The 116,233-nt window shown below is 44.2% G+C and overlaps 3 protein-coding genes and 2 long non-coding RNA genes across 13 annotated transcripts; 3 read left to right on the forward strand and 2 right to left on the reverse strand.

Moving 5' to 3' along the window:
* Nucleotides 1-8,495: 8,495 nt before the first annotated feature.
* Nucleotides 8,496-43,415, forward strand: PARP1 (poly(ADP-ribose) polymerase 1). The gene is made up of 23 exons (XM_087776892.1): nt 8,496-8,653; nt 12,552-12,714; nt 13,592-13,710; nt 14,782-14,996; nt 20,451-20,547; nt 22,209-22,325; nt 23,320-23,496; nt 23,933-24,074; nt 25,705-25,845; nt 26,581-26,823; nt 27,813-27,881; nt 28,645-28,777; nt 30,249-30,444; nt 31,742-31,870; nt 35,846-35,929; nt 36,750-36,872; nt 37,303-37,431; nt 38,180-38,278; nt 38,826-38,978; nt 39,274-39,401; nt 39,788-39,849; nt 40,945-41,059; nt 42,575-43,415. The coding sequence occupies exons 1-23, from the start codon at nt 8,534-8,536 to the stop codon at nt 42,654-42,656; spliced, it is 3,036 nt and encodes a 1,011-aa protein (XP_087633018.1). The 5' UTR covers nt 8,496-8,533; the 3' UTR covers nt 42,657-43,415.
* A 689-nt stretch (nt 43,416-44,104) lies between these two features.
* LOC148053180 (uncharacterized) lies at nt 44,105-48,886 on the reverse strand. The gene is made up of 3 exons (XR_015708742.1): nt 48,752-48,886; nt 46,690-47,156; nt 44,105-44,227 (listed from the first exon to the last, which is right to left on the reverse strand). It is a non-coding gene; the product is annotated as an uncharacterized LOC148053180 (long non-coding RNA).
* Nucleotides 48,887-48,976: 90 nt separating this feature from the next.
* On the forward strand, nt 48,977-88,537 carry LIN9 (lin-9 DREAM MuvB core complex component). Of its 7 annotated transcripts, none has more exons than XM_087776565.1 (16): nt 49,000-49,055; nt 55,014-55,089; nt 58,599-58,631; nt 59,671-59,765; nt 63,580-63,684; nt 65,598-65,731; nt 68,738-68,863; nt 73,688-73,845; nt 74,961-75,094; nt 76,130-76,249; nt 76,420-76,521; nt 81,452-81,532; nt 84,960-85,085; nt 85,448-85,630; nt 85,740-85,837; nt 87,118-88,537. In XM_087776565.1, the coding sequence occupies exons 4-16, from the start codon at nt 59,757-59,759 to the stop codon at nt 87,221-87,223; spliced, it is 1,482 nt and encodes a 493-aa protein (XP_087632691.1). In that variant the 5' UTR covers nt 49,000-49,055; nt 55,014-55,089; nt 58,599-58,631; nt 59,671-59,756; the 3' UTR covers nt 87,224-88,537. The 7 variants fall into 7 exon arrangements, with proteins under 7 accessions (XP_087632689.1, XP_087632690.1, XP_087632691.1 ...); XM_087776566.1 differs by lacking the exon at nt 49,000-49,055 and adding an exon at nt 49,578-49,595; XM_087776567.1 differs by lacking the exon at nt 49,000-49,055 and adding an exon at nt 50,650-50,668.
* A 7-nt stretch (nt 88,538-88,544) lies between these two features.
* LOC148053181 (uncharacterized) lies at nt 88,545-90,894 on the forward strand. 3 transcript variants are annotated; one of them, XR_015708744.1, is made up of 4 exons: nt 88,545-89,797; nt 89,925-90,038; nt 90,594-90,708; nt 90,794-90,839. It is a non-coding gene; the product is annotated as an uncharacterized LOC148053181 (long non-coding RNA). The 3 variants fall into 3 exon arrangements; XR_015708743.1 differs by having other exon boundaries at nt 90,594-90,894; XR_015708745.1 differs by having other exon boundaries at nt 89,930-90,038; nt 90,594-90,894.
* A 143-nt stretch (nt 90,895-91,037) lies between these two features.
* MIXL1 (Mix paired-like homeobox) lies at nt 91,038-91,991 on the reverse strand. Its single transcript, XM_087776571.1, has 2 exons — nt 91,701-91,991; nt 91,038-91,622 (listed from the first exon to the last, which is right to left on the reverse strand). Exons 1-2 carry the CDS (start codon nt 91,989-91,991, stop codon nt 91,176-91,178), a joined length of 738 nt encoding a protein of 245 aa, XP_087632697.1. The 3' UTR covers nt 91,038-91,175.
* Nucleotides 91,992-116,233: the final 24,242 nt, after the last annotated feature.

Here is a 116,233-nt window from a genome sequence, read left to right on the forward strand (position 1 = left end):
GCTGAATCAGGACTAGGGAGGGCAGAAAGCTTTGCTAGCTCCTCTTTTTTTAAAATCAGTGGCATTTCAGAACTAGAGGATACATCAGTCTAAAGGTGTCCATTTTCCTTATAGCAGCTAAAAAAGTACATGCCACTAACCACACAGGCACTGGAGAAAAATTCAGTGCCTGTTTCAGCAGTGGGGCTACAGTTCATCATCCGGTTTCAGTAATGATACCACAGCAGCATCAGTGTGGCCAGGAGGACTGCTGATATATAGAAATGGCGTTGCCTGCTTCACCATGGCATCGCCACCACCCACCCTCGCCTGACTTCTCTGCCCCTGTGTGCCAGGCGCTGCCGACTGGCTGTGACCAGCGCAGCTGACGCCAGACTTCTTCAGAGTGGCTCCGGGCTCGGTTTGCTTAGCCGGGTTGCACAGGTAGGAGCGGCTGTGCGGGGCTGCTTCGCACCAGGCTTCTCCCTGGCCAGTGTGCTCTGGCCTCCGAGGTGTCAGGCGGCCAAAACAGAGATGCAGTATGAAAGCTACGCCATATGAAAGCTGGTGTAAACCAAAGTGCTGCTATGCTTTTTTTTTTTTTTTTACTTTGTCCTGAGAAGCATACGCTGTCATATACTGGCCTATTTTGATTCCTGGGGATGTGAATAGAAATATGACGCATGATAACTAATTAAGACTAGTTGCAGAATGATTAAACTAAACAGTATTTTCCTTTGGGAGAACCATGAGCGTTTCATGCCCTAGATAATTGAATTCCATATGCTTTCCCTTGGCTAGGAAATGCAAGTTCCTTGCTACATGTTCCCTGCTGGTTTTGGTCACTGAATTCTTGATGTTAGAGAAGGAGATAATGAAAGTTATTATTATCCCATTCACTCCTACAGACTCTCGGTTCAGTGGGGGGTCTGAGCATTTTCTTCCCATCAGCAGTAATAATAATGGGTCTCACTTAATGAGCAGCCACTGAGATAAACATGCACATGACAACAAATTAGCAACTACACATGCAACCCTGGAAAGAGGAAGACCATAGGACTCCAGGATCTCTCCTAGAGGTCATTGATTTGTCGGTCCTTTAATGAAACAGAGGACTACTGGCACTGGTCCCTGCAACTAGCTGCTTCTTTTAAAGAGACGCTGTAAAGGAGGACACTTTCCAAAAGCAGTCTGTAAAATGTAACTGTAGACCATGGGATCAGGCTGACACAGCAGAGGGGACATGACCTGAGGAGGCTGAGAATAGCAACGAGGCCTCTGCCAAAGCTGACTCTGGGGCAGGCGGGAATAACTCCCTTATTCAGACAGAGCAAAACCAGGTATAAGGCAAAGTACCTGTAAACAAGACCCATTGGAGCCTTCCACTTTGAGAAATGCCAAAGCCGGTTTCTCTGCAGCAGCAGCAGCAGCCACTGCCAGTGCGTGGAGGCAGGCAAGAGCTGCTTGCCCTCTGCATCACCCTTCACAGCACTGGACCGTAGCCAGCGGTGTTGCGGGAAGTCGGGGCCATGTAAGCTCCCCGCAGGTAATTGAAAGTTGGTTGTATCCAAAATCAGTCACCAGCAGCTGAACACGTGCTAAGCCTCATGAAGTGGGCACCTGGTCTCAGCTTACTTGCAGAAGGGACGTGTCCGCTTCTCAGCACCGATGGCACAGCTGGCTCTGGCTGCCCACGACCTCAGCAAAGAGGTGGATTTGTTCCCCTCCTACCCTTATCAAGATGTCAGTGTGCCCAGAAATAACATGTATTGGTGGCAAAGCTGGCCTTGTACTGCCCTCGTGCAGTTTTTCTCTGGGTGAAGAGAGGACTTCAGTTTCCAGGGCTGCTAATCCTCTGTAAAGTTCACTTAGTAGCCAGAGAGATTGCTGCAGCTTTACTGAAAACTAACATCTTCCTCTGGAATGTGTTGCCTTTGGCTGGACTGATGTATTTATCAAGCAGTCACTTTCATCATTGCTTTCTTTAATTTATGCCATATATTATCACTGTCCTGTATGCTTTAGTGCTCTGGTGTGCTTTATGTATAGCTTGTCTACAAACACAGTGCAAACAAAGTTAATCTGACTGTACCTGGTTTGCCCTAATTAGAGCAACACTGAAGCATGGGTGCTCAGTGTTGACATTCTTCTCCGAGATCAGGAGAGCAGGCATCAGGACTCCTAGGTTCTGCTTCCAGCCTTCCCTCTCTGTGCGATCACTACAGAGTAAATTGTGTAAATGGGATCTCTAGAATTAGAACCCTGAATAAATGCCAGGCACCTAAATTAGTGGCTGAATACTTTTCAGATCTGTGAATACATCAGATGCCCTTAAACAAGTTCATTTTTATTAGGACAAAGAAACCAATTATCCTTTAAGCAACCAGCTGATTACAGAGGAGCTAGACTGTTTTTTTACCAAGTTATGACCCAGGCAGAAATATTTCGCTCTTCTAAACGAGTGTAAGCAATGCTGAGCTCTTAGCTAAACCTGGAGTCCTACAGACTGGAAGCATCTTGCAGATTTTTGGCAACTGAGGAAAAAGAGCATGCAGAGTTTCTGGGACCGGACATGTTTGTGTCTGAAGGCAACTGAGAATGAGAGCAAGCCTGTAAGGAGAGTGATGAGGACAGGTCTGCCCAGGGTAACAGGACACCTCCTTATCAAGAGGCAAGGGAGATGAATTATGGGGTAGTGTAGCCCCCACTGTCACCACTCATTTGTTGCACTTAATGAATTACTGGAATTAATCACATAATGGGTGCTCGAAGACCTGAAAAAACATCCTGCTGCTCACCTGGGCAGAACTGCAGAGCATCTGAACAAATGCATGTCTGGCCTTTGCCTGACAAAAAGAGCCAGTGTGGGTACAAGCAAAGCAAAGTCTGTCTTCAGCCGGCCTGGGAAAGCAAGGTCTCAACTGTTTGTGTCCATCAAAATCAGATGGGATTTAGATTTTGGATAAATTATGGGGACTAGCTGGGTCAGTAACTTGACATGTTTCAATTCCGTGTGCAGTTTCACTGTTTTTTAACAGAATGCAGGATGCTGTAAGAAATCACCATTTCAAAGATGGATTTGTTTCAGAGGCAGGTGGCATCTGTGGAAGGGACCTATAGATCTGTGCAGCCTGAATCTACCACAAAGCATGCACAAGACAGTGGAAATGTCATTTTTTTCTGTGGCCCATTAGTGCAATGCTACCGAGAGTGTCATTGGCTACTCTGTCTCTTTTAGCCCTCTGGCTCTTCTTTTTCCTTTTCTTTATTCATTTTCAAGAACCCAAACTGGGAGCTGTATCCAGACTCGCTAGTTGGTATCTCATGCTGCCCAATATCTATTTTGGCAGCTGTGCTGGGTCAGAGGATACCCAGACTGCTGGCACAGGTAGGGCAGGTATCTGCCACCCCAGGGTTGTGGTCATCTGCCATGGGGCCAGAGTAGCATGGTGCTCCAGTCAGGAGGCACAGCTTGGTTTCAAGCCTACATGGAGACAAGATGTATTTGAGATTAGAGCTTCAGATGGGGAAACTGCCAGCCTTAACTAAACTCCTTCTCCATAATGCTGTAGCTTGGGACTGGCACATACAGATCTCGGAGCATGAACTTTCCAACTCTCTCTCCTGGTTCCTGCTCTTGAGTGTTTCCAGTGTTGCAGCTGGTGCTTCATTCCTTTGGCAGCAAAGGTGGCGAGTGGCATCCATGCAGGCAGGATGCTTAACAGCCACACTGCACCACATGGGGGAAAGATGGTGCTTGGGAACTCAGGTGGGGGAACAAGCTTCTGGGCAGCATCCACACAAAAAAGTAGCATGGTAGCCCAAGAAGGAGTTTGTCATAATTTTTCATGAACTGTGCCCAAGGCTGTGGGATTAGCCCAGGATTTGGGAGACCTGCGATCTGCTTTGTCCTTGGATGTGATTTCTTGTTCTTGTTGGCAGGTAACAGAAATCAGGAATGGACCACAGCTGCCCACTCAGCGAGTGCTCATCCATCTCCAACTCACTGGACTGAGCGTTTCAAAGGAAGGCCCCACGGTGAGACTGAGGATCATCTCTTCCCCATGTTCTGTCTCCTCATGACCATCATTAATTAGGTATGGGCTTAATCTCCAAAGCTGAACGTTTTATGTCCCTTTTAACATTTGCAGTTAGGAGAACTCTAAATAATTTCTTTCAGCATTACTTTGCCACAGCATCTGCCTTTGGCTGTAGACTCTGTGGTTTAATTAACCTGCCATAAGAACAAATTTCCTTTTACCCTTTTTTAATTTCTCCCTCTCTAATTTCATCAAATAGTCATTTGTGTCTCAGTCACCACATGGGAACTGTAAAACAGGGATAATGGCACAGTCCTTCCTATATGGGGATAATGTCAGAGTGAATAACCTCAGAGCCTAGCAGGCACCCAGGTACTAACTATGACAAGTACTGTGGCTGCACTCAGCTCTCTGCCACTGACTTCAGACTACGATCTTCCCCAGACTCAGGATGCGTAAGTCACACCACTGTTATGTTACCACTGAATTTGATGAGAGAAGGCTGCTCAGTTAAGCTCCCAGTCAGTCTGAAACGCTCCTTCTCCTCTATCACCCCCTCCTTCCTTGCCTCTTCCCACATCTATTTTCCCAGGCATCTGGAAAGCTGAAAAAACAGGTTTATTTAAGGAAGCTTTCTAAAGAATGGAGGAACCATCAGAGCTGCTTCCCAGAGAGCTCTGTGCTGGTCTGTAATGCAAAATTGCTCAGGAGGGCTGGGAAGGAAGTCAGCTCTGGGCACCAAAGCTTCACCTCTGCCCTGCGGGAACACTCTCAATGCAGCTTAAGAGATTGCATATGTAAATTATCATCCAGGAGAGAGGAGCCATGGGAGGTTATTAAGCTATTCAAAACATTTTTTAGAACCCACAGACAGGAAGATAAGCCCTCTGATTTATTCAGTGGAAAGAAAAGACAATGTGACGCTCAGTTAGATGTGGGCTGCATGATCTTGCATCCCTTTCCCATTGGCGTAGTCTCACTGATGTCAATGGGATGATCACTTGCATGAGCAAGGAAGGCACTTGTTGTTGCCTGTAGCTTATTGCCTAAATGCAAATAGGGTCATGCCAGCCATACTGATTATGTGCAGCGGCATGAAAGAAGTGGATCATCAATACAGACAGGATAACCTACCACTGAACGGGTTTTTGTTACAAAATTCTCAAGCTGTCCAATATCAAAGGCCAGATAATAGAAAGTCTCCCCCAGCAACAAATCCAGACTTGAATAAGAACAGTTCTGACTCCCCTACAGGCTATAAGCAATAATGTTCCCTATATATGTCCAACATTTTCTCACCCTTTATGAGATGCTTAGCTGGGTGGAAATCTTGTAGGAAGGCATCTCCAGCATGTGTCAGAAATGAAGCCCAAAGCACCACAGTTTGGAAGATTTAGTCCTCAGGGTACTGCCAGCACAGTGTGAGGGGAAGCATTTGGTCCTGTGACATTGGAGAGATATCTTCTGGCTTCCTGGTACCGGGCGTTTGACCCACTTCCCTCTGGCTTTTGGAAGAATCTAATGCAAAATGGCCCAGAAAGGAAAAGACAATTCTCTGCGGTGCCCTGAAGTCACAAGCCAGGCACCTGAATGCTTGGCATTGAGTTTCACATCATGAGATACTCAAAACTGTCAGAGCTGGGGTTTCTTGGGTTGTTCTTTTCTTCTTTGCTGTTTTTTTGGAGTTTTGCCTCTGGAGGTCAGAAGTTGCTGGGGGCATCCTAAAGGTGAGATTGCTATATAATCACATGACTCCAGAAACACAGGCTTTAAGAAAAATACCAAATAACCTGACATTTATGATGAAGCCTGCAAATCTCAGACCCTTTGATTAGATCCCCTTCCTCACTTACGCTCCTGTCCACACCACAGTGAGCTACGGGAGCCCATGGTCGCATGTGTGGTAGGGGTTTCTCCTGGCAAGCACTTCATTGTAAGCACCAGCAGCCAGTTTGGCATCTCAGCGTCAGTATTTAAAGATAAACAAAACTTATCTCTAAGGATTTTGGTGTTGTAACCCACGATTTCTGCTCTGGTAACAGAGAGGAAAAACAAACCATCGGCCTCACATGTCCATGCAGCACTTGTCATCCAATGGGATCCCAAAAGTCAGCAGTCCACTGAGATGGGAATATTGTTAGAAAGGGATGCAGACAGCCTGCATGGGGTCATAAAAATCTTTCCCTCTTTAACTGCCTCTGCCTCTGCTGCAGCCTCTGGTAAAACCCAGCAGCCAAATACCAGGACTCTTGAAATACTGGATTTACTTAAAAGAGCGGTCCCCCAGGGAACTGGCCTTGCAGACGTCACTTCTCACGGCTGCCACCAGAGCATTCTCTGCTTTGTACCAAAACTTCGCATCCTCGGCGCTGATTGTGTTACTGAGGGCCCTGCGTGAGCACTAACTCACTGGTCCCCTGCTGCCCCCGGAGAGGGGGAAGGATGTGTTGTGGTCCCCATGTCACACTTGGGAAACAAAGACGCAGAGCGAGGCAGGTCCGTTGAGATCAATAGATTTATGAAAGGGATTAACATGATTTGGCAACTCTTAACACCACAAGTCAGGATGACAGTTTGCCTACAGAGGAAATTACACTGCAATAACAAGAATCATAACAATGTAATGCTTTTTGTGTAGACATTCCTGTTTCAAAGCAAGACTTGCACTGGCTATCACCATACAAACTCCTGTACGTGTTCTCAAAATAAGGTTGAAAAGGTAGAGCACCCAGAGCTTTGAGTTCGATCCTTTCAAGCAGTGTGTTTGAGCTCTTTCATACGCAAGAACCACCTACCCCTTTAAAGAAGAAAATCCACTAAACCCCATTTTGTACAGTATTAATTTAATCGTTTGCATTCACAACCAAAAAAAAAAAAAAAATCAGGCTAAACTTCAAACAGCCATTTGTTACTGTCACTTTCTTTGCTTGTTTTCATGCTTGCATGCCTGTGAATATCCGTGCATGGTTTTGTAGACTACTTCGTGATATCTTACAGATCCCCTGCTGGTCTCTAGGCTGCAGGTTGTAGAGCAGCACTTTGGTATGTAGACAGGGCTGCCTTTCTTTAGAAGTTAAAATGGCCCCAGCTGGAGAAAACACTAACAAGAAGCCATTTTTCTTTTGCTCAAACCCTATAAATAAATACCATATAAACAAAAGAGTATTTTCAGAGGAACTGGATAAATTCTTGGAAGAAAAATTCCCCCCAGGATGATGGCATGCAGGAAATCCCTGAGCCACAAATCTCAGGAGGCTGGGAAGTATTTGGGAGAGTAAGTACTGCTTGTTTGGCCTTTCTTATGTCAGCTCCTGGCAGACGGTCACCGGCAGAGGCAGGACACAGGTTAAACCCTCCATCGACTTGACTCAGGACAACCCTCCCGAGTCAGCCCTTATTTGCGTGTAATTTGCTTTTCTCTTGGAAAACCCGGTGGAGCAGGGTGGCAGCGGGTTTGTTGAAATGGGTGCGGGCAGCTCCCCGCTTCGCTGCCGGCCACTTTCCGCCCGGGCCAAGCCCCCGGCAGACACCCCGGGGAGCAGCCGCCGCCGGCCCCTGGCCAGGGCATCCCGGTGCGCTCTCCCGGGCCTTCGTGCGCTGCTCTGCCTCTGGACCACTGCTCTCTGGGTCAGGAACTTCTGTAAGGAGCAGTAAGGAATAGCGAAGACCGCTGTGTCGAGCAGCTGTGTCCGACCGTGTGCGTGCAGCACCACCTAGTGCTGTACAGGGATGTTCTCCCTCCTTCCCCAGGCCTGGAGCGATGGGTGCATCCTGCCACCCCGCTGCCCCGACCTCCCGGGCCGCAGGGGTTTGCTGGGGTGCCGGTGTGCGACCCCGAGCGGTACCTGCGGGCTGGCACCGGCCCGCCCGGGGCTGCGCGCCCGCCTTTGCTCGAACCCTAATTCCACAATCGCGAGAAAAGTAATGAAAAACACTTAGCGAGGGTCCGGAATAACGTCAGTGCTCTGCCCTGCTCCATCAGCTACAGCACCAATGCCCTCTGTGACACCAGAGGATGTCACCTCCCACTGGAGAGGAAAAGCCAAGGTTTAACTAATGGAAGAGCTCTTTTTTTGCTTCCTCCGGACCCGTCCTCTTATCGCCCGGGACCGGAGGACACTCCTGCCCGGGAGCGGACTCACCGGCCGCAGTCGGCCGAGGGACGGCTGCTGGGCACCGGTTTTCCCGCTTGAGGCAGCGGCCCCCGCCTGCCTCCGCCGCCCGGGGCGGGCATCTCCGCCAGGGCGGCGGGGGGGGCACAGGGACCCCGCGGCGCCGGGCCGCCACGTGACCCGCCACCGCCCCCCCACCCCCCATTGATACACCGTAGCGAACCGGAACGTTCCAGGCGCCGCCAGGCGCGCCGAATCGATGCCCGAGCGGCAGATCCGGCCGGCCGCTGAGGCGGGGGTGGGCGCTCGGCGCTCGGCTAGGTGCTCCCGCTGGGCGGGAGAAGCGCGGGGGGAGCGCGGCGCGGCGGGTGCGCGGCGCGGGGCGGCTCCGCGGCGGCGGCGATGGCGGAGCCGGCGGAGAAGCTGTACCGGGCGGAGTACGCCAAGAGCGGCCGCGCCTCCTGCAAGAAATGCGGCGAGAGCATCGCCAAGGACTCGCTGCGCCTGGCCCTCATGGTGCAGGTACCGCGTGGCGGGGCGCGGGAGGGGGGGGCGGGCTGCGACCGCTCGGCTCCGCACCGCCGGCGGCGGGGGCAGGCCGGGGCTCCCCTTCCCTGCGCCCGCCGGGAGCCGCTCGGCCGGGAGCCGCTCGGCCGGGCCTCTCTCCGCCGCGGGGGCGAGCGCAGCCTGTTTTTAGCAGCGGCGCCGCCGCTTGCCGCTCCCCGCGGCCTCCGCAGCAGCGCCGGTCCCCGGAGCGGCCCTGCCCGCAGCCCGCCCGGGGCAGCGCGGGGGGGCGGGTGGGAGCTGCCGGTAGCCGGGGCTGCGAAGCCGTCCGGAGGTGAAGCGGTGCAAAGTTCCCCGCTGAGCGCCGCGGCGTGGGATTGCAGAGGCGGAGGGGTGGGCTCGGGGCCGCCCGGCCCCGCTTGTTTGCGGTCCGCCGGCGGGCGGGGAGGGGGTGGGAGGGAAGCGAGCGCGGGGGCTCGGCTTTTCCGTGCCCTGGGAAGCGTCTGTCACCCGGGTGTTTTGCGTGGGCTGAGGGAAGTCTCCGCTTGCTGCGTGCTTTGCATATGAAACGGGCAGACCGGGCCCCGAAACGTGTTGGGGGTCGGGAAGGGTCCGGTGTTTTCCCCTCCGTTTCCCCGTAGAGCCCGGTGAGCTGCAGGGCTGGCGGTCAGGCCGGTGCTGCCGGCAGCAGAGAGGTGTTTTTACAGCGCTGGCTGGCACATTGCAGACACGAAACAGAGAGCTGCACCGCAATTAGCAAACTGAATAGGAAGGCGCGTTTCGCTGTCAGCTGCCCTCAAATTATTTGCTTTTTGGTAGAGACTTGCTCGGCTTCTTTGCAAAATGAAGGGCAGGGCCCTGGCTGCTGTTGGAGGGCTGGGAATTGTGCAGAGAGCGGCGCTGCCGTTTTGCCCGGCCTGAAATCGCAGCCTGGTGCGGGAGGATGGGGAGGGAATCGGCCTTTCTGCAGGAGAGGCAAAGGCCGCTCTCCCGGGAGGCGAGGGTTTGCTGGGGAAGGGCGAAGAGCTGCCTTCCCGGCCTGCAGGCCTTGGCCCGTCTCTAGCAAGGAAGATGAAAAGGCACCGGTGGCGTTCAGGTGGCGCAGACGGACAGCGGGCCGAATCTGGTGCTCGTCCTGCGAAAGATAAGCAAATGCAGATGTGTGTATTTATAGAAGGCTAGCGAGGACGTGGGGCGCGAGCCCTGCAGATGGGCGCCGTGGCCCCCAGCCGCTTGAGGAGCAGTTTCTGGAGATCGTACCGCGGTCTGTGCGGCCCAGAGTCGCTTGTGCCCCTGGGAGAGGCTGCGCCTGGAGACGGGCGAGGAAGGGCCCCGTTGCCCCTTGCCCGGGCTGCCAGGGCAGGGACGCCCTGCTTGCAGGCAGGAGCTGGTTCCCCAGAGGGGAAATACCCACCTCTGCTTTTGTTCCCCAGAAGCCTCCTTCCCCTTGGGAAAGATGCTGAACCGTGCGGTGCCAAGCTGCAGCGTTTGCTCGCACGTGTTCCTGCTGCCTTTTTCTTTTGTTTCTCCTGCTGCCCTCGCTTGCTCGCTGGAGGTGCCTGCTCCCTGCCGCTCCTCCTCCTTGGCTCCGGCTGCTTCTGCTCCAGTTCCCTCACGTTCCTTACCCCTTCCTGTCATGCGTTTCCCCAGTGGTTTAAGCCGATGCGAGGCGGGTTGGCCTTCCCCAGCTCGGGGGCCTGTGGTTTCGCAGCATGCCTTAGCTCAGGGAGCCGAGCGGAATGGATGTGTTTGGTTTTGCAGGGTTAGGTTTACTGAGCCATCTCCTAGGGGCAGATGGAGGGGGACGGCTGGGACCGTGGCATCCCTCGCAGAGCCACTGCCTTTTAGCCAACCATCTCCCCAAAACTGCTGGTCTTGCACCAACCACTTGTAATTTTTTCTTTTTTTTCCCCCCACAACCTCTTGAATTTGCTTGATCGCCTCTGCAAAGGGCTCCCTCTCCCCACTGCCAGTTTTTGTGCCAGCAGAGCACTTTTCACACCCTGCTGCTCAGCATCCCCCCCCCTTGTTTCCCCTTGGGGAAATCCCCTGCAGAGCAGCCTCTGAGCCGCCTCCAGTGCACCGAGGTCTTTGCAAATTGTGCAGAAGAAATTAAAGGGAGGCCCAGACCAAGTTGTTAGCTGGGTGCCATTTCTACTCTAACTGCCCTTTTGGTTTGGTTTTTCAAGTGAAGACTCTGAGTGACAGTGGGATTGGTGTTTGGCACAGGGTGGGCACCCAGACCCTGCAGGATCAGCACGGCTTCCACTTTTGCTTCCAGCTCGAACTGAGCAGTTTCTGTTACCTGCATGTGTGATATGAAAGCAAATCGGTCTCTCCTTTTTCCATAGTTTGTTTAGGAAACTATGGTCTAGAGATAGGTGAGCTGAGAGGAGTTGTGTAAACAAGGTCTAGCTCACCTGGAGGTTTCATTTCTCACACGGAGAGAAGTTGTGCTCCAGGTGCACGGCTCCATGTAGTGGAGAAGATCTACTCACCGCTTGCACGGTTGTCTTAAGGTTGAACCAGCTCTGCTCCCTTCCACGCACCCCAGTGCCTTGTGCTCCCAAAGCCTTTGTCTTAGGGACAGAGCCATGAGGAATCCTCCAGGAAAACTCAAAAAATGAGCCCAGAGCTTGGGAGCGACCAACTTTCAGTGCCAGAATTGCATGTGACTTCCAGACAGGTCGAGAGCAAGCCCAAGGTGGTTGCTGTGTGGCTGCCGTGCTGCAAGGGGGACTGGGTAATCCGAATCCTGGCTTGTGGGAAGAGTCCAGTTGGAAATATAAATGTCCTCTTACAGTTTTGGTTGATGGTTAGCTGTAATTGGGGCTCCCAGCTCTCCTAGTCCCAGGCTGTGGTCTTCGAAGCCCTTTCCTCCTCGTTCCTGCTCATGCACGAAACTCTCTGCTGTTGTTTTCAGCTTGGCGATCTCCCCCCTGTTGGTGAGTGATATATGGAATGCTTTCCTAGGTCGGTAATTCTGTATCATCAGTAATAATAATTATACAATGCTGAGTATTATTAGTACAGCAGTTGTTTCTGTGCATTACTTGGAGCCAAACCACTATCCAGTTATTTTGTCTGATGGGTAACCGGAACGATGCCAGGTTGGTACTTAATGTGTCTGAGTCATGAGCAAGTGGAGCACTTGCACAGCGAGGCTGGTGCCAGGCAGGGCACGCTGGAGCTGCAATCCGGGGAGGACTCGGGTGATGCTTCTGTCCTGATGCAGGACTTTGGGCTCTGCTGTTTCCCTTGAATTTTGCCTCTGCCTCCTGTAGCCCCCCTCAGGAATTTCTTCAGGCCGCAGTCCTTGGAGCTGCTCCTCCTGTCTTGTGCCTGGCGATGGGCTCTCCAGGGCGTGGACAGTTTGCTTGAGAAGTGGCTCTCAAAGGGACTGTGGGTTGTGCTCAGAGGTCCTGCAGAGTGAGGCCAGCGGCCTCTTGTGCTGCAGCAGTCTCGAAGGAGGTTGTAGCAGATAAGCCATGTGCTGTTACTCGTGTTAGTTTTTCCACAACCTCTGTTTTGCTTTGCTCGTGCCTGTGGATGGTCTGATTCTCATAGGGAAGAAACCTCTCCTTGTCTGCTCAGGGTTGGTATAGCCACACTGAGGCTATGACCTTTTTGTTTTGAGTAAAACAGATGGGCTAAGCAGCAGGGCGATGAACTGGTTAAGCCAGGTAAATGCTCCTTCCACTTCTATCCTCTTTGGGACCTCTCTCCAGCAGCTTGCTGTCATATTAGATTTTCTTCTTAGACTTTGTCCTAAATAGTATTCATCGCTTAATTTAAAAACCGAAAAAAATAAAGATTCACTTATGTTTACCCAGATACTCCTTTTTATCTTTTTTTTTTTTCCCCCCTTGATTCTGTTTGAGTAGCTTCATCTTGGCCTAATGTGCTTTCTTCCTAGTCGCCCATGTTTGATGGCAAAGTCCCTCACTGGCACCACTACAGCTGCTTCTGGAAGCGGGCTCGAATCGTGTCTCATGCGGACATTGATGGCTTCACTGAGCTCCGGTGGGAAGATCAGGAGAAAATCAAGAAAGCCATTGAAACTGGAGGCCCTGGAGGAGGTAAGCAGAGGTCTCCTGGTGTTTGGAGGTTCAGCTGGAACCATGCTCCCTCTTCTCGAGCTGTTCTTGTGGTTTTTTGATTGCCGTGTCCCTTCAGCAAGTGATGTTGGAAGAATTGTTGCAGTGTCTCCACACTCCAGGGCTAGGACGCTGGCAGTATGATCCAGCATGTTAAATCAACGAGGGAAAAAGCCAAGTCAGTTGGCAGATGTATTGCCAAATATTTCTTGTTATCCTAGTTGGTGTATTTTGTTTTAATATTAATAAATGCTGTTGTAGTATGTTGTTTTAATGGTACCTTCGCTGCAGCGTATGGTTATGGTGGCTCTTTGAAATTGTTACACCATGAAAAAGTGAGTCAGGGGAGCAAGTGAGAAGGGTCTAAGTGCAGACCAGACTGAACTCCCCGCATCTCTGTGTAAACCAAGGATGCTGGGCGGTTTTAGATTGATGTCTGCTTGTTGAAATGTAGTAATACAAAAAATAAAAGGAAACTGGCAGTCGGTAAGAGGAGTTCTGCTTTGAAACAGAGCTATTTGTGACTCCTGTTACAGTCAATTCTTCAGTAAGATCTCCTTTTACACAACTTTCAGGAAAGAAGTAAAAAGGGTCAGCTCTGTGCACCTTTGAAAGTCTTTTAAAATTGTTAAATAAGCAATCCTGTACAATTGCTACTTGGCTGTTTAAAGAACTCTTTCTGTTTTAAAAGTGCTTTTGAGCATGGGCTGCTTATCTTGCTCTGTAGTCAAATTCTTGACAGATGAGTTGCTGGAACACAGAGGTTTATTAATCCAGACGGCTAATAATCTGGGACAGAGAATAAGAAAATAAGGGAATGCCTTTTAAAGCCAAATTCTGTATTTGTTTTGTTCTCCAGGAAAAGGAGGGGAACAGGAAGGAGGTGGCAAGGCTGAGAAGAGCCTAAATGACTTTGCTGCAGAATATGCCAAGTCTAACAGAAGTACTTGCAAAGGCTGTGAGCAGAAAATTGAAAAGGTAAAAAATCTTTCCTTAGTTCTCCATCTCTCGTCTTTTCTCCCACCAGTTCCAGTTCAAACACTGGCTTTTGTAATTGCTTCCTGTCTGCCCTGCATATGGAAAGCACTTGCAGAGCTGCATTTCTGTGTCTGAGGAGCAGCTGCATCCTGGACAGCTGACAGCAAAGGCATCCCTCAGGCATTGTAGCCTGGGCTTCAAACCTGCTGATGCTTCCTTTCACTTGGGTCTTGGAGCAGGCTGGAACGCCACTCACCAGCATTTCTGTGTCAAGAGAGCCACCGTTAATTGCGGCTTTTCCTGCTTGTTGCAGCACTGCAAAGGTGTTGGCCTCTTCCTCCTCAGCAAGACCAGCTCTGTTTGTGCGCAGTGTATCTATATTAACTCCGTGAAAGCAGACAAAAACAGCGACGCAGCTAATTAATGATGCAGCCCTGTAGCTGAACATGTCTTGGTGCTCTGCTTTTAAAGAGAGTTGGCAAAATGAAGCTATGGGCCTCTGATAGATGTGAATAGACCTGCCAGTTGAGTAAACTTGGCAAGGGCCAAACACGAGTGCTGGTATGCTTGTATTGGTGACTGTTGTGTAGACGTTTCCTTGTTGGAGCATGAAGTATTCCAGTCTAGAAGCACCTAAAACAACTACTTGTTGGGCATCTGAAAAGCAATTTGCGGTAAGACAGGGTGAGATCATATTAGCACTGATGCTTGAGTGGTAGGGACATAAAGTTAATTTTTAGATTTGTCTGCCTGGGGTTTGGTCATGTGAGTTTTGCTTGTTCAGGCTTACCGGGAGTGGGGGAGTTGGAGTAAAGACTACAGGATTACCCATTTTGAGTGTTTTTTGAACGGAAAACCACCTAAAAGGCTGGGGGTTTTCAGCCTAGGAAGAGTGCTGAAGAAGGCAGAGGAATTGTAGTGAAAGGGCTTGAAGAAAAGTTGCAGGCTTTGATGGAGGAACTGTTGCTATTTTACAGGTGTTTAGGAAGCATCATGTTGGTAACTCGTTAACATCTTGCTCTTTCCAGGACGGCCTAACGATTGCTCTTGTGTTGCTTTAATCTGCCTCAGGGCCAAATCCGGATTTCCAAGAAGATGGTGCATCCTGAAAAGCCGCAGCTGGGAATGATAGATAACTGGTACCACCCGGACTGCTTTGTGAGCCGCCGAGCGGAGCTGGGCTTCCTCCCGGCGTACGGGGCTGCCCAGCTCCTGGGCTTCAGCATCCTGAAAGCTGAGGATAAAGAAACTCTGAAGAAGCAGCTCCCGGCTACCAAGAGTGAAGGGTATGTTGGGAATGCAACAAATCGTGTTGTCTAGAGGAGCCGTTGCTTGCCTTCAAATATATCCTTGATAAATGTTTTGTGACATTGTTGTATCTCTTAAAAGAAGATTGGTCGTAGCAGGATTTGGTCCTTCCTGTGACCTTAGGCAGATGACAACAGACAAATTCCCCATCCCTGGGAGTGTGCAGTCTGCTTGCCCCCTGTGACTGCCTTGAGAAAATGCAGAGACCAGCAGCTGTGACTGGGAGGACTGATGTAGGGCTTTCAACCATAAAATAATGCATGCTTAATACAAATGGATACTGGGCTCTGCGCCTCCTTGTGTGATGCTGTTATCAGTGATGGTTTCTCTGCTCTAACCGCTTGTTAGAGAATTGATTTGACATGTCTTATCTATGAGCTGCTGATCTGTGACAGGCACTGAATCTGATAATGGTGTTTATTGGCTGCATAGTGCCTACACTTGGATGCTTTTGTTTGCTAAATCTCTTATGGTACGACTGAAATTTCATTGCCTTGCATTGAAATTTTTAGTGGAGGCTCTTGACAGAATTTGTACTGACAGAGAAGCGCTTCTAGGTGACTTGTTAGCGTTGTTCAATCTTTCTCTGTTAATGAAGGCTTTTGTTATTTGTTTTTGAAGTGACTTCGCCTAGAGTCACGCTTCATAACACAAGCCAGTCTTGCATCGTTCCCATGGAGGAAGGAACATAATGTGTTTCTGGGTCCTACGAATAGGAAAGATCTTGTGGTTGTAAAACATTGGGCTTTTCCATGTACCTTGTAGGCTAAATTCAGCTTTACTTTTGCAAGAATTCACCATGAAACTGTCCAGTGAGACTGGTATCGGGTTCTGAGAAGCCAAAGCCATGTCAAATCTGTGCAGTCTTTGTTCAGTATTGGTCCTCCAGATCTGTGGCTGATGGGTGTTGTGTACTGTTCAGAGCCCTGCGTGTATGTGAGTGTCATCCTCAGCCATAGGTAACAGAGCAGAGCGTGCATAAACTGATCTATATGTTGTTAAGAGGCTGCAACTTCCATGCTTTATTGTTGGTTGGCGAGCAGCGGTGCCGGTGCCATGGGGAGGGTCCTGCAGTGCTGCCAGAGCAGGTGCTCTTGCCAGAGCCCAGTCGGTTTCTGCCCTGTTCACCTCACTCAGCTGAACCACTGGAGGCTGAGACGAGCTGTCTGCATCTGCCTGGCAGCCTGCCGTCTTTTCACGCAGGCATTTTACCCCTGTGTGTGTTGCAGGATATAAGCAGAAGTACAGCGTTTTAATGCACTGGCAAGCTTTTCAAGTAGTCCTTTGCTTTTTGTGTCGAGGTGTGTGTTCCGCTTTGTCCTAGAGCGGTGCGTGAGTTTAATAGGGTTATTTCTCCCATGTCTTCAGCAAAGCTCTAGAGATTTGACTGTGTAAGTGTTTCTCTTGTCTGCCCTGACTCTGCTTTTCTGGGCCACTTCTGGGATGCTACGCAAAATATGAAGGCTTTGTAAAGATAGGCCAGAGTGGTTTGCCAAGTCACTGTGTAAATAAAAGCCTGGAATTGCAGTGGAAAAAAGCTTAGACTGGTGCTGTAGGGTAATGTGAGCCAGGACCTCATGCCAGAAAAGCAGCAGGACATCTCATCTTTCCTGCTTTCGAAGCACTGCATGAACAAGCCCCCGAACCGTGAAGGTGCTGGCTGGCTCTTACGCTCCACTACCTTTCTTCTGCTGTTTGGGCTGTGTACTTGAGCCAAGGGTATTAAGGGTCAATTGGAAAAATAGTGGTCTGTCAAACAAACTGAACGAGTGAGAGTGTAAATAAACAGAATGAGTGGAGAGGTGTGGTGTGCTTCCTACCTGGTGATTTTCTGCCAAGAAAGCACAGAAGTTCTGGAGGAGCCAAAAGAAAAACATCCCAGACACTTGAATGAGATGCGGTTACCTCCGATAATTCATCTTGTGCATTCAATCAGATAACAGAAATTAATGACAGAAATAACATCATTTCTGTAAGATGCTGTAACAGCATCTGCTGTAGGTGAGGCTCTCAAAATGATCTTTAAAGATATTTCTAATTGTGCTTCGTCCAAATTATATCTTGACTCAGATGTGTCCGCAATTCAGATGTGACGCATCCAAATGCATGTGCTGCTTCTGCATGTCTAGCCCATACTCCGAGGAGAAGCTCGGGCCTTGGGACTGCCCTGTCAGCCTTTTCCATAAGGATGGCAGCGTGACCTGCCTATTGCAGGTGAGAGAAGTGAGGCACCGAGCAGGACTACCGAGGGTAGGTTGGAAAATCCCTTCCCTCTGAAGGGCAGAAATGGGAAGGTTTCCTGCAAGGGTCCTGGCTCCTTTCCTGGGTGAGACATGCTGAGTGCCCCCTGGGCTACGGGCTGTCATGCCCGAGTGCCAGCACTTTGCAGGCCTGGGGAAGGAGGATCTTGTGTCCTTGCCAGCAGCTTCTCCGTGGAAAGAGTGCTCACGTACTGATGTAGGAAATGCAGTAGCAGCTTGTGAGCTCCCTTTGACTGTGCTTCTTTGGTAGCATGGGTTTCGCCCTCCTGCTCTGAGCTGTAATACTTTCCTGTATTTTCTGCCTCACTTGTTTGGGTAGAATTGCTGCCTAGGACGGGAGCAAAGTGTCATTCTGGAGATGTGAGGCAACACCGGATTAACTGCAGAGGTTGCCTGAGGCAGAGGGTAAGTACTCGGGTCAGCAACAATCTGGCAGTGCTTTACAGGGAGGAGGAGAAAAGAGATGTTCCTCCCTGGCTGCTTGCTTTATCCAGAGTAGCCGTGACTGTCCTTTCTACCCTTCACTTTCATTGGAGGGAGGACATGAAAAAGAGTAGATGGTAAGGAAGGGCCAGGCTAGAGTGGGACAGTTCACCTCCCTCTTCATCTTCTTGAAAGTTGTAATAAATCTTGCACTTGCGTATCCTCCACGGAGGTGAGAAGTGGTTTGTCTTGGCTGGTAAGTACCAATCCTTTGAAGCGAGCTGTTGGGCCATACCAGACTGCCCCTTCCCCAGCAGGAGAAAGGGTGTACACAGCAGCACCCAGCTGCTGTTCGCAGCACACAGTGTTTGGTCCCAAGGATGGCAGATAGAGTTAATGTGTATATGCAAATGTGTATTTTGTCGATTGTTCTAAAACTTGCTGTTTTGGGAAGATGCGAGATGTATTCAGCTTTGCCATTCCCTTCTCCAGGCTGTATAAAATGATGACTAGTGTTTGTTTTAAGCCTTGGGCATAGCCAGGGACGAAAGAGAAGGTGGTGACTGACAGCTTTATGCCTCTCTGCAATTGGGATGATCCCTCCTGCTCTGCAGTTTGTTCAAATGGCTGGAACAGGTACAGTAATCGCTCTGTCCGGGAGAGCAACCTGTTGTCCCCTTGACTCTGAGGAGAGGCTGCCAAAAGTGTGAGTCCGTGCTGGAATTTGGATGCTTTCCCTGGGTCCCAGGGCCTCTTGGCAGGGTGATCGCCTTCCAGCGGTTGGTGTGCTGGCTTTCCTCCTTTTGGAGACGGGGAGACAAGTTACAGCGTAGGAGCGAGTGCTGGCTGGCTGGAGGCAGGCTGGCTGTCAGCCTGCCGAGGGAGAGGCACTGCAGATACACAGGGTTCGGGCACCCATCCTGAATACTTATATTATTAAGCCCTCCGGCTTGGGAAGGTGCAGCAGAGTGCTTTGCGCTCAAGCGGATATGTTTTTCCCAGGTTATGTTGTGTACCCATGACTGCTAAAACTTACAGAAGTCATGATCCTCATGGCGGGGCTCAGTGGGTGCTCTGGTCTGGCCCCTTGCAGGGGCTGCAGCCAGGGAGGAGAGGGGACTTGCTTGGCCTGTGGGCTTTTGGAGGCACAGCTGTGTGTGTGCTGTATCCAGTCCTGCCGCGCTGGTTCCTGCTTGCCTGATTTACAAAACGAGATGGAGCTTTCCTGAAGAAATGCAAGCAAACGCTGGTAGTGCCCCGCGGCAGCTGTTCCCCCTTAGGCATTGCGCCTTGAAGCGTAGCCCCGGCTCGGGCTGATGGGACCTTGCAGGGGGACAGCTGAAAGATGAGCTCTCCTGCAAAACCAGCCCCTTAAAGGCTTGCAAAGTCCTCTGAGTCATGGTTTGGTCAGCGGTGCTAGTGACGGGCTAGCGGTGGCCACTGCAAATAAAATGAGAACTTGGCCCAATTTTAGGGCCAGGACAGTTACTAGAACTTACAGGTCTCTCGCATGTGAGTCTTTGGGAAAAGAGTACCTTTAAACATCCTCCTGCAGCTTTATAGCTAATAAGCTGTCATACAGGGTTAGTCTTAACAGTAGCAAAGTACTAGAAAGTGAAGTGTTTAAAATTGTAAGTAGGAGAGCAATCGAGAATGTCAGCTTTATGGCTTAACCATCAGCCACAGCTTACAAAGTTAAGACAGATGCTTTCTTAAAAAGAAAGCTGGCTGGTGTTTCAAAATGATAGCAGCTCTGTCAAAATGAAGTGCGAGATCCAAGCTGTGTTCATGCTCTGCCTCAAGTTCCAGACCCCTCCTGCCTCAAGTGGGGCAAAATTTCCCTTTATTTCCCCACGAGGAGAGCACACACTGATTTGATTTATTGATATTGGTGTATTTTAAAGCCAGGCAGACCAAGGGGATGACATGACTGTGGAAACATAAATGATCTTTCTCTGAGGTCTTTTGTCATTCTGAAGTCTGCCAAAATCCCCCAGTTTTCGTTTGGCGGCTGCTTCTTTCCAGTCTTTCTTGAGCAGCATTTTCTGTAACTTCTCCCTGCACAGCTCTAAGGCCCCAGCTAATAACAGTAAATTTCTTCGCACACAACTGCGCAGTAGCACACCGTGAAACCGCTATCAGCCTGGGAGCACTTTGCAAGTAGAAACTTCCTCCTGTCTTATTTCAGAGACCTGACTTAATTCCAGTCTGAAGAGAAACTAGCTGGGAAATACCTAGTTTCCCAGTGTGTTAGCTTATTAAAGTTATCACGTTTGCTGTCCTTGATTTCAATATGGGCTGTCTAAACTGAAAAATCAAGCTGTTGATTCAGCTCAAAGACACTATTGTCTTTTAACCTGCATTGCTACACCTCCCTGGATTTGGAGAGGTGTGCTTGTATTCAGTGATTCTTAGGCATGCTTTTGGTGTAACTAACACAGGTATAGATGAATGTGCCTGAAAATGTTGCGGTATTTCATGTGCTCTTCTGCCGGATCATACAGTTACCCTGTGGAAAAGCCCTAAGTGTACCTGACCTGATTGAGGCGACTCGCGTTGCAGAGCCAAGTACATGTCTGCAATCTAGCACTGAGGAATTTGAAAAATGGGTTTGCCTGCCAAAAGTGAGGATATTCAAGTCTCTGCAGATATCAGCAGTCAGTAAACTGAGCTCTGGTAACTGCTGGACAGGCATTTAAATAACTTCCTTTCGTGTATGTGTGTGTGTATTTTGTTTTTCTCTATTAGAAAGAGAAAAGGAGAAGAGGTAGATGGAAATGTGACTGCGAAAAAGAAACAGAAAAAAGAAAAAGAGAAAGAATCAAAGCAGGAAAAACAGCTGAAGGTGAGTTTTAGCTGATCACATCCTAAGAATTGCTTTGTTAGAAGAGTGCAGCATCAGGCGCTAACTGAGGAGCTGTGGCACCTAGAGAGGGGTTGTACCTGCTGCCCAGGCAAAGCAGAGTTGCAGCACAGCCGGTCCTCCTGTCCTGGCACAGGAGGTGCCCTGTCACTAAGGCTTTGCTGGCGGCAATTCACCCTGCTGCTTTCTCCTGAAAGACAGGAAGGAAAACTTCTCTAGGACTTGTGCTTATTGGATTTAAATAGATTAGGTTAAATGCCTTCTCTGTCAGGGAGGCTGGTTCTGCAGTCCTGTGCTGGCCAAAGCTCTGAGCCCCAGCGCTGTTGCAGAAGAGCTTGGAAACCAATAAATAGCTCATTGCAAAAACTAAACAGAGGTAAAGTGTGGAACTAGATTAATGAGAAGTCATATTTTTTTCACCCTCTGGGGAGCTGTGGTCAGTTCTTGGGTGGGATAGATCACAGCTTTCTACCTGTCAGTTTCTAGGACACATGGGAAGAATCCCCAGTAGGGCATCAGGAATTGTGTTTTCATTGAAAGTTTGGCATAGGTACTTTCAAAGAAAAAAAATTAACAAGCTGCTTTTGCTGCAATTGAAGTCTTAATGGAGCTGTAGAAAAATGGTATGTCCACCTGTGAACAGAAGTTTTCTTCTTTGTTGTTAATACCTTAATTTTCAACAAAACTTAGCTGAGACATTATCAAGGTTTTGCTGCTGCAGTGCAGATGTTTAGGACAGGTCAAGGCAATTTGTGGATCAGCGTTAACTTTGGGTTCACTAATTTTTTTTTAACAGCATTTCATCAAGCATGACCATTGACACTGAAAATTAAACCATTTAACACAGTCAACCAGTTCTCCCAGGGTAGATTGTATTTTTGAGTGTAGCCAGTGAATAACATTCAGAAAGTATCTGAGATATTTTAGGATGCTTCTGTGCTGTCCAACCCTTTCACCTTTTGTAGAAAGGCTCAAAAGAATTTGCAGGCTCCTCTGCACTGCTGCAGGTGACTGATCTGGTAGAAATTCCTCATATGCTTAGGTGGCTTAAAAGAAGAACAGTGCTGATCCGCATTTCTGATTTTTGTTTTAATACAAGGCTCAAATGCAGCCACATCCCCGCTGTTGGCAGCGTGAACTAGTTAGGTGATTTTTGCAAAGGCTGTTGAGAACTCGCTAAAGGTAGAAATGTGATAAAACCGTGGGTTCCGCTCTACCTAAAAGGTAGCTGTCTTGTTAGTGTCGCTTGTACCTTTTTGTATGGGATAGTGCTGTAAAAGTTACTCCAGGTAACCTTTCTTCACATGTTCATGATGGAGAAACCTTGGTTTGTATAGAATCCCATAGGGATGTCCTTCCGCATGTAATCTTGAGAAGAGAGAGTATTTGCTGCAACTGCGGTGTGCTCATGTATTCATACTGAAATCTGAAGCATGTGGCTTCACGGACCTGTTCTAGGTGTTTGGGTAAAATGTGTGACTCTCCATTTCAGTAAAGGTACTGGTTCTTGATGCTCTTCATCTCACAATCTGTATTTAAGATACCATGGGCTTGCTAAAACCTTGTCCACAGACTGCGGTTTCAGGAGTGTTCTTAGAAAGCAATTGACTGCGAGTAGCTAAGCTGCTGGGTTTTGTCAACAGGAGCAGACAGAGCTGATCTGGGGCATCAAGGACGAGCTGAGGAAGGTCTGCTCCACTAACGATCTGAAAGAGCTGCTGATCGCCAACAAGCAGGAAGTGCCGTCCGGGGAGAATGCCGTGAGTTGGGCTGTAGTTGTTTTGCATGTGCGCTGGGTCTGTGAATCGGAGAAGCCGACCCAAACCGATATTCCTACAAGGTCCGCAAGTCTGAAGCACGTTCCTAACGTAACACTTCAGAAAGAAATTCAGTGCAAAAGCCAGTCCTTTTGTGCCAGGACTCTGATGATGTTGCTGTTACACTTGCTTGCGAAGGGCTGTGTGGCGATGCTGAGTTCGGTGCCTTAGTCTCGGTGATGTGCCTTTATTCTGCTATGCCCAAACTGGTCCATGGTTTGGTTTTTTTTTGTTTGTTTGTTTTTTTGATGCTGGCTCTTCAAGAGCCAGGCTAGTTATGGCACTTCACGTTGCCTCCCTCAACTGTTAAATTATGCAAAAAGAAGCCAAAACTGCACAAATTCTTTCCTGGTATCTTTTCTGAAAGCAGTCACTTTTCAGTCTGTGTAACTTGTCAAAGTCTTCTTTCTTTCGGAGCCGCACATCATTTCAAGTATTCGTATTTATTAAGACTCTTTGTAAGGAGCGTGGGCTGGGATGTGGGAAGTGTCTAGACTCAAAATGGTCAAGAAATACTCTCTAGGCAGGAAAACCGGGACTTCTCTGAGCCTACATTCCCACCTACCTACTCATGTGCTCAGATGCAGTAGCTCATCTCCTCCTTGGCTGTTCCGGCACGGCTGCCTGGTCAGGTGCTGTGTGGTAGGTATGCTCTCCTGAATGCCGCATTCGAATAGGAGACGCTGCAAGCCATGGGTGTGAGCAGATATGATGTGACCGGGAAAACTTCGTGTCATGTCTTTAAGGCGTCGTAAATCAATCAGTGCTGGTAAGAGTCTTGGTTTATGTGCAGTGTATGCATGACAAGCGCTGGAAACATCTACGTTTGTGTGCCAGCAGCCTGACAGTTATTTCCTTGTGCAGCCCGGTGTAATGTAGTGCGTGGGCTTACAGCCTCCTTCTGCCATGACCTGTTTTCTATTCTTTGTTGCTTTAGATTTTGGACCGAGTAGCAGATGGGATGGCATTTGGAGCTCTGCTTCCCTGCGAGGAGTGTAAGGGGCAGTTTGTGTTCAAGAGTGACGCATATTACTGTTCAGGGGATATTACTGCCTGGACTAAGTGTGTTGCTAAAACGCAGACTCCCAACAGGAAGGACTGGGTGATCCCAAAGGTGGGTGTTTACTGCAAGTTTGATGATCTGAAGCACATTTCTTAACTGATATTACCTCTTGTAAGGAGATTGAATAAGCAGCAATCAATGTTGGATGCTGGAGAGCAGAATGTGCTGCAGTGCTGAGCAGCTGTGACAGTGGGAAGTCCTGTCACAGCTACATCCCTTCAGGGGTAGGCAGCTAGTGCGTAACTAAATCATATTTTTTTCCAGTAACACTAAATTGAAAGAGATGTTGCTGGTTTGATTTGAAACCCATCATTTACCCTCTTCTAGCTTTGTTTTCCCAGTCAGTAAAGTGGGTATTACCTAGTATGAATCTCTCGGAAACCCTTTCCAAGACCTGCAGTAAATGCCAACATCTGGCCAGTGCTCAATTTAGCCTTTAAATCTTATAATACTGTTTTTAAAGTCTACTTATGCTTCCATCTGACAGGAGTTTCGGGAAATTCCTTACCTGAAGAAATTTAAGTGTAAAAAGCAGGACAGGGTATTCCCTCCAGATGCTGCGACTGCAAACTCTGTGCCTCCTCCCTCCGCATCTGCTCCTTTGACAGAGACCGTGTCTGCACCCAGAGGTAAGTGGCTGGCTGGGCACGGGTCAGTGGAGCTCAGGATGGTGTGTAATGCTATTTCCAGCCAGATAAACATGCTGGCCTGAACAGGCGTGCTGTTCTCCTGCCCCCAAGCAGGCAGAGCTCTCCTGTTAAAAAACAGCATAGCAGAGTCTCATGTGCTTCATCGTCCTAGCACAGGTTGACCCTGATGTGGTGTGTTGCCTGGGCACATGGGCTCGGGATCCCAGTTATTTTCTAACAAATCGTTTTGGGTATTTGTTGATGGTGAGGAAATTATGTGTTTGCAATGAATCAGAAACTTGAAGGCCAATGTTGCAAAACGTGTCCCAAGGGAGACCTGCTACGAAATGCCTTCTTGCATGGTTTCTTGGGAAACATCCAGGGACCTCCATAATGCCAGATATTCCACATCCAGCGTTAGGTTTTAAGGGCAAGAGTTGTTTGTTTGTTTGTTTGTTTGTTTGTTTGTTTTTTTTAAATCCTCCACTGAGATTTGGCTTTACCAGTCACTAACTCCCCTTATGCAAAATAGATATGCTGTCTCCAGCCCACAAACTGAGAAAATGTTGGACTCCAGAAATTTGCAATAGGCTGTTGGAATCAGTTGCATGCTTTGGTGATATAGCCTGTCCACTAAGAACTGTGCTGACTTCTTTCTTATTCAGCCTTTTAAACGCTGGCCATAGTTTTGGGTGCAGGGGATTATTGTTACTTGGTGAAAAGGGTGGGAGTAATTCTGCACAGCTAATTTTAGCCAGATCATGTTATTTTAGCAATGAAGACAAAGTAACCTAGGTCTTGGTTCTGATCGGCAAGCTGATTCCAGTGCCTTGAAAGTAAACTCAAGGTGTTGACCAGAATTAAAGCCAGGTTACTTTGTTTGCTAGCAACTTAACTACCCTTAGTAGGGGGAGAGGAGGAAAAACAAACCCTTCAGTTGGTCAACCAGAGTTAATAGTGTTTAGCAGTGCAGATGCTTAGACACTTGCCACATCCTGGACCCACCTGCATTGCAAGGTGTTAACGCGACGATGTGGTGGAGCCTCAGATGGTTACCAGTTTGCTCCTGACTTGTTATGGGATTTGCGTGATACAACTTTGTACTGTCTGTAAGATCGAGACCCAAATGTACTGTAATGTGTGGGAACACTGTTGTTTGAGAGACGATCCTTGTTCTCCAGCCCCTCCAAAACAGATTTCCTTTTGAAGAGGCAGAAGCTTTCATGTTACAGTGAGTTTCTCCCATGCTGTCCAGGCATCAGAGGGAAGCAGAGCAGGGTCTCTAGTAGCACAGTGCTGAAGCAGACTGATTTTTTTTTTTTTTTTTCATTTAAAAAAAAAAACCACAACGACAAACCAAAGGCAGGCAAATAATGTGCGTACATATCCATCTTCCCCATCTTCCATCCCTTCTGTTTGTTGGTGGGTGCTGAGCTTTGCTGCCTTTCCTAGGTGAAGGGGAGCTTCCTCCCACTTGCTTAGCATGGTCAGACCTGCTTTTGGACCCTTGTCTCCCTGCGAGCTGGGCTGATTGTCCTGAGCATGGGGGATGCTGTTCCTTTGTGCTTGTTATTTGCCTGGGGGACTCTGTGCCAGCTGCTAACGTGCGGTGTTATTTCCAAACCCCTAGACAAACCACTGACCAACATGAAGATCCTGGTTCTTGGAAAGCTATCAAAGAACAAGGAGGAGATGAAGAGCATTGTGGAGGAGCTGGGAGGAAAGATGACAACAACAGCTAACAAGGCCACCCTGTGCATCAGCACACAGAGTGAGCAGCCGTGCCTTGGTTACTGGTAGCACTGGTAACAGCTGAGCAGATTACAGAGGGCATGCATCCTTGGAGCTCTCTGGGGATCAGTGTTTGCATTAGGGGGAGTGTTTTGTGTGCGCACGTGGCCTCAGTGTGCTTGGAAAAGTAAAGACAGTATGCTGTATGAGTTTTACTTACCTAGCATGTTAATCCTGCGGGTTGTGCCGTAAGGCTCTGTCGGGTCTGCAGCAGCTGGAGCTCAGGTCTGTATGCAGACCATGGTGGTGTGGAAGCCACCCTTGTTGGGATGAAAGGTGCTGGGGGCTGTGTCCATGCTTGCCTTGGAGAAGCTGCAGAGCTGACTGTGGGTGCCCGAAGGCAGTTGTTTTCCCTGCTGGCAACTTAGGGACTGCTTTTTCTCCCTGTTGGAGTCAAGGTGCAAACTGGCTGCTGAGGTAGGAGAACTGCTCCCACCTGCCAGGAGGTCCAAGAGGGACTGTACAGCCCCAGCCCAGCTCTGGGAAGGGGAGAGCTGGACCAGCCAGATGAAACATGAGTGTTCCTGCTCTAGCTCAAGCTGCAGCTTTGAGCTGATGGGGGTTTTGCTCTCCACAGAACATGGTGAATCCGAAATGCGGTGGAACTGTGTTTCCACAAAGTGTTACCGAGCCCTGAATCATGGCCAGAGGGAGGGGCTAAAGTCTGAAACCTCACTGATGCTTTTTCTGTCTGTTTCCCACCCTGACTCTGCAGAGGATGTGGAGAAAATGAGCAAGAAGATGGAGGAAGTGAAGGAGGCCAAAGTCCGTGTGGTCTCTGAGCAGTTTCTTCAGGACGTGAAATCCTCCAGCAAGGACTTTCAGGAGCTTGTGTCTCTCCATGCCCTTTCGCCTTGGGGCGCAGAGGTGAAAATGGAGCACGAGGAAATGGCTGTGGATGGGAAGTGCAGCAAGCCCCCAAGTACGAAGAGTGCTGGGAAGGTCAAAGAAGAACAAGGTGAAGAACAAAGCGGTTGTTTCTCCGCAGGCCTGTTCAATGCTGTGCATGCACAAAGCAAACCTGGGTGTAGTCTATCCTTGCCCCTTCCTTGAGTTCTCTGCCCTTCTTCTCGTAATAAGTTTAAATAATGACACCTCAGGGCAAGACTAGCTTTAAATAAACATGAAGCTGAGCCCTGAGCTGGCTCTTGTTTCCCCTAGTTCAGTCTTGCTGCAGAGGTCTTCTGTGCTGCACATGCCCAGGCTTCCTGACATCAGTCCAGACTCTTCCTCATAACACCTCAGCTTCTCTCCCAGTTTGGGTCCATGTTGCAGCTCCAAGGAGGTGCTAGGGCACCAAGATGTGACAGATGCTGTCGTGACCCCCAAGGGGTGTTAGCAAGTGAGAAAATACTGGGGTCCAGAGCAATGGGTCTTTATTCTACTTAGTTTAGAACATAACGTTTTTTTAATGGTGGAGGAAAAACATCCACTGCCACAGAGAACTTGCATTATTAATGGTGGACATTGAACAAAACCATCGCGTCTGCTCGCCTATCTTCAGAACTTGTTCTTCCGCATGTCCTCCAAGTGTAGGTTTCTGTCGTACAAATTGGGTATGTTATTGCCAGACTATCTCACAGCAGCAGGATCTCCAGGGGACCTGACCACCCTCCACGCCCTCTGAAGTTTTTAAATCCCACTTAAACACAACCACAAATGTGACTTTTATCTGCTGTGCAGGTGAAAAAATGATATGGCCCACCCCTTGGGGCCCGAAGGAAGGAGACAGAATCTGGGGAGATCTTATTTTTCATTTGAGTGCGGGCTGTGAATTGGCTGCTAAAGCCAGGTAAAAAAAAAGCCATTGAAGTCATGTTCATTTACCGGGCATCTGATTTGAAGTCTCCTTAGGGTGATAATTACACAAGTTGAGAATTTAAATGTTGATTCAAGTCAGACTGTGTTGCCTGCCTAGAAAAAAATATTAACTCTCTTTTGCTGCAGGACCTAGCAAGTCTGAAAAGAAAATGAAGCTAACGGTTAAAGGTGGAGCAGCGGTAGATCCTGATTCTGGTGAGTGATAACAATGGCTGTGCCTGCACCACACACAGTCTTCAGGATGTGTGATGGTTTGCAAAATGTTTTTCTGTGAAAGGATAAGGGTTCCATAAAAGGAATGTGAATTTTTAAACCATGTTTTTCTTGCTGTCAGAGGAAGGATATTGATTGACATCCAAAGCTGGATATTCTAGGATTTTTCTAGTGTAACTTTCAGAAGGACCACTTCAGCTAAGGAGTGCGCCTTGTTCAGCTTCAGGAGCATCTGTCAGTGGGGTGAATAAAGGCCCAGCCAGCAGAGGCCACAGGTCTGGCACGAGCATCTGCCCCCAGGCTCTTAGGGGAGCAGCTAATGCTACTCTGCAAACCTACGGTGCACAGACATTGTTCTGAGAATTCATGCTGCATCCAAGGCCAGCATTTGATTTTTCAGTCCATTCGCTAATGTGACACCTGCAGAACTGTGTCTCTTGAGAATTCCTCTACCCAGTCATGCAGTGTTAAATACTAGATTTTAGATGGTCCTTTTTCAAAAGTTACAATTTTTTTTCTCTAGCTAGGATTGAGGTTCACTCCAGCGTATCTACGGGTGCGTGCTCTCACAATTTATTAAAAAGAAAACGTGCTTCAAGTGGCTTTGAATGAGCACGTGGTCACTGTTTTTGTGGTATTTTTGTTAAGATTCGTGCTGCTTCGTGAAACATTTGAGTGAGCGCAAATGTAGGAAGGACACCTAAAATGGTAACCTCCTCTGTGTTCTAATGTTTCTTCTCTGTAGGTTTGGAGGATTCTGCTCACGTCTTTGAAAAAGGTGGAAAGATTTTCAGCGCAACCCTGGGCCTAGTAGATATTGTGAAAGGAACAAATTCCTATTATAAACTGCAGCTGCTAGAGGATGACAGAGAGAACAGGTGAGTTTAGTTTTCCCTAGAAATACTTTTGTTCGCTTTTTTCCAATAAATACTGGATTTTTGGCATCTACAAAAGCAAAGTATGAGTAAAATGTCTTTGTGAGGAGATATAGATAGATATGTTTGTTTAAAAAAAAAACAACCAAAACCGAACAAACAAACAAACAAAAACTGCAAAACACCACCAAAACCACAAAAAAACCCAAAACCTACAAAACAACCAAACAAAAAGCCACCCTGGGGAGATCTATGCTCAGTGTGGGATCATTTCTTTGTGGTGTTGACAAAACCTAAGTTGGGAGGTGAGTAATTTTGCAGAATTGCATGTGGTAGTGTTGATTCCTGCATCCTAGGATGAGTGAGGCATGTACAACTGGTGTCTTTAGGACTGGGTTAATTGGCTAACAGGAGGGCCACAGTGCTCTATGACTGATGGTTGCCCTTGAAAGTACCGAAGCAGAATTTGGTGGAGGTTCCTCTGTTCTAACATCAAGACCCTACATGTAAAGTCAGCGATGTTGGGAATCTTTCCAATATTCTCCCACTCACTCTTGTCTTCTAATTGCGGAGCTGTAACCTTGGGAAACAAAAACAGATTCTGGCTATTCTACCACAATGTAGTCCTGAATAAAATGCACTGAAATGGTCAGGGGATGATTATGTGTGTTTAGCTTTCCAGTCTCATCAGACGCATGGCAGAGCTGTCCAGTGGTTGCATTACTGAACACAGATAAAGAAATGGAGAGGGTTCTTTAAAATGAAACTGCTCCCCCAAGCACATGTGGGATGCACAGAAATCTAGAAGAGCTAATGGCTGTCAGCAACAACCCTGGTTCAGCTCTGGGTTTATTGCATTTCACCATGTTCATAATAAGCTTTTGTTACTGGCTCTTGTATGTGGGGTTTTGTTACTGGATCTGTGATTCAGTACATGGAGGGATCTCCGTGCCTGTGTTTCATGCCTGACAAATTGGAAAGGTTGATTGATCGTATCCCTATAAATAATGTGGGTGCTCACCCAAGGTGATGTCAGTAATAAAAACAAATACTTGAGTTACTTTTGGTTTCTCTAAAAATCTGAACTCTAGGACTTGAGGCTTAAAGATGCATGGTGTTTGTTTTTCAAATATGCAATCCCAATAGCCTGAAGAGTCGTATTCGTGAAAGGTTAACACTGAAGAGACAGTAGCCTCTCTGTTCCTGCTGTGCACACATTTATCCTCAGGGCTGTAGGTCTGGTGTGTTAACACTGGGCAGTTTTTTACACCACTTCTTGGACATATGCTCTGTGGTGGCTTTTCTGTTCCTCTCCTGCAGTTGCTGACAGAGAATGTCTTCCATAAAATCAATGGCATGCAAATGGCTGATTCGCATGCCATTGCACGGTTGTTGCAGGATCGGTTTCATTTGGACTGAGATCTAGAGCCAGAGTATCTTATGTCTGTTCTTTTCTCATGTTTTACTTCTCTAGATACTGGGTGTTCAGATCTTGGGGTCGTGTGGGCACTGTAATCGGGAGTAACAAGCTGGAGCAGATGCCCTCAAAAGAAGATGCCGTTGAACACTTCCTGAATTTGTATGAAGAGAAAACTGGCAATTCTTGGCATTCAAAGAACTTCACTAAATACCCCAAAAAATTCTACCCGCTGGAAATAGATTATGGGCAGGTAACTCTGCAACGTCCCTGTACCAGGTGGAGGAGCATTGCTCAGCTGCTTTCCTCTAGCTGTTCTGTTCTGTGCTCACTGTTGGACTGCTTACACTTAGCAAACCTGAGGAATGAAGTGCAGGTGCAACTATTGCATCTTCTGTGTGCTACAGAAAGAGAGCTGTAGATCAATGAGTGTCATGCATTAAAATAGATGCTTCGGGAAACTAAGTAGTTTTCCATTGTCAAGTCTTTAAGTCCCTTTAGTGCTCGTTCCTGTCTACTCTGTAATTCCAAGGGTGTTAATTTGAACTTAATTCAGCAGTCATTTCACATACTTCCTGTCTGAAAACACTATTTTCTTTTATTTAAAATAGATACTTCTCATCTGTCTTCGGCATCCAAAATCCTCCCAAATGGCAAAGCAGCTCCTATGCAGTATTCTGCTTAGTGCACGTATTGAGCAGGCTGAGAAAGAGAAATTATTCATTGCCAGTAAGATTTGGCTATTTAGACAGCTACGCTAAAGAATTCTCTTCCTTCTGCCCAGTGGGGGTTTGTGTGTTTATTTAAAGGCATACCCATAACTTAAACTATTTTCAGATTAAATAGTTGAATGCTGTTAATAGCTATAAAGATACCAGAGAATGTATTTTCAAGCCGTTGCATTTTTCTGTGGTAAAATTACTGGATGTCATCTTTCAGTGCGAAGTACTCGATGCTTAGCTTTATTTCTGGAAATTTGAATATTGCAGCAGCAACGTGTCTGTTACACTGCAATGTACAGTGATATTCTGAGGCATCTGGCAGATGCTTTATTGCTGCAATGCTCTATCCATGAGAGCATCTACATGGTATTATGGCTAATGGATGATTCCTCTGCTCATCTATGACAGTTTTTATTACAAAAGCTTAGTGAAACTAGTTATTGCATCTCTATTTTGTCATAAAGGCAACAAAGTAAACAGTCATTTTTTCATATCAAGATCTCTATGCAGCAGAAAGCTTGCAGAAAAAGTAATTAATACTGTTGCTTGAGGTGAAGCAGAGATGCACACAGAGTTAATATTCCCTTAATTCTACTTATATTTTATAGTGCTGCCTCTTAAAATAATGTCTGCCAAATTACTGAATAGGTGGTTTTTTAAACCTTCTTTGTTCCAAAATGTCAGAGCAATGTCCCACGCTCCCTGTGAACTTCAGGCTAGTCATAGTATGCATACACTAAATTAGTTTTGAGTTGTTACCATGGCAGCCAGCCTGTTACTTTTATCCTTTGTGATTTTGCTAATTCTGATACTATTTTTACCTCCCAGGATGAAGAAGCTGTCAGGAAACTGACAGTGGGTGCCGGGACTAAGTCAAAACTTGCTAAGCCAATCCAAGACCTTATTAAGATGATCTTTGATGTGGAGAGCATGAAGAAAGCAATGGTGGAATTTGAGGTGACCATACAAGTTCATGTTTCTTGCTTTTAACCCTCCTTTCTCTCTTTACATCATACTTATACAGCCAGAAGCAAGTTCTTTGCAATCCAGGGTGCATCAAACTTCCCAGAAGTCAGCATGAGTTTTAGCTCAGTGTTAAAATAAGGGCAAGAGTCTGACCCGAATTTGCCAAGCACTGGAGGTAGTAACTTAAGTTATGATGCGTGCAGTTTTTAAAACACGGGTGCATTCTTTGTTCTTCAATGGGGAATGTCTGTATCGGCGTCTACAACTTAACAAGCCTATGAGAAACTCATCTGCAGGTCCTGGAATCAGTAATCGTTCTCTATTTTTTTCCGGTGACATGTGCATCATGACCACTGTTCGCTGAATGCTCTTAAAATATTAACACAAATAGGCAATTTGCTGGTGATGTGAGGCAGGAAGGACTTCTGTTTTGTGAGTGGTGAAGCACATTGCGGGGGGGGGGGGGGAGCACTACCGCTAATTTAGGTGGCAAATGAACATGCAGCTCAGACTCAAGAAATGCTGCCAGTTCATACATGCACTAATGAAGTGCCTTGACAGAGTCCAGATCCTCTTCAGAACAGGGCCAAACTCTAGATTTTTTTGTTGTTGTTGTTTTATTTCTCATTTGTTCTAATGATAACCCTATTTTCATCCATTCTTCTTTCTTCCGTACTTCTTGATCCATGCTTCTAACAAGCTTTTGGAGAGTGGTCTGGTAGCATCATCTGTCTCTCCTTGCATGGAAATGGTTTTACTGGTGTTCAGAGATCCTGCAGTTTGTTTTAAGGCAGCCATTCAAACTGGGTTAAGTCTAAATAGCACATTTCAGTTTTTTTCAGCCAGCTTAGTTATCCTGCTCTACGACTTCATATTTAAGCAGCTGTTGTTTGCTCTCTGTATCAGTATTCCATGTATCTGCTTTTCAGAACAGGCTTTGCACCATTTCGTACAGCTTATCTGAAAGCTTTCAGATGCCTTACCCAATATTTTGCAGTACCTTGGGTTTATTGTGTTCTCCTGTATCTTGAGTGGTTCTTTGCATCAAAGGCTTCTAAAATATTAATAATTCTTTGTAACTGGAACTGGCTGAAGACTGAACTGATCATCATCTGATGTTTTCTGGTTTTGTAGAACTCTGTTGAAACCACGTTAATTCACACCAGCTGCAGATCTATAGGAGACCTGGGAGTCCAGATGGGCCTGTCTTCCTATTAGATTTATCTTCCTTTACTGTTGCTGCCGAACAGCTGTTTTCCATTGGAGGAAATAATGTTTTTCCTAGTTAGAGGTTTCTGTGCATCCTCTGAAAACAGCTGCTTGGTTCCTTTAATCAGCCTGATCTCAAGTATTTAATTCTATCCAGGCACTCTTGCTCTGCCAAAACTGTAGCAAATTCTTATTCTTTCCATTACATGACAATAGATTTAGCTGATGTATTTCTCTTCCTGCTTCTAATTTAGCTTTCAAGAGTTTTACCTCACCAAGCATACAGGGGTTTATTACAGTTCTCTGTCATTGCCTTACATGAAAAGGCTAGTTAGAGGGCTGAGTCTACTCTGCTGCTGTCCTCTCTTGCCTGGGTGGAAGGCAAACATCTCCCTTGCCTCTCATGACAATCTTGGTGCACACATCTGTGATGTGGAGCTAATTCTTCATGTTGCCCTCAGTGCATCTGGCAGTAATTGCAGTGCTGTTGTTTTAGACCCAGCCCCTTGGCTGCTGTGCTCTTTTGATGCATCTAATGATAAAGCTTTGGATACAGTTTCGCTTTATATTAGCTCTGCAGGGCTCTCTTCACCTCCCATGACTCATAGGAGACACAAACTCCAGCCCTTTGGCTGTAGGTGGGCTCTGTAAGAGATACATTACTCAATCACATCGTTGGGGGATGTGTTAGTTTATAGGTGTTAGTGTTCATGTGTTAGTGCTTATGTGTGTTAGTTTATAGGTTTATATAACTTCGGGTTAGTATAGGTATCTGCAGCTATTCTGCACATCCAAGTTAAATGGCCCGTTTTACATGTCCTTCGTGATTTTTTGCTAATAATTAGATAATACAGATGGATGGTACTCAACAAGAAAGTATTGGCCCCGAAAGTTTGGGAGCCACAAATCTCTTGCAAGTTCTTTTTCATTAGGTTATTAATCTTGGCTTTGTGACTCTCGTGTCCCCAGGACATGATCAGTTTTGAAGCCTGTCTTTTCTCTTGCAGTCTATCTTTGCTTTTCTTAGTATCTGGCTTTATGTATGCTTAGCTGTAGCTAAAGCTGAAAATTCTCCTAAGGCCCAGTACAGGGTGCAAATCTCCATACAAAATCACTTTAGGGCTTTCACACTCGTCTGTAGCTTGGAAGAGCCTTCTGAGTTCAGCTTGCAGAGAAGGTTTGCATAAAGCTGGGTTTCCTAGCTCCATAACAAATAAATAATGTAGAACTTATCCAGATGGTACATGATATACCTGGTTTCATAGGATCTTCTGTCCTTGAGCTGAATCATAAACCCATCAAGTTAAGTAAAAGCTACTTTCACCTGCAGGGTGTGCAGTGAGTACTGTCAACGGTCCAGAGGGTGTATGTATGATCTTAGTGGCTGGAATGCTGCTTGGCAGAAAAGGACCTGGGGGTGCTGGTTGACAGCCAGCTGAACATGAGCCAGCAGTGTGCCCAGGTGGCCAAGAGGGCCAATGGCATCCTGGCTTGTATCAGGAATAGTGTGGCCAGCAGGACCAGGGAGGTGATAGTGCCCCTGTACTCGGCACTGGTGAGGCTGCACCTCGAGTGCTGTGTTCAGTTTTGGGCCCCTCACTGCAGACAGGACGTTGAGGTGCTGGAGCGTGTCCAGAGAAGGGCAACGAAGCTGGTGAAGGGCCTAGAGCACAAGTTTTAGGAGGAGCGGCTGAGGGAGCTGGGGTTGTTTAGCCTGAAGAAGAGGAGGCTGAGGGGAGACGTTATTGCTCTCTACAGCTACCTGAAAGGAGGCTGTAGCAAGGTGGGGGTTGGTCTCTTCGCAGGCAGCAAGCAACAGGACGAGAAGAAATGGCCTCAAGTTGTGCCAGGGAAGGTTTAGATTAGATATTAGGAAAAACTTCTTCACAGAGAGAGTGGTTAGGCATTGGAACAGCCTGTCCAGGGAAGTGGTGCAATTGCAGTCCCTGGAAGTATTCAAAAGACATGTGGATGTGGTGCTTAGGGACATAGTTTAGAAGTGGACCTGGCAGTTAGGTTAACGGTTGGACTCGATGATCTCAGAGGTCTTTTCCAAACAATGATTCTATGATCTTTGTAAAAGACTCCATTAGACTTGATTTTTGTCAAACGTTTTTGCATTCAGATGGTCCTTAACAATGCAAGGATTTAATGCAAATCCAAAACTCTCCCAAGATCCATCAATGCACAACAAAAGCAACATATAAATTAAATCAGTGGATAAATGCAGGCAACCAAGACATCACTTTTAACTCAGTTGCTTTTTTGGGGAGGTTTGTTTTTCATTAATGAATACAAAGCATCTTATAACCTCTTTGCATTTGATCCTTGATAATTGTAGAGTAAAGTTGTACCTAGAGACACAAATGACTTTATGAACAAGCATTATTTCATTCAGTTTGCTTCTTTGCCAGCCTGAAATGTATGGTTACTGAAGTGGTTGAGGAATCCATCTGACACCAGGTCAATATTAAACTTCCAGCCAGACACTTAGTACCCTATTTTCATGTTGCCCTAGCATGCATGCTTGGTTTCCTATTGCAGTATTCCATTGTTTATAGGATGTCTTAGTAGCTTGCGCTGTCCTGACATCGTTCCTCGAGCCATAGAGATTAAAACCAAGTCTGAAATGTTTCCATTCTTCGTGTGGTCGGTCCTACCAGGATGGAGAGATTTGTTCCGTAGAAACCAGAGAGGGAATGGTGCAATGGTTTCAGCATAGTGAAATCCTGTTTTAATCGTTTAAATCTTCATCAGATTGACCTGCAGAAGATGCCGTTGGGAAAACTGAGCAAGCGACAGATCCAGAGTGCATACTCCATCCTTAATGAGGTTCAGCAGGTGAGCATGAAAGAGATGTTGGAGCAAGAGGGGAATTCAGAAGTTGTTCTGGGCTCGGAGTGGCGTGGATGCTGAGCTGTGTGTATAAAGATCTGTGCTTTCTCACTGGAGAAGAGGGATATGCCTTCCACGGGTAACTAGTTCTCCTTGCTGTTGTACCAGTTTGGGCAGTACTTGTATCTTTCATGGTTTTGTAGCACAAACTTCAGGCTGAGCCAGATGTAAATGGCAGTTGAGCAAATGAAGCGGGTGTCTTGATCTAGTAGCGAGCTGGTGTTTCCATCCCAGAGAAGTCTGTTTGAGCATGAGAATAAAGGTTAAGTTGACACAGGAAAGGGTCTGGCTTGATGACATTACTGCATTTACACATCATGATCTGGACCATTCCAAGAATCACTACATAGTGTTGCCTGAACAGCTTGCAAAAGTGTACCAGTATACCCCATTTTTTTTGTCACAGGCTCCCTGACAAAGCATAGATATGGGAAGTTTTACTTCGGTTGTTACAGAGGACCAGAACACTTGCCAAGGACATGTACCCCTTCCATATCCAGAGGCCTTTATTTTGCCTTCCAGAAACATAATCCCCATTAGATTTTTCTCATACCAGAAATTCTGTATTTCTGTGCAAGTACTGTGACTTGCTACATGCAAAACAATTAAACAGAATTGCCCTTTTTAGTCCTGTGAGAGTTTCAGCATTAAAACTATTTGTATTGCTGCTTCTTTGTATTAGTCCTCAAGTATCTTGTGTGTGTCTATTGCTATGGAGACTTAATCTTACTCAGTAATTTTCTTTGATGCTTGTTGTCTTGTCTAGGCAGTTTCTGACAGTGGTTCAGAATCCCAGATCTTGGACCTTTCCAACCGCTTCTATACTCTGATTCCTCATGACTTTGGGATGAAGAAACCACCTCTCCTAAATAACTTGGAATACATTCAGGTATTGCCTGGAAACAGTATGTTGTTTGCAGACAACACACTTGATATCAGACATCTTAACACAGACAATTTATGAGGTTTTAAGCCTTACTTTAAGCTCATGCTTTCATGAGGTTAAGCTTGTTTTTCTTCAGAATATCTTTTTGTTTGTTTGTTGCATATATGTGTGTATACATACACAAATAATTATATACATATATATAAGGTATTAGAAGATATATATGTTATATATTACGGTCTGTATATATATGTGTGTGTATATTTTAGTATGTTTAAGTATATATATTAAAAAAAAAAAAAGGCAATGTTGTTGTGTTGTTAGATAGCGGTGTGTGGCCAGTGATTCACGTACACTTTTATGATTTGGGATATTCCAGAGTTACTCTGAACATGTCAAAGGCACAAGTAAATAACCTCTTTAAATCCTTCAGGCTAAAGTGCAGATGTTGGACAACTTGCTTGATATTGAGGTTGCTTACAGCCTTCTCAGAGGTGGAAATGAAGATGGAGATAAAGACCCAATTGACATTAACTATGAAAAACTTCGAACTGATATTAAGGTAAAGGAAATGAGTGAATGTGAATACAAGCTGATGTCCTGTTAGTTTGGAGTATAACAAATTGCCTAAACTGTAAGTGGACAGCTGTGACTGTTAAAAAGATTACTTCAATCAAGGGTCACTTGAGATGGTTAAGGGACTGGAACATTTGTGGTATGAGGAGATGCTGAGAGAGCTGGGGCTTTTTAATGGGCAGATAGGAAGGCTCAGGGGATATCTTATCAATGTCTATAAATACCTGAGGGGGAAGGGAGTAAAGAAGACACAGGCAGACTGTTTTCAGTGGTACCCAGTGACAAGAGGAAAGGGGTACAAATTGAAATACAGGACATTATATTTAAACAAAAGAAAAAGCTTTTGTTACGGATGATGTTTGGTTTGGGGTTTTTTGTTTGTCTCTCTACTGTGAGGGCGGTCAAACACTGGAAAAGGTTGCTCAGAGAGGCTGTGGAGGCTCCATTCTTGGAGGTGTTGAAAGCCTGACTGGACTCAGCCCTTGGTAAACTCCTCCAGCTGACCCTTATTCGAGCAAGGGAGGTGGAAGTCGTCTCAATTTCCATCTCAGATGTTCTGTGACTGAGTGCAGTCTGTATACCTGTACATCTTCTCTAGCTGGGAATAAATTTCCACCTAAATGATAAAGGAGGCTTAAACTGGGGAGTTGTAAGCCTAGGGTGGATGTCATCATGTTATAAGAAGCCTGCTAATTTGTATGCTAAAGAACCTTCTCTTGTTTGCCTCTTTGCAGGTGGTTGACAAAGATTCAGAAGAAGCCAAGATTATTAAACAATATGTGAAAAATACTCACGCTGCTACTCACAACGCATATGATCTCAAAGTCGTGGATGTAAGCTGGGCAATACTGGGGTTTAAGTTTGTGAAGATGGACTCCAAGTTAACTTGTTTGCAGTTTCCTTTTATTTTTGCATAGCTTATCTACTTTCCTTTGTTGAAAGGATGGTTTGATAGACCAACTGCTATTTAATAGAATAGCAAAAGTGTAGGCAGAGATGAGTCTAAGCTTACTGAGGTATCTTTGGGGGGGTGTTTTTATTTTAATTTAATTGGCCTCAAAAAGGAGGTGAAGGAGTAGTCATCTTCTAAAATTGAGCCTTAGTTCATTGAATGATTTTTCAGAAAACTATGGTCTCATGAAAACGCAGAAGGGAAGGTGGAGAAGTAATCAATAACAAGTACTGTGTGATCAATGCTGCCTCCTTTTTGCTCGCATGACATAGCAAACTGCAAATACTAAAAACCATCCAGATCAATTTTCCTAAGCAGATTAGTGTATATTCCAGACTGGATGACTTTTTTTCATCTGATTAGTTGCATGAAGGTAATGGTTTATTTGCTTGGTTGTTCTTTTTCTCCTATCCTTTATTGCATTGAAGATCTTCAGGATTGAGCGTGAAGGAGAGAGTCAGCGTTACAAGCCATTTAAGCAGCTTCATAATCGCCAGCTGCTGTGGCACGGTTCCCGCACCACCAACTTCGCTGGTATCCTCTCGCAGGGTCTCCGGATAGCTCCCCCTGAAGCTCCTGTGGTACGTTGAACAGATAGCTTCTCTGGCTGCCTCCATCCCTGTGTCCAGAGATGGCCGCAGTCAGAGACAACCTAAATAGGAGAATGTCTGTGTGGGGAGGGCTCGCTGTTGTCTCTCAGCATGCAGACAACGTTGTGTGTCCAGAGTTGGTTGCTGACTGGTGTCCACAAGAGCTTGAGTGGCAGCTTTGCTCTCCTGGGAGCCCAGCCAGGTGGATTCAATGCTGCCTTTGTATTATTGTCCCAGTCTTTTTTCTTTTTTTTTTTTTTTTTTTTTTTTCTTTTGCTGCTTGCAGACCGGCTACATGTTTGGGAAGGGCATCTATTTTGCAGACATGGTATCCAAGAGTGCCAACTACTGTCACACATCTCAAGCTGATCCCATAGGCTTAATACTACTGGGAGAAGTTGCCCTTGGAAATATGTAAGTAACTTAGGAAGAGTATTTGCCGAACGTGTTTAATATATCATGGTCGAAGGTGATGCTAAAATTGCAAGCCTTCTCTTCAGTGTGAAGAAAGAGCAGTTTGTATTTCTTTAGAAAAAATTTTTTTTTTTTTCTTAAAATGAGAGCTATTTGGTGGGGCAAAAAAATCAGTGTTGCAGTTCTAGAATCTTGTACTAAATGCCAATATCACTGAAACTAGTAACTGAGACAAAGAAGGAAGGCTGTTGAGCTCCAGAAGAGTAGATTCCAAATGAACTTTATATTAACTCACCATAGAGCGAAGCCTGAAGAAAAAGTGATTTTTCACCAAGATAGTTTAAGATGAATGTAAAATGCTATTGTGTGTTCTTTGTGCTGTCCAGGTATGAGCTAAAGAATGCTTCCCACATAACAAAATTGCCCAAGGGAAAACACAGTGTGAAAGGTAAGCATTAGTAGTTGTCATTGGTGATCTGTTATTGATGGCAAACTCATGTTGTGGCGCTCCGCTTAGCGTAGAGATCTATAGTTATTTCATAGCTGTACTTCCTTTAAGAGTTTGCATGATGTTGCCTTATAGTTGCATATGTACATGTGTATGTGGTGTTTTGAAATGGGAGTTAGTGCGCTTGGAAGCTTAAGACTGCAGTTAATGTGTTGCCTGAAGTTCAGGAGGAAACTTTCATTTGATATTACACAAGAGAAAATGTAAGGTGCGTTTTCCAACTTCTTACTCGCTTTCATCATAACAATGCTATGTATTTTAGAAGATGAGATGTTTGATAGATCAGAAGAATAATTGTTTAGTCTTCAAAGTGCTTTAGAAGCTTGGAGAGAAGGGAAAAGCTAAGAATAAAAGTTCAGATGGAACAGCTGTTCTCATCACATTTCTACCTGCAAAAAGTATCAGTATATTGCACTGAAAAAGGAGATGAGAGAAAAGACCTAGCCATGATTACCATTTCTTTTGCTTGAATTAGAGAGCTGTCTTCTGTACTGAGATGGGAGAGCAGAGAACAGTAGCATTCACTAATGAGTGGCTTTTCTTAAACGATTCGAGAGGCTTAAGAAATCGGTCACCTAAAATAAAATAAAATGTGATTTTAGCATCTTTTTCAATACATACTACTCACTTATGGATGTCAAATCAGATTTGTATTGAAGAGTTTAAAGAGAATAAGAATTGGTTTGTTAACACTTTTCTGAAAATGCTGCAACATGCATGTTTTCGTTAATGGACCTAGGATATGAGAGCTATAAGTCTGGTCTGTTTTAGCTTTGATCATACACATTAGACAATTAACAGCCAAAAGTCTAAAGTTCTCACTTTTAATGTAGCAGAGTATGACTACCATTAGTATGGTGATGCTGAATTGAATAAACAGTCTGTACCCTTTGTGTTCTTCTTAAGATACTTTTGCACTTGGTCAGCATTTGAAAATATATGTGAAGTAATATTTGGCTGGCTCAGTCATTTTCTTTATGTGCAAAGTCTGTATTTGCCTTCTAGATTTGTAACTAATGTGTTTTCCCTTTCTAGGCTTGGGCAAAACTGCACCTGATCCCACAGCCACTACCACCCTTGGTGGTGTAGAGGTTCCCTTAGGGAATGGGATCTCAACAGGAATTAATGATACCTGTCTTCTGTATAATGAGTATCCTTTGCTATTATGACAGCTGCACGCTGTGTTTGAGTGTTACCGAGTTTAGCGGGACCTCGCTAATGTCAGTCAGGAGTTTTGGCGCACTGTGTTTTGTTTCTTTTGGATCTGCTTTGGAGTACTCGCAGACAACTTAGAGTCTCTTCTCCAAGGGAGATGATTTTACAGTTGTCTCACTTAAATTGTCATTCTGCAAAAAAGGAAACGATACATGTAGCAAATAGCTGTTGCCCTGGCAGGACTCAATACCTGAAGGCATTGGAGTGGCCAGGCAACACTGCCCAGTAATGCCTTGCCCAGAGACGTGCCAGGACAAGGGAAGGGGAATGCAGCCTGTGGTTGTTTTGCATCACTCCAGTCTGGTTTCTTCCTTGTGGTGCTGTGGCTGGCCAGCTTGGCCAGGAGGAGGTGGGGGAGCCAGCTCTGTGGCTCGATGGAGTCTCTCCTCACACAGCTTCTCTTGTGTTCCCCAGACCCTTTGCAAGTATTGAGGTTAAACCTCAGATGTAGTCATTAAGCCTCTTTCTAGGCAGAAGTGCCCCTAAATGAATGTGTGCTCAGCGTTCATAGGAGATCATAAGAATAAGTGATGTCTAAGGTCCCAGATCAATCTCTTCGCTGCCGGTGAAGCAAGTAACCCATTAATACAACCTGTGGCTCGTGTAGAAATGGTCTTTTCTCTTGGTAAGCTGTTTTCCTCTTACAAGCAGTCTTGGCAACAGAACTCATGGCAACACTGTTTTTATCTTGAGTTTTCTTAAATATAGCATCTGTCTTGGTCAGATGATAAAATATAATACAGTTAATAGCTAATTGAGGTAACCTGATGTACATTCATTTTGTTTTACACTGTGTTTAATGGGGATGCTTTCATCTAAAATTGGGATTAGAGGTAAGTTTGAGGCCTAAAGCATTGAGAAGCAAATAGGTGAGCTGCGACTGTCTTCTGAAAAAATAAAATGGTGTGGTCATAGAATGTGCAAGCACTGCTAACCATTGTAGAGCTCTTTTCTGTGATTCAGTTTGGGTTTTTTAGTGGGAAATTAAGACGACACTAATGACTTTCTGCTGGAAGGTAGAAATAGAGCTATAATTATAATTGTAGATGCCAGGTCTGTAACTGCAGATCTCATCTAGGCTACGTTGCTGCACTGTTTAGATAGTGAGAGAGATGTTGTGTGTTATGGCTCTGGCTGACAAAAAATAATCTTCAAGACCTACAGCCCCCCATCCAAGTCAGTTCACCCGCCTGTTGCTCAGGATTTCTGCTGCACCACCGTTAATTCTCCATATGACTGTTAGTTGCTTGTTTTTAACTATTGTGTAAAACATTTTCAGATTCAAAGAAAAGTCAAATTTAAAGATTTGCTGTTCGAGCTGTTAGAACTGCTTAACCACACAGGCATCTGTATGGTGACTTAAGTTCAAAGGTGAAGTTTGACTGTGTTTTGAGGTTTTTCTGTGTTATTAATATCAACAACTGTAATTATTCCTTAACGTTCTTCCCAGATATATTGTGTATGATGTTGCTCAGGTAAATCTGAAGTACCTGCTGAAACTGAAATTCAACTATAAGACATCACTCTGGTGAATAGTATTTAGAAGCCCTGTTAGAGTTATACTGTAGTTACACTATAGCGTTGACTTCTGACATGCTTATGCATTGACTTCTCTTACCAAGATATCAAGAGCTAAACTGCAGAACAGGTTACTAAATCCTATTTAGTACAACACGTAGTGGAAGTTTTATATAAATGTGTGGCAACACATGGACCTGAATTCTGATGAGAACGAGTACCTGGTTTTGTTTTATACCACTTCTAATTTTGGGGCTTTTCAAGTGTTTCTTTTAATTGACCAAACTGACAAAAAAAAAAAAAAAAATAAAAATCAAGCTTGTGTTTTTAGCCAAACAGAGCTGGGCAATAGCAGGAGAAAGAACTTGAGGATGTTTGTGATATTTGCTCTGTTAAGGTTCCCTTTTGTTTAAGACACCCCTTTTTCAGTTTTCATTTGAATAAATGATAAATATGCATTTATTTTGAGGTAAAAAATAAAAGCTAATTTCATACTAACAGCTTTATGTTTCAAAACTTCCAAATTGTTTTGGTTTTGAGTCATGATTTAAATGTATTTGGTAGAATGTTCTTAAACATGATATCTTTTCTCTGAAGATCAAATGCCAAATATTGCAATCTGTAGTCATGTTTCAGAAAGTCATGGCGAAATGAAAATTTGGACTTTCCACTGAGACTTCATCTGTCAACAGTTGGTGTGGTAAACACAGAAAATGAACTTGTGGCTGTTTGAATTCAGTATTAGCCCCAATAAACCTCCTTTAAATATCTAACTTCAATGTGATGTAAGTTGGTTGTTGTAGACTCAAGTCCGAACAAAGCCGTAAGTTGAGTTTGGGCTCAAGCTTCACTCATTATGACCTGGAGTGAGATATATTGCCGCTCTGTGGGTAGTCTTGAATTCCCTGTCTTGAAACCTCAATATAAACTAACAATTTCCATATTCAGTGATGTTTGTTATTTCTCTTAAACCAATTCACGTTCAGTAAGTCATTGAGCAATATGGGAGTACTTTACGATAGTGCAACATCAGTTCTCTCTCTTCAAAAATTACTGATTTCCCTTGGCTATTAGGGCAAGTTGGCTAATCCCCAGGGACAGCTCTGCATGGGCAGTGCATTCGGTATCTCTTCCACTATGACAGTTCCCTTCCCAAGAAGGGACAGTTTGAGCTCATTCTGACGGTTGCAGCTTCACTCTTTGGTAACTTGCATGGAAAAAACAGATCCATTTCCTAAATCGTTGTGATGCCCCGGTGCCTTTTGAAAGAGGAGCTCCAAGTCAGAGTGGTTGCTTATGGTGCAGCTGTTTCCAGGACCCATGGAGGAGGATGAAGAGTGGTAGATGGAAAACAGAGCAGCTGCTGCTGGGCAGAGAAGGAAATGTGGAAGGACTGGGTAAGTCGTATGACAGTTGAACACAAGAGAATCAGTTGAGGTTGGTGCTCATGGATTTGAGAGGAAGTGAAGAGAGTGGCCTTGGTCTTCTGGTTCTTCAGTAGCTTAATTTGTGGCTAATCATTGTTTCACTTCCAACAGAAACTTTGGGTCAGTCATTTAAGACATAAGTATGATCTTGTCAGTCTCTGAAAGAGAACGTGAGAAATGGTTTGGTTTACTTGTGAGGTAGAATTCCACCCCCCACCCAAAAAAAAGAGCTTACAGTTCAGTTTGGGACCAGGAATTAGAGGTCAATGCTTTCGACGTTCCCTCTGTCACCTGTGCCAGAGGTGGCTCGGAGTTCCCTTTTGCTCTAAGACCTCTTGTCCTGCCTGAAGGTATGGCTGTAAGCGCAATGTAGTGCAAGGAGTGTTTTACAATGTGTCCGTAGTGCTGAGTTATAATTGCAGCGCAAGCAAGTATATCCCAAGCTGTCTCTGACCTCACAAATACAGCAGTAAAAGATACAGTGGGAGAGGACTTTCTGCAGTGGAATCCAACGTGAATTCAGGGTGCTGCTTCTGCTGCCAGCTTGTCCGACCGCGAAGCGGACCCGCTTCTCCTGAACGCGGGCGCTGGTGCCGCTGTGACCCAGCGCACAGCCAGCCTCTCCCTGGGGCCAGGCTGAGAAGAGCGGCACAGCGACAACCACTGAAGGCGTTACTTGTGGAGTATGGATGAATAGGTAGTCCCATTTCTGTCAAAACTACTTGAAAGGAACGAGTTGTCAAGACATTAGGTCCCATGACATCCTCTGCTGAGGGGGGATGTTGAGGAATGACTCCTGATCTAAATGTTAAACTACAAAAAGCAGCAGTGTATAAATATTTAACCATTTTATCTTTATTCAGCGTGGCTGGAGGCTCTGTTGTACAATGGCTCGCAAATGTTAAGATAGTCCATGCAGTTTATATGAATTGGGTAAACTGAAGGAAGCCAGCCTCGGCTTACTGATTGGCGATCGGTGTAAATTGTTTGTGACTTGCCCAAGTTCATGCAGGAAAGAAGCGGCTGAGAAAAAAGTACAGCACAGATCACCCAACCCCATACTTCAGCCATAAAACAATCTAAATCAGTTGGTGCAGCCTTTAAGGAAATCCCCCACCCCTTCTGTTTCTAATCAGAGGAAAGGGGGGGGAGAGGGGGGGAAACAACAAACAATTTATATGTGAAAAAGACCTCTGGGCACATCAAACTTTCTCAATACCATAAAGAGTTGTACTCATGTTTTTAAATGAGTCCTGCAGTGTTTATAACTACTGAGGTCTTTGCTTAAGCTTGCTTTCTGGAAGACTGTTCCAGACCTCCCTCTATGAGTTGTGGGGACATAATTTTCTGCTAAAGTGTTTTTGTGGCCAGTTTATATACCACTTAGTATTTTGCTTAAATTGCTTTTATATATGTGGTGAGGCCCCTAACTTAGTCCATTTTACTCTCACTCCTGTTATGCCCATAAAAAAAAGTTTCCACTGTTATGGAGTACAGGCTTGTGTGTCCTTTTACTTTCAAATACATGCCAGGCTGCTTCTCCAGAAGTGATCATTTTGGAGATGCGGTGGCACCTATGAGAAAAAATGCAAACGTAGATCCCAGTCAAGATGACTTGCTGGTTTTCATTTGTTCCAGTGTGAAGGTAGCAACGTGAGCCAGTGGGCATTATGGGTCACTTTCACAGATGGTGAGATACGCAAGTGCAGTCTGAAGGAGAGAAGAAGGAATGGCTTCCCAACAGCTGAAGGGGGAACTACAGCTTCCCCCACCCCCTCATTACAAATTCTAATTTCATAATGTGATTAATGCAGCAGGACTCAGACTTCACAAGAACACGCTTCAGTGACTGGAGAGCACGCTCCTCTGCCAGCCGTCTGTGCTTTTCTTCCTACTACCAGTGCCTGCCTGGGGGAGGCGAGACAACGACACCCTCGCCGCCTCCCGTCCCTGGGACGTAGCGCTACCTGCACTGTGCTGACAAGACTCTGTATGCGTTGAGTAGTAGGTAGTGTAACCCATGTCTTAATATCATCTGCAGTAATTAAGGAGAAACGGGAGCGCGGAAGCGCTTTCTGCAGCGTTTCGGCTCGCACCATTAAGAGCAGTTGCCTAACGTGACCCTCTGGGAAAGCAAATGGCATGAGCGCAGCCAGTTTAAAGATCTCCCCCCACCTGTGCAAGGCAGGTGAGTCAGCAGTACCTAATGGCAAGCTGTTAGCAAGGAGCGCAGGTGTTCCCGGTCACTGTGCCTGTCTGTCAGAATACTTGTGTCATTTCCATGTCACCCAAGTGCAAACCGCAAATTTGCCAGAATGGTTAAAAGGACGCACCGAAAACATTGTGTATTTGTCTGCATGCTGTCAAATGGCGCTGGCTATGGCCTTGTCAGACAGGGTTGCGTTTGTGTGACTTGGAAACAGCACGCACAGGAGAAATGAAAACCCAGAATATAGAGATACTGCAGCATTCATAAAAGGCCAAGATGTAAAAGGCCTTTTATAGCAGGACTCCTCATAATACAGTGTTGATTGTTACCCTTTCAGCACAGTGCATGGTAATAGCTTCTGCTAAATATTTTCCAAATGCAGCTGCGGGAATTAAATGAGGGAGTACGCACCATCATGCTGTTGGAACCTGAATTCTGCCTTCTGACCTGGTCATTTTTAAGATGATCAGCAGGAGGTGTTGGGGGTGGGGAGAAATCTCTCTTAGCTTTTTCATCTGTTTTCTAGTTTTATCACAATGTACAAAGAAGCCCTGAAAGGCATTGGGGTTTTTCGTTTCTTTTTTCCTCTTTCATTTCCCTTCTAGAAATTCAGGCTCTGGGGACTGTTGCAAAATGTGATTGTGTTGTAGAAAACTTTTTTCTTCCCTCCCCTGAAAATCCCTTGCCTCGGTGGAAGCTCGAGCATCAGGGTGGTGCTGGGCAACCGCCGCTCTCAGCACAGCGAGACCCGATGACAAGGTTCACAAAAGGCAGCAGTAAAAGATCGCGCTGGTGATCACCGTCTCCTGTCAGCTGTGGAAGTCTGTGTCGCCACTCTTAGTTGAGCATTAACATTCAACCCTCGGAACAGGGGGAGCCTAGGTGAAAGACAGAAGAAGTATTAGTGTCGTTAGCATGTTATTGCTTACCTGAGCCTGGGAGGTCTGGTCCACGTTAGGCCTTTTGGGTGCTGGAGGTGTTTTATTTACAGGGAAAATTGTGCAGGGTTTAACGTTGTGTGGTTTTTGCCTTTTGAAATTGCACAGATGACTATTTTGTTGCTTTTTGTTGTTAGTTTACTTAGTTATGCCTACGCTGGTTTGCATCTGCCTGCTGTAGTTGCTTTGTTTTGTGCTGTGCAGTAGGGAAAGCTCTCGCTGAAGCGCCTTGGGCCCTTTGGGGGCTAAGGGGAAGGCAGGCTGTTCTAGCAGCCTTTCAAAATGACCTGGAAAAGGGGGTGGAAATGCATGCTAGGCTTTGGCTTTTCGTCTGATTTTTTTTTTTTTTTTTAAGACTCTGCTACAATGTACATCGAAAAGCCCTGAGGGAATTTCTGAAGGATTTTACTCAGTTTGTTTCTTCTTTTAGAAACTCACTTTTTTTTCCTCCTAAGCACAAGGGCAGTATTGATTCTTATTATTTTTTTTAATTATTTAAGAACATGACCTATATCCCGCCCCTCTCAACCTGCTAGAGTGCCTAGTCATCAGAGTTCATTAGCAAATTAAGAACACAAATTAAAAACTCCCATTCCATGTCCCACGATACACATTTTCTGTGTTTTGCAGAATCCTTTGTTTCACCTAGATGCTTTTAAAGAAGTGCAAACAAACAGGCATGGCGTCCATTTTGCATTACACCATGGTGCTGTTGGCAAGACATTTAAGATGTGACACTGACTTAGTCTTGACTAAGATATATTGTTAATTTATTTGGAACATCAATTTGCATTTTCATATATTAAAAATAAGGAATTTTGGTTGGTATAAGTAGCAGTAGGTACTGTTGTCAAAGCCCAGCACAGGTAAAGAGTCTGGTCCATAAGCATTTAAGCTGCTTGTGGTTTATGATAATCCCTCCATGCTTAGATTTTTTTTTTGATGCAGAAGCTTTAAAATTCACTGTGGTGCAGGGACCTAAGGGGGGACTACACAAAGAAACAGTCTGTGCTGCTTGCAGAAAGCTTTCAGCTGGGATGGCTAGGGACTGCATTAGAGGGCAGACCAAGACAAGGAGGGAGTTAGGCAACAGCCCGGCGCTGCCAGTGGCCTGGTGCCTCTCTCCCTCCCCCGGGGCGAGGACAAGCGAGACCTTGACCTTCAGGCCTTGGACTGGGTGAGCCTTTCAGCCGGCTCTTCAAGAGGAGTGCCCCGTAGGCCATGACTACAGGGCCAGGGCTGATTATACTGGGTGTTATATTCTTATCGCTTACTCCTCCTGAAGCCTCAACCTTTGCAATCATGGGACGGCTAACAGGGAAAAGCGGAGACAAGGAAAAGAAGTACAGTTTAGCAAAAAAATTATTTAATGAAGGAAGATGGATGTAATATAGGGATTGTTTAAAGACAGTAAGGTAGCACGGCTATGTTGGGGTGACCCTCTGGACCAAGCGACAGTCTACCACCCCCGAACCGCCACTCCCCCAGTCCCCCTCATCCAGCCAGGGTCCCGGAGGCCCGCGGGGGTAGCGTACGGTCTCCGTCACAGGCGCCGTCCCCCTCCTCCCTCGCACCGAAGCGGATCGGGGCAAAGCCCCTCTGTTCCCCACAGACGCCCCGGCAGCCCGAGGTGAGCCGCCCGCCCGCCGCCGCCGGCTCCTCAGGGCGGCGAACGCCCGTTACCCGCCCCCCTCCGCGCACGCGCCCCCGTCCTCGCGCGGCAGCGCCGCCTCGCGCAAGGCCCCGTCTCCTCCCCCAGAATGCACCGCGCCAGGCAGCCTTTGAAAAAGCGGCGCGGCTCGTTCAAGATGGCGGAGCTCGATCAGCTGCCTGACGAGAGTGAGTAGCGACCCGTGCCCCCGCCGCCGCCGCCCTCCCGGCACCGCCGCCCCCTCGCCCCCGCCTCCCTTCCCCCAGCGGGACACCCGCGCCGCGCCCCGCCGCCGGCCCGCCTCCCTCCCTCTCGTCGCGGGCGCTGTGCGGGGCCGGAGCCCGAGCCTCCTCCCTGGCAACCGGGCCGGCCCGGCCCCCCCCCACCCCCCCCGCCCCGCCGTCGCCCCGCCGCCGCCGCCCCCCTCGGCCGAGGCCCCGGCCTAGCCGGTGGCGCGGGGAGGGCAGCGGGCGAGGAGCGCCCTCCCGAAGGTGCGACCCCCGTTGCCCTCGGGGGTGCCGGGGCTGGGCCCCCCGCCCCGCCCGGGTGAGGCGTCGGGGCCGGCCGGGCGTCACCTGCCGGGCGGGCGGGGTGCGGGGCGGGGGCGCGGGAACCGGGAGCCGGGCGGGGAGGGGAGGGCGTGAGTGTGCGGGGCACGCCTGACAGCCTGCCCTGCCTGTGGGGGTGAGGGCAGTGCGGGGGAAGGAGCCTCCTGGCCCGGGGAAGGGGTGAGTAGCCCAGTGCTCCCGTCCCTTCTGTCGTCCTAGGGGGGAAGGAGGGCTTGTGTGTTGGCAGCATGTGCTGCGTACAGTGCGAGCACCTCTGAAGGACTGGGGGGGTTAGGGCATGCACATTGCATCTAGGGGGCACTGATAAATGCAGAGGGAAGAGCTCAAAGACCCTGTATTGTGTGTCAGTAGATGAAAGCTAGTTGTATAGGAAGACAGTATGAAAATATATGCTTGTATACATACAGACCTATACATCTATATAGGGTTTGTGTAGATGTCATTTTCAGTGCACACAAGGATTAAATAAAACCTTAGGTATAGATGAAAAAGATACAGGTGTTGCTGTGTATATGGATTCACACACAACGTACCTGACTGTTACAGAAGAGGAAATTATTCAACGTAAAATGTGTCTACACGCTATCTTGAGATGTCTTCTTACAAACTGTAAATACATCCCAAGCTAAAACTAGGGCATTTAGTAGTTTTGATAAATGCGCACACAACAGGGTAGACTTACATTTTTGGTGATGCTGTTTTGCGCATCACCATGCAAGTTTATGAACATGCCAACTATTTCTGTATCAGAAGATTCTCAGAGAGAGGTGAGGCAGAGTCAAAATCTTGCTTCTGACTACTCTGTGTGGGTCTTTGTTACAACTCCAACAACTGTCAGGAGAAACATAGGTTAATATGCCTACGTGGCCAGTGCCGTTGTGTTAACCAAACAGATTTATGAAGGATAATCGTAAATTAAGGATAGAACTGACACTCTCAATTTGGTACAGCTCAGTCACGTACGCTGTACCGCATTACAGTCTGATTAATACAAGTCATGGACCAACTGAGACAACCATAATTAATAATTAGCAGCATTTTATTGCTTATTGAATCAACTTTCCCTATTCACTAGAATGCACAGTGTTTAAATTGCTGTTCCTCCTTTTGCCTTACCCATCTTCCAGGGAAGGTACCGTGTGTTTCAAGAAGTTAACATAAAGTATGAAAAATACATTTTTCGTCTCTGCCACCTTTATATTGCCTGCAGCGGCATCGGGAAGATTTGACAGGTCTGTTGCTTCACCTGTAACAGATACTAGAATAGAGCGTGTGACTCAGTTTCGCTTAGGATTGTGTTATACCGCAGACCCTTGCCAGCAGTGTCATTGTTATGGTATCTGCTTGGCAGGTGAAGCAGACACACAGCACGTGTATTTCTGAAGGTAACAGGCTTCTGCTGTGCTGACCTTGTCCCTAAGGATTGTATTTACCTAAGTTTGGTGCAAGTAGGGGATGTTTTGTACTTTCATCAAATAAGGAGTTTCGTGTTTTCTGTAGTGTTGGTGAGCTGCTAGGAATGTGAAAGTTTCAAAGAGTGTGTGTCTTGCGCTTCCGTTCCTATTCTTTCTAATTTTGGTGAACGGGATGTTTTCAAATTACACTGTAACTATCGCCACATGTAGTTCTTTCATTTCCAGTCCTATACTTAAAATGAAGGTGTAAACTTAGTCCTGACCGATTTAACACTGACTTCATGCAGCTTTCAGCCCGCAACTTAATTTGTAAGGCATAATAACAGTAAGCATCGCAAAACTGTTTTTGGAATCTTCCATAGTGGTGTAAAAATAAGTTCCTAAAAAAGTTAGAGTAGTTCATGACTAATAGGCTTTGAGATATATGTATCATCCCCGTGAATTTTCTCCAGCATAGTTTATAGTAAAGTAGTAGACCATAACTGAGTTTTCACAGAAGTAAAATTATAAGTAAACACAGCATACTCAGCGACAAGAAAACTGAAATTTTGCAGTGTAGTAAGAACTATGCAGTTTCACTTTCAGAATGGAAACCTGATTAAGCAGAATTTGTCCCAGAGTATTCTGATAGCGCCTACTTGCCCTCTGGCAAGTTCTGTAATGCAGCTGGGCAGTGAATATTCCTTAACCCAGGAGGGAGATAAAAGTAGTGCACGTAGTTGTCTCTCCTGTGCTTAGTTTATCTGCTAAAGTTACTAGCGTTCCATTCTTCTCTAAAGCTGACATTCTGTCCTTTTGAAATGGGTAAGAGAGTTCACACTGACAACCTAAAAACCGAAGAAGACAGCAATGTGTAAGTTTACGTGCATTTCTTGTAGTTGAGGCCTTTTCTTACTACTGCTGCCAGGGGAGAGGGACACAGTAACCTGGGATGGAGCAAAGTGCTGTGAAGAAAGAACAATTCTGTGGCAAATCCTCTAGATGAAAAATTGCAGAATAGTAAAGGTCCCAACTGTAGAAGCACTTCCAATACTAATAATTGGATTTATATTTTGGAGACAAAATTTGTTTCTCCAGATTGTTGGGTTGGTGCCTGATGAGTGACTAATTTTAGTCAATGCATTTTTCCCCCCTCTTATCTCCTGGCAATTTTGCAGTGGAGGTAAATGGTGGGCAGTTTAATTGCTGCAAGTCAGATGGCTATTTCTCTCTGTCTCAGAAGAGGAAAACAGTTGATTGTATTGGAGTGTACGTAATGCTGCCCTGTCTCTAGCTACTAGTAATAGCAATCTTATTTGTGGATTACTTGGTTATAAAGTACACGCAGTAAAGCTGAGGTGAGACTTTGATAAAACAGACAACACGTGCAAATGTGACTAGAGGACTGTCCTGGTCCCGGTAGAGGCAGAGCTCTGCGTCTCGGTGCGTTCTTTTGCACAAGCGAGTCTGAATGAGGAGGACAATCGGCTCTGTAAAAGTGAGAGTGAGATGCCATTTTTGGTAGAAGCAAAAGCATGCTTAGCTAACTAAATGGTCATCGTCACGGGGCCGCTGCCAGGAGTAAACCACTGAGCTACTGCGGAGTGCGGTGTTTCTGTGTTATATGTAGGCAAACACCAACAAGTGGCAGGTGAATCAGAGAAAGAAGCCAGACTGTAGTAGTGATGGCTGTCAAGTGTTAACCTTTTGCAGCATAAATACTGAAAACGGCAGTATAGTGCCAAATACCATATATTGGTAGACATCTCTGGTACCGTTTCTAAGGGCTTGTGTTTTAGGACAGGCAGAAGAAGGGAAGTGGGACAAGGATCTTTCTGCACGGCCTTTTATCCCATCAATGGAGGCTGCACGTAAGGGTGGCACTTCATGCAGAAATCATTGTCTTTACCCCCAGCCCAGCCTTATGCTGTGGTTCACAGGCACCCTGTCCCTGCATAGCCGGTTGCTCTGCTCTGGCGCTTTCCTGTGTAGCTGGAGGAGGGATGTGGCACACCTCTTGCCACTTTTGTTTTCCACTGCCAAGGGGCCGTAAGCCTAGCACCACTGTGCTCTGGACATTTGAGGCAAAAAATCAGCAGAACTATATGAGATTACAACATTTGGGAGAAGTCTCAAGATCAGTTTCATGGCTGCTAAATAGCACTCACAGCTAATAATTTCGGGATTGTTTGTGCTGCATACCTTTAAAATTGTATGTTACCATGGTATCAGAGTATTGTCCATCACGAGAATGCGGTGTTTCAAAAAGAGGGCTTTGGTATTGCACAAGTCCTGTAAAAGGGTTCACATGGCTGAAAAACTGACTTCCATCCAGTAGTTAAATTGGGATTTGGAAATACACAAATGTCAGTTTATTAGTGGGTTCATAGCATGAGGGAAGTACTGATTCATGCTTGAAGTGAAAAGTTATTGTTTGTTTATTTATTTATTTACCTTTTCAACAAGCCCAAAGTTTTGCGGGAGCTTAAAAGCTACCCAAAGCCACTTTTTCCTCTGATGTGTGCTTTTTACCTTTTAAGCTTTCCTGAATAAGCTACCCTTTTAGTGGCTGATTGTTTGAGATGCTTCCTCTGCTGAAACAACTTGTGCCGTGCTTGTGTAGATGAATGATCTCTCAGAGGGTTAATGACTCAATCTATAATAAAGGCTGGTGTTTTTCCCTTCTTCTCCATGAGTTTCCTCTGTCACACCATTTCTAGTGCTGGTGATGTAGTTTAATTACATAGGTTTTTGAGGTAGTCGTGCAACCAGTGTTAAAATAACTGCTCATCTGTGCAAAATTTAGACAAAATAGTGTAATGATCTGGAGAGGAAAGGTTTTACATTATGTAATTGCTTATCTGGATCCTAGAATTTTCTATATTGATTTAGATATGCCCATTTGTGCCCACACATTAGCAAAATCAGTAGCTATGGAACATCCCTGTGGTTACTTGTAACCTTTATTTTCAAAATTGTAATCAGCTGATACAAATTCATTATAAAAGAATCTGAAAACACTTTCACAAATGTAATGTGCTTGTCTGTGTTCCTGTTTAGATTTTAAGATCAGCTGTTGAGAAGCTGTATTTAAACTGCTTTGTTTCATGTTAGTACTGAAAATACACATCAGGGCATCCACAACTGCCTGTATTGAATTGCAGTCATACTCCACCTCTTTTGTTCAGTTACGTATTTTCAAATGAGGGGAGGCAATAGATGCTTGTTTTTAAACTTAAACCCAACTTTAATTTTTGAAAAGGAGAAAAGCTTTTGCGCTTTCTTCCCATGCCTCAAAGCCTATCTCCACATCAGAAATACTTTTTGGAGGGCAGACTATCAGAGTTCCTTTTTAAGTCTGTTCACACTGCTTGCAGAGCAGTTAGAGGAGGCTTTTTAGGTTCTCTTCATGGTAAACCTCTGTATGTGCTCCCTTGTGCTGGGAGAAGGATGTTGGGACTAGAGGAAGGATTCCAGGCGGCCGCACCAGCACAGGGAGAGCGGCGGTTCAGGACTCGGGGAGCTGTCCATCCGCCAGACCCCGCACCGGCAGCCGCAGAAGCCGATCGGGTTTCTAGCTAGCCTAGCATGAAAACATCAGGGTCCTTATCATGCTAGACTTGGCAGACATGAGGTTACTTTAATGTTGATTTTTTTTTTTTTTTTTAATTCGGTTTCACGTGGACTTCCTGAAAATCACTTCTTGCAAGTGTTATAAAACACATTAATACACTTATTCCTGACTCTTAGTTACTAATGAGCTTCCTGTTATCATACTATTAAATGCCTCATAATCTAGCACACAGTTATTTTTACTGCACATCTGTGGTGCACATATTTTACAGGTATTTTTTTTTAGGGCCAGAAAAGGCCATTATAATCGTCTTAGATTCTTCATGCTAGGATACTTGTGTTTGGAATTTCTGTACATTGATTCCACGCTTCCTTTTTAGCTATAGTTTTCTCTTTAAAACTAGATGTAGACTTGGTTTAAAGGTTTTGAACAATAGGGAGCTCGACATGCCCTTTCTTAGTATAGTTACATAAAATCTGTTAAGCTTTGCATTCATTGCTAACCTGAACTTATCCAATGTAATTTTCCAACAAATAGATCTAACTATGCCTTTCCTTGTAAAAAAAAGGCTGCAGAGCTATTTACTGTCTGAATTATCTTCCTTTGTAGATACTTGTGATCAGTGCAGATCTTGACCTTCTTTGGGAAGAACAAGATTGGAGTGTCTTGACTTTCTCGCAATAAGGCATGTTTTTAGATCTTCAAATCTTTCTCCTGGCTCTGTTCTGAATCCTTTCCTAATTTTTCAAATTTAATCAAGTGTGAACACTGCATTCAAGTAATTAATTTACTAACAACATACACAAAGCAGTACTTAATAGGATACTAAGACAAGACTAAGCCAATCGTACAGTTTGCACTGGAATAGTATGCCAGTGTAGGCTACTGAAAGCAGGCCTTCTAATTCCTGAGCCACTGCTGTGGTGAGCTGGCTGTACTTCCCCGCCCTAGGTTGAGGTTTTTTTACTCTCAGTATTAAGAAAGTCACCTCCGTGATCCTCTGAACCTGGAGGAGCTGGAAGTAGATTTAGGTTGTAATACCCTATATGATGCATAGGTCTTATTTCTTCCTTTCCACCCACTTGTTTAAGTGTTTGATGTTTGTAGAAATTAAATCTGTGTCATTGTCATAATAGGTATTTACATTCAAGCATGTGTGTATAGTCTACTTTAATCTCTATGTTTATAATTAAAATGCTGGTTAAAAAGACTGCCTATGATTATAGATTTGCTATTCAGAACAGGAGTGTACAAAATTACTGGCATTTAATGTGAGGCTGGGGTATTATACATCTAATAATTATTTTAACTAACATTTTGGATAGTTTTAATAAACTTAATCTATCCCGAATCACTTTGCAATTTTTATAGTTTCTGAAATGCTTTTATCTGTATTATTGCTTAAGACATTATTGCTTAGAAGATCATCCTGGTTTCTGCTTTTGTGGCCCTGGTAGTATGTACAGTACTGCCAAACTAAATGGAAAAAGTAGGGAGATGTACCATATTCCTTGAAGTTTGGTGGTGTTGCAGGTAGCCCTTAAATTCAATATAGAAGAACTTGACAAGAAAAACTATCATGTTGTTGCCTTTAAGGTAAAATTAAGCTTATGGACTTCTCCATTGTCATTTTGATATCCTACATGTATTCTTATGCTTTAAGCTACAGAAATGTTGGTGTTAATAATTTTCTGCAACTTGTTACATTAGAATAGTTTAGTTTAACTTTGAACTTACCTAGACCAGGAATTTCTTATTTGGAGACTTGTATTCCTAAATAAAGATGCCCTTTTATGGTTGTATTACTTTAGTTGCAGGTTAAGTGAAAACAAATGAGCAGCCTTATTCTAGCACACATCTGTTGAAGATTAACTATCCCACATGGAAAAGTCCTTGGCAACTAATGCTGTTTTGGAGTGGTAATCTTACAAAGCTAGAAGGTAGCGCAGTATCATTCTGCTGTCCATCACTTCTCTACCTGTGGTTCTGATGCCAGTCATCTAATGCCCTGCTCCGCTGACCCATTGTGAGTCTCACAGGTGAAGCATCTGAGTTTGACGGCTAGCAAAGGATCTCAGGCACTTCAGCTATCAGATTGACACCACCCCCCATATAAAGCTTTGCTGCCTCTTGCTGAGTTGTTTCGTGTCTATTGTTGACATACTTACCCTTGACTGAATTGATTGAACTTGATTCATATGATCAAGATGGTCAGAAAAAGAGGAAAATTATTGTATGTTCAGTCCTAGGCCTCTTGCCTGAGATCTTTCAGAATAGTGATCCAGTCTGAAAAGCCCACATCTTCTACATTTGATGATTCTGATGACCTTGCTTCTGCCTCTCCATCCCCCATGACATGTACTTTCCCATGTTCTTAAACTGCGTGTACTTATTAATCCCTGCACGCTTTTCCCACCATATTTTATGTTAATCTGGGGGGGACACTAGTTCTTTACTGTTCTTACTGTTACTGTTCAGGACTGCATTCTTGGTTGGTAGTAGGGTACCCATGTATTTATGCACGCGTGGTGTACAGTATCTGATTATTAGTATGAAATTTAAAAAAAAAGGCTTTAATCCTGTGATACCTTTAACATGCAGCTTAGTTACAAGAGCTGAATTCACTGTGAATCAGATCATCATAGAAGCATGTTCCTGTACCAGTCACTGTTAGGTCTACAACCTGACAAAGGTGATACGTCAGAAAAGACGTGCAAGAAGGGCAACAGTATAGCCCAGGTTTGTCACCTTGTTTTTGACATGTAATCCCATGTGTTAGCTGTTGTAGGTTTGAACAGCTTGGGAGATACTGGGGTGGAGGCCCTCTAAACCACCAGTGAGTCAAAACTAGTTCCATTTCATATCTTAAACATTTTTTTTTATTTTTTGAAAAGAATAGAAACTTTCTTTCATTTTTCTTTCTTTATTGAACTTTTTTTAACACATGGCATAATAAGATCGCAACAAACAAAATAATATGGTGAAAAAATAAGGAATGTAGGGGTTTTTTTTGCCATTGCTGCACCTGTATTCCACCCAGTCCACCCCAAACCAAAATGTTCTGTTCCCCTGGAAAGGGACAATAATTCTGTTTTTGGCTCTGTGACATTCCCCAGAATGTATCCTCTTAGAGGCAAGGATCTTTGGCACTGTGAAATTAGTGGGGTTAGGACAGAGATACAGGGCAGCCACAAGAAAAGGAATTTCCAGATCTTTGGAGTCAGCAATGTTCTTGGAACAGCAGTTCCAAAGAGAAGCTGAAGGAGGGAGCAGGGAAAGTGAGGGGGACAAGAGGATGCAACGCAAGAAGGAGTAGTTGCAGCGCTGGAAGGAACATAACTAGAAAGATAAAGTTGATTTGAGAGAAAAGCATGAATCTGTGGAAGCATTGTCATGCAGAAATATCTTTCCCCTCTGCTAATGTAGTTGCTCCAAACAGCTCATTCTTAGAGAGACATTGGAAAATTCCAGAGCATGAAGGCTGTAGTCAGGCCCAGTTTTGTCCTTCCTGGCCCAGAAGTACTGCAGAGGTCCTACAGATGCAGTGAAAGGCGAGCAGTGAAATTTTGATGGATGTGTTACACAGTTTGAACAGTTCAAGCAAACTAAGGGTCACGTCTGCATTTATAATATCTGAATCTGCTGCATTTCTGAATAAGGAGGTTCCACCAGGGGGCAACTAACTATCCATCTCTCTACTTGTGAACCAAGCTTAAAGAGCATAAGCTACTGCTTTCGTGGAAATTTTTGGCATTGAATAATTTTGAATTGGTAGAAATAATAATTTTTAAAAAAAAAAAAGTAGTGTTCATTGCAGTTTCCTTGTCAGTTGTATAATATATTTGCAACTGCATCAAACAAGCAGCCACATGGAAGTATGTAGTTTAGACATAAGGCTTGTTCAGAATTTGCTGGGTTAAACAAAAGTGCTCAGCATCTGAAGCTGTTTTGTAGATGTGAAACTAAAGGAAAAAAACAAAACATGAATATGCTTTCAAGATTTATTGGGTAATAAACATACAGTGCTATACTTAGTGCCATGGAGGGCACACTGGGTTCACTCATTCAGCTGTGAAAGATTTAATACTAAATTCCACTTTCTGCCTAAGAATTAATTAAGAATGAGTAGACTCTGCATAGGTTGTATGGTTTGAAATAGCTTATGATTTATATGGACTTTTTGATATATTGCAGGTTCTTCAGCAAAAGCACTTGTGAGCTTGAAAGGTAAGAAATTAATGTGTTATTTACTTGTACCCAATCTGACTTTCAGGTGTACTTAGTTTCTGGCTTCAAAAAGTTGAAGAAAATAATGCTGAAGAAGGTTTTTTGTTGAAATATTGTTGGTTTTATTGTGGATATTTGTTAGTTCTATAGACTAATAATCCTCGGTGGTTGAAACTATATATGTTGTCGTGTATTTAGACACTGCTCTTCTGGGTGAAATTCCTGAAATGTGTTTTTTCTTCCTAAGTACTGCCTAGGCGTCAGGTTTGATGAGAAGATTGAGGTAATCTTTCCTCTCTTGAGGATGAGATAGGAGAAGGATTCTTAACGAGACCTGTACGTGTGACAAAATTCACATTAGGAAAGAATTTCACAATCTCATTGTGTTTTCTGTCAGCAAGTTGTGGGCTAAATCAAAAATCTGTTTCATATATCTTTTTCTTTGAAATTGTCTTCATGAACATTCATACAAATTTTGAATACTTATAATCTGCCCGACAATAAAAATTTCTTTATATATTACGAGGCTTCTATTACACAAGGAAGAAGGCATGGTCTGTTGAATATGTTGTAACTAATATAGGTTTGTTTCAGTAAAATTTTATTTACTTGTTGGCGTGCAGCCACTTAATCGTTTTTTAGAACCAGAAGTCGGCCGGTCTTATAGAGCTTTACCTTCTCCAGGTTTCAGTTACAGCCACAGTAGAGCTGCCTAGATATGCGTCAACGTGGCAGTGGAAGTAACTGATTCCAGCAAAGGAGGTTTCAAGAAATCTAAACGTTGTGAGGAGTAAAAAACGTTTTGTTCATGTTTCTCCTTGTACTAAATATCTCTTTCAATTTTTTTTAATTAGTGTTCAGAACAATTTAATAAAAATATTGAAATCTAAAATCTATTTTTAGTTGAATCCAAAGAAGATGTTGCAAGTGACAAAAATATATTAGTAGTTGGTGATGTTATACTAGCTTTTGGATAGTAGTTATGTTAGAACATACATATATGTGTATGTATATTAATGATGTGATTTCTTCACAACAGAGGGAAGTTTATCCAGTTCGTGGAATGAAAAGTATAATTCTCTGCAGAAAACGCCCATTTGGAAAAGCAAGAATGCTGGTTCTGCAATGGAAATGGTAAGAAGCAATAAAAAGACAACTTCAGGATTGGTAAAATACCATAAAGCGAATCAAATTTAAGGATCAAAAAATTTGGCTGAGATTTAACATTCAGAAATTATGAAACTATAAACTATGTCCTTCACAAGCAGTCTCCCCAGTTTGAATATGAGATGAAAATATATTTTATAAATGAATCATCAAACGAATTAAATTGCTGACCTTGTTCAAGATAGCTTGTAATCATTTTCTCTCTTTTTTGTAAAGCAAGCACTGTATGAAATGTTTGTACTGTATCTACCACCTTGAACTTAGGAATCACCATTTCTGATCAACCATTTGGTTTATCTCATGAAATATCTCACTTCTAATCATGGCTGAGAACTGATGCATAAAGAAAAGGAAGGGAAAATGTCATAATGCACTTCCATCATTGTGCCTTCTGGGGGGCAGATTTTAATAAAAATAAAGGAATGTCAGTGAAATGTCGTGTACTATTCTGAGAGGTCTCGTAGGAGACCTTACGTTACAGAACAAACTTGGAGTGGGGGAACGAAAGGTAACGAGCCTGCAGCCTCCAAGGGCATGTGTTTGGGTTGACCATTTCCCCCTCTCTTTTTGAAATATTCCACTGTTGTTTCTTTCCCCGCTGTATCGCATTCAAGCTTTTCTTGAGTATTCTCAACCTCCTCTACCTTAGCGAGTTATATGATTTTGGTTTGGTTTTGCCACTAGCAATATAGCCTTGTTTGTCTGCGTCTGTAATACTGTGTGCTCTTTTTACTGCACCGTGGAGAGTATATGAAATACTGTCTCAATTGCTAGGCAGAGCTTTCTCCCGTACTCTTCTGGTGCCGCCGCCTTCTACAGTAATTGCGACCAACTTGTCAACTACCACCTGTTTTTTATTCAAATTATTATTTTTTTGTGAACTATTTGTTTATTGGAAGGGAAACATGTTTGAAAACTATCGGACTTGCCTGCTCTGAGCATAATCAAAATATCTGAGCAGCATCCAGTAGTGCGTTAAGCAATGGGACTAACATCAGTCATGCGTAGCTCATGCTGTGATCTTCTCCCTGTAGAGAGAAACTTACCCAGAGAAGGTATTTATCTTGGTAGGATTCACACAGATATATGTACATACACGTTGCCATGTGTTTATGCTAGAGAACATAAGGTCTACAAAATGCAGTTCCAGAGAATGACCAGGACTTTGTGATGGCCCTTAGTTCCTGCAGGAGTTCATGTCGTAGTTTTCAGCTCTTCCCCAGGAATGCTCATCATTTCACAGAAACAAGCCTTACCGGTAACTTAGAAGATCGCACGTGCTGAAGAACCGAAGTCACTAGCCATAACATTTGTACGAAAACTTTGTCAGTCTTTAGGTATGCTGGCTGTAGGTTTTAAAAATAAGGAGTCAAACATTGAATGTAGCTCGGTATTCTGTAGAAAGCTGGGAGAAAGAGCAGAGGATAGTATGATGTGTTAGCAGTGGCCCATGTTGCTGAGATGTGATGTAGCCTTCTGTACTAGTTTGAGTTCCCTGAACACTGGAAGTTTTGCAGATATGTTGTACTGTTCATTGAAAAATCTTTCCAAAAATGCCTGACCTATTTAGCTAACGTGGATGATATCTCTTTGCGACGCTTGTTATTTTATTCTCGTGTGAGGCACTGGCAATCCAGACTGATGAAACACTCTTATCATTTTGGATAGTTCCTTGGAATAGAATTTGGCAGCTTCTGTTGAGGACTGTAAAACAGTTCTCTTGATCTGGATCATAGCCTTAGCATAAGGTTGAAGGAACTCTTAAGTTTTGTCTAGATTGTTTTAGCATTTGTGTTCCTGTGTTGGCACATGCTTTTCATCTGGTATGGTGTCAGAAAATCAAGAAGAACCATATAGATGTTTGGGAGAAAAATGTTCTGGAACCAGCATCTCAAATGTCAAGACTAAAATATAATTGCAAATATTCGCTAGGAACCTGGCTCTTCATCCTGTGGGCAGAATGCTGTGATTAAAAAGTCCTGGAGTTCTGTGATGTAAGAGTTTTTATTGTTGGAAAAGGATTGCGGATTTGTTTTCTTGCTCAAAAGTTAGAATAGTTCTGACCTTTCTTTCTAAGGGTGATGGCTTGTCAAGGACGGCAGAGATGTTATAAAAGAACATAAAGACGTTGAAATTTAAGATTGTTCTTAAGTTTAGTGAATTGGAAGATGTGAAGAAAAGAACTTGATGTATCTAAGTGAAGAGAGAAAAACAACATCCATAACAATTAATATGATAAACTAATTACTATGTTAATATGATGTGGGCACCATTTGGTTACCTTGCCGATATATAGTTCCTCTGTTCAGCGTGTGTCTCTTTCCTGGTTTGTTACATCTGCAAGGAATGGACATTTTCTTCTGTGTGCTGAATGTGCTTAGTTGTCTAGCATATACGGGGCATTACTGTTACTTAAATACACTTGTGTAGTTATATTTATAAAATATATATAATTTAGAGTAAGAAAGGCACATTTTCCTGGGAAAGCTCCAGCTGTTCTCATGGCATGGGACAGACGGGTTTTTTTGCTACCACTACTTAACTTGATAGAGAATCTCTCTTTTCGAACAGATACTTTAATCAGTCACGAACTTATTAAATGTCTTTCTTAAGTGCAAATGCTTATTAGTAAAGTTTTATTTCACTTCGTTGATTTATTTTGTTTCTGACTTCTATTAAGGGCTTATCTTTGTCATCAGTATTCCTCACATTGTGGGTGTTATAGATTTCATACCCATATCAATCTGTAGCACTTTCACCATCTGTACTGAAAGAAGTGAAATCTGCATTTGTTCTGCCTTTACTGATCACCTTTGTAAATAGTTTGAAATACAAGGAACGCTACAGGGTGCAGTTTTGGGGTTCTGCAAAGGAGACACATTTCAGTTGTGGCTGGCTCCTGTGCCGGGCCACAAAGTCTTCATGGAAGGAAAAGCTGCTTGCTCTCAGCACTAACAGCCAGTCGTAGGTTGCTCTTTTGTTCTCATTGAAAGCACGAGTTTTTTTGTCATAGGGTAAAATGTTGAGGAATAACTAAATGGAAGTATTTTTTTCATGACACATATTTGCAATGTGGTTTCTTGTTTTCAATCAGCCTTCTAATTCTCTTTGAGCTGTAACATCTTAGCACACAAGTAAATTTTAGTTAGCATAAATTCTAAATTCTTCTCTTTTCTGGTATTTTCACATAACTTATTCAAGCTTTAGTTTCTTCAGACTTCAGCTTCTTAGCATTTTGCAGTGTAGGCACTTTCAGTGAGTTAAAAAACCAACAAACCCACAACACTTTATTAGACTCATAAGAAATCCTTGCAAAAAAATGATATCGGGCTAATGTTTTTTACTGAGAAGATACCAAAACAAATACGCTGTTTGAATAAACTTTTTTTTTGACCCAAAATTTGAACAAACTGTTTAACAGATGTGCTTATAACCAAAGCAAGGACTATTTTAAGCTTGGATACACAAGTGTTTAGACACCTAACTCCTCTGGAAACAAGTGGGAGTTGGGTTCTAAATACTTCCGTGGAACTGGGCCAGCAGTATAGTAATGGGTTATAGTTAGCACTGGAAAGCCTGGCATCTTAAATTCCTTCTCTTCTCTCAGCCCTTAGATCTCTAACTGCTAGGAGGCACTATTTATTGTGTACCATGTGCCTTAAAACCAATAGGTGGCAAGAGAAAAGGCATTCCATTTCTCTCACTGTGAATTCTGTGCATGAACAGAGAAATTGGATTTTTTTTTTTTCTTGTAATTCATTCTTAATTTTGATACATGCAGCCCTTCAGAAATTCAAAACGGAGTCGACTCTTCTGTGAAGAAGATGACAGACAAATAAACACAAGGTCACCCAAAAGAAATCAGAAGGTTGCGATGGTTCCACAGGTACCTACATGTATGCAGATATTTTTACCAAAAAGGGGAACAAGCCTATCTGTGTTAGTTGAAAATTAGAATACATTTGCTTTTCAAGTTGCATTATCAGTTTATGAATATTCTTGTGAGGAAAGCTGTTGCTAGGAGTTAGCCACAATTCAAAACAGATTTATATTTTTCTTCCTCACAGCTGGGTTCCTCAGTTTGTTTATGGGAGTACCTGTTCTTTTTGATCCTGGACATAAGCATACGGAGCTAGAAAGGATTCCAGACTAATTGCCCATCTTGCTCCCACAAATAATCATACCCTGTAGTTTGCATAAATCTATTCAGCTTCAGTTAAAAACTGACTAGGTTTCTTGCACTATGTCATTTAGAAGGCTGCTATAGAACTTAATGTATTCCAACAGTTAGGAACTTGCTCTAGATTTGTAGCCTAAATGTATTCATGGCCATCTATACCTTCTTGATCCTGTGATGATAATGTCCTCCAATTCAAACAGCTTGTTTTTCTGCTCCTCCACTTGACTGCCTACTCCTTGATAGAGCAGCTGTAATTTCTCTTGGCCTTTATTTGCTGTGTTAGACAGGGCAACATCTTTTAGTCTCAAAGAATTGGCTCTCTAGTACCTTTGTCATCCAAATCACCTCTCTGTACCATCACCTTATGAGCCTGAATTTGCCACACTGAAAAAGTACTGTTTGAATACTGGTCTTGTTTGCCTTCTGAACTGTACTGTGCAGTGTCAAATGGGGAATACTTAGCAGTTCCCATTTTGCTGGGTCCATTTTGTCAGAGATGAGGGAGGACCATGACATTTCTCTCTATTCATTACCACGATTTCTTAACAGTAGAAAGGCCTGGGTAATGTTCTAAGTCCAGCTGGTTTGTACTTAAATGTCTGATTCAGGAGGTCCAGTGACTGCTAGATACACATTTGTGAGGGACTGCAGCTGCTGTAGCTCACAGATCTTGCTGTCCTGCTAGGCTTTGTTTCCTGGAGTTCCAGTGGGAGAAAGGGGACCTGTATCTAGAAGGTAGTGGTTAAGCACAGCAGGAGCTGGCAAGGTGCCTACCTTATGTTTTATCCTATTATTGATGCTACTGAAGGTCAAAATACTTTTGAGCGTTTGGGGAAGGAGAACAACCGATTATGGCATGGGGACCCAGTTAAACTAATATTCTCAAAAAGCTGTTATGTTGCAAATAAGTTTTTCTTTCTGTCAGTTAAGACAGCCATCCCTGGAACAAAATAACGGAATTATTTTTCTATGGTCTTGTTTAAACGCAGGTCTATGTCTCATGCATGCAACCTAAGACAGCGTCTCTTCTGCAATTTGTAAAATAGTTTTCAAATCTAGTTAAAACTTGATTGCTTATGTCCACGCTAGTTTCTCTTGCAGTTTTCTAAAAAGCAGACACTCTGCTCAAAGCTTTGGCTGTGTTACGTTCCTGTGCTAGCTTCATCCTCAGTTTAAGAAGAGTTAGGAAGAGTAGAAGCACTAGTGCAAATGAGGCGGTTGGTGTTGCTGGCATCTGAGCTGCAGCATCATGTATGCTCACTTGGGACAGCGTTCACTGGTGCCTCAAACTTTTGAAGTCTGTGTGTACTTCAGTGCCATGCTACTGTTACCAATAATGTAGTTTCAGTGTTCTTCTGTTAGAAGAGCTTTGTCCAGAGATAATTTGTTGTATTGATCCTGCTAAAGTTTGCCATCTGTTATGTTTGATTGTATTGCTGATATAAAGCAGTAAGGATTATTATAGATCTGCAACAAAAAAATTGTCACGAAACAATATGTGCGATTAAAATGTAACAATTATTAATGTGCAAACTTTTATCAAGAAAATTTAGTTTAATTATTTGAATATTGAAGAATGTTAGACTGTGTTTAACTGTTTCCTTTATTTTGCTACATAGAAGTTCAATACAACAATGCCAACACCAGACAAGAAAGCATCACAGAAGATTGGTTTGCGGCTTCGTAACCTGCTCAAACTTCCCAAAGCTCACAAGTGGTGCATATACGAATGGTTCTATTCAAATATAGATAAGTATGTTTGTTTTATATAATTATCTCTTATTAGTATAGAAACAAGTAATTTTCTTAAATTTAGCTGCAAATGTCCATATATTGGTTAGATACTCCAAAGTTTATTCTTAAATTATTAGTTATTGAAAATTATTTCATTGTTTTCTTTTTGGATTTTTTTTTCTCTTTTTTATAATGAGCCGACCGTTCCTTGGGTAGTCTTCTATGGAAAGCTTTCATTCATGGAAATAATTTTCTTTTTACTACCTCTGCCTCTACCAGATACAAGATTTTATTCATAATATTTTTAGCATCTTAAGCATGAAGTTGTCAGAACACTTAGACTTTTTTGAACCCTTGGATTAGTGTTACACACGGGGGACAGGAAGGAGACTGATTCTTCATAAGGTGCTGCTTCCCTAAAAGCTGTAAATGTTGATTTCAGATATTTCTTCGCCATCATCCTGTTTTTATTGTAATCACTAACAGAGCTCCAGGTTGTGACTATTCAGCTGTTGTCTAGATATCAGCATCCTTTTTGGATCTCCTAATCTATCTCCTAGACTGTTACTGCAATTTGTGCCTCAGAGGCTTTGGCACTTATTCCCTTAATGCCACTAGCAAGGTGGTGTTAATTGTTTAAAAGAATCATTTTAATTTAGTCCTTAATAATGAAAAACTAAAAATTCTAAACTGTAAAAATCATTGTTGATGAATGGAATCTTAAAATCTACACTGATTGACTAATAGATGAAACACTAGTATTTAATATTCTAAAGAATGGCTTCAGAGTTAAGAAGCATTCTTTTCCAGAATTTATTTATAGCAAAATAATTACTGTTTTTCCTTCCTGTTTCAATCACGATTGCTGTGGCTGTTGTTTTTTTTAACTGAGAAGGCAGTCATAGCAACAGAAAAACATTTTAGGATATGTTCATCACAAGTAGAAAAATTACATGTCCATTTTAGTTAGTTTTAAATTCATCATCTGTAGGATTTAATTCCTTTGAAAGAAGTAGTCTTTACATGCCTCTCCCCCCCCCTTATTTTTAAAAAAACAAACAAAACAAAGAATCCAAACACTACTTATTCCTAGTAATAATTTTAATATGTGACATTTATAATTATGATTTTTACAACACTCCAAGAACTTTTAGTTTATTCTTAAATAATTGTCTGTGGAACTTTAGGTCTATCGGTAGACCAGAATTTGAGTTTAGCAGGTAATTCTGAAAACCTCTCTGATAGTTATCAACGTATGCTTGTAATGCTAGTAAGATATGATCATGTTAAGATATTATAACATAGTTTACTAAGAAACTACATATCTTTGGAAGAAAAACTTTGATGTATGTTGTTTTGAGTGATATGATCTAGACTTAATGAGAAGCTTAAAAAAGTTTAAAGCATAGAGCTAACTGTCAACTGACAAAATATGGCTCACTGTACAAGTCTCAAAATATTTTAATCGAATTGTCGCATCCGAAATTGAAATCATCAATTTAAATGCCATGTCTGCTGTAAGGTTTTGAAATACTTTAATCTCTACAACTATCATCTGTGGTTATTAGATTATTGAAGCTGTTCCAGTTGGATTCTCTCTGCGCTGCTGCAGAGGACTGTTTCCTCTAAAATCCCATTAACTTGGACACACAGAGACTTCTGAAGAGCTACTTACTACTACAGTGATCATAGGCCCTCACAATCAGATGCAGCTGTCGCTTGCTTACACAATTTCCCAGAGCTTCCAATCTTGTGGATGCTGTGAGTTTACAGTTTGCCTGCTTAGGGACAAGTGATAGTAAAAAACAATCAAATACAGATTCTCTTTCTCAAAAAAAAGAACCAAACCCAAAAACAGTTGTTCTTTACACAGATGTCTTACGTTAGCAACAGTAAATCTGGATAAAATACAACTCTTTTATACACTACTTTGTGTGTTTCGTGACCCTCGTTGATCATTCTCTGTGGTTTCCTTTTCACTTCATGCCACAGCTGCAGATCCTCCTACTGCAAAAATATTCTCTTCCATTCTTGCCCAAGGCTCCTTATCTCAATGCACCTTTCCCCTCTCCTGCCACCCCAGACACTCACTTCAAAGCAGTGTTGCTTCCAAGATCCTCTTTGTTCTGTGCTTGGGGGTATTCCCCTCTAAACCCCAGCACCCTGCAGAGTGGAGAAAAGTGGCTTTATTTAGGGTGCAGTTATTTTGTTCTCACCAGGTGAGATCTATTTCAGTTGCACATAGTCTTTAATGATTAACCTGCTATTAGACAGGCATATCCGTTGCTGCTCCCTTGTCTCTTCAGCCCAAGAAGGATGTGGTACTACAAAGTAAAAGGCAGTCATAAAACATAGAGATACAGACAGGTTCATAGCATCAAAGAGAAATTCATAAGTTGTATAGGTAGGTTCTCTGAACTGTCACTTCTATAAGACTGATCCTCTGCTTCATCATGGAGTCATGCTATGATACAATAAAAGTCTCACCTGTATAGCTGTAGAGAATGACAAGTTGGCTCAATTTCCTGTATTTTGAAACCCTCGGTTGAGAACCTGGGTTATAATTGAATGAATTTATGAAAAAGGTACTGTCTTTCTGTTTCTCAGTATCACATTGTCCCTTCCTTTACTCTCAATACCTCACCATATCTTTTATGGTTTCCTTCAGTGTGTTGCAGTATCCTCATGACACTGCCTTGGCTTTGCTGAAGTTTCATTTGGTGCCTTTATATACATTACAAAGCAGGATGAATACATGTGTTTCCCTGTAGTAACAAGTGAGAGGAACATTTTTAAACATTACTGATAGTAAGACTCAAATAGAATAATAGTCCTGGAAACTTTGTCTTTGTTTTCAGTTGAATTTATTTCAGGTTAAATTTGTGCTTTGAATAGGAGTGTCTTGTTTATATGACTAATTTATACTTTTTGTTTTCAATGTCTTTCTTATGATGGATGTTTTTTGGAATCTCATGACAAAAGCTTACTAAGTGTAGTTAACAGAGGACCAATTATGTTTCAACAGACCACTGTTTGAAGGAGATAATGACTTCTGTGTATGCCTGAAAGAATCTTTTCCAAATTTGAAAACCAGAAAATTGACAAGAGTAGAGTGGGGGAAAATCAGACGATTAATGGGAAAACCACGGAGGTAATTTTTTTTTCTTTCTTTTCAACTAATAACTACATGTAGTTTTGATATTCCTGGAATTGTTCCTTATAAAATAATTTTGCATGCAGGTAGTAAAGCAAAATAATAGCTGAGAGTAGAAAAATATTTTATTGAAAAGGTGTTCTCTGAGCACACACCCTGCTCCCCCACACACCGTATTCCTTATATGCGTGTGTCCAGTCCGCGTAGTTCTCATAAGCCTATACTTGAAATGTTCTCTTCCCGCTCTAGATAACTGAGTGTCCAAGCTAGGATATGTTGAAATTATTATTGTATCTTCTATGCTGCAGTGCTTCCTGGCATAGAAGACAGGCCAATTTTTCACTAAGTTTTCTTTCTGGCTATAACTAGCTCTTCATGGGGAAAACAAGTGCACATTTTCATCTCTTTTTTTTTTTTTTAGTATTTTTTAAACCATTTTATAGATCCTCAACTTTTCCTGGCTTGGCTGCCAAAACAGAGAGAGAAGGAAGTCACCCATAAAATATTGTACATTGTAGAGAAGAAGCCAGAATTTAACAAAGGGCATAGTTTTTTCTCTAATTTAGAATTCTTAATTCTTAAACCCACTCATTCAGTTCATCCTTTTCACAGAACCTATACAATTTAGCCTAGAGAAGGCTCAGGGAGGATCTCATCTCTGTGTATAAATACCTGAAGGGAAGGCATAGAGAAGACGAGGCCAGGCTTTTTTCAGTGTTGTCTGGAGACAGGACAAGAGGCAATGGGCACGAGCTGAAACACAGGAGGTTCAGTCTTAACATAAGGAAGCACTTCTTTTTACTGTGAGGGTGACCGAGCAGTGGCACAGGTTGCCCAGAGAGGTGGTGGAATCTCCATCCTTAGAGATATTGAAAGGCCATCTGGACATGGTCCTGGGCAGCCTCCTGTAGGTGACTCTGCTGGAGGGGTTGGAGTGGATGACGACCTCCAGAGGTCCCTCCCAAACTCAACCATCCTGTCATTGTGTAAAATGAGGAGAAAAATGTGTAAGTAGTGTTGTAGAAATAAGACTGGCTTATTTATGAAAATACAAACACTAAAGCACTGAATCCATTTCATAGATCACTGTACTGAGTCAGATTATATTTTGTCTGGTGGAGGCTATTTCATCTCCTGTACCTATAAACAACTTTACATAACTAAAAATGGGCAGTCAAGGGAAGGCAGCTTAAAAATAGTTCCTTTTGGAAAGGTGTTCATATCATTTGAGCTTAACTGAGATAGCTTTCCGTTCCTCTATCATCATGCTTCCCACTGAGAGGAAAATGGTGTATTTGGAAGTTAAATCATCACTTATTCATTTGACTTTTGCCAAAAGTGGGTACTGCTATAAAAGATCAGCTTGCCTCATTCAGCAGTCTGTTGGACCATTGATAAAACTTCTTTTCTTTTTTTTTTTTTTTTGGGGGGGGGGAGGGCAGGGGTGTGTTGTTGGTTTTGGTTTGGGGTTTTTTGTTAAGCTATCATACAGTTAGGTTTTTAAAAAGAGAGACTCATGCCTAAGGAACCACAGGTCTAAATGGGCAGGAAGTTGTTTTATCTGAATTCTGAAGTACAAGTATTTGACTGGATATAGAGTCTTGTTTTGTTTGTTAACCAAAACTTTACAAGTTCTTGCTTTTTATCAACATAAAATAAGCATTCCTGTTTGCTTTTCATTTCTTTAATAATTAAAAAAAATATTTATTGGTAGTCTTTTTCAAGATGTCCAGAGTGACCTTAGTTCTAAACGATTTTTAATTATTCTAAATCATTTGAATGCTTTTTCAAGATAGTTTTCATCTACCTCTAGAGCAAAGTTTTTTTACATTACTATTCTGTTAGAAATTTCTTCTGTCTGTCCTCATCATATGCAAGTAAGCTAAATACCATGTCAATACTGATAGGAGAGAAGAAAAAACATAAAACATTTTGCATCCACAGTGTTGATGGCAGAGGATAATAGTGTCTCTGCGTGATAGCTGTGCACGTGGTTGTCGTCTTTTATTTAATTTTGTTTTAAATATATTGTAATATTTTCTTATGTCTGCTGCTATTTTAAATGTCCTATCACACCATCAACAGTGTGGTTGATTGGCACAACAGTATTCTTCATGGGAGCCTGCAAAGCTTGTAAGATTCCAGTAGACTGTGGGGAAAGATATGCTCCAAGAAAAGGAAGAGGTAATAGTTAGTCTTGTGTACTGTGTATAAACTTAATTGGGGTTGTGAAATAGCAATGGATATGAATTAAGCTCAGATATGCTTGTCCTGCCACTATATGATGGTGATGATTCCTCTGTTAGTTCAAATTCTCATGACCGAGGTAGAAACTGAGAAGAATGTTCAACCTCTTAAAAAGTCTCTACAGAAAACTAATGAGGTTGCAATGTGATCTGTACCATAGTTTTAATCTTCATTTTTTCACAGGAATGGCACGAAGATGGGGTAACCTTTATTAAATGCATTTGGGGGACGTGGGGTTGGAAATTTCCTTTAACAAAAGCCAGAAATATTTTGCAAATACTTTCTACATCTGTGACCTACAGCATTCGGAACAGAGACTTTTTAAGAACATCTAAGCTAGCATTAAAACAGTAGTTGCTGTTGTAGGGACCTCCAAGGTCAGTGATTAGTATATTAGCATTTGAATTTGTATTTCTAAGAGCATGGGTCAAAGAACATCAGGTGGTATCTGATGTTCCTGATGCAAGACCCTGGACATGATCTGGACATGATTAGAAGAACTAATATTAAAGTCTATATTGCCTTTTTTTTTCTTTTTTTTTTGGTCTTGATGTGATTAGTCACTCTGTTCTCCTCAATGGAATTGAAAAGCTCTGACCTGCATTTCGCTACGTCATATTCACAACCCATGGCAAATATTATTTTACACTTGTTCCTCCCCAGTAGTAAATATGAAACAAATAGCATCTTTAAATGAGAATATCCAAAGAAGCTTTGCATAAGTGTCCCACCCATCATCACTCTCTCTCTGCCGTATCCCTTTCCAGATATTTTGAATTCCTAACGAGGATCGTTAGGCAATACACAACTCCAGGTAAACACATTCTGCTCTTCAGTAGTAAACTGGGAGTGGGACACGCACCTACAGTCGCTCAGTCTACATCACAGTTTCTAGACTATACAAAGAATACTGACAACTTTTACGGTGATAGTGATTGGAAAGCCTAGTAAAGGAAACTTTAGCGCAGTGCATTACCACATGTGCCTGACAGAAGTACATCACAGCTTCAGTTCATTTTTTTTTTATTTTTTTTTAATGTCTTGCTTAGGACTAAGTTCTCATTGTGTTAACACTGTACACACTGGACAAAACAGATGGTCTATGCCCCATATAACTTAGAAACCATGTATAAGATAAAAGGCAAATGATGTATGCATATAGAAAAAACGAGCGTGAAACTGCTGGTCAGTATGAAAAAAAGTGGTCTCAGCATCCTGGCAGCTTAGTTCTTATGATCTTGTCATACACATTGCAAGGAAGAGACATTTTGGAGAATAGTGAAATGGCTTTGTGGAACTCTCCAAGTGACGGGTATACAGAAGAAAACATAAGAAAGTTTATGTTAGCATATAATAAGAGAGTAGTAGAAGCAGACTTGGAAATAGGAGCTGACTGCTAAGTACTGAGTGAGAGATAAATAACTGAGGAAGATCCTGAAGGGTTTTAAAACATTTTGGAAGTGTAGAAGGGGGAACCCATGGAGGAGTTGTCAGCATCTTCTGAAATAACCTCGTAAAATGGGACTTTTTATTGATCAGTAATCAATATATAACTTTGAGTTCCACAGAAAATGTTTAAATTGCATTCATGTGCAGTAAAGCAATTAAGAAAGGTAGTAAATTATTTGATAAATAACTGTTGCTGCAATTAAGCAGACCTACAATAGCATCTGTACTCCTTTTTTAAATGACTTCTTTCATTGACACAAGAATTATAAAACTTTTTTTTTAATAAGGAATGAGCGATAGGATCGAGTCGTTAATGCCTTCATGCTTTCAGTATCTCCCTCATGCATCATGCCTATTCAGTAGGTTAAAAGTGAAAAATGAATAAAACCAAGTAAGGGACTTGGGAGTAAGTCTTTCATCTTTTAGATTACATTTTAAGACACACACACACCCACCCCAATTGGGGAGGGGACTGCTAGAGATTATCTGATTTTACACGATAGCCCAAATAGTTCAAATAAATTTTTACTTCTACTATGATCAATCTCAGAACAATTCATTGCAGAATAGAGATTTTGTGGCTGAGTTTTGCTTGCATCTGTGCGGAGTACAAGAGACAGAGAAGTGTCCTTTTATGTTCCGAGTCTGGTGCCCTTTCCTACTAAGTTAGTTTAATTGAGCTAATGAGCACTGTGAAAGGGATCTACTATGTATCAGTAAGTGATGGCAGCCAGGGACCTCACAGTAAGTCCTCCTTACATGTTTTGAACTGGTTATTCAGAGTAGACTGGATGGGGGACCTGCTTTACCTTTGTTGTGACACCAGGTGGATCCCTATAAGCAGAAGAGAGTCCTAAAAAGTTGTACTCTTCTGATATACTAATGCAAACAGCTGGCATTCCTGACTATTATTTTTAAATAAACTGTTATTTTAAGAGTGGTAATTCTGGGGAGTAAGACCGTCTAAATCTGTTCAACGAAATCCTTTTCTCTTGAACACTTCACCCCAAGCTTTTTCATTTTCCCTCACTGATTTGTAAACTATGCCTATTTATTTGATGTGTCTTCATATATGTATGTTTCCAGTGCTGAATTTAAGTATAGTTTTACCTAATTGTATTATAGGTGTTCCTCTGCATTCTTTGAGGAAGAAAGATCAGCATTAAAACAGAAACGGCAGAAAATAAGACTTTTGCAGCAGCGGAAAGTTGCAGATATTTCGCAGTTCAAAGATCTTCCAGAAGAAATTCCATTACCACTTGTAATAGGAACAAAAGTTACAGGTAATTTCTTAAAAACAAACAAACAAAAAAACCAGCCAAGTGTTTTGCAAAGATTTTAGTAAACCATAATATAGTTAGTGCATATAGATAAAATAAATTTAAAACATCAAAAATTGTATAGTTTTATTGTTAGCTCATTGAGAAGGTGCTTGTGAGGATTAGCTAGTATTTGTAAATCAGTGATACGGTGTTGAGGTGCAAACTTAGTATGGTTTATTATTTCTGCTGTTCAAATTGTAGAATTTTTTTTTTTTTATGTCTAGTATATCTAACAAATCTTGGAGAGAGAGATGCTTAAATGCAAAGAGCTGAGTGCTGTCTGAAAGTTTAAAATCTAACCTAATATAAAACTTGAGCTTTATTTTTCCATAAATGTAAAAATATCTGGTTTGAAGCAGATATACAATTGATATTGCAGTGTAGTTGGACATGTATACTAAACATGACATTGCCTTACTGAAAAAACTTACACATAACTGAGGAAGGAATATTGTTAAAAACATTCCACAAGTTTTGCCTAATTTTATAAAAACTTGAATTCCTCCATCCTGTCTGTGATCCAGATGCCTTTCACTTAAGCATGGTGTCTCCTACTCAAGCCATTACTGTTCATTGCTTTTTGCCTTCTTCAGCAACACTGCCCTTAATTCTTGCTGAAGAGCAGGCATGCACAACACTGCCTCTCCTCACTCTCCTAGAGCTGTATCCTTGAGCTGCGTTCCTCATTGTTTTTGCTAAATATGCAGTCATCAGTGGAAGTGATCAAAGAGAAATGGTATGCAAAATCATCCGGAAATTGACTTTTGCCTGCAAAATCTGTCTGTCAGAAGGTATTGGGTATTAAACAGTGTTTTATTTAGACATAAGTTTAGTGCTAAGGATTAGATTTGGGAAATACTTGACTTGCAAAGATAAATTTGACAAAAATTTGGGTAGTATTTCTCTTGCGTACAATTCTTTTTCTGCGTTTACTTTTTTTTTTCATTTAATTTGTGGGTTTTGTATATACATGTAAAGGGTTACTTGCAAAAGGTGTGTTAAGTCTATTTTTCTCAATGGTATCAGAACATTATAATGTCTGGTTTCTTCCTTTTTTTTTTCTTTTTTTTTTAAAGCACGTTTGCGAGGTGTCCATGATGGACTATTCACTGGACAAATAGATGCTGTAGACACTCTTAATGCTACGTACAGGGTGACTTTTGACAGGGCAGGTCTTGGAACACACACAGTCCCAGATTATGAAGTTCTTGTAAGTATTAATGACACATTCTTAAAACAGCTGTAATAAAAAATAAAATAAAATTTTAAAATCTCCAATTGTATGCTTTAATCAAAAAGAAGGAAATTCAAAATATTATATCCAGGTGGTATGGTCATAAAGTAGAAACAAGAATAACAGATGCATGGGAAATTCCAGGGGAACGAGCTTCTCTTGTTTATGGTTTTATAGAACAGGATAACCCTCTACGATAAAAACATAATGGCTCAGGCTGGAATAATTCACTAGACCTACTATTATGGGTTATTATAATAGCCTGAGTTTAATATGAAGAAATATAACGAGTAGCGTAAGATTCCAAAGAAAATTCTGCTATGGGATCCTGGCTGGATTTGCAGAAAATGTTCAGGAAAACCTGTCCCTTTGTAATTTGCCAAAGTCTGGAAAGGCCTCTGGTAGTTGCAAGCAAGTATTATGAGTTGATTGAACCTCATTTTAAAACTTCTTATGGTAATGAAGCTACCTGTGGGGATGTTGCTTTGGTCAAACAATTTGGGACTATTTCCTAGCTCAGGCTTTTGTACCAATTTATGAGCTCCAGAAATTGTTCCTGCCAAACAGTCTGACCTAGACTGCAGGCTTTTCAGAAGACCTCACTTTATTTTGTATCTTCTGTAGTGTTGAATCTACTACTAAGGGCCCATAATTTGTCTAAGAACAAGTCTCTGTCATGATCTGAGTTTGCAGCCTCTGCTGAACTCCTGTTCAGTCATGATTTGTCTGCAACTTGCCCATAGAATTTTTTTAAGTATTCTTCTTTTATTTTTAAGTATTCATCTTTATTTGATGTGATGCCATAACGCTTTGAAAACTCCAGCAATGGAATACGATTTTGAAGCTCCTGCTAGCCCAAAAGCAAAATGTTAATCTTTTAACGTTGTTGGGTTTGGAGCATGGATGGGCATGGCTAGTCCAGATTCCAGAAGTAAATGATGTATTCCAACAGGTGTGTAGAATTAATTAATCTGACAGCTGAAGTATATCCTTCCTTTTCTTGTCTTGCAGAGTAACGAGCCTCATGAAACCATGCCAATTGCTGCCTTTGGACAGAAACAACGGCCTTCAAGGTTCTTTATGACCCCTCCCCGATTGCCTTATACACCTTCACTCCAGTCTCCAATTACAGTAAGTTACTGTTTTCATGTAATATTAATCATCGAACTATTTTCTGATACATGTTGAAGTTGTTACGCTAAACAGTTTTTTTGAGATTAATTTTCTGAAGTTATTCGGCAAGATAAAAATTTTAGCAAATCCCTCTAAAAACAAGCTATTAAATGTTCTTTCTTGTATAGGACAGTGATCCTTTATTAGGACAATCGTCGTGGAAAAACAAAATTTCAGGCACAGATAGTGAAACACTAGGAGGCTTTCCAGTAGAATTTCTCATTCAAGTGGTAAGTCTTAACTGCAACTCTTAATTTTGTGTGTTGTCCTTTTGTGTTTATTCTGCCAATTCTGCAGTTAAATGACCTTCTTTTGATTTATGACACATATGATGATGTCCAAATTAACTTTTGAAAAGATGTTAATAATATTTGGTTTTATCCCTTCCCCTTCTTAATTTTCTCACTTGTCCATAAGCTTTGAAATATGCTGCTCTTCAGACCGCAGGAGGGGCTTATGTCTCCAAAAGTGTGTCTTATTTTTCCCAGCTCTACTACTTGATCTAAAAAAAAGATATTATTTCTACCTGCAAACTTTGTACTGTGCTAAGACTTTTTTTTTTTTTAATGTAAAATATACTTGCATTATGCAAAGAATATTTGCTGATGTGCATTATCGTATATTGTATAATATTGTATTTTATGCTATGTCCTACCCTTTTGGAGAAGAAAAGAAGCACTCTTTTCCCTGAAAGCAAACATACATGTTAGAGATAAGAAAACTCTTCTTTGTCTTCATCTTTATGAAATAATTCCTCAGTGATTTTTGTACACCAATTCAGAAAAGCACAGACGAGTAATGTTAGGAAGCTGAAATTCATTGAATATCAAAACTCATCAAACCAAGTTACTCTTCAGGATGATGGAAGAATGTAATTGCTCATGTTGGCTTAGCTTAATATCTGTGATTGAATTATTGAACGATGAAAGTTGTTTTGAACGTGCTAAAGGAGACTGGAATGATCTGTGTTTAAAATACTAAGAACTGAGAAATAATGTTGCTAAACGCTTCTCAAATTTTGAAGTGTATGTAATTGGTCAAAAGAATCAAGTTTGTGTCTGTAGCTCACATGAGACACTAATATTTTGGGCAATCAACAATGAATTTTATTTGACAGAATGATCTGTTTGGTTTTTTAGGGGAAACTTACTGTATTAAGCTGATTTTGAAAAAGGTGGTTTGGCATCTAGCTTAGCTAAGAAAATTTAAATAGATGTAGTTGCTGTAAGATTAATTTTGCTAAAAATTGAAATACACAAAAGATACGGTCTTTGCTTATGCTGCTAAACTGTATCTGCAGCTATCCTCCTTGAGTCGCTGAGTATGATCAATGAAACTGTGTAACTAAGTTGTATTGAGCTTTACAACTATTTAGTGTGTCAAGTTGATCTGCTTATGGTATTGTTTCTGTATTTTATATCTGAAAATGTGTGACTTCTCAGTCATGTTTGGTGGTATATTATTACTCGTTATAAGGAAGTCTGAGTTTTAAAAGTATAGGCCTCTTGCTTGTATTACAAATGGTGGCATTTTACAAATATACTGCATTCATATGTATTTTTGCTTGAAGACTGTCAAAAGATTTTGAACAAAATCAAGCCACAGATTTTTGGCATTTGTTTATGTGAGCATCTTAATACTTTATCCAGATTTTGATAATGATTTTTTAAGCCTCGTGATTCTTTAATTGAAGGACCATGCATTGCTTTTAAGCCTAGCATCTTAAGCATTTTAAGCCTCAACTTTTTTATTAGAAGTTTAAGGATGGCACTGGAATTTGGTGTTGTGAAATACATGAGACTGGTAAATACTGATCATTGATTGCACTGCTTTCACCAGTCCAGAGGTATTTTTATGTTAAAGGTGACCGCTAAAGATGTTCCAGCCTTTCTTATACACTGGTACAGTAAAAAGGTCAAAGCTCTCATTCTGATTTAATGCTGATTCAGGAAGTAAATGATCAGGAAATGTTTGATTCAAAGAAAAAAAATACTATTGCCAGGCAATTATTTATGATACCACGAATAAACAATTTCATGGGAAAACTTTATTTTGGACAAAACAGAAAAAATGCAGCACACTTCCTTGTATAAGGTTTCAACACAGCCCCTTAGTTCTCTTTTATGGGTTCTGAAATTAATTTAGAACAAAAGGAAGTGTAGCCAAAATCATGTGCAGACACTGACAACTAAATGTTGGGGATATTCTCTTCACGTATAACTTGCAGTTGTAAGCAAACATTAGGTCTTGTAACAACTACTTTAATCATAGTTCTACATTGGTGAGTCTTAGTTTTTCTAAATCGTTCTATTAATTTCTACGTGTTTACATTTTGGCATCAGAGACTGCTATTCTTTCTGTTTTTTACTGTGGACAAACATACACATACTAGGAGAAGAATGGCTCGAAAATTAACATGATATTAAGAATAAAGTCAACAAGAAACAACTAATAAATTTAAAAAGTAGTCTTTTATGCTTACATGCAATATGTAACGTATCCTTAAATATTTCATAGGCTATACTGCAGGTCAAAATTGATGGATTACATTCTTACATTCTAGTCAGTATTAAAATTTGGAGGATGTTTTTCCACACGCTCAGGTACAGCTTCCCCCTTCCCCCCCCGCCCCCTTCTTGTTTTGTTTTGGGGAAAAAAATTAGATTGGGAAGGAACCAATCTAGGACAAAACAGATTGTTTGCAGGGCTGCTGGATGTCCAGTAGAGGGAGTGTGTTAATGCAGCACGTTCAGAAAAGTGAATTGGTGTCTTCCTGATTGCTGTGGAGTCATCTTTTCAAATTAAATGCATGAGGAAAATTCTAAAAATGGATACTGGATTTTTGACAATTTTGTTCTTATGAAAATCTATGAAAATATTCTGTAGCAAGGTATTGCACACTTTACTTTGAAATGCTTGTGTTCTTATAAATACTCCTTTGACTAAAAATGAAATCCAAAGTACAAGTCTAAACATACTGGTTGGGTTGTTCGTTCATCTCTTTTAATGTGGAAAAACATTGTTCTAAAACCTCATTTCCAGTTTAATGGAACTATAAACTATAACAGTAAACAAGACAAGTTATGCTGAAACTAGAGCTGTCAGGCAAGAATTTCTCAAGGAAAATAGGGCTGAACTGAGTTAAAGCATTCACTGATGATACTAGCAAATGAAAATGGAAGTCTATTCAATAAAATGTACCAATGAGAGAAAGTTCGTAGACATCATAGATACAGTGAAAGGTCAGAGTTTCTTGTAGAAAGAATCAGATTATCTTGATCACTGGAGTATATCTGGGAATAGGATGAATATAACATAAAATCCAAGCTCATGAACTGCAGAACTAGGGCCTTGCATCCTCAAATATGTCTGGACATCAAAGTAGAAGTTAAGCACCAAATACCTTGCAAGTTTTGGGCACAAATAATACATTCTGCATTAAGTTGGGGACTGACCAGCTTCATCAAGGAGGAGGACGGAGATGTGCTAGGCAGTTGCCGGATGGTGATGACAGCAGGGCTTGACGAGTAACTTTTTGGCAGCAGTGGCAGATGGCGTACAATGCTTTCCTTCCTCCCAGGTGTTTTTTTGCCAACACGAGCATTTGTGTGGTGTTTTAGAAACTAGATCAGAGAGATAATCCAGCTCATAAGTAACAATTTTAAAACTTTTTTTCTTGCCTTTTCTGAATTTATCGTTTGTCATTATTGGTTCCCTGATTGGGTTCTTCATGTAGCCGCAAAAATGCAAGTGCTGGCTCAGCACAGGCGTTGGGGGACAGCACAAGGACAGAAACGAGCAGCTAGAATTGGAAGAGCGATAACCTACGCAGTGTTGCCTCTGTGCATCTGACCATGGCTTGCCATCCATTCATAAGATGCATCTGGGAAAGTATTTGGGGTAGAAAGAGAGAAGTTTTGATGCCGTTTTACAGGTCTGGTTTACAGGTCTGTCGTTTGGAATACTGGTACAGGCTTCCTGTTGCTCACGTGCAGGAAAGATGACAGTGAATGCAAAAAAGATACAGAAAGGGCCACAAAAGTTTAGGAGATCAAGAGCCTTTTATGTGAGAGGAGACTGGAAAGGCTTGCGTTGTGATTAGTCTAGTGAAAGAAGAGTGGAGAAGAAACACATTCCTGTCTGTGAATCAACAGGGATGAATACAAGGAGGGAGAGCCTATATTTAGCTGAAAAAAAGCTTTGGCAGAGCAAATTGCTAGGTAGTGAACAAGGATGCGTTTAACATGGAAATTCCAAGAAGATTCCTAATTAGCTGAAAGAGGTCCTGGAACAATTTTCTCTTAGGATTTGTGAGGGCAAGAAACCTGGCTGCTTTAAGACTGAACTTGAAAATCAACAAAGGAGATTATATATAAAGCAGATGTATGTTGAACTAGGAGTTCCTGTTTCTCCCAGTCCCATGTTGCACTACTAGGATGCAGTTAACCCCTCTGCAATTTATAAAACCTGAAATCTTGGCTCTGCTTCCATCAGTAATAAAACTGTTGCTGGTTGTAGCGGGGCTAGGATTTCTCCTGGGGCCCTAGAGAGTGTGAATAGTTTTAGGAGTGATGTGTGTGTTGAGAGCACTCCCAGTGATTTCCACTTCAGCCTGCTAGGTCCCAAGGGCAGCAGACGCAGGGTATTCCCATTATGAAAGACGGACATCGAAAGCCCAGCGTTGTTCTGTATAAAATAGATCTAATCTCTATACCAGGCTTTACTGCAGGAGTATACACAAAGGGCTGGTGCTCGACTGAGGGCACAGCTGAGAACTGTGAGAAAAAAGGTATGGTAAGGTGAGTGATATTAATTGTGGTACATGATGATAACGCTCTTCGCTTTCCTTCAGGCTGCAAATAAAGAAGATTCTTCAGCCTCTAGCTAGCCATAAATTATATTAGTCTTCCTATAGGGAATTTCGGCTGATGGATTTTTATCATTCTCCAATCTAGGGCCCTTGAAAATGCTTTAAAAATCTCTAGAAAATCCATCATTTAATTTTAATTAATTTTTATTTCTGCATCTTAACTTGATGAACAACTGAGAAATGCATTTTAAAATTATGAAAGAAACACACATTTTATTATCTTTAATTTCTATGGCATTTCAAAACTGCTTAAGAACCTATTCCTTCTAAAAATAGTTCCTTTGTTTTAGACCAGGTTATCGAAAATCCTTATGATCAAGAAGGAACACATCAAACAACTGAGAGAGATGAATACAGAAGCAGAAAAGCTGGTGAGAATGTTGTCTTTTCAGTTCTTAAAACAGGATATGCTTTAACAGCTAATGCAAATAGATACAATTAAAACTAGAGTCTAGATAAAAATCTTTATTTTATCACTTTCTATAATGTGAATTTATTTTTTTTTAAAGACAAGTTAGAGGGGTCAGTTGTTCTAAATACGATTCTTCTTTGAAAGTGTTATGCTTTGCAAACTGATTAACGTTAACATCGGAATAGCATATGTCAATTGACACGTAAAGTAAGGAAATACTATGTACTTTGAGAATCTTGTGTACAAGTTTATATGGTAAGACATTCATCATAATTTTATTTTGCGGATGTTAGGTACTTATTTATTTAGCTTTCTGCCTAAAACAATAACTCAGTTCAGAGATTTTCTATATAAAGCTTTGAGTGCCCTTGACCGGCATTTAAAATTACAATACCAGAGCAGCTACAGCATAATTAGCAGCAGCAGAATAGTTTTTCTTGCTGGGCTTTATCTAATCATCAGTCAGTAAATCAAAATGATAAGAATGCCTCTGCTGCCACCCATGGCTATCAATCAGCTTGAAAGTGGAAAGCTATCAGTCTCAACCTTCTGCTAGTGTGTATTCAGACAGTTGTCTCTACAACATACAGACAGAAGGCTAAAGGTTTGTGGAGAGGAAGACTAGTCCTTTTTATTTGTTGAAACCAAAAATGCTGATTTTTTTTTTTTTCATGTAAAATATTTGAATGTTGAAGGATTTGATTTATTGTGTTAAGATTTCCCTCTTTGTCCCTTCAGTGATCATATGCGCATGTACATTCTGTTATTCTGGTTCCTACTGCCCCATCCCTATGTCTCTGTAATTTTCTTCTTTTGTGCTGTGATGCCACTCTTCAAAACCTTATCATTTCAGTTACTACATTATTTTTTCCTGTGCGTCAAATGTTTTGTCTTTTAATTTTGCATATTAATAATGAAAATAGATGCAAAAAGAAGCAAGATTAAAACATACCATTGCAACCTGTAACTCTGATACTGAAATATTACCAACTCTTCTTAAAACAAACTAAAAAACTTTTTGTTTTTACTGAGATATTATTATTTTGCATAGATAAGGAAACCCATAGGAATGACAGTAGCCTTCCTCTGAGAAGAATCCAGATATGAACATGTCACTCGGCTATTAAGTCATAAATTACCTGTATTGTGGAATAAGGATATCAAGGAAAATAACAAAATTGAGGAGCAAAGAGGCAACAGGGAAGAAGGGGATCTAGAAATAAATCTTAAATTTGGTATATTTTAGCTCAGTTGTAGCCTAGATAAGGACTTTGAGATGCTGTTGAAATTCTTCCCTTGAGCTGTTGCCTTTGTAAACCAGCAATCATAAAGCAACCTCCGTTACTATTCAAGGCTGTCCTGATAAAAATAGAGGACGTGATACCTTTCTGTTGGGCCATATTCTTAGCCTGTCTTCTAATCCTATTTGTCCCTTGGCAATCCCATCTATGTTTGTGTTGCTGAGTATATGTTGTTTCTCCTTTAAAATGTATTTTCTTTGAACAAGAATCTTTTTCCGGCACCAATCCACGTGCAAGTCAATAACGTACCTGAATATGAATAAAATAGAATCCTTTGAGTTCATTCAGGTATAGTTCAATTGTCAGACTTTGACAATAATTCATACAATTGTGATTTGATAATCGTTAGAGTAACACCACTGTTTGGTTTAAAGCAACCCTTTTATGGAGACTTTTAATGACTGATCCAATAGAGACATAAACGGAACTGACCAAAATCAGAACTGGTACTGAATGTAGTCCATTATTATCTGGCAATAATAATAAATTTACATGAGGCAGGGGATGCCTTCAGAGGACCTATTAATACATACAACTGCACATTTTCTATTTCCTTTTTCTGAAAGGACAGCTTACAAATAGTTAAGCATCTTGACATCACTATACTGGTCTTGGTTGCAGGCTATAAACCATGTATGTAAAACAGTAAACACTTTTCTGATAGACATTTGGATAAACAAATCTAAATAAAAAGGATAGCTAGTTCATTTTTTCACTTGACCTGCAATAAAGACAAGGTAAAGGTGATGCTGGTCCTTCCAGAGAAGCGTGCAGATGCTCAGTGACAGAGATGTTATCTGCTTCCATCTACTGAAAGGCATCCATCTTCTGTCTGCCAGTTCAGCTGTTTGTCAGCGTTTCCAGATCTTGGATTGCTCCCGGATCAGTAATAGTGCTGGTGCTGAGAAATATTTACTTCATCGTCACTAGCATAGAATGCCCTTAGCCTTTCCTCTCTGATGGGGAATTCACAACTGTCTGTGGCTTTCACAGCTAACCTGGATTAGTCTGCTCTAGAGGGGCCGGTCACTGAAGAAGGTCTGCAAGTTACAATTTTTTTCCTTACATTCCAGAGCTGCAGGAAGTATGTCAAATTCATGCTGGTTTCCAGTTTGCTCTTAGGTGAATTCTGAAGTTATGGTGTTAGTTTAAAGCCCTATTAATTTGGTATTCAGACTTGTAAATCCCTGGAGATCATTTCAGTGATTAATGGGGAACTTTGAACTGAACTGATAACTGAAACCTTGACTTTGAGGTTTTTGACCTGGATCCTCCTGATGAAGGCTCTTGACTTTGCAGCTTACTTTTTCTCATGGTATAAAATCTATAGCTACAGGTTTGATTGTATGAGGTACCTGTATCTCGGACTTGCGGCTGAGAAGCAGTGGAAGTACATCCAGCTTGTCTTGCAGGAGGCCATTTGTGGAGGAAATTTTATAATATATTGTATGTTTTGTTTCAGTTTCGTAAATATCACCCAAACAGTGTTGAGACACATTCTGAAAACAGCATGAGAAAAAAGTACTGTATTCTGGTATTTATTTTTTGTGGAAAATTGTGCTTACCTAAAATACAGTACCAAACATAAGCTCTAGTAACTTTCTTTTTTGGCAGAACTGTTAGCTGTAGCAGAAGGTACGTAGCACTGAGTCATCCTCAAGTGACCACTAACTATCTAGACAAGTGCGCCTCCCATCCTGCAGCAGAGGCGGTCCTGGCCATATTGTCCTATACTGTTCTACTGACAGGATAGTTTTCTGTTCATACGGTAGAGAGAAGCCATACCCAACTGCTGGAGAACTAAGCAGGTCAGACCACAATCTGTGGTGGTAAATGCTACTAGGACGTGACTATCATAGCACTTTATGAAGAGAACAAAAGCATGGTAGTTACGACACAGTTGTCACTTCGAGTTTTAAATAGTGATACTAGACTTTAATATTTTGTATGTTAACATTTTTCTGTTAAACACTGGGATTTCAAATATCTCAGTATTATTTTCAAGTGAAAACTCCTTTTGATGAGTTCAAAAGATCTACATGTACAGTATTGCATTAACTTTAATATGCTTTGTCTTTTCCACAGAAATCCTATTCTATGCCAATAGGCATTGAGTTTCAGAGGAGATACGCAACTATTGTTCTAGATCTAGAACAACTAAACAAAGACTTAAATAAAGTTTTGCATAAGGTTCAACAGTATTGTTATGAGGTAAGATTTTGCTGGAATCTGTACGTGCTTGTTGGTTTTGCTTAACCCAAGTACCAAAAAAAAAATAGAATTTCCTGGGAATAGGGCGTAGGTGGGGATCACTTTGAAATGAAACTAGTGGTAGCTGTATTGGATTCCTTCTCTGTCTCTGCCTTTGTCCGTCTGTCTCTTTCAACAGAACGCAGACACTTTTGCTGATGCCAGTGGCCAGTTTTGAAATAGACATACATGGACATAAACGAAGAAAAAATACTGTGTACTATATGCCTGTGAACCGTCTTGGAAGTCATTTGTCATTTCACACATACACCAAATGCAAAGGAGGTCCTTATTCTTAATTTCTCTTCATTTCATCTGTGCAGCTTGCTCCTGACCAAGGCCTCCAGCCTGCCGACCAACCGACAGATCTGAGGCGTAGGTGTGAAGAGGAGGCTCAGGAGATCGTCAGGCAAGCAAATTCCTCGACAACAGGAGAGCTTTGTGTTGAGAGTGAAAATTTAACTGATCTTATTTCTAGACTTACAGCAATATTACTGCAAATTAAGGTAAAATGTTGGCAAAAAATAGTTTGTCCCATAAAATACGTAGTATTAAAGCTCTGTCAGTTTCTTTGTGCCGAACCCTGAGAACTTTTTTTATTTTCTTCTCCTACAGTGTCTAGCAGAAGGAGGTGACCTGAATTCCTTTGAATTTAAATCACTAACAGATTCATTAAATGACATTAAGAATTCAATAGACTCCTCAAATATCAGGTATTACTTTTTGAGTGTTTAATTCTTAATTACACATTTTGTGCCAGCAAGCAATTCTTACTGTATTTTAGAGGTGAACATTGATTATAATTAAGGGGTTTAATTTTGTAACTTTTACTTATAGAAATGGTCCCATTTAAAACCTATCAGTGAAGTAACCTGATTTAAAAAAAAAAAAATAAAAAGAATAAGAATAAGAAGAAAGTGCTAAATTGATGCAGCAACAACTAGACTTTCTTGCTTTTCAGTCATTTATGACAACTAATAAGTTCTTTTAGAACATTTTCAGACTTTGAAATCCCACTAGTAAATATAAGTTTTTTTTAAACCACAGAACAGTACAATTTCAGTATTCTTTTTGCATAGTTACTCAACCTCTTGTCTGTAAATATCAAAAGCTGGCATATGAGACAATTATAGCTTCTGACCAGCTTCCATTAGCAATATTTTACACGAAGAAACAGAACAGCAGCCATACTGTGCCAGATCAAAGGCCCATCTAGTCTAGATGGGCCATTTTTCAACAGTTGTCACAAGCAGGTGCCTGAGGAAGCGTTATAAAAATAGCAAGAATGTGGTGATACTTGTCTGGAGTACACTGCAGCCTCCAGCAACTTGTCACCAGGATTTTTTTTATACTTATAATGCTGCTAAATTACATAATTTAGAAAATATACCTAAATGCTAAGTATTTCCTTATACCCTCCATACTCGTATTGCTACATAATAATGGGAGGCTGCACACGTGAATTTTTTTTTCTTTTCTTTTTTTTCAAAAATAGTAGAATGGTCTTTTGACTTAAAATAATTATTGAGAAATGCCGGTTTATAGCATTTTTCATTGGTAAAAACAAAAATAAACCCCAAACATTAGTGAAACTTCTCTATAATCAACACTGCAAATTGCACATTGGAATGGATTCAACTAAAGGTTGACGTACAACTGCGAAGAAGGCGATGATGTTTCCATTTCACTCTACTTATTTCGGGCATTTTAGCATCTCTTTGTAATATTTTTATTTCATTAACTCTGGTCATGTTCAAGTCTTCTTTAAAGTACCCAAGTCAGTAACTCTTGATTTCATGCAGCTGTTTGTGCAAAAGCTGTTTTCACATACGTCTCTATCAGGTTGCATTAGTATGTACTGCTCTCTGATTCATCTGAATTTTGTATTGGCTATGTTCATACCTTGACTTTCACTGTAGAAATATTCAGACACAACTCTTAAATATGGGGTTTAACACTTTTTTTTTTTCTTCTTCTTCTTTTCTTCCTGCAGTTGTTTTCAGAATAACGTTGAGATCCATGTTGCACATATTCAGAGTGGTCTGAGCCAGATGGGAAATTTACACGCTTTTGCAGCTAACAACACCAACAGAGACTGAAAATTTTCTTTCAAGTGTACAGCAAGTAGTTCTGGAAAATCCTCTTCCTTTATATAGGCTTCACCAAATATCCTAACTGCCAGAAGACAAGGGAAAAGAAAACCTCTCAGAAAGGACCTTTTTAAATATATGATATCTGCTTCTTAAGAAAACCAGCATTACTGGCCAGCGTTACATTAGATTTCTCCATTTGTTATTCACATACAGTAGTTTTGCTAACTGGTAATCTCTTAGTAATTGCATTTATTATAATAAACTTGAAAACGTACTTTCACATAATTTGAACTCGGTTTTTAAAAGTTCAGATGAGTTCTGCACACCTCTTGCTGTGGGCTCCCCTGGTACGTTAGAAGCGACGAAGAGGAAATGGCTCCAATTAGTAGCCACATGGCAAGTCTTTGTCATGTAGAGCTACGCTTCTCTGTAGGTACCGAGAGCTGCCATTTCAGCCTTCGGGTAGCCCGGTGCCGAGGCAGGCTGGGTGTTGCTGATGTGAAGAAGCAGCAGCAGGATACGGACAGCCAACAGAAGCTGTAAACGTGAGGATGTTGGGCAGGTCTATCGATCAGTCAATGTCGTGTTGGAACTGTTAATTTATCGTAACTTATAGAAGGAGTCTAATGAAGGAATATAAAAATGTAACTGGTAACTTTCCAGAAAGAGATTGGTTATGGCTTTTCCCCCTCACACGGGGCAAAAGAAGTGCTTTAGTTGGTATTTTATATAAATGACTGGTTAAACATACTGTTTTTCCAAATTTTTTTGTTTGTTTTGCACAACTTTTAAATTAGATTACTGGTTATCCAACAATACCCAAAATATATAAATATGAAGATTTTTATAATTAAGGATAACCAGTGAGGCAAACTGCAAAAATAAAAAGTGACATCCTGCCTATGAGTACCTTTTGGAATGTTAATCTTGTAAAAAGTGTGTATTGGTTTGTTTAAATAGTCTTGTAAAGCTTCTGTGTAATGAATTGTTTCCAGATATGGATTTTCAGAGATAGCTGTAGAGATGGTTTTGATTCTTTTAGATGCCTCATTAAATGAGGTCTTTTATATGTTAATGTATAAAGAATATGTAAACAGGATTATTTTCAATTTTAAAATTTTGTATAGTTTAAAGATGCTTCTGTATTCTGTGTTGGTATTGTGCCACTGCAAAACTTTAGTGCAGAGTTTATATTTAGCTAAACTTGTTCTGTTAATTAAGAGAAATGCATAAATCTTTTATTCTCAATGAAATTTGTAACTCTGAATAAATTGACCTATGAGAGTTGATATATTTCACAAAAATGCAAACTTTTTTGCAGATGGTCTCAGGTCATTTTTTTTAAGAGACGTTAATTTTGCTGCTGAAAATGAAATGTTCTGAGGACAAGGTGAGTAGCTGTTTTAAACGGCATTTAGGAACTTTACAAGGGATATTACAAAATAATGCTGAGCACTCATTTTGCTGAGCTACCCATGAAAATTTACCTCTCCTAACACAATAGAACATTGTAGTGGTCCCTGCAATTACTTTTGTAATTACGTCACCCGTTATTTTGTGGTGTTACCATCCGTTTGGTAAAGACGACAGGAAGGTCCTCTCCCACCACCCTTTTCATCTCAACAGAGAAAGGTGCCAAAGCCGAACTCCAGGCAGGTAGGTTTTGTCTGACAGTAACCAACGTGATCTACAGCTAACTCAGGAAAAAGGAACCGGCCCCTTGCTCTGTACTTACACCCCTCTCCTTGGCGTCTGCCGCTGGTAAAACCCGCCAGCGTGCCGGTTCAGGGAGCTGCGCTGCTGAGGAACAGCTCACCTTTCTGGTCGAGTTTTCTGCCTGCGTAAGGCACTGAACTCGCTCGCTGCCGGGGCCGCTGGGCGCCGGTGCGAGCAGGCGCGGAGGCTAACTTAGCCCTAAGCACCCCAGGCTGCGGGAGAGAGAAGCTGTAGGCGCTGGTAGATACCGCTGCCAAGAATGGTGTTCAGCAAAGAGGATTTGGGAACCTGCTTTTCCCGACAAACTCATTTCTTATTGGATACAGAATACATGGTAATAGCCACCAAACTCCAATCTGAACCCTGATTCCGTAGGTATGGTGTTTTTTACGTGTGGATTCTTAGGTGTGCTCTTTCCAACGTGTTTTGTGTTGAAATGGGTTTTTTCATCATTGCAGGGTAATGTAACGCAATAGGAAGATACATAATCTGTGATAAAAGTATCGGTGTACTTTCACGCGTCCTTTGGCCAAGACGCACAGGTTATGTGCACGTACACGCCGCTTCTCTTCCAGAGGCTGCCTTTCCCCTCGATTACTGATCTCTTGGGTCAGAGCTAATGTTGTTGAGTTATAGTGAAATACAGTAACTAGGATGAGTAAAACTAGTAACTATTACTGGTACAGTAAATACAACTGTTTCTGCTAAACGTGGCCTCGTGTGGTAGGAATCTCAAGAATTCACAACAGCTACTGTAGCTCAGGTCTGCAGGAGCCGAACAGGCTCGTTGGGCTTCTTACAGTCGGTAGAAGTGAATTCACCCTGCGCCCCAAGAAACGATCGTCTCGTTTTCCGTCTCCTGCTGTAAGTACTTCTCTTCTGGGGTCTTCCCGACCCCTGACGTAACGGCTCCCGAGGCGCCCAAGTCCACTTGGGGCGGATGGCGCCTGATGGTGGTTGGTTGTTTTTTGCTTCATGTTTTTTTTTCAAGGACAGCTCTGTTTTCTTGGAGGGAGAACGTTAACTGGCAATCCTGCCACGCCGCTTAGCCTCACAAGCTTGCCGTTCAACCACGCTTCGGTTCGCCCACATCTTGCAAGCGCAGGTATGTTACGGGGCGACACCGAGGGGTTCTGTGCGTTGGCAACCTCATTCCGTGGGGCACGATTCCTGATGGAGGGTGTTTCTGCCACCGGTGCGCGGGCCTCTGCAAGGCTCTGAAGCGCAGCTCTGTAGGCAGGAGGAATTGCCCTTATCCTCCAAACGCATATATTGTAATATATCCTGCCTTAATAAATGGAGTGAATTACAGGAGAGGCTTCTGTTACCACTAATTTTGAAGTTCAGAAATGTTCTCAGTGCAGAGCCAGTCAGCCCACTACCCATCACGTACAACACTTCTGTGTAGTCCCTAGTATTCAAATTTAAAGCTTAAAGCGCCTTTACAGTGTTCACAAAATACTCCTATTTTTCTGTAGTTTAACCTCGGCTTAAGTGCCAGAGTTGACGCTTTCGTGTGAGCAAGACAACTGTTTGGGTTTTGTATCACTTAGGCTATAAATGCGCGTTTTCGTCCAGGGACCGGGGTGGTTGTTTAGAGCAGATCTAAAGCAAATACTGACGGAGACGGTTTAAGGCCGTTTTGTAACCTGTCCTTTAGGCCCCTTAGGTCTCTCACTCACACCCGAACCAGGGCCGTGGCTCTCCAGGACCGAGGAAGAGAACCTGCAGCTGGGATATCCACCACCTCTGCTCCCTACCCTGCGTCCGCCAAGGTAAGAGACCCTCTCCCCGCCCCAGGTACACACACAAGTAGAGCAAAAATGTAAACCTTTATTTTTTTTTTTTTTTCCCCCTCAGTCAAAAAATCCCGACAGACCATCCCACTCTTCTGCTTTTCTAAGACCAGCCCCCACCCCCAAAACACGGTGGAAATTGGTTAGCTCTTCGGCTGAAGGTGGTTAAATAGAAATACAGAACACGCTAATGGAAATCTTTAAATACAGTGTAAAAAAGATGCCCTCAGCGGCTGGAGCTGACCCGTTATCTTCCTTAAATAAATAGGTAAAATCAGTTAGTACCGGATAAAGTGCATCAGTGGCAGAGCAGGGCTGGGGCAGGGCGGTACGCGGCTGCTCCCCGCCGAGCAGCGCACGCAGGGCCGCCTCTGCGGGGGCAGGGGGCTCCGCACCCCGGCCAGGGGCTGCAGGCCGAACCCCCCGCCCCAGGGCCGGGGCGGCTCTCAGAGGGCTCGGAAGGCGCCGAGGGCGTTCTCCTCCCACTCCGAGCCCGACTCCGAGTAGCCGCTGGTGTCCTCGGCGTCCGACACGGGCGAGTACTGCCCGCAGAAGGCGCGGGCCGGCGGGTAGGGGCCGGCCGCGCTCCCCAGGGCCGCCGGCGGCCCCGCGAAGGAGGCGGCCTCGGCCCCGCCGGGCGGGCAGCCCTCGAAGCCGGGCCCGGGGGGGAAGGCGGCGGCGGGCGGCCACTCGTAGGGGGCCGCGCCCTCCTCCTTGCCCTGGGCGACCTGGGCCAGGCCGGAGAGGGCGTAGCGGGGCCGCTCCGGGGCGCGCAGGGCGGCGAAGCGGGGCGGCCGCGGGTAGCCCGGCGGCGGCGGCTGGCCGGGGCCGGGGCCGGGGCGGGGCGGTCCCCGCTGGCGGCGGGACTTGGCTCGCCGGTTCTGGAACCAGACCTGGGGAGAGAGGGCGGCGGTGAGGGCGGCCCCGGGCGGGGCGGGCCGGGGCGGGGCGGGGCGGCCGGCGCCCCTCACCTGGATGCGGGACTCGGGGATCTGCGTGGCGTCGGCCAGCTTCTCCCGCAGGTAGATGTCGGGGTACATGGTGTCCTGGAAGACCAGCTCCAGCGTCTCCAGCTGCGCCGCCGTGAAGCTGGTCCGCTTCCGACGCTGCGAGGCCGCCGGCGCCCCCTCCGACGGCTCCGCCGAGGGAAGCGCCCTGAGGGCGGGCGAGGCCGGGCCGGGCCCGCCGCCGCCCCCCGCCCACCTGCCCGCGGGGAAGGCGGGCGGCTCCGCCGGGGGCTCCCCGAAGCGCAGAGCGGCCATGGCAGCGGGCGAGGAGGGGGCCCGGGCCCTCCCGCCGCCCTTTATAGCCGGGGAGGGGGCTCGGCGGGGGCGGGGTGGGGCGGGAGGCGGCCCGGCCCCGCGGGGAAGGTGGGCGCGGAGGGCCGGGCCCCCCGCCGCGCCCCTGGCCCCGCACCCCAGGGCTGCCGGCGGGGGGCCGCTCGGGCCTCCCCTGCCCTCCGCAGCCCGGGGGCCTCGGCGCCGGCCGGGGCACGGCGGCCCCACGCGTGCCCGACGGGGCGGGCGGCGGCTGGCGGGCCCCCTCCCCCCCCCCCCCCCCCCCCCCCCGAAACACGGGCAGCAAGGGGGGAGCGGAGCGGGGTTTGCATCCCCTTCTGCGGGCACGCGGCGCGGTGGCGGCTGTGTGTTTCCGATGCAGCCCCTGGGCCGACGCGGTCACGGAGTTGGCTGCCTCCCGCTGCTGGCGCGGAGGCGGGTGTTCCCCAGCAGCCGCCCGCCGTGGCGAGCGGGGGCTCTGGCGTCGCGTGAGGCTCAAAGTAAGCAACAGTTCTCTCTTCCCGAGGCCGCGGCTGCCCTGTTTGCGGTGCCCCGGGTACGGCCTCCTGCTGCCGCTGCTGCAACGACATCTCTTTTCTTTTTAAGATGCAAGTGAAACGCACCTGGACAGCCCCGGCAGCTCAGACGGCGCAGAGGCAGGCGCTGGTGTCATCGCCTTTTCCACCCGCTTGCTAATGCCCGCGTACTGCCGCCCGCACAGCCCGGGCGCTTCTGCCGTAACTGGTTCCCAGCTGGAGGGGTCTCGCGCTGAAGCCTGGCCGGCGCGCTCCAACAGGCAACGCCTGACCCTCGCCGAGGCGCGTTGAAAAGGGTTTGCCCTCACAGGGCTGCCCGCTATGAAAGAACGGCGTTTTGATTGTTAAAAGCCATTTTTGAGAGTTTTATTCCTAAAGCATTTCTACCTTTCTGCTTTTACACGTGCAGTGGTTCGGGTGCTTTCGTTAATGAAGTTTCCGCGTTGTTTGTTCCCAGAACCACGGCCTGTAGTCTGTGGACGGCAGTCAGAACCATGAGACTTGTACAGGGATCTCAGTTAGCTGTGTAACGAGAGGGCACGGTGGTGAGAAAGGGCCCAGGTGAGTGGTGATCCAGAAAGCACGGACAGCATTATTTTAGGTTTTCAATAAAAGACTCGGGGAGGCCTGAATTACTCTGCAGGTTCTGTGCAGATTTAGAAGATGCCACGGGTGGCACCAAAAGGGAATTACTCTATATTGCATTTACATCATGAATGTTTTACTCTATTTTACGTCAAATAACATTTGCTGGAAAACCTAAGTAGAGGTTTCTTTCCTGCATAACACGGAATAGAGATGTGACATCCTTTAGATTTCTGAAGGATTTAATCCTGCTTTGAATTATGCCTTTATAGGGATACTGACGTTTTGGTTAAGGTGGGTTAAGCACGCCAGACAGAGCAGCTGTTTCAGGGAAATGTGTTTTTTCACACAGGTAGATGTGTTTTTCTTTCAGCAGCAGCAGCCCAGGCTCAAGTAGCGGCTGGCACCGCAGGCCCCCCGCTGTTCACCCCCACCCGCTGCGTTCCCTTTAGCTGAGCGGGGTGCTAAGCCGTACGCGGGTCCACGCAGCGTGGGCAGGGAACTAATCCAAGTTACGTCAACTGTACAGTAACAGCAAGGGTTTTTTTAATCCAGGTCTGGGATTCCCCGCCCGCGGGTCACCAGCCGCCCCTGGGACGGCCGTACAAGCGAGAGGGCACTGCCAGGTGGAGCAGGAGGGGAATAAGGGGATCACATCTGGGGGTGCTTCTAGGACTGCCGCCGCCTGGGTCTGATGCTGAGCTAGAAGAGGACAAAACTGAGACAGGTGCTTTTCAGTGTCAGACTTCCCATTCAGACGACTACTTTATCAATGTGTGTTGAATACATACTCAGGAAAGAGGAGTACTGGGAGCTAATAGACCTATTCCCAACTCATAAATCTGGAAATGGGCTGACTCTTTGATCTCTGAGTGCTGTGACGTCCTTCGGGCCACGAGCTGCCTCGGTTCCCTTGTGCTTTACGGTGCCAGAGGTGTCCCAATAGCTGTCTTGTAACAGCAGCTAACATGCTTCCCCTGATGAGGAAATGAATGGAGACGTTCCCCAGACCTGAAGGCTTTCATTAAGAGCCACAGATAGAACATTTATAGACCATAAAAAAAAAAAAAAAAGAGAAATCCACTTTGTTACAGTGGAAGAAAAATAACTTCTACATACTAACTTCCATTCTCTCTGCCTCAGTTTCCTTTTCTGGGCTGGCTGGCTGATACCAGCGCGTTGATACGTCTTGGTGACGAGTCCTCTTCTGCGTACCAGCAGTATGTGCTGCATGCGAAAGCAGAGCAATTCTGGGGCAAGACCAGAGCCCAGGAATCGTCTTTTCCCTTTCCCGTTGCTCAAAGCGTTACGCACTAATTTCCTCTGTGGGATCCTGGTGGCCACCCTTCTGTATTGGCTTGGTTTGAAAAGGATCTAAGATTGAAGAAAGGCAAGGGGGACAGCGCTCTAATTGCAAAGGAGCGTGCTGTTAGCTGGAGATCAGCGTAGGAGGCTTTTGCCTCCTCCTAGGCAAGCAGGACGGCATGAAAGACAGCTCTTTGCTTCCTTCTGCCAGTTCTCTCCCCTCCCAACATTGGCACACCTCTCCTCAGCTCCCACAGAGTGTCATCCCACCGATGTGCTAAAAGCGATGCCGGCGAGGTACTGCAGCGTGCCTCCTGCAGCAAGAAAAAAGCACCGTGTCTGGGTTCGGCGGAGTTTCCTTTCCCCAACAAGAAGTTTTGCATCCTGCTGTGCCCCTCGTAGTCTGACGACGAGGTTTCCAATGCCTTGTGGGTGCCAGCATCTGCACGGAGTTATACCTAGGTAGGGGCTGGAAGTGTTCAGGAAGACATTCAGACTTTTGTCCCTTCCTGTTCTGCATACTTGCTTTTATTTGCGTCCTGTCTAGGCACAAAGGGGGATTTTCCTTCTTCCCTCGAGGTGCAGAAGCTGTGACATAAGTCCAGAAGTGCTTGCTTTTTGAAATTAAGATGGCTAAAATTGAGGTAGCTATCTCTAAGGGAAGAGCAGGCTACCTTGTGTAGATAACAGAGATTACAGCCTGCTTCAGAGGCTGACTACATTGATCTTCACTATATTTGTCAAGAGAGAAACTCCTTATGCTTTTGTCGGTGCTGGGAGTACCTCTGCGCTGAGGTACCCGTGCCGGGGGGACTCTCGCACTAGGAAATGTGCCTGTACCTGCAATGAAAACACACTTTTAAGCTTCAGGTGGAGAACATGCTGTCACGTCACCGCTGCCAGCTCCGAGCATCCAGCAAGTATAAGACAGGCTCTGAAACACTGAGGTTTGGCAGGAGAAGGGGGAGACGGGCCCTGTGCAGGGTTTGCTGGCCTGCTGGCTTTTCGGCCTTTTGCATATCAAGCTGGGGAGGTTCTCTCAGGCAGCTGGGGGCCACAAAGTCATCTTTTAAACGTGCAGATGAAGATCCTGCCTTACGCGACTTGAGGAGCTGGGGCTTGGGAAGCATCCCAGAACGCGTGGCAAGAGTAGGCGGCAGCGCGACGCTCAGTCCTGTCTTCGCTGCCAGAAAAAACGCACCTCTTTAGGTGGCTACCGCACGTGAGCAGTTCTGCTGCTCGGCCCGGGAGGGGATGAGGCACGATGGGGTTTGCCGTGCGACGGTTTGTAACCATTCGTACAGCGTTTGCTGGGTTCAGACGCCTCTGGCTTGTCACATCGCTGCGGTCCTTCTAGGACTCTGCAGGGAGGCAGCTCTTGCACAGTATTTTTTCATTCTAGCAAAGCTTATTGTTTTTTTCTTCTTGGTGGCGGTCTTTAACATGAATTCTCCAGTGTCTAAACCTGAGATTGAAGCTTTTAGTAGTGCAAATTTAGCGGTCTCCTGTCTCCCTGACTAAACTTGCAAAGACTTGGTATCTTGGAGATCTCAATTTCTACATCAGTTTTAAGTGAAACTGGCCAACAGGTTCAAAAGCTTATATTAGGAGACTGACCAAAACAGGAACAGTGGTCGCACAAACCTGATTTCATCAACTTGGAGAAAGTTTAAGAAAAAACAAACGCACATTTTTGCTGTTAAGACTTAGCTTAAGTTTAAGCTATATTGGAGAAGCAATACCTGTATAACTATCTCACAAATAAAATAAATTGTAGACCAGACACATTTTTATGGTTGCATACCTAACTACATTTGGTCCAGAGCTTCTGCCGGCATGAAAACGCCGTATCATTTCCAGCTTCTCTAGCAGGAGCCTGATAGCAAAAATCATTAATGCATGCTAGGCTTAGGTTTCGAGAATTTTTTCATTCTGCCCAAGAGGAAATCTTTAGATGAATGCTTGATTTCCCTCCAATTGTTTCTAGTCACTGTTACAAAGCTCTTTGCAGCCTCCTAATGCTTTTAGAGGTTTTATCAGGTCTTTCCAGTGTACGTACACCAAGATCTATATATTGAGGCACATCCAGGCTTTTAGGTAGAGTTCTGAGGTCTCACAGTGATGTCATGTTTTTAATTTAAAGTGGTCATTTTGTAGTGCTTGTGTTTTTAGCCCTCATGGCTATAACAAGGAAGAGCTTGAGAAGGTGGGCCGCATATAGTCCTCACTTTGGCATAGTTTGCAGGTGTCCTGAAGTGTATTCTCCAGAGACCTCAGCCGCCTGTCCGTCTTGGATGTTCAGCTGTGTCCCTGAGAGCTCCTCCTCGCCAGAGCCCCGGCAGGGTGCTGAGGAGGTCCTCGCTGCCTCACCCTGCTCGTCATCCTCTGCTCCTAGGGGAGCTCCAGAACAGATCCCAGTGTCCCCGAAGGCAGGGACCAGCACTCTACAGAGAAGAGGGGTTTTGCCTTCCTGCTCAGTCCAGGAAGCGTATTTGACGTAGAGGGCTCCTTCTACCTCTCCGAAGGATGGACGCTGGCTCGCTCACGCTTAGGGCTGTGCCGTTCCCGTTGCACGTGTGTGATGGGTGTGATCAGTACGGTGACTTGTTTGAAAAGCGCCGCAGGCTGAGGATGCCCCTGTTGCATTCACAGCTCCGTCTCTGGTCTCTTGTGTGGTCCCAGGCAAAAGGCTGACTTCTCTGCCTCGGCTTCACCATCTGGAAAACTGAAAGATCTGTATTTGTCTCTGACCCTCAGGCTCGCCTCCACCTGTGAGTGAGGTGGATCCAGCGTCTGACAACAAGGTCAGAAGCATGACTCGGCTGCGCTCCAGGCTGTCCTCAGGCTGTCCCGGGTGGCAGCAGGCGCCTGGGCGCCGGGGCTGGGGAGTGAAAGGGAGAGCGGTGCTGTCCCTGTTGTGTGGCCGACAGCGTGACCACGGCGGTGCGGCTGCAGTGACCTGTGACCGTGGGGCTGGGCTGAACCCCTTTCAGGGCTTTTGTACCTCCAGGTGAGAAATACGCGATGGACCCATCATGCTGGAGAACCAGAACGATGTCAGAGCCTGGTGATCTCGATCCCCAACGCAGGACGCTGCTCGTGCAGCCCAGCCCAGCTGCGGTGCCACCAGTTAGTTCAGATCACAAAGTAAAGTGCCAGTCTGACCCAACAGCTCTATGCACACATCTTCCACGGGGTTAAAATAAATGCAATGTGACAAGCGGCTGTGTTCGCTCTGAAAGATGACTGTCTTGCTTGGCTAGGATCTGACTACATCTATATACGCATGATCTGCTTTCCTTTGAAAATTAAACTGCTGTCTGTCTTTGGTTTTGGCAACAAGGAACTAATAGCATCTTGTGACTTTAGCCCTGTGCTTAGGAGGGGGATGTGACTTGGTGGGGTAAGCCATTTCCTGAGAGGTGTGAGACGTGACTTCAAGACCTGGTGGTGCCATTCGTGTATTCTGTTCCGAGGAGTTGATAAGAGCTTCAGACACACAGAAAGCCTTGAAGAAAGCAGCCGTGGGGGAGGCATAAGGACCTAGCAAATGCATATGAAAAGATCAAGGGGCTGCATTTGCTAAATCCGAACAGGAACAGATTTGGGGCGAGATGCCCAGGTTCAGAGGGGACCCAGACGTAGCAAAGGGGCAAGAGCAGAGCATGTCTGATGGCTGGCAGCTGGCTCCCTACCTTCCGAGGGAGAGGGAGATCAAGGATTTGGGAGTGGGAGGGAGATAAGAGCAAATGGTGGGGGTGGGAAGAGGGAAAGGAAAGGGCAATAGGGAGGAAGCTACCTGGAGACAGGAGAGGCTGGTTGAAAGGGCAGGGGATCTTTAGGGTTGAATTTAGACACTGTTAAACCTCAGCCTGCCTTTGAGTTTTGAGATACCCTGAGAATGGCGGGATGCGTGTACCTGACTCTCACTGTTGCTTCTGCAGTGAGTGGGCAGTCCCACAAAGATTGCTGTGGCAGCAAGCCCTAGGCTGAAACAATTCCTTGTTGCAATTTATCTCTGTCGCCTCTCTGATTTTATAGCATGTTGGTGCTGTGAGGGAACCTAGAGCCTCTATTTAACAGAGCTGATCGTGTTGCTTTGCTTACTCGCACGCTCTGAACAAGGTCATACCCCATTCTTAGAGATATTTTCCTTAATGAAGAATTTTATAACAACTGTTGATGCAGGTGGTTGTATATATAAAATGACTGGGTTATCTCAACTCCCAGTAATGTTTAATGAATTCACTGCACAAGCAAAGGAAAAAAACTCTGTCTCTGCAAATGAACAAAAAAAAAAACAAAACCAAAGAACAAGATAAGAAGAGAAGAGCTAAGGAAAAAGACAGGACCCTGTTTACCTCCTTTTCACGCAGCACCTACTTAGAAGAGGCAGCCTTCCAGGGTGCAGCCAGAAGAGGCAGACGCAGCAGGGCTGGCAGGGGAGGGCAGGGTGATATACAGCAGAGAGGCCACGTCCTCTTTTAATAGCACTGAATAACAGAAAGAAAAGCTCCGAGCAGTCCCCCCTCTTCCTTTTTCAGGCTCCTTGGCCTTAGCAAGCAGTGTTAAGGCACTGTTTTGTACCTTTTCTTGGCAGACTCCTAAACCCTTATCACCATCCCGTGCACGGGGTGAGGTCTTCCTTCTACCCCGACTTAGCAAATGACAGTCACAAGATTCTCTGTTTCTGGCTTGCAGTGTTTGGTATCTGAGTGCATGAGCTGCTGAAATTAATAGATTTTTATGAGAATTTCACTTTTTTCTTCGTTAAAGCTTATGTCTCATGGTTATTGAGAAAAGAATGCAAATGTGATGCAAATTTTGCTCCAATGGTTCAAAACCAGAAGGCAATACGTAGAACCAGAACTTTCCCGGTAAGGTTGGATGCCTGTTACAATATGAACACGGATCCAGTATCTTTCTCCGCCCCTGGCTGCTCTGGTGCTATTAAACCCCGCAGGTCTTCCCTCTCTGGGTGGGATTGACTGGAGATTTCTTCAGCTGACTTCCCTGCGCTTCCCTGCTGCTGCTCAGGCACGTGCCAAGGCCGGTGCTCTGGCTTCAGTCTTATCATTCATTCTAAATGTTTCCCACCTTCTTTTCTGGTTAGTTTTGGAGCCGAGGGACTGTTGGTCTCTCGTGTATCATGGCATTTGCAACAAAACCATTTTGGTTTGCTCTAGCATTTTTTTTTCTGGGGTGTTTCTTTTTAAAGATATTCAGGCCTCTGTGCAGTATGGAAGATTTCCAGCTTTAACATGTAGATGGAAGGTGGGAAGTTCCACCTGAGTTGGGGATTTGCGGTTGATCATTAAATCAGCAGTTTCAGGTGATCATAGCTGGGGAGTGCAGCAGTTACTATGCCATTTGATGAAGTAATTCTCTTGCATGAATTGACTCATATTTCTTTCTATTTAAAATCACACTGAAGAAAAGCAAAAGAAAGAAAATACCACACAACAAACCCAGTAGGCATTATTCCTGTGGGTTATCCTGATTTCTGTAAGCCCACGGCACAATTTTCTGGTGTCTGACTCACACAGAAGCTCCACGCATTTGCACAGAAAAGTATCTGTGGCTTCCTCCCCCACTATCCGGTCCTCCTGCCTCAGCCATCCCAGATAAAGCTGTGGGATACCCTCCCGCATGGTGCCTCACTCCTCTCTGCAAACACGCTCTCCAGGGCATGTCCCTGCCCTCCACCCGGGGCCGGTGCCCCCCCCCCGGCTGCCCTGCTCAGGCAGCTCTTGCACCAGACCTTCAAAATGCCTCTTGTTCTCTCGTCCCCGTTTTATGAGACAGCTGTTTTTCTTCCCCCCATTATCCAAGCTCAGCTCCTCTGCTTTTATTTCTGGCGGGGTTATTTTTCTATTTGACTTTGGCCCCGTTTGTCAAGGGCGCACCCTTGTCACCTCCTTAGTCTAATCCTCTCCTTTGTTGTCTAAAGGTCTTCCTCTCTTTTCTTTTATTGGCACTTTTATCTCTTTCTCCGTTATCTTTTAGCCCCCTTGATTCTTTCCCCTCTCTTTTGCATTTGACCAAGCTTGTCTTATACATATTACTTGGAGGGTTTAAGAATTTTCTCCTTGACAGTTTTTCTTCCCTGCCCCCTGGAAGTTTCTCCGTGCTGCTGGACACATGCCAAAGAGCAAATACATTTATTACTCCAAATGAGACAACTGCAATCCCAGATCGAGAGTGACTCCAGGCGGCAGTGATCGCAGCAGCTCTCTACTGCCATCTTAGCCATCCCCCCTATCCTTACGAGACCACGTTTTTCCTCTTTTGCTGTCATATTTTCATATCTGGGAGGCCGTCTTAAGGTCTTTGAGGTAAGAGAAGGTGTAAAGGAGTGATGAGAGTTTGCTGCAAGGCTGAGTGATCAGAAAAGGGTGCAGCAGCGTCGTAGTGTAGGTTTCCATTTGCAGTTCCACTGCTGTTACCCTCTTTTGTCACCACCCTCGGGCTCACTGTCAACGCCTGGAGCATGACTGTAGACAAAGTCTTTATGATGGTGGCTGGAAATTGCAAAACCGGGCACAATATCACGTCAGTCACAGCATCACCTGGGTGTCTTACATCATGTCTGTCTTGGTCAGTGTCAGCATAGCAGCATTTGTAGTTTTCTAGCATTTCAAAAAGGCTGAATTTCTCTCAAATCTTGCCAGGACAGAAAAAGTTGGGGTCTTGAAAGGGCAGAAGTGAGAAGATACGGAGTTTCCTTTGATTGCTCTCTCTTGGTTGAATTGTCCTTCCTCCATGTTTTGTATTTCTTATCAGATAAGACAGCAGGAATCCTGGCATGTACAGAGCAGTCCGGGAGAAACAGGGAACCTGCTGACACTGAAAATCCTGACAGACTGAAGACTGATCCTCCCTGCCCAAAAAGCTTGGGTTTGCATCTCTTCAGACAAATGGTGATCTTTCCACTGGCTGCTTGGAGCAGGCTCCTGCTTGAGGGACCAGGCTGATTTCTAGCTGTGAGATACGAAGAGCCACACAGGTGCCCACGCAGGCAAACTGCTGTACGTTGAGCTCCTTCCTTATCCTACCAAAGTGTCCAGAATGTGTGTGAGCACTGACCTCCTCCATCTCAAACAGATCTTTGCATTTCAGCTTTCCACAGCAGCAGGTTGCCATTAACAGTGTATAGCCAAGTCTGGGCTGTCCAAACCTATACATCGGATGCCACTGTAACTCGCCTGTGGCCCCGTTGCTGAAGGGAAGGTGCATGGCACGCTGGCAGAGACACACAGGGTTGCTCCTAGAAGATCCCTGTTCCAGAGCAGGATCGGTGCCTGTGTCCTGCTCTCCAGGCCTTTGTGTAATCTTGCAGCAATGCAGCTTCACCAGATTCCTTTAGCTAACCAAAGTGGAAAAGCTGGTTTCAGATGGGAATTTTACTTAGGACCATGTAAAATTCATATGCACAACTTGCTGCAGAAGACTGGGTCATTGCAGGTCTACCTGACCTCTTTTCTCTGTCCACATTTCCCAGGGTCAGTTCTCAAACTCTTGCTGGTGTTTTCAGCAGATGCAGAAACTGTGGACCACATCACGCAGCAGGGAAGACTTACTCACTTTTTCTTCAGAACAAAAGGCGAGCCACTCCTGTGAAATCCTCTCTATACCAGGGGGTCCAGGATGCTGGTTTTCTCCATGCAGGCATGTAGAAATCATGAATCATGAAAAAAAGGAGTCATGAAGTGCTCTTTCGAGCACTTGCAGAATAGCCATAGTTTAGATAATTGCGATTTTTTTATTGCTGGGTGAAGTTTGGGCCTTTTGGGAATTGACCATTGAGCATGGTATGAATAGGAAAGGGAAAGCTAAGTGGAAAATATCTTTGCCAGCAGTGCCTCCGGTAGGCTCAGCAGAAATAAGCATGGGATGTACCTGCTTTGGCTGGCACTTCTTTGGTGAGGAAATGCCTCCATTAGACCTATTTATTGGTGGACTACGTCATTAGCAAAATACTCCTAGTGTGGCTGTTGCTCTATAGCAAAGTGTTATTTTCCACCTCCTTCCTGAAGAAAATAAGCAGTGCTTGTTAAAACAGAGATTTTGCTGTTAGAACCGTGCTTTTATTACAGCGCAGAAGAGCGGAGGGCAGCGCTTTTTAACGTTGTGGGGATGCTGGAGGGCACTGCTCTCAGTTGCCCTGCACGAAGTACACGGGCTACGTGTGCCTTGGTGAGGAGACGGCGTGATGCTCTCCGCTGGTCCCCTCGTGTAGTGCTAGGTGGGAGCGCAGCATAAAGAGGGCAGCAACAACCTTGGGGTGAGGCTGGAGAGGACTTCTGTGGTTGCTGGAGTCACGTGTTTAAGCAGAAATTCATCTGACATTTTGGACAGGGGAAGGCAGTGCTGATCATTCCTGGCTGCCGCGCTGGGTACGTGCCGATGCACTTGGCTACGAGGATGATGCGTTTTCCAGCATAGAGGAGGCTTGTGTCCGTGTAGTTTTAAGGTCAAATTGTGCCATCGCACCCTTAAGACAGTAAACAGTGGCAGATTGTGAAAAGGGCTGTACCAGCAGCTCTCACCCGTGACATTTTTGGCACGCCATCTAACCAATGCCCAGGGAAGGCTCTCAGACTGGTGAGGCACCGTCTGCTCACATTTCACAGCCTTTCCTGGTGAAGGCAGGCTAGACATCCCCGGCCTCGCCTTTTAAATGGACTTCTTGCCAGGACGGTGGGTCCCTGCAAGATGAAACAGAGCAGGTCAGGGAAAGAGTAGGACATTGACATTTTCCCATGAGGTCTTTTAGGATCTCAGAAGAAACCATAGCTGAAAACCAAATGGTCTTCAGTCGCAGACTCAGAGGGGAGGTGCAGTGTGTCTGAAGCTGTGAAAGGTACCTCAGGAGACCCAGGCCGTTCACATGGAGTAGGTCCAGCGATACAGTAGTATAGATATTTAGACACACGCAAACGCAGGGTGGATTTAGAAGTTTTGGGGGCTAGAGCTCATACAGTCAGCACTGGTGAAACCGCTGCACTAAACTTTTATTTCGCAGCGTTTCAGCCTCCGCTATTTTATTGTATCCTAGTTCGCCTGTCTTGTATCACACGAGCAGCCCCCTGAGCAGCCCCCTTCAAAGAAAGTGAACCAAAAGTGTCTTCTGAATATCCCGTGTTACGTAAAGAAGTCACAGCAGCTGCTCCGATTCTTGTATCATCATGTTTGTTATCAGTCAACAGATGTGATACTGGAAAGAGAAAAGGGAGCCTGGAAGGAACCTGGGCAGCAATTTGGATACTTTGGGGAAAAATACTCGATTAGTATGTGTGATTTCAGCTCCACGGGCTGGTATCATTGCTAGCTGAACAGAAATGCCAGGCAGGCATAGGGAAGAAGCACACCACCTATCTCCTCCCATATCTCTCTAGGCTCTCTATGTGGCTTTTCACGTGCTATAGTAGCCCAGGTGAGTTCCTGGAGCATTGCAGTGCGAAGGCCCATCCTGGCCCAAACTCTTCCCTTTGTGTTAGCTGCGGAGATGGCAGAGTACAGGCAGGAGTTGCTCTGAATCAGTGTGGTGAGTCCCCATCTTCAGGTTTATGGGACTTGTTCCCGAACTGCCATCCCCTCGTGCTGCTGCAGAAGGCCCACAGGGCAGCGGTGTGCCAGGCTGCGAGGATTTAAAGCAATGCAGAGGTTTCGTTCAGGAGGTCTGTGCTGCAGCAGATGTCACCCTCAGGGATCCTCATCCCCAAGACCCTCGAGTTCTGGATAAGCTTCCCCCAAACCCAGCTTTGTTATTTTCTTAATAGTGAGTGTGGTGGAAAGCCCTTTGCCGAAATCTCTGGAAGCTGCTGGTCCGGTCCATAAAGGGGCTTGGGTGTGTGATGCTCCTCACCAATGGTTGTGACTGCACAGCTGCTTCTACCCAGCTTCTAGCACATCGTGGTGGCACCAGTGGTAGGAGTGTAAAAGCAGCAGCTGTGATTTTAGCCTCCTTTGGTCTGGACAGTCACCTGTGAGGCGCTAAGAGAGCTACCTACTCGCTAGGTCACTACGGCCATCGGTCACTGCTGACCTGGGCCAGATTTGAATGCTGGGTCCCGAGATGAGAGGTTTCACCCTGTCATGTCTATTCTACCCTTCTCCAGAGGCAGCTGCTCTTCCTGAAGAAGTCTTTCAAGAGCATTTCTAATGGATGCAGGAAAAAGAAAAAAACACATCCCCGTGCTTTTACTTCCGTGCTGGCATCGCATTGCTTCCTGTGACCCTCTTTCCTCCCAGCAATGCATGGCTTTAAGGTTGCATAGGCTGGGTGGAATATATTTTAGAGCGAGACTCTATTTAGCCGTGATGTCAACTGCAGCCAACTATAAAAAGCTCAGTAATGCTCTTTGAAAGTGTAACAGCTGCTGCTCTACACAGTCTCTGGTGTATTACCAGTCCGCCCTATTTCATGTGCACACAACCAAAATAAAATATTATAGCAATCATCTTATTATATAGTTCAAGGAATTTGGGACATAAATTCCCCAGAAACCAGGAGGAATTTAAGGTTAGCCAAACTGGGTAATTTTACACAGTCTGTTAACAGAAAGGTAATTTTATCCAGCTTTGCAATGTGGCCTGACTTATACCTAGCACTTGACTATGTGCTATTAGCGATCCCTACATAGTGACAACAGAGCAGCAAACCTCTCCTTTGGGCGCTTTTGCTGGATGTTGTTCACGTTCAGTTACAAACTGAGCTCGTCTGTACTGCGTGGGACCCGTCCAGCAATATACTACCCAACATATGAAACCTGGTTTTGTTCTTGACTGGATGTGGCCACATATATTTGAAAACAAACTAACTAGGCCAAAATTTCCCATAAAAGCAGGACTGTTTAAGAAAATGTTATTTATTGGTCTAGAGTGAACAGAGAGAAGTGACTGACTGTGGAACTCTGCTAGGACTACACACCATCACTGTACTGGAGATGGGGTCTCGGCTGGGTCTCTGTTAAGGACAGCACTGAACCTGTGGATGCTGTCATAAAGCTGATTCTTTTCTAAAATCTGAACAATGAACATTTAGGAGTAATCCCCGCATTTCACTCTGTGGAATTCCTTCTGTTGAGGACCTTGATACATTTTCCAGGGATGTGTCTCTGTTTTACTAAAACATTGGAAGGTTGAGTGACCTGCCCGCAGTTATGTGAAAGCCAGCAAGTAGCAGAGCAAGAAGGGGAGCCTGGCTCTGCTTTCCCCCATCCCTTTCTTTTAGTCACACCATCCAATTCAATTTTCTCCAACCAAATTAGACAGCTCAAACAATATGAGTCCAGGAAGCACCAGCTACATGAAAAGGGCAAGGAAAAGTCTCAGAAAAAAAATCACGCAAGTGCCCAGTTTGCTGTCATGGTTGCTTGAAGTCCCGCCGGGCTGAGCCCTGACTCGGCGGGGTCCGTCGTGGTGACCAGCCAGGCTGAGGGACAGCACTCTCCTGCCTCGCAGAGCCGAGCGGATCAGCCCGAGCTCCAGGTCCCTTCTGCATCCTCGACAAGACTCAGCAGTGCAAAGTGGCCGCAGTGTTGTATGCACGTTGATTTTGTTTGTTTTGTAGTGCAGATAGGGCCTTTGTAGTGTGGGTAAAGAACAGCCTGTTCCTAAGTGACGTGTAAACTTCTCTGACACAGGTTTGAAGCGGTGGTGAGCTCACCAGTCTGCGAGGAAATGGTCGGCTGCCAAACACGGCTGTTGCCAAAGGTGACAGGACAGTTAGGCAATGTGAGGAACGATTTGGCATCAGAGAAAGCCGCTGGGATGGAAATGCGCACACCGCGGGACGGGCTCGGCCGTGTCTCTGGGCGCTGACTGCGCCCAGCTCCCAAGCAGGGATGTTTCATCCACGAGGATGTCACAGGCACCCAGAAAGGAAAGCAAGCGGCCTCCAGTCGCACGGGAAGGTTGGGAGGGAGCCAGGGAACAGCCTCAGTGCTCCCATCCTTCCCCGCTGGCTCTCTGGAAACCCCTCGGGCTCCCCCACTTTGCCAGGGTGCTGGGCTGCTGACTGTGCTGTGGGCAGGAACGGCGTCAGCAGGATGAGGAGCTGACTGGGGGAGCTGGTTTCTTCTATGTACAAATACACATGCAAACACACACAATACAGTTGTTTAAATACAGTGATGCTGAAGAAGGGTGACTTGTGTCAACAGAGCTGAATTTACATGCTACAGCATGTAGCAATATGCTGTTAGGTAAGAAGTGGCACATTTTTTTGTGTCCAGCCGTGTATACATAATGGTATCACAGGGGGAGCTGAGTTGCTGTGGAATTTAAGGTTGTGGTTTTTTAATGGCACCTAGGAAACAGGATACTGGAAATCCTTGAACATTCAATAACTTCCCAGCCAGAGCCTTTATTTGTCCTCTAATAGTCTGCAGATTATTTAAGACTTTACTATATCCCTTGATAACTAAGAGCTCAATTCTTCAGATATTGAGCAGCCTCTATTCTAAATAGGGACGGCTGAGACTTTTTGCAAAGCTTTTGTCTACCTTTGTCTGAGGCTTTGCGTCAACTAAGTGGCTTCCACACTTCTAGAAGTGAGACCGTTTGTTCAAAGAAGAAAAGAAAATAGTACTGCAATCCTACCCGGGTGACAAGATGAAGCTGTCTGTCTCATACAATAGCCATAGAAACCTCAGGCTCCTGGTGTTCTGACTCCTTGGCTATGGTTTTCCACAGTGACCGAGTAATTTATTTAATCCTTTCACTACCTCTTTGTAGAGTCTTGGAGCTTTAGGATGTCAGAAGGAATCATCAGACTAACTCCTGCAAGGCATTAGAAGGCAAGATCCTGCAATGGTGTCACTGGGGGAAAAAAAAGAACTTTTCTTTTAAAACAGATGTTTTCCCTCTAATATATTTTACAAGTTGAGGAAAACAAGCTCTTTCAAAAAAGAAAATTAATTGAAAACTTGGATGCTTTTGCAATGAATGTGATGCTAAAGCTGACATCTTGTTTGTTTAACTTGTGGTTAGAGAAATTTTCTTCGGATCTTCAGGACGTTCCAGTCCTCCTGAAGGATTTTTCTCCTGACTCCTAGGTGACTGTTAAAAAGATCAAAATTGTTAGATATTTTGTAGCGCATTAAATTGCTTGCCTCTAAATGAGTATTATTTTCATCAAACCAGCCGTATTGGATACTCTTACTTATTTTTGTGGGATTTGGGAGTCCTAATCAGGACCAGTCCCTTCCTGACATGACCACTAAAGCCTGGGGACTGGATTATTCTGTTAAAGTGATCAACAGTGAGATAATTACATTTTGCACACAAAACATAGTGAGGGGGTCAGAACGAATACCCACTGACCTGAATGCGGCATTTCGCACCACAGTGATAAGGTTCAACCAGCAAAGATTGCTACTGCCCTCTTTTTGAACAGAGAGGATTAGCAAGAACCGGCTGTCTGTCATGGCTAACAGGTTACTGGGAGGTGCTGGGCGCACTGCTGGTGATGTTTGGGACTCCATCTGGCAAGGCATTTCCTTCCCCAGGTTTTGATCTGGGAAGAAATGTCAGTTGCTGTTGTGAATATCAGCTTGAAAGTACTCTTTTGCTATTCTATAAAGGCTACTCAACGATTACAATGACGGGCACTCTGTGGAGGCCTGTAATAAAAGCAACACACAAAAAGAGATACTACATTCGCCTGTTTTTGAGCCTAAGGGCTTGTCTATACTAGAGATTTTTTTTTTGCTGTGAGTATCTCCGTGAGGTTAAAGACGCACTCTTCCTGCCTATGTCTGTACAGCTACATCTAACCAAGGTCTTTTACCAGCATAACTGTGTCAGCAAAGGACTCGGCCCTTAACTCACATAATTGCACTGGTAAGGCTCCTTAAGTGGAGGCCAGCTTACAGAGATTCTGCAGACGGAAGGAAGCAAGAGAATTGCTCCTTTCATCATGATAGTGTTTTATCTTGGGGGCCTAGTGCTGACATTTTGAGTGTTGTTAACCTCTGCTGTTTTAGGACTGGTGTGTAGGAGCGCATCACCACTGAATCAGGCATTCAGATACTCCTCTCCTGGGAATGTGGTTCAGAAATCTGGCTGGTAATCACCTGAAATCACCTTGGTTAAGCTTTTCCTTTGAGAACTCTTGCCCTGTTTTTCCCTGATGAAACTCCCTCACATGCCAGCCGTCCCAGACCCTGTTTTACATGAGATACATGATGAGGTCCCCAGTGGATGACTCCTTGGCCACTTTAAATTGTATGTTAATATGTCGTTCCCCTCCTCATTTAAAGATTTCCTTATCCTGCAGCAAAGCATGTGAAAGGAAGAGGATTCATGTCCCCCTATATTTAAGAGGACAAACATATGACCTGTTCAGCAGCAGTTCCTCTCAAGCATCGGCAAGATATGGACCAGAAGGTAGACTGTAGACATTTTAAGCCAAAGGGGCTGGGTCAGATTATGGATGTACGAAATGTGCCAGTCTTGAACTCTGGCTTGGTGAAAAATGAGGGTTTGGCAGCTTAAGGAGATCCTGCCTGCCACTCCCTTTGCCATCTCCCTCATTCACACTCCTCTCCTTGCAGCCCTTCACCCTGACAATTGTACTGACTCAGTTGTTTATGGGGCTGGGCTGTGAACCAGATCTGGGAATAAAGCCAGTTTAAAAAGAGAGGAGAGCGGGTGGGATAAAAGGAAGGAGGCTTCATTTCCCTGCGAGCCAGTATTGCCACTGAAACCCCATTGTACCAAAACACAGCCTTCTGCAGTGGCGGGGAAAGGAGCCACAGTCTCTCCAAGAGGAACATCTGCAAGCCAAGAAAAGGCATGGTTACTAGTGCAGCCCATACACAAACTTAGATTTGTGACTCTGCCTTGCAACAAAGGCTCTTGCATTACATTTGTAAGAAAGGATGTCACTGCTTATCTCCTTTGAGGACAGCCTACTTGCAGATAAAGAGAATGGGAAGTCCTGTCTCAGTAATCTGTCCTGTGCTGTCCATTAGGAAACTGGAGTGAGGAGGTTTTAGCTAAAAGTTTCCATTTTTGTTCATCAGCCTCGCGCACCATAATCTGCTCCGATTTTATTATCCTTGATGAGAAAGAAAAAAAAATGGGAGAAGAAAATGATGTCAAAACACTATCGCCAGTCTGATGGGACCTGTGTGATTCTCAGCAGTTCTGCTGCCCGGTAGATTTCAGCCTACAGTCGTTGCCACTGCGAACAACTTCTGAGGTCCACAAAAGCCACAAAGGAATGAAAGTCAATAGATTTAGTCCTGCTGCGCAGGATCTGCCTCTCCACTAGCAGTCCACAAATCAGAAGAGGCTGAAATTGCCTGCTGGAGTGCAATTCTACTTGTACAGAATAAGGGAGATAAAAATACACTTCCTGCACGGAAAATATGTTCATTAGAGCAAAAGAGCACAGGTAGGGAAGCAAACTATCTACTGATCTGGCTGCTGTAGTAACAGTGGGGTGGCTGGATTGGTGTAGCTACTTCTTAGGGTGCAGTTTGGTATTACAGCTGAGCTGATCTACAAGCTAGTTGCTGTCCCTGTTTCCTGTTCACGTTGCTTTACTTATATTGCATCTAGTGGCTGTGTGGCCACAGGGCGAATCTGTTCATCTGGCTGATAACAGCAGCAAACTAACCGTGCCATAAAAATGAGTAGTTTTCAGCCAGATCAGCCAGCTGAATCAACTCCCCCTGAAGCCACTCCATCGCTAGATTCAGTGCAAGGGGACAGGCAGGAGAATGCAGCTGGAAGTGGTGGTGGAGTGCGACCACCGCTATTTGGCATTAGCTCATGGCTGTAACTGCAAGCTGCCCGCAGAAGGACAACCTGCTCCCATCCTCCCTTCCCTGCTCCTGGCAGCATGTTCCTGCTGCTGCCAGCGCTTTCCTGGCCCCTCGGTGAACCAGGCCAGCTCTCTAAGCCAGCAGAGAACTAACCCAGCACCTAGGAAGCGAATAGTTTTCTGCCTGCTTGATAAGGTGAAGGGCAGTGCTGAGAGGTCTGATGAGCGTAAGAGCTGGCAACAAGGATGCTGATGGGAGTGTGTGGTGTGTGGCTGGGAGCAGACCAGGGCAGCTCCTTCTGACAGCAGCCATTTCATGAAACCTCATTCTCAATTTAACCCAAAGCAGGAAAAAAAACCCCCAACAACAACATAAAAAAGTCAGGCACAGCTGAGCAGATGGGAACCAGCTGCATGCTCTTCATTAAAAAAGAGTGCATCTGATAATTAGATGAAGAAGGACAGGTTTAACGCGTGTTTTTGAAAAGTATGTTTTTCTTCTGTTTGCCGAATGGAAGGAGTGACATGAATAGTGCCACGTATTGCACACATAGCCTTGCTCTTCCCAAGAGACAGGCAGGAGGGTCAGCAAAGAGTTTTGGAAAGAAATCTCCTCTCTGCCTATCATTTCTCGTGCCACTGGGCAGCTTGGCGGCCCAAAGGCAGATATAGTTCATTGGAAAATAAAGCCAAAAGGAATGGCCACAGGAGGGAAGAACCTGGTGTGTAGCACAGCGCAGAGGAGGATGTGTCTGGTACATCAGGAGAGCTCAGGGGCAGGGGTGTGCCATCTCTGTCCCCTTTGGGGACACGTGCTAGTTGGGGTCAGACCCTGATCCACAGGTACCGCTCCCTTCTGGAGGAGTTTTAAAACAGCATCCATAGGTGCTCTGAATTTACATGGCTGGAAATCATTCATCTGGCTGTTGATTCACAGTTTTTCCTGGGCAGATAGCCAAAAATGCAATTGTTAATTGCATCAATTTCCATGTTCTCTCTTCTGTAAAATCACTTTATTAAAGGAGTTGGTTAATTCAGGAAGTGCTCAAATTCCCGGCCATATCTTGTTTAGCAAAGACTTCTCGATAACAGCGCTGTACTACTTCTCTCAGTTCATGTGCCTGTAAAAGGTGTGACTGTTTACAGAGTTACGCTGCTGCAGATGCAATCCTATCAGCATAAGTGATATCAAACTGGTATTGCTTATTTTATTAGACTGAACTGTTCTTTTATGATCACCTGTGGGTGGTATAACTGCGTCCACGCTACGGGATGTTGGCTGTCTGTCAAAATGGGAATATTTAGTGAAGATGGACTTTAGCACGTGTATGTTTCCTCAGGAGTCACTCTAGCACTCTGTCAATAACGCTGTTTTCAGCTGTGTTTGCTGACATGGCTAAAAAGGTATTGCCAGACCCTACATCCGATTAACTGTTATTCTGCACCTCATGTAAGAATTTAGAGAAGTCGGTGTGAGTGTCACCATAAATTACTACATAAATGCAAGGCGGCAGCGCAGTGAATGGTCTTAGCTTCAAAGCAGAGACAACTGTTATCCACCCCGCGGTAGAGAGGTCCCAGAAGGGACCGCAAGGCATTTGCAAAATTGCAACTGTACTGCCATCTTTCAGAGTTGTCCAACGGGACATGAAGCACACAGCACTGTTTGCTCTCGGGTGCCAGGCAAGATGCCAGGCATGCTTTAAAGGAGACCTCTTAAAGGAAAAAGAAAATGAAATTGTGGTTATTTTCAGGCATCAACCCAAATTGCATACAGGTTTCTACTTGGAAATTGCATATAGGTTTCTGCTTGGAAAATTACCTTTCTCTTTTTTTTCCCCTCTCTCTCTCTGTTTTTGGAGCTTTCATTAGTTCTTAGAAAAATCCAGAGGAGACCGTGGTAGAGGTCTTGCAGAAGTGGATTCAAAGTGCTCTCTTGCTTAACTGAAAAGTAGAAACATAAAATCTTGAGTTGGCTTATTTTTCTCCACAGACATACAACATTTGAATACACAAGCAGTAATGAGAAAGGACAGATTTAAATGACAAGAGAATTTTCTCTCAAAGAAGCCTGTGGTGCCATTATACACTTTGTTGTCCCAGATCTGCCAGTCCCAGTAGGTCCAAACCCAATTTACTGTGCATGTACAAATGGTTGGAGCGTGATCCTTGAGTTTAATGTGTCCTGAACGTCTGAAGAGTTACTGAGAAGATCCACTGTCTGTCACACGTACAGCGGGGTCACCCTGGGCTCCTACACGTCAGGAAAACCAATAAGCAGCCACAAAAAAGCAGCCTGGTGGTAGATGAGGTTGAGTGGTCACCAAAATGGGCAACACCGACCGATTCACTCTAGCGCCTGGGACAAAGATATTTTCCAACGAGCTTCCAAAAAAAATAAAAATCACTTTCTATAAAATGACTGTGATCAAGAGAACTATAAGGGGAAAACAAAAATATTTACACATACTACTTAGTCTAGATTATATCAGCCAGAGCAATGTAGAGACATAAGCACAAATCAAATTTGTTTTCCTCCTTGTTGCTAGCAGAGTTGGGAGCCCACTACCCTGTAACAGTGCCTCCACGGGTGGATTTACAGTGTAAGATCAGCTCCTAACCAAACAGCTTGTATCCGTCCATTAAGGAAAGGCAGACAAAGAGAAAGCCTGGAATTTAAAGTAAAAGAACTTGAACACTTTCTTCCTTTGGGTCATGGTCTGTTCCAGCCAGTACAACTCTCATGAATGCAAAATGAAGACAGTAAAAAGAGGAACAGAACTGTCATGTTCTGGGAAAAGGTAAATCCTGTTACTACTCACAAACGCAGTTCAGTTACCAAATCTTGGGGAATTTAATTCTTCCATTAACCTGGTCACCCTCCCAGAGATACACGTAGCCTTTCCTTCCAGGCAGTCCACTCTCCTCTCTCCCAGCTACAGGAGCTCTGGGCTGGTACAATAACACTAGGGCTGGGAGTGATGTTCACACCTGGTTTATTTAACGTAGCCATTCCTGAGAAGCTGATAACAATATTTTCATAGTGAATGATTTGCATTTCTGAGGCCGTAGCACAGTGCCAGACCCAGCTGCTCAGAGATGTTCATTGGAGATAATCAAATATTTAGCAGCCGTTGCTCTAGCAAACACCGCATTAGGCCACATCTTACAAAGCGGGGCTCCTTCCTCTGTTAGCCCCCACCTCGCCAGTGGAACTCCTCCAGAGGACAGCCCCCGCTGCAGGAAGCACACGGGTTTCACCCACGGGCGCCTGGGAGGAAGGGCTGACGGGCTGGTACCTGCGGACACCAGGAAGGGTAGAGGAGCTGTTTGTTTAGGTGAGACTAGTGCTCTATGAACGTTTTAATGGTTCGCTGTATAATTGCAATGAGTAGGCTAGTATTTTTAACTGCTAAACATTCACCAGCTTGAATTAAATAATTGATTTATTCTATATAAAGTTTGTAGGTCTACACTTCTGGCACTGTTGCTGGACTAGACTACCTCTCTGGGACTTGTATTTCTTCTGTGTTTCTTTTCCCATGCAGCTGTTACAAGAAATAAATGAATAATTTACTGGCTGAACTTAGCAGTTTCATCTTATCTGTGAATTAAGCTAAGGGTTTTCTCAAATACATAAACTATTGGGAACTCTTTGTCATAATCCTTTGGGAAATACTTCTTCATTTACAGGATTTGTGAGCAATTCACTGAAGGTGTTAGAAGTCATACTGGCAGCATGCCAGGGCACAGCCAGGGCCGGCTGCTCCCTGAGGGCCGGGGAGCCAAGGGGGCTGGGAGTGCGAGCCGGTGGGTCGGGGTGCAGATGAGGATCTGGGGGCCCGTGGCCATAGCTCAGGCGGGGGCCAAGGACAAGGGCCTCCGCTGAAGCAGCTCCCGAGGGTCAGGGCTCGGTGCCGGCGGTGGCCACCCTGCCACGCTGCCTGGGAGCGCTCCCCATGGCCGCGAGCTGGCCCTGAGCCCGGCAGCCAGACCTCCAGCAGCAGGGAGGATGCGCTCAGGGCCCCGTGGCTGCCTGGACACGTTGCTCCGGGTAAATCTCTGTTTTGTACCAGATGAGCCAGGATTCCATGCTATAACTCAAACAGCCATCTCTGCAAGTTCAAACTGTTCTGGAAAAATATTTCGTCGTTTGTTATTACGTTATCCCAGACCAGGACTTTCTGACTCCTCTCAAAATTTGAACCTCCATTTTTTTTCTAATCACATCTTTCTAATGTTTCTAATCTATCATTTTCTAATATCGTCTCACAGCTATTCCCCTTCCTATACCTGATCACGCACTCAGCTTGTCCACCAGTGACACATCACACCATTTGCTGACACCGCAGTGTAACAGCAAGTTTCCGTATTTATAAATCCGTCTTGGAAGCACCATGAAACAGAGGAGAGTCGCTGTAACATGTCCATTCCATGCTCACCAGACGGCCGTGCTACGGGGATGGCAGGCGGAGAGCCGCTCAGGGCAGCTCAGCGCTGCCTGGTGGCTCTCTGAGCGGAGGCAAACCAGGCTGCAGCGCTGTGCCTTGGCCACGCCTCGGTCGGACGCGGGGCTACAAGAGACGTCTTGCTTCAGCTCTCCAGCTGGGAACTCTCCAAGAGACTACGCTGCATGTTGTGGAGAAACCTGCTCCGCTGGCGCCAGCTCGCATGCCTGTTGCATGGTTAGCAAAGCTGGCACGAGAAGAGAGGAATAGTCTCGCGTTTGCTAAACGCACCAAACGTTTGCTATGGGAGAGCGCCTGTCAGGAGGCAAATCCGTTTTCTGTAATTATTCCCAAAATCTGCTTATCAAGCAAGATGCTTGCGGAGCATCTTGGATTTAGCTTGGCCTCCAAACACATAGGCAAACTAAGGGCTGCCTGGTTTTGGGCCAGCCTCCTACCACGAAGCAGAAACACCTCTGGTTTTGCTAGTATATAAAATGAAGTAAATATTTCCTTCCGTTTGGGTGAAACATAGCAAATCCAGTAGGGATCAGTCTGAACTTCAGTTTCTTTTACTCTAAGGATGCATTTTTAGGATAAAGAATTGAGAGCTTCTTCGAGCAGAAACTTTAAGATTAATCTCACTATGGATTAAACTGTAGAATTGATGCTGTAAGAAGATATTTATGAAGCACAAACTCCTCAAGCCAAGCAGGAAATGTGTCAGATCAAAACTCTGAAAACAGGCGTCTTAATACAAGTGATTTTATAAATGAACTAACAAATCTTAAACTGAAGTTGGATCTGATGCTGAAGTGACAGACTTGTAAAGCAGGGTGCAGGCTTGTATGAAGAGCTAAAATCGTCTGCTCTGCTGTTAGTCTGGTCCATGAGATGACAGCACCAAGTAGTCAGTACAGAGAACTGTGTGCCCTGGACAGCTCCAACCATCAAAAGAGGATGGTACACCCTTGTTTTGATCCTCAATCAAAAAAAAAAAAACACCAAGCCAAAACCAAGACGCTAGTGAAGAAACTACAAAGGATTTCCAGTTGGTTGTAAAATTTCTTTTGAAGCTTAGGTGACTCATCATCTGAATCAAATTATGCATTTGTAGTAAACAGTGCCCTGTGTGGCATTCACTCTTTCAGGAAATACTAACTGGAAATAAAGTACTTAAATTTAAAGCTTTACATTTCTTCTCCCTTTCACCCAAAAGCTTCAAGGCACTTCGTAAGTGTGACTTAATAAAATCTCTTCAGCATTCCTGAGATCAGCAGATGGATCTGAAACCACCTTGAATGGTAGATGAACTCCTAGACAGTGTGAGCGACCTCAGGGGGTGACCCCAGAAATGGGCGGCAGGCTTCAGCAGGGGGACGGGGGGCAGGGGGAACACTCCCACACGCATCCCCGTTTCGGGGGGTTGCAGAGCTGTGCGGTTCTCTTCCTTTGCATCAGCCTCATGAAACACCATACGCTGATGCCCCGCTTCCTAGGCATACAGTCTGCATCTCAGTTTGGGCGAGAAATGTGACCAAAAGCACTCAATGCTAATGCAGTCCTTCCCAAAAC

This window comes from Nipponia nippon, unplaced genomic scaffold (assembly GCF_047370975.1).
Source record: "Nipponia nippon isolate SJK-2023a ecotype South Korea unplaced genomic scaffold, ASM4737097v1 scaffold_4, whole genome shotgun sequence".
NCBI lineage: Eukaryota > Metazoa > Chordata > Aves > Pelecaniformes > Threskiornithidae > Nipponia > Nipponia nippon.

Coding starts and splice junctions, on each gene's coding strand:
- MIXL1 (XM_087776571.1), bottom strand. CDS start 91,991: ATGGCCGCTCTGCGCTTCGGGGAGCCCCCGGCGGAGCCGCCCGCCTTC. Junction 91,623..91,700: donor TCCCCGAGTCCCGCATCCAG/GTGAGGGGCGCC, acceptor CTCTCTCCCCAG/GTCTGGTTCCAGAACCGGCG.
- LIN9 (XM_087776563.1), top strand. CDS start 48,977: ATGCACCGCGCCAGGCAGCCTTTGAAAAAGCGGCGCGGCTCGTTCAAG. Junction 63,685..65,597: donor AGGTTGCGATGGTTCCACAG/GTACCTACATGT, acceptor TTTGCTACATAG/AAGTTCAATACAACAATGCC. Junction 75,095..76,129: donor TCCCAGATTATGAAGTTCTT/GTAAGTATTAAT, acceptor CTTGTCTTGCAG/AGTAACGAGCCTCATGAAAC.
- PARP1 (XM_087776892.1), top strand. CDS start 8,534: ATGGCGGAGCCGGCGGAGAAGCTGTACCGGGCGGAGTACGCCAAGAGC. Junction 25,846..26,580: donor CCTGTGCATCAGCACACAGA/GTGAGCAGCCGT, acceptor CTGACTCTGCAG/AGGATGTGGAGAAAATGAGC. Junction 38,279..38,825: donor ATGATCTCAAAGTCGTGGAT/GTAAGCTGGGCA, acceptor ATTGCATTGAAG/ATCTTCAGGATTGAGCGTGA.